General features: G+C 41.7%; 2 protein-coding genes across 2 annotated transcripts; both read right to left on the bottom strand.

Annotated features, from left to right (window-relative positions):
- Window positions 1-25390: 25390 nt before the first annotated feature.
- Window positions 25391-79711, bottom strand: MCOLN2 (mucolipin TRP cation channel 2). Its single transcript, XM_028102567.2, has 14 exons — window positions 79456-79711; window positions 62867-63026; window positions 56902-57075; window positions 54802-54955; window positions 50273-50351; window positions 50074-50170; window positions 48306-48405; window positions 42416-42528; window positions 41055-41204; window positions 39527-39628; window positions 39299-39421; window positions 30325-30531; window positions 28619-28746; window positions 25391-26251 (listed from the first exon to the last, which is right to left on the bottom strand). The coding sequence occupies exons 1-14, from the start codon at window positions 79530-79532 to the stop codon at window positions 26215-26217; spliced, it is 1701 nt and encodes a 566-aa protein (XP_027958368.2). The 5' UTR covers window positions 79533-79711; the 3' UTR covers window positions 25391-26214.
- Window positions 79712-82030: 2319 nt separating this feature from the next.
- Window positions 82031-107215, bottom strand: MCOLN3 (mucolipin TRP cation channel 3). The gene is given in 13 exon segments (XM_028102469.2): window positions 82031-83165; window positions 84774-84980; window positions 85867-85989; window positions 86099-86200; window positions 87691-87840; window positions 87924-88036; window positions 90956-91055; window positions 96119-96215; window positions 96297-96381; window positions 97698-97851; window positions 100429-100596; window positions 103733-103962; window positions 107064-107215. Coding segments are annotated over 13 exon segments (1740 nt in total). The 5' UTR covers window positions 107140-107215; the 3' UTR covers window positions 82031-83030.
- Between the last annotated feature and the right edge of the window lie 16982 nt (window positions 107216-124197).

Raw genomic sequence — 124197 nt, 5'->3', positions numbered from 1 at the left:
CATCCTAAATCAGTAGGGAAGGGAAGGCCTATTCAGTCAGTTGCCTTGCTATTATAATTCATTGACCCTTTGGGGAGAAATAAAGTTAGACACTTATCAAAGCAATTCTCATATGCATGAAAGAGTTAGTTTATTAAAAATGAGAAAGAACCATAAAACAATCAGAAGCAAATAAAGATTAATATTTATTTGATGTAAAGTTTGTAAAAAATAAAAATTTTTTTAGAAAAAATTTCCAGCAAAAAAATAAAGTTTGCGGTGAACTTTTTTAAACGTAAGAGCAAGGGAAGAAATCACAGAAGAAATTATTAACTAAACTGACTGCATGCAAATTAGATACTCCCACACATAATAAAAGCAGTCCTGTAAATTTAAATTTAAAAATCAAACTAAAAACTAGGGGAAAAACCATTTGCAACACAGGATAGATGAAGGATGAACACCCTTCCTACATTAGTTATTGAGAGGCATGTAGAAAACTAAAAGATTAACATCAAAACAAAAATAAGGCAAGTATATGGACAATTGGAAAAGAAGAAATACAAATGACCAAAAATATCTGAAGATAAATTTCAACCAATCTAATAGAAAGATGAGTGTAAATGAAAATGAGAGACTACTTGTCACCTAAACAAATGGCAAAGGTTTTTGATTACAGAGATTCCCAGTATGAGCTAAGGTGTAAGGGAAATGGGTGACGTCGTGTGGTGTGGGGGGACTACAAATTGGGAAAACCTTTCTGGTGGACAATTTGCAATAGAGTATCTTCCATTCATTCTCAGGAATACAGTTTTTTCACATTTTAATATCTCTAAATTGAAATGCGTTTTACCATTCCTGTCAGCCAAGCAACACTTGTGATTTAGTTACCGCTGGCTGCCTATATGCACCAAGTTGTGAATACTGGATGTCAGCTCTTGGAAGAAATCCTGGAGCCAAGAGTGGAGTACATTTTTAATATACGCTGCATCCAAATGCTTCCAATGCATTCAGGCCGAGGACCACACAGAGTCAAAAAGTGACTCCAAAAAATGAGGAAGTTCAGGAAGGAATACCTTAGCCAGGGTTTTTGTTTCTTCTTTCTGGATACACAAGAATAAAATATAGCTGGGGCACCTGGGTGGCTCAGTTGTTCAGCGTCTGCCTTCGGCTCAGGTCATGGTCCCAGGGTCCTGGGATCCAGCCCTACATCGGGCTCCCTGCTCAGCGGGGAGCCTGCTTCTCCCTTTCCCTCTGCCTGCCGCTCCCCCTAATTGTGCACTCTCTGTGTCAAATAAATAAAATCTTAAACAAAAAAAGAATAAAAAATAAGTAAATTGTACTTTGAAATAAGTTCAGAAAACTGAATAATTATAAAATAAAAGGTATAGTGATAAGAAAGCATTGTGTTTAGTTGGCATCATTTTCCTCATTTTCCTGGCATCACATAAAATAATGGCGCACGTTACAATTTATGAGACCTTGGGTGTGATGAACTATGTTATATCAAGAACCCATACCATTTGTTCATATCATTTGACCCAGCAAATTCATATCCAGAAAGTTATCCTAAAGACACCATTGGGGTGTCAAAGATTTTAGTACAAATATAAACATTTCAATATTATTTATACAACTGAAATGTTAAAAACAACCTAAAAGTCTAACCTGAAAGCCCAACAGGAAATTGACCAAATAAATTATCATACAGGGGCGCCTGGGTGGCTCAGATGGTTAAACGTCTGCCTTCGGCTCAGGTCATGATCCCAGGGTCTTGGGATGGAGCCCCATGTCAGGCTTCTGGCTCAGCAGGGAGCCTGCTTCTCCCTTTGCCTCTCCCTCTGCTCATGCTCTCTTTCTCTCTGTATCTCTGTGTCTCAAATGAATTAATAAAAAATAAAAATAAAAAAACAAATTGTCATACACCCATAGGACTGAATGGTATCCAGCCTTAATAATGATATTCTCAAAGAATATATAATGACATAGGAAGATACACATCATTTCATATTAAATTTTTTCAACGTGTCTATTTTATTTGAATTTTCTTATTTTTGTTTTATTTAAGCAAAATTTGCATAACATGAAATGAAGCATTTTAAAGTGAATAAATAATTCAGTGGCATTTAGTACATTCACAATGCTTCTATGTCCCCAAACATGCCTGTCATCCCAAAAGGAAACCCCATACCCATTGTATTTCATATTAAATTTTTATAAAAAGTAGAATACAAAACTATTTAACTAAATCTGTTTTCTTTCTTTTGAAAATGTGTTTGCCTACATAAAAGGAAAACTACCACAAATAAATACCCCTATATGTTAACTGTAGATATTATGGGCAGGCCAGATTATGCACATTTTTATTTTTTATATACTTTATATTTTATATACTATACTTATATAGCATATATACTATATTATATACTATATTTATATACTGTATTTTCAAAATTTTCTGCTATGAACATGTGTAACATTTGTAACCCAAATTTTCTAAAAATAATATTTTAAGTGGTAAATTCTTATAAATAAATAGTCATGTGGATCATATGACTTTTCAAACAAAAATAACTATGAATAAGAAAAACATATCATCAAATTGAGTTGTGAGGGTTTGTTCAATTTTACATGGTCCAAGAAACCAGATTCTAAGGGGGAAAGGATTAGCTTCTTGTTTTACTCATTTTCTCCTTGACTCATTTTTGTGGGGATTCACTGGAATATTGATTTCTCACACCTGTGAGCTTGGCTAGTGAGCTACCACAGGCAAACACTGCACTTCCCTCTTTTTTTTTATGATTTTATTTATTTATTTGAGAGAGAGAGAGAAGGAGAGACAGTGGGAGAGCACAAACAGGGAGGAGAGGGAGAAGCAGGCTCCCCGCTGAGCAGGGAGCCCGATGTAGGGCTCCATCCCAGGACCCTGGGACTACAACCTGAGCCGAAGGGAAGACGCTTAACCGACTGAGCCACCCAGGCGCCCTAACACTGCACTTCTCAAAGGAAAGTTCCCAAGAAAAAGCTAGAAAGCTAGCATTGTAATTGCAGGTCCTTTACAAAAATCCTTTATAATGAGCCTTGGAGACCAAGGGGTGGGAAATGGTCATCTACCACCACCAAGGAGAAGTGTGCTTTATTCACTCAAGATAACAACGCCCTAAATCTCTCCTCCCCCAAGCAAGCTTCATTTTAGCAACCACTTTACTTTCTTTACAATTATGATGAAATTGCATTTGGAGATGATAATTGACGTTTTCTTTGACTACTTTTCCTGATTGCCCCTTTGACCCCTGAGCATTCATTGTTCCTCAGAGCATTCAATAAAGAAGAACACAAAACAACGTGTCTTTCAGAGAAAAAACCTGAAAGAATAAAAGAAATCAGTTCTCAGCTCCTAGGTTCCTAAACAGATTTCCTTAAACTCATAGCAATAAATAAATAAATAAATAAACAAACAAACTAAACACCAAGGTTTATGATTTGTAAAAGATGGGTTCTCTTGAGTTTCAAAGGGCTACATGCTGAAAGAAGCTTAACATAAACTCCCCCCCCACCCCACCCCCGAAACAATCAACTAGAAGAAACAGATGGGAGAACCAGGCCACCCTCCCTGAAGACAAGATAAGGTTTCCTGACGGGAGAAGAATTTGAGCAGGAGGAAAAGCAACACCGAGAGCCCTGGGCAGAGGTTTCCAACCCCTCACCCCTCCTCAGACTAAGTTGTTATAGCAAAATAGATACTCCCTTGGGTTAGCAACCCAGGGATACCGTAGCAGATTGGATTAACTAAAAATATACGCTGCCCCTCCCTGGGGCAGAATTATACCTCTCTCTGCTTATCCATTTGCCTTGCTTTGGCCAAAAGAGTGTGAACTGTGCTAACCAGCAGAAAGTTCTCTGAGTTCTCTCTTTCTGAACCTGGCATCGGTGCTGTCCCATAGAGAGGCAGCTCCATTAGCCTGGATCCAGGAGGGAGGAGGGTGTGGAGCAGCACCATGGCTGACCTGAATGACACCCAAAGAAGAAGTAACCCTTTGTCCTTCTAAGCCGCTGAGATCTGGGGTTATTCGTCACTGCAGCATAACCTAGCCTATCCTGATCAGCACAAATACAGAGTCCTATGTCCTGACGTCCATCTGAGACTTGTATAGGAACCATTCCTACTTGTGAGCTCCATGCCATTGTGAGAGGGTGACAGGATACGGGAGTGGTGACATGGCATAGCCAAACACAGGAGGAACTGAATCCCCTGAGTTTTCTGTGGGCCCCAGAGTGATGCAGAACAGCACCGAAGTCAGTTCCTCACAGAAAAGTACCTAAAGGGAAATATAGGCAGAAGATGCAGCAGGGACAGATGTCAGTATGATTAGGAGGGGGAGCAATTCTCAAAAGGATGTAGTGAAGCAGGTTCTCATTATCCACCTGCTCCACCCCAACACCTGAACCCAGCAAAGTCCATTCAGAACTTAGATCCCACAACAGGGAAAGAAATGGGAGGGACAGAAGCCAAAGTATAAACTTTAAATGACCAAGGCCACTGAATTGGCCTGAGTTTATGTGGAAAGTAACAGGATTCAATTCTCTGTCAGTGATAGAAATAGGAGGTTCAAGAGAGAATTTAGATTCACTTTTAGAAAATAGTTCTATGTTTTCCTGCAAAGTTTGCAGCCTGAGAAATGTGTATACACTACACTGGGATACTTTAAGAGGGCATCATGGAGGTTGCATATATTCAACAACGTGGGGTGCTGAGGGTCCCCTCAGACAAGGCTGAAGCCATGTGTGGACAATGATAACCCCTTGTATTGTAGGCTAACTTCTCTCAAATGTAGTACTCAAGCTATTGACTAGGTATTTGCCTTGCCTGAGGCAGGAACCAAGAACTTGCTATTAGCAACACTTTCAGCTACACAAATATTTATTCTGGTAAACCTGATAAAGAAAAGGAAATAGTTGTAAATAAATTCTGTTAGAATTTTCTGTACTCTATGCACTAAACTTTTTTCCTTGTTTTGCAAAAGAAAGGTGTAATATGACATTAACATTCTCATATCCAGGATTGATTTTTTTCAATTGGATTTGATAAATACTGGCCAGATTAATATTTAATGTTCTTGAATATTTTGAATGATAACACAGTTGACTAAGACATGAATGCACTATAAAAACAGTTTGAGGGGCGCCTGGATGGCTCAGTCAGTTAATCGTCTGCCTTCGGCTCAGGGCATGATCCTGGAGTCCCAGGATTGAGCCCCGCATCGGGCTCGCTACTCAGCGGGGACCCTGCTTCTCCCTCTCCCTCTGCCTGCTGCTCTGACTACTTGTGATTCCTCTCTCTCTCTCTCTCTGTGTCAAAAAAATAAATAAAATCTTTAAAAAATAAAAAATAAAAAAATAAAAACAACTTGAGCTGTTAACCTTTAGTCCATTTAAAATAGAGGATTGATTCATTTAAAATGGAAGATCAAGAGCTAAGAAGTTTTGAGTCTTCTTTTTAATGTGATTAAGTTTGAAACTAGAAATATAATATAAATTATAATATAAAATAAAATATAGTATAAAATAAAATGGGATTTTGTAATTTTATGAAAGAAGCACTTTATAATAGTTGTACCAAGTAATTTTATACTTGGCTTTTCAATCATTAATAAATATTTTACTTACAAGCAAGATGTCATGGTAAATTATTTCGCTATGATAGAAGATATTTTAGGAGGCTCAAATCTTAATTATTTTATTACTGGGGTATGATTTACTTTCATTTTATTGTAGTGTGGTAGGACTGGATATAGTGGAGGCAAATAACTATGAGGGGGACATATGACTATTAGTAAGGAGAATAATGACTCATGTATGTAGGAATAAACATCAATTAAAAAGTACTGAAAACCAAAAAGATAAAAATAAGACATGTTATGGAATTTTATCGTAGAAGATTGTATTAATTAAAGTGTCCTATAACTTCTAAGACTTGCTGTCAAGTTCAAAAACTTTAGTATGTTCCACCATAGTTATTAGGTTACACAGTCTTGCCCAGTTCACTCAGTCTCCATAGCTATAAATGGAACAAAGTTACCTACCTCCAAATGTAGTGAAAATTAAAAAGAAATAGTATACTGGAGCAATTTTTAAGATGAGCTTATTATTAGAAAAAAAACAGGGTTATTTCATGATGATAAAGGAGTCATCACATAACAGACCTCCAAAATATATGAAATAAAAATTAATATAACTAAAAAGAATAGACAAATCCACAGTCATAGTTGGAGACTATACTGTACTGTTTCTTAGTATTTATAAAATATATAAAATATAAAAAATTAGGTTATAGATGATTTGAACAACACTATCAACCAACCTGACCTTGACTTAATTGGCATTTATAAAGCATTATGGGTAAAATGCTATAAAATAGCACCATAAAATATATATGTTTTTAAGTACATATGTAACAGTCAGAAGATAGGCCATATTCTAGTCATAAAACAAGTTTCAGTAAATCTAAGAGGACTGAAATTATTCTCTGGCCAAAAGGTAACAAATTAGAAGCCAAAAACAAAAAGATGTCTAGAAAATCCCCAAATATCTAAAAACTAAGCAACATACCTAAAAATAAACCTGAGTTAAAGAAGAAATACAAGAGAATTTAGAAAATATTTTGAATTGAATGATAATGAAAACATTACATATCAAAATTTAGGAGCTGCTGGCCAAAGCAGTACTTAGAGGGATGTTTATAGCTTTTAAGGCTTCTATTAGAAAGAAATGGAGTTTAAAAATTAGCAATCTAAGAAGCTAGAAAAAGAAGAGCAAATTAAACCTAAAGTAGAGAAAGGAAATAATTTTTTAAAAATGGAAACAATGACATAGAAAACAAAAACAGAAAATCAAAGAAACTAAAAACTGAGCAGTTGAAAAGATTAATGTAACTGATAAGCCTATACTAGATTGGTCTAGGTAAGGAAGAAAAAAGCCACAAATTAACAATATCAAGAATAAGAGAGGGACATCACTATCAAGTGTATGCATAACAAAAAGATAATAAAATAACATAAGAACAACTTTATGCTGACAAATTTGACAACTTATGATAAAAAGGACAAATTCCTTAGGAAACATGACTTACCAAACTGACAAAAAATGTCATAGAAAATTGGTAGCCTTACGCCTAGCAAAGAAATTGAATATGTAATTAAAAACCTTCTCACAAACAAAACTGCAGGTTAATATAGTTTCAGTGGTCAATTCTATCAAATATTTAAGAAGAAAAGAGTATTGATTTTATAGAAACTTCCTGAGAAAATAGAGGAGGAAGGAAAACTTCCTTATTTTGTAAAACCTGAATAGCTTTAACAGCAAAAACTGACAAGAAGACTACAAGAAAAGTGAAGGACCAAGACCATTTATGAATATATAAAAGAAATCCTCAAAAATAATTAGCAAATCAAATCTAGCAGCATATCCAGATAATACAGTATGACCAAGTAAAATTTATCTCATGAATATAAGGTTGATTCAGCATTTGAAAAATCAAAGTAATTCCCCATATTAACAGAATAGGAAGAAAAAACATGATCATTTCGGTTAATGCAGAAAATGCACTTGACAAAATTTAACACCCATTTATGATTAAAAAAATACTCTTAGCAAACTAGAAGTAAAATAGAATTTTCTCACTCTAATAAAGGGCATCTATGAAAAACCTGCTGACATCATACTTAATGGCAAAATGTTGAACACTTTGACCCTTAGATTGGGAACAAAGCAAGAATGTTCATTTTTACCACTTCTATTCAAAATACTACAGGAAATTCTAGCTGTGTGAAAAGGTAATTAAACAAAATAAAAGGCCATCCAGATTGGAATATATGGAGTGCTATCCATGTTGATGGGGTAAGGTTTTAATTTACCCCAATTCAATCTCTATAATCAACACTATCCCAATAAAATCCTACTAGGTATTTTTGATAGACATGGAAAAGTTTATTCTTAATTTATATGAAAAAGCAAAGGACCTAAAATGGCCAAAACAATTTTTAAAAAGATAGAAGTTGGAGGACTTATACTATTTGATTTCAAGAGTATAAAATTACAGTAATCAAGATAGCATGATAGTGATGCAGGGTTAGGTAAGTAGGTCAGTGGGACAGAATGGAGTTTAGAAGCAGGTCACCACACACATGGTGAATTGATTTTCAACAAGGTCAATCAGTGGAGAAAGCATCGTCTTTCAACAAATGGCCCCAGAACAGTTCGATATCTATTTGGAAAGAAAATGAACCTCAACCTCAATCTAATGTCAAAAATTATTTCAAAATGAATCACAGACCTATCCAAAAAAGCTAAAATTATAAAGCTTCTAGAAGAAACTATAGGAGACTGTACTGATATAGGTAAACATTTATTAGCCAGGAAACAAAGAGCACTAACAGAAAAGAAAAAAAATAATAAATTGGACTTCAAAATTAAACTTCTTTTCAAAAGATATCATTAAGAAAATGAAAATATAATCCACAGACTGGGAAAAAATATTCGTCCCACAAGAATTTGACAAAGGAATTACATCTGAAATACACAAAGATCTCCTACAAATCAATAATAAAAAAAATACAATTTAAAAATGAGCACACTATTAGAACAGATACTCCACAGAAGAATATAAATGAAATGGCTAATAAGCACATGAAAAGATAATCAAAAGTCAACAGCAAAACACAAATTAAAACTGTCAGGAGACACCACTGCGCACACACAATGACTAATGTAAAAAGATTAAAAATACCAAATATTGGCAAAAAGTGAGCCAACTGGGAGTCTTGTATATTGCCAATAGGAGTATAAAATGGTATGACCATTTTGAAAACCTATTTGGCTGTTTCTTATGTTTAAACATACACCTGCTCTATGACTCAGCAATTCCAATTGTAATTATTTACTCAAGAGAAGTAAGAACATATGTCCACAAAAAGACTTGTATAGTAGTACTCAAAGCAGTTTTATTTGTAATAGCTAAAAACTAGAAATAACACAAATGTCTATCAACAGTTAAATGAATACCTTTTTGTATAACTACACAATGGAATACTACTTGACAATAAAAATAATAATGAACTATTGACATAGCAACAACTGACAAGAATATCAAAAGCATTAGGTTGCATGAAAGATTCCAGACATGCTATATGATTCTAATTATACGAAGTTCTAAAACAAACAAAACCAAGGTATGGTGATAGACATCAGAGTCACAGGATTCATTGGAAAGGAGCCCAAGAGAACTTCTGGAGGTAAAATATTCTATATCCTGATTTCTCAAAAATCAGTGATCATCACACTGAATGTCTGTATTAAATTATGACTCTCTCTACATTTAGATATATTTTTAAATTTCCATAACATAAATTTTAAGTTAATAAAAAATGAAATGATTCTAATAAGTTGCTTTAATAGCTTCCTCTCCTTCTCAGATTTGACTGAAGCCCCAAATGCCCAGAACAGAATAGATAGCAGGACCTTGTAGTCTAAGATGACCTGCTAGACCACAGTTGCACAACATATAAATGACTGTATAACTGTTTCTTCCAACATGGGCAGTCTGTCCCCCACAACCTACAAAAGGGTAAAAGTGGAAGAGGTCAAGCAAGGGGATTTCTTTGGAAAATGTTACTGAGCTACGGGAGATGTTTTCTCTCCCTTGACCTCAGGTAAAGGACCAAGGTGCTTCCTCCTCGTCTCAAGCAAATGAGAACACCATTCAGTGAACTTGACGTATATGCCCTAGACCCTCAAACTGTGGTCCAGAGATCAGCAGCATGGACATCACCTGGGAGCTTGTGAGAAATGCAGAATCTCAACCCCAACTCAGACTCACTGAACCAGACTCTGCATTTTAACAGTGTTCCCCAGGGGACTGGTATGTGCATTAAAGGTTGAGAGACACTATCCTAGATTTTGGGGGACCATCTGGACTGGAACGAGGAACTGTGTTCAAGTCACCCTGCGGGTAGCACAGAAGAGGAAAGAGGGCTGCACTGGGAGCCCGGTGCACTTTTACCCAAGGCAGCACAGAGTTGTAAGTGTTTCCGTGAATCAAACAAGATCCACGCAATGTGTTGTCAGTCTGAGGCTAGTTTGAAGGGGATTTTGCTTGAGAGCAAAGTAGTCCATGGGGGTGCACTATGAGGGCTCCAGGGCCAAGACTTGGAAAGTAAGCACTTGGCTACAAATAAGGCTTTGCCCACTCACGGAAATTGCAGCTTTTTGTAAAGGTTTTGGGAGGCAGGGGTTTTGGGGAAGTGAGTCATCTCTGAGAAACCCAGAAAAGTCCTGTGAGAGAAAGAAACAACTATTGAATATTTACTATCCAGAGAGTACCAAAGCCAGACAAGATAGCACCAGCCATATAAGAATGTCCCCTTACTTGTATTCCTCCTGGCTAGATCCTGAGAGGTTAGAAACCAAGACAACTGAGTAGAGCGACACAGAAAGGAAAAAGAAAAACAAAGACCACCAGGTTTCCCTCTCCTACTTCAGGCTTTCCAGATGGAAAAACACAAGCCTTAGAAGGAGAGAAATTTTAACTTTAAATGAAATTCAGAAATTTAATTATTATACCAGGTAGGACGTTACAATTCCTGAAATAAGGCTGTTCTTATTTCTAAAAGTAATCACAAGATGCCTGATTATCTAATAATAACTAGAACATTTATGAGACTTGCCTAAGATTTCACCCAAAAGGCAAGAAAAAGGCCAGATTATATATTGAGTTTAAATGGGTAGTTGGGGAAAGATTAAATTTATGTTCTGTTCATATCTTACTGAGTCCAGCTCACACAAGAAATTGAAAATATGGGAGCACCTGGGTGGCTCAGTCAGTTAAGCATCTGCCTTCGGCTCAGGTCATGATCCTGAAGTCCTGGGATTGAGCCCCACGTCGGGCTCCCTGCAGAGTGGGGAGTCTGCTTCTCCTTCTCCCTCTGCTCCTCCCCCCTGCTCATGTTTTCTCTCTCTCTCTCTCTCAAATAAATAAATAAATCTTTTTATTTATTTATTTATTTTTTTAAAGATTATATTTATTTATTTGACACACAGAGAGAAATAGCGAGAGAGAGAGGGGGAGAGAGCACAAGCGGGGGAGAGGCAGGCAGAGGGAGAAGCAGGCTTCCTGCATGAGCAGGGAGCCCGATGTGGGGCTCGATCCCAGGACCCTGGGATCATGACCTGAGCTGAAGGCAGCCGTTTAACCAACTGAGCCACCCAGTCACCCCCAATAAATAAATCTTTTTAAAAAAGAAAAGAAAACCAAAAGGAACGTCTAGAAATGAAAAAAATTCATTGTAAAAAACAACAACAACAACAACAAAACCTCAGTGAATTAAATGTCCACAATAGGCAAATATATAAAGACAGAAAGTAAAGTGGTTGCCTATAGGGCTGATGGGGAAAGGGAAGCAGACAATGGGGAGGACTATAAACTGAAAGTTTGTGTCCCCCCCACCTCCCAAATTCATATATTGAAACCTAATTTCTAATGTGATGATATTTGGAGGTGGGGCTTTTAAGAGGTGATTAGGTCATGAGAGTGGAGCCCTGTTAAAAGAGGCTCCAGAGGACTTCCTTGACTCTTTCATCAAGTAAGGTTATAACAAGAAGATGGCTGTCTATGAATTGGGAAGTGGGCCCTTACCAGACACTGAATCTGCCAGCACCTTGATCTTGGGCTTCCCAGCCTCCAGAATTAAGAAAAATAAATTTGTGTTGCTTATATGCCAAAAACAAAACAAAACAACCCTCAATGAACCAATTAAATAAAAACTTAAAAGAAGCTAAAGAGAGATTTAATGAGCTGAAAGATATATCTAAAGAAACTCATTAGACTATAGCAGAAAGAGAAAGGGGATTGAAAATATGAAGGAGAGATTAAGATATGAAGGAATGAGAAGGAGAGAATGAGAAAGTTCAACATGTGTCTTTCTTTTCTTTTTTAAAGATTCTATTTTTTAAAGTAATCAGTACACTCAATGTGGGGCTCAAACTTACAACCCCAAGATCAAGAGTTGTGTGCTCCACCAAATGAACCAGCCGGGTGCCCCTCAACATGTTTCTAATCAGAGCGTCAGAAAGCATGACAAGGGGGAATGGGCAGAAGGAAACAATATTTTAAAAAAAACAAAAACAAAAACTAATGACTCAATAGTTTTCAGAACTGAGGAAAGACATGAATTTTTTTATTCAAAAACCACAACTGCCTCAAACAATTAAATTTTAAAACACACACACAAACACACAAAATGAAGTATTAAAGATGAGTAAATCTTAAAAGCAACCCATGAGAAAAGACAGATTACTTAGACTGATTAACACTTCTCCACAACAATAAAGACCAGGAGAAAATGGAATTCCATTACCAAAGTGTTGAGGGAAAAGAGGGGTAACCTAGGATTTAATGTCCAGCTAAAGAATTATTGAAAACCAAGGGTGAAATAAAAATGTTTTTCAGATGAAGACTGAGCCTCAATAGACAAAAAAACTACTAAAGAAGGAAATTGGACTCAGAAAGAAGTGGTCTGCAGAAAGCATTTTTACTACTGTAAGTGGTAAAAACATGAGTGAATCTGAGGAAACATTGTCTGTACCAGACAGTGAGTAAAAATAACAATTAATGAGGGAAGAAAAAATGGAAAAAGGAACTAACATACTAGACAAGAAAAACATGTAAGACAGAGTAAATAGAGAATGAAGGTGATCTGGGGGAAAAGACCAAAGGTTCTTATATTATTGAAGAGTAGCAGAGATATTTTGACTAGCTTTAAAGTTTTCTAAGTCAGTTAAGAAGGTGACAAGTTAAGAGTACATACTAAAAGAAAAGAAGTGGAGGCAAATCAAGGAAAGCTCCATTAATCCAACAGAAGGAAAGATGGGGGGAGGGTGGTGAAGGGGAGAAACAAGAAAGAAAAGAGTATAATTTATGGAAAACACAAATTAGGATTATAGAAATAAGTCCAAATATATCCATTATCATAACAATGTAAGCAAAACAAACAACTTAATTGATATAGAGAAATTGTAATGGAACCAACAAATCCAGCTACATGCTGTTTGAATGAGATCTCTTTAAGTCGTAAAGAGAGGAAATACAGAGTTAGCAAATACTAACCAGAAGAAAGCCTCTATAACTATTAATATCAAACAAAAGAGACCTTAAGGCAAAAAGTGTTATTTGGGATAAAGAGAATCACCACCTATATAAAAGTAATAATTTTCCAAGGAGCTACTTTGCTAAAAAGCAAAGTTTTCTCCACAAAACTGTTCTCACCATTTCCATTGCAACTTTTATAGAAGTATTCCTACTGGGAAAAAATAGTAACACCTTCCTATCTAACTTCCCAAATAAATCAGATCTAAATGACTGAGTTTGGTTCTTTTCTCTCTCCTTTTTAATTAACCCCATGGCAATCTAAAAGGTTTAAAGTCACTTAAATTTTTCAGCAATGTCAAAGGAAAAGGATTCATGTCGAGCGCTCCTATTACTTTATTTATTAAATCCTTATTGCAAAGAGCAGCAAAAAGAATTATAGATTTACGTGCGGGTTCTCTGCAGGTTGGAAACACTGACTCCAGTGTATTAGCAATTATATTAAATATTAAATATTATAAAAGAAATGAAAGTTTCTAGGCAAAAGAGTGGGTAATTTCAAAAACAGAGTTCCTCTTATGACAGGTTTCAGATACATTTCCCATAATGCATGGGCATTTCAATTAATTTTCTTCATTCAGTTTTTCTGTTTGTGAAAGAATACAATTTCCCCATATACAAACTAGGAATAATAAAACTTGCTCTACCTGGTACAGTGTTACTGTGAAGATAAAACTAAATACATGGGAAAGCCCTCTGCAAACCTTTTAGCATCATGTAATGTAAGAGATCATTATGAATCCATGGTCCTGGGATGGAGTGTGAGTATTAAAATGCCTTACCTACCCTTTCTTGAACATTCCTGTAAAAAAAATCTCAATTTTCTGTTATTCGGTTTTGTCTAATCTTAAGGAGTAAAGCTACTCCCATTTATATATTTACACAAATATTAGCAAACCATGGCCCAGTAAAACAGCCGCTCACCTTTCTCTTGCTGCACCCACACACCACACAGCTACACATACACCTGAAGACAAGGAAAACTTGCTTCAGTATTTCGTGTGAAGAAATGTTTTTTCTTAATAATGGGTTCTGAAGCTCTGGTAAGCAGGGCTAGACTATCCTGCTATGCCTTCTTACGACTGGATTCACTACTCTTACGTAGGTAACCCTGAATTCTTGAGGTAAATAATGTGAGTCTGGTAAGAAAAAAAATTGCAGTCAAATTGTAGTGAAGAGGGATGAGGCAGAATAGACAGTAGATATGAGATAGCAGAGTTCCCTCCAAAGGCCATGCCTTCTTCTCCTTCTGTAGAATCTGTGGATCCGTACAGAGGCATCTGCAGAAAGAGTTAAGTGCTGTGGAGGCAGGCAGACCTGTCAGAAGTCTGGGTGAAGAAAGGCGAATTACATCATCTCTTCAAGCCTCCATTTTAAAATAGGGGCAAAGAAGTCTACCGATATATAATGTAGGGGTGAGGAAATCTACCGACACAAAGTAGGAGTGAGGAAGTCTAGCGACATAGAGAGCAGGGCTGAGGAAATCTACCGACATACAGGGTATGGCTGAGGAAGTCTACCGACATACGGGGCAGGGCTGAGGAAGTCTACCGACATACGGGGCAGGGCTGAGGAAGTCTACCGACATACCGGGCAGGGCTGAGGAAGTCTACCGACATACCGGGCAGGGCTGAGGAAGTCTACCGACATACCGGGCAGGGCTGAGGAAGTCTACCGACATACCGGGCAGGGCTGAGGAAGTCTACCGACATACAGGGCAGGGCTGAGGAAGTCTACCGACATACCGGGTATGGCTGAGAAAGTCTACCGACATACGGGGTATGGCTAAAGAAATCTACTGACATACAGGGCAGGGCTGAGGAAGTCTACTAAACAGGGTGCTCGGTCCGCTGCCCAGCCTGTGTGCTCTTACAGTGCAGGGGATCAGGGCCTCTATGTAGGCTTCCACCAAGACCTCCACTCTTCCACTTGTCCTTAACTACTTGGTCACAGCCCCCAGTTTCTCATTCCTCTGCAGAGTGTCAATCAACTTAGCAGTGATGAGACAACTCTACTGTCTTTGTAAGCATCCCTTTCGCCATGTCTTCTAAATGCCAGAATCATCCCAAATCATCGCAGCTGTGACAGCAGTCCCCACCAGCAGGACACTTGCCCAGGTCACCACCAGGGAAAGCCTCGGCAATTGGGCCACTGCCTTGTATCAGGGACTCTCTGTGCCCCACCTACTGCTCAAGACAGTATCCTCTTCACCCACTAGGGATGCGTAAATTAGGCCCAAATCTCCATCTTACCATGTCATTCAACCATGGTTTTCAGTACCATGTGTTATTTCAGACCCTCCAGGAGGCGGATTGCCAAGACAGGACTAGAAATGCGAGAGAATTTGTGGGCCAGCTCCTATAAGGGAAAAAGGGGAGTAGGGCCAGCGGCGGCCAGGAGGCCTGAGAGGCCACAGCGCGGGTCTGACCCCATGACAGAGAGAGGGAAAGGGGGAGGGCCAGAGAGTCTTAGATGCGGCCCAGGTCTGGGAGGGATTCAGCCGAGCTGATGGGGAGTCCACCAGAGGGTCCCCTGTGTAGCAGAAATGAGCCTGCTTTAGGACCACTGTTGCCTCCCCTCACTGCCCAGGCCATCCATGGAAAGCTCATGTCCCGGCAGGTGCAGACAGATTCTGAGCAGAGCCCAGCAGCAGAGGCAGCCTCCAGGAGGCTCCTCACAGCAGGAGAGCCAGGCCTCGCATGTTTGTGGCCACCACAAGGATGGAGGGACCTGAGAACACCTCACTGGGCAATCAAAATGAATATCACCCATGAGGGGCAGACCGATATCATGTGCCTCTGGACCTGATACCCAGAGGAGGACACTGCCACGCTTCTGTGATATGTCCACCAAACATGCATAGCCTGAATCTAATCACAAGGAAGCAGCAACAAATCCACATTAAGGGTCTACATGCAAATAACGACCAGTAGTTCTCAAAAATCTCAGTGCCGTGGAAGACAAAGGAAGGCTGAGGAGCTTTTCCAGATGAAAGGAAACTAAGGAGCAATGACAGCTAAACGCAGCAGTGACCCGGACTGGATCCTGTACCTGAGGGGAAAGAGGGGCAGCAAGAAGACTATTGGGACAATTGATGCAATTGGATTATGCGCTGCAAGATTTAATAAAATCATCGTATCAATGTTAAATTTCCTGAGTTTGATCATTGTACTATGATTTTGTAAGAGGCAGTTCTTGATAGGAAATACATACTGATGTATTAAGGTATAAGGAGACATAATATACACAACCTTCTCTCAAATGGTTCAGAAAAATAAGTTCTATAAATTAGAGATACAGAGAATATGAAGGACCTTTCTGAAAGGTACACAGATTGAGTCGCACGTACAACTGCTGACTTCATCAATGGTCAAATACTGTACCGAGGCATGAAAAGTACATGAGTGATATTAAAATATGGTATTAACACCTGCTCTCCTGGCTTCTGGCCAGTGAGATGAAAGACATGCTGAGTCAAAGTTCTATGGGGTGACTTTCATTATTCAATCACAACTATGTGGTGAATCATTACTGCACTTCCAGAAACTCCACCCACTGTCTGCAATTATCTGTTTTATTTTCATTTTCTTTCCTTTTTTTTTTTTTTTTTAAAGGAGCCAGGTGTTAGGGGCACCCGGGTGACTCAGTTGGTTAAGCATCTGCCTTCGGCTCAGGTCATGATCCCAGAGTTCTGGGACTGAGACACACGTTGGGCTCCCTGCTCAGCAGGGAACCTGCTTCTCCTTCTCCTCCCCACTTATGCTCTCCCTCTCAAATAAATTAATAAAATCTTTAAAAAAAAAAAGGGAGCCTGTCAGATAAGATTCTAAATGTGGGCATATTGACTTTCATCCATTAGCCAGTATTACCACACTGGTTTATATAAAAAGGGTGTGAGGGAGGGGATGCCCAGCCTGCCAGCATACATTTTCAGCTATGTCAATTGAAAGACAGATAGTGGGGCGTCTGGGTGGCTCAATCAGTTAAGCGTCTGCCTTCGGCTCAGGTCATGATCCCAGGGTCCTGGAATCAAGACCTGCATTGGGGGGGGGGGGTCCCTGCTCAGCAGGGAGTCTGCTTCTCCCTCTCCTTCTGCTGGTCCCCCTGCTCATGCTCACTCTCTCCTCTCTCACTCTCTGTCAAATAAATAAATAAAATCTTTAAAAAAAAAAGAAAGACAGATTGTAGGTCAAGAAGGACATACCTAGACATTTGCGATGTCCCTATCAAGCTTTGATTTTCATAATTCTTACACACACACACATACACACACACACACACACACACAAGCTTATAACCTTAAGTTTTACCTCCACTCACCACTGTGTCCAGTTTATCCTTTTTAAAGCTCCTTACGTCCATTATCTCCTAGACAAGACGTCTACCCCATGAACAATCCAGCTCTAAAGATGTGCTCCCTCGATCTGTGTCCCAGCTCTGGTGTTTACTGTCGTGTGACGTTGGACAAGTTACTTTACCTCCCAATATTCTTGATTTTATTATCCCTGCGTTACAGATAAGGATGCTGAGGCTTGGAGCAGCTCAGCAAGTTATCTAAATCACTTGGCAATTCCGTGTTAGAGCTGGGAACTTCTATGGAGCTTTCAACACCCCTACAAAGATACAGATTTGTTTTCCATTAGCACCAGCGTTGTGTGAGTTCAAGGAATGTTTCCTTAACAAGGTGTTGTTCAAAAATAAAAGTCACATTTCTCATTAAGCAGGTGACACTTAATTTTCTACCATTCAATTCTATTCAGCATGCAATATTTAGAAGGCATGCAGCAGGGGGAGATGGGAGAGGGTTCTGGGGCCAGAAGCTTTGGATTTGAGCCAGGCTACTTCCACCTACTCTGTGCTCAGTTTTCTCTTTGGTAAAATGGAAATTCGGATGTTGGGTTGAGTAGCAATACTACATGCACATAGTAGGCATTCAACCAAAATAGCTTTTTAAATATATACTATTTTTTGAGCTCTTGCTGCTCGCCAGGAACCCTGCTATGCACAGGAAACATGGAGACACAGAAAATGTAGTCCCTGCCGTCAGGTCTCACCATCCGGGAATTTGTAACACTTCCTCATCTAGCAAGGATAGTAAGCCAGTTGTATACGCTGTAGTTAATTTCTTCCGAGTATGCTTTTTAAATTTTGCTTACATTCTTTTTTTAAGATTTATTTATGTATTTTAGAGAGGGGTAGGGGAGGGGCAGTGGAAGTGAAAGCTCAAGCAGACTCCCTGAGGAGGGTCTCGATCTCGAAACCCTGACATGACCTGAGCCCTGAGCTGAAACCAAGAGTCAGACTCTCCACTGACTGACCCACCCAGTCTCCCCTTTTGTTTACATTCTTAACTCTCTGACGTTTTTCATTTTTGTGGAGTAAATCTAAACAAGTTTTCTTTTATGGTTTCCTGATAACCTTAAACCCAGAAAGCCCTTCTCTACTTCTTGTATCACATCAATGTTCATCTGTATTTGTTTCTAGTTCTGTTATGGACTGTTCTTCACATTTAAATCTTTAATCCACTTGGAATTTGTTTGGCTACATGGTGGTAAGGTGCTGAAGAGTCATCTTTTTAAGACACATTCCTGATAATACTGATTGATGATACTGGTAACTCATGTGCCGTGTACCCAGTCCTGGCTCAATAACTTCCCCTCTGAGCCACCTGCCGTGAATGTGAATTGCTGCTCGTTGAAAAGGCCAAAGGAGAAAAATGTATATTGATGGGTTTTATCCCATTAGGTTGCTTCATTTTTAAGGCAGAACAATAAATGTCAGTTCTTTTGTCTCAATCATATAAATGTGGAAACTTAAATGGAGTATTTTGTACAAGGGTTAAAGGTCAAAGGCACACTAAGCCCAGAGAAACATGTGAGAGAGGTTAAGTCATGTCATCACCGTATGAGCCACAGACACTCACACTACAGCTTCTCTCATCTTATGGTCATCTTTCCAGATGGACTATGGAATCATTTATGCCAGGGAAAGAAAATTCTAGTAGAATCATACCCCTCCCTCAGTCTGTTACTTTGGTTCTTTAAAAGCTGTTCCAGGAACATGACCTACTCAAGAAAGGATATGGGAAGCAATCTCCATGTTAGTCTGGCTGGCAGTTCAAATGCACCTTCCCCAGAGATCAGACTTGGGCTGGGTGGCCTCACTGTCCAAGAATGAGTATAGACATGGCAGTTTCCTCCCAGAGTGTCTCGCTGCTTGGCCAGGGTCACAGTGCTGGTGTGGATCCCCTTAAGGCCTTGGTTTGGTCCTCTGAGCATGCAGCCCGTGCCAACTGCCCATGGCACCCCTCGGGGCACATACTGGCTCCCTGCTCCATGGTCAGCCTGCACAGCTTCGAGAGTTCTCCCTCACCACCAAAGCCCAACCAGGCTCCTCTGACCTCCTGTTCTGGGAGGTACAGAAGCTCCTACTGGGGTTTCCTACCACCCTGCCGCCCCACACATTCCACATGTTAAGGGAGTGTTAAGAGTTTACCACCCACAATACTCACGGAGTCGTTTTACTGGAGTCAGGTAGAGTGTGCAAAGGGGTATCACTGGGGTTGGTCTTGGCACAAACCACTGTCCTTCTCTGCAAGGCTCTGGAAGGAAATAGGCAGATCAGCTCCACGTGCACTCAGGCATTTGGACAACTCCATGTTTTCTTCATTTGTGAGGTGGGGGCTACGCCACCCTCTTTGCCCTGCCCCCCCCCCCGGCCACCAGGTTCAGGAATACTCCTCTAACATGACCTCATTCACTACCACCCCCCAAATCGAGGCAGTGGGGGTGAGCACAACACAACCCTCTCTCTGAGTCCCTCAGTCAGTTCGTCTCCCCAGCTCCTAATCCTCGACCTCCCCACATGCTGTCCCTGCCTAAGGGAGGCATAAAGGCAAAGCACCTCCTAGTACTCACCTGGAACACCCCTCTTTCTCAGGGAGCCCCCTTAGTTCTGAACCTTTATGATCCCACACCCAAATCTTCATGGTGGTCATGGGGGTGGGGGCTAAGGAGGATGGACTCTTCATAGAGTCTCTGTGCAATCTGTAAGCTTCAGAATATAGATAGCAGGCTGGCTTTGTTGGCAGTTACACCCACACGTATTACTGCCTTTATAGACACAAACTGTGGCTGGCCTTAAGGTCCTAGTACTTCAGAGTGCATGCACGTGTGTGCGCGTGTGCGTGTGCGTGTGGTGGGGAGAAGGGGGTAGGAAGGGCCAGATGGTGCAGAAACAGAAAGTCTTGGATAAGCTTCTTCCAAATATGTGGGAAGGAGAAATGCCCATGTGATAGAAGTATGCATTCAAGCCATTCATCCGAATAAGTGTATTTCTCCATCACAGGAGTTAGGAAAACAGGCCCTCTTCCCTAAATGCGTAGTCCAAAAGCATGAACTCCCAAGAAAATGATAGGGTATTTAGCAGAAAAGTCTTTTGAGAAAGAAAAAATATGTATACAGATAGATAAAACACATACATGAGCTCTAGTATATTCCCTAGAGACAGTTTTCAGGCAAATTTCTCCTTGTGTTTGTTATTGTGTGTAATTACAGGCAAAGAGCATCACTGTTTTGTTGTTTTAATTGGGATGATGGCAGCAGTTTTGTAGTTAATTTCCCTGCTCATCTCGCCCAATCCCAATCCATCCTCACGGTTCTGACTTTTCTGGTTGTGTAGCTCCCCTGGCGTTCACTGTGGCCTTGTCTGTCCCATCTCTGGTCTTGTCTTCTGTGACTTTCCTCAGTACATAACCTACATTCTAACCACCCCAAAACAGCTTTTGTAACTGGCTGGGTTCTCTCTCAGATGTCCATGCCTTTGGCCTACCATTGCTTTTCTTCAGAAAGCTCTATGCTGACCCCACACCGTGGCCATCTGGTCAAGCACAATGTATTATTCAAGTCTCAGTTCCAACATTGTCTAGTTCTCCTTAAGAGGCCTTAATTTATACTTCAGACAGGCAGGAGCTATGGCCATTCTGCTCTCATATAGCTTATCCTTGCTTTGTACATTGTTGTCTTTCCTACTAGACTCCAAACTTCTTGGGGCCAGAGATCGTGGCGTTCATTCCTTACGTCCTTAGTACCTAGCACAGTATCGGAAATCAACAAATATGCATTGAATTAATGGTGTTTAATAGAATCTCCATTTTCCATCTACACGTCATGTTGTTACCTAGTGTTTCCCCAAATTAGTGGTGCTTATCACTTCCCTTGCCTAACTTGTCATCTAGGAAACTTCCATGCTTATTAGCCAAGTCTACCTCTCAAACCCCCAGCTGGAGAAAATTAAATATTGATAACAGCTCCCTGATTTCCCCCCCAAAGGCAACCAAGAGCCAAGACCGACTCATTGTCCGGCTATCATAGATAACACATGCGGGCTGGCACAACCCATGGTGTTCGGTCCAAATGGTGCTATTAATACTCTCTCCTCCGGTAGACCCAGCATGGCAGGCTCACAAGTGAGGACGTAAATTTACCTTGTCAAAGCAAACATTCCTCTTGGGGGACATCTGCTCAACCTCGAGGAGAGAATAATGACCACAGCCCACAGGCAGCGGGGGATGAGTAATTTACTGCTGCTAGGCAATTAGTGTTGCTAGAAAAAAAATTGCTTTCATTTAAAATTCTCTTTAAACCATATGTATCATGGCTCATGGGATAATTTATGTATCATTAGAAATTAAGAAACATACATCACCCTAATAAATTGTCTCTCCCATTCACCACAGCCAATAGTTCCCAGGGGTCTTTAAGAAGTCAGAGTTTTGCTGTCCTTGTTATACAAGGCAGTGTGGAAATGTTGTATGTGACTCATTTAGCTTCTCATTCACTCCCCAGTTCTCTGGCAAAGACAGATGGCCGGAGAGACATTTACCACCATTTGCACCCACTGGTTTGCCACAGCATTTGCTGTAAATGAGCCCATGGTAGGACGACCATGAGTTGTATTGTTTTCCCTAACAACTTGAATGTCTATTTTGAGATTTGGTTCATCTTGATGTCTTCCCAGGGCTAATATGTCCTTTTCTCCAACACACAGCATATTTAATAATCCTACATCTCCCCATTCAAGACAGGCCCTTCATTCTAACAGCAGATGGCTGCAAAGAGCTTGGAGAGAGCATCTGACTGTCCAGTGGAGCAGGTCCCACAAGCCTTTGCTGAGCCAGATCGGAGGTCATCTGGTAACCTGGGTGAACATGCTAGAGTTTAGAGGATGAACTGCCCTCAGCTGCCTCTCTGTCAAGGGAAAGACATGGAATAGAAAGTAAGAAAATGAGGCATGGTGGGAAAGGTCAGCCGCCCAGCGTCCAACCTGTCGATGAACTCAGGTTCACTCTTTGCTTTTGTTAAATTTCAATTGGTTTAAAGATAAAGTGTAATGCTAGGTTCCTAGCTTTTTCCTAAAGGGCCATGCTTTAATCGCTGAAGTTAACACTGAGTTACACTGTCCTATCATGAGAATTTGCTACATTACTTTTGGGACCTCTTGTTCAAAAAATATTAAGAATTGCAAGGCTGTGAGGGCAAAGCATGAAACACTGTGTGGGGTCCTTTGGGAACGCACAGGTCACACGGCCACAAAGCTGCTCAGCATCAGTATCAAGCATCTCAAACGGAAGGGACAAGAAAGCAGAGGTGTTCGGCACTGGCTCCAACTCGGCACAGCACCTTTCCTCTCCCGTGCCTAGAGTTCACTGTCCCTCCTCAAGTGCCTCAGATCTGAACACCATGCTCAGGAGTTCATCTGGGGGGTCCTCAGTCCCTCTGTGCCCCACAAGAGCTGCTTCCTGTGTGTCTCACAAGTAGTGCGAACTTCTGGATTTGGTAGAGAGACTCAGGTAACGTTATGGCTGAGATGTTCAAAATTGAAGTGAGGAGTAGCAAAATTAAATTTGCTCAAGTTACGTGAAAATGGTTAACAGTAAAGCACGATCTAGTCATCCAAAGTTACCGAAATAAGTGGCGGCTACAGGGGAATCCTTCAGATGACGGGACTCGTTATCTTTACACAGCATGGATCTTTGTAGTGGCAGAAGCAATCCATGGTCAAGACCACAGCAGCAGTTCACCGAGCATACTCCCTCAGTGACTCCAGGGCCCCCGCCCGTTGGTGAGAGCGCTGGGCCACTTCTACAGGGGGCCCTCGGACATTGCAGGGTGACTGGCTGTGTGTCTCTAGAGTAAAAAGCTGACCTGCTGTGCTCTTCCTAACCCTGAGATGCGGAGCCTAGGCCTCCCCTGAGCCAGGCTGCCCTCCCACTATTGTTACACAGGACTGGATGTGGGGTATTTACACACTTGAAGTCCTAACCAGAACAAAGTCCACCAAAAGTGTGTGGTGAGTTCACGACAAAATAAAGATCTTCCTGGCCAGCTGAGGTGAATAGATCTGCACATTTGTAGACTATGCTAGAAAAGCTTCTCGAAGATACAACATTCACCATGCACTCAGGGGTCATGCCCAGTTGGAGGCACTTCACATTTGACTTATTTAATCCTCACGGTCCCCATTGCACAGAAGAGGAAACTGAGGCCCTGTGGGATCTGTCCAAGGAGACTCAGTAGGAAGAAGGGAGGCAGACTAAACATCTAATGTCTTCACTATTGCCTGGTCCCATAGAACCTACTTACAGACATGGCAGAAAAATCAAAAGGAAAGAATGGTTCAGGTTTCGATTTCAATGCCTGGTATGTCTGAGTTCTCTGACTCACATGCGAATCCCACAGTCCGTTGAGGTTTATCATCATCATTTAGAAGCAGAGAGTAATATGCCCAGGGCCACAAAGCTCCAGGGGAGACTTGGACTTTCACTCGAGTCAGTCCAGATGGCTCCCACACCTGTGCTCTTTCCTCCTGCCCCAGGTCAACAAGCTCAAGGGGGTTGTGTCCAGCTGTGAGGGTGTCCCTGCTAGCCAACAAGGTACATCGTCAAGAGTTGGAGATCCCAGGATGAAACCAGCAGAACCAGACAGAACACGTCTCCCACCTTCCAGGGTGAACTCTCCAAGTGGAGGCCTACGTGGGAGAGAAAATGGTTTGTCCCAGATGTGTCTATTAGCAGAGCTCTGAGAGCAACATTGTTCAATAAAATCCAAACAGATAATACCTTTGGTAAAATGACAATTGTTTAAAATTATTAAAAAGAGAGAAAACAAGGCTTCCATGCAGAGAGGGTCACCTTGAAAAAGATTTTTCTTCCTGAAAGGGTTTTGTTCGGCTGGAGGGAAAAGAAATAAAAGGAAACATGAAAGCCAATAATAGAAAAACACGAGCATGGAACACCATCATTCATCTTCTATTCAAATGGCAGTCATTGCTGCAGATTACAGAAAGGCTTTAATAGCACTTCTATTCAGAGACAAGCTAAATACTGGGTGTGCACTCAGAAGTGAGCGAGTGATCTAATTGCATACCTGATTCTGGAGTCTTGGGAATGACCCTAGAACCACCAGTTAAATGGTCATTAGTTTAAAAGTTGAAAGTAACTCTTGACATTTTTTGGTAAGAAGTTAACTAAAATGGGGCACCCGGGTGGCTCAGTTGTTTAAGCGTCTGCCTTCGGCTCAGGTCGTGGTCTCAGGGTCCTAGGATCGAGCTCCAAGTTGGGCTCCCTGCTCAGGGTGGAGTCTGCTTCTTCCCCTCCCTCTGCCCCTACCTCTGCCCCCGTTCATGCTCTCTCTCTAATAAATCTTTTTTTTAAAGAAGTTTAACTAAAATGATCATTTTTGGCAAAGTATTCTGTGTATATACATGAGTCACTCACTTATTAATTTTAATGATACTAAGTGAATGATTTTCCTGGCCTAGATTTGGTGGAAGTGGGGGGGGTGGGCAAAGGGAAGGGTATGAGAAAGTAAATCTGAAAGGAGCTTGGCCAGGAGGGGCAGGGAAAAAAGAGACCCTTGGGATGAGCGTCCTGCTTAATTCAAATTCTGTTCTTCTCTAATAAATTTAAAGTAGTTGAGCCCTAAAAGATAGCACAAGTATGAGATAAATCCATACATGAAGTGATCTTAATCTCAAGTCATTATCATAAATATTTACTGAATAACTTCTATATACTAACCCCTCCTTCACTGCCTTTAAGAAAGTGAGAAATCCTTTTTGGAGACCAGATAGTTAAAAGAGATGTGATCTGAATTTTGCAGTAGGTAGATATTAAGAAATACCACATTAAAAAAGAAAAAAGCAGTAGCTCCATTTGTTGTGATAAAAATAAATTTATTTGGGAAAAAAATACCATCTTTCTTTGCTTGACAAGGGCAAATCACCACCATAGTAAATTTCAACTGTTAAAATGAGTGAGCACTGTTACAGTTCACTTCCACATGTCATGTGTACAATCAACAATTAGCACAAGTGACAAGGTGTCCAAATGACTCTATTTCCAATTTATCCCACTGACCATGCCAACAGTTGCTTCCTGTCATGCTGAAACACACACACACACACACACACACACACACACACACAAATAGGCCTAGAAATGCCCACTACAAGAGGTCTTTTTGTGGATGTAAGTGTGTTCTTTAAAAGGCTTGATGGTTCTCCAACTTGGAATTTTTAATTTAGTATCACAACCAACTTCATTGCTGTGCACACCATGAATTAACAAATGTCTTCTAACCCAAGAATCCCTTTTAAAACAAACACTTAGTGGATGATAAACATGCATCTTTCAATGCATGGCTTTAAGTGCCATTGTTTTTGCACACTCTAAAATGTGATTTTTTTTCCAGCCCAACACTGTGATGTCATAAATTAAAGTCCAATGCAGAATGTCATTATCACTGCGCTATTGCACTCATGCCCAGTAGTTGACTGCAGTCTATGCTTCATCCCATCCAAGTTTATAAAAGGAACTTTGGAACTTCAGTTGTGTTCAACCAGCTGACAGTCCTCTTTCCTGCTCCACAAGTAATAAGTCAGTATTTTTGGAAGTGCTGCTCCAAGCTGTTCAGGGTCCCTCTGCACTGTCACTGGGTAAAAAGGCCTGAAACTTGATTATCTTTAGCAGAAGGACTTTAGTTGACAAGTATCAAGTGGTCATCACTTCCCCTCCTGTATCAGAAAGGGGGAGGGAGAAAGAGAAAATACTGATTTCAAAATCTTGGAGCTGGAATAGAAATACTCTCTGTTCTAGGCATGTATAGGTTCTAGACCTGCTGAGTGCCACGTATAAGAGGAAGAAAGGTTAAGAAGGACAACGCACATTATTTTTGGTTTGAGCGGATGCCTTTGGCAATTCTGAAGAGCTGCCCCTGTCCTGGGACTCTGCATCTCCCTATATTGACAAAGCCTCACTCGATAGCTACAACAGATTTCCCTTTCGCTGCAGTGGAGAAGGGGAAAGGTTAACTCTGCATCTGTCCAACCCAGTAGATCTTTCCAAAGAATCACGTCACATTAGAACTGGAAGAGGTTTCAGAGGTCGTATGTTGCAGCCTGGGGGCACTGGAAAGACCAGGAGGTTAAGGAGAGGTCAGGGAACACATTCAGTAACCAGTAGGGTCCAAAACAGAAACCCAGGTGTTGTAATGATCAGGCTAGAGGCTCTGGCAATAATTGAAGGAGAATCAGTCTGTGGTGGTTGCTGGACTGCTTGATTAAAAAAGAGTGACCTTCATCTTGCTCTGCAGGAGACAGAGCTGTGATAGTTGAGGCTGTTAGTCACAGGCACCAGCCAGGGGCCCCAGACAACAACATTTGTGCTGCCCTCACTCCCCAGGTTCCCTCAGTGATGTCCTGCTCCAATATTTACTCTCCATTTATGGCCTTCCTCAATTAAACCATTCTTAGCTTCATGAAGCCTTTAAACACATTCAGGTGTACTGAGGTTTTGATGGAGTCGAAGCCATCATTTATTCTCAGTACAATCCATTTCCTGCATCAGTCCCATGACCTTGACTTACTCTCGGCAGGGTCCACCCAAATCTGCCCGGGATCCAGGCCTTGATCTGATGATTCAACTCAAACTTCTCCAGCTGATTTCACCCATGACCATCTTTGGTAACAGACACTACTGTTTTTATTTTTGATATCCCCTTGTTCAAAACTTTCAACATTTTAGTTCTTCAGTTGACTTCCTTGATAGACTCCCTCATTCCATTTAATTCTTTCATTCATCATGATGAGCACAGTCTCCCCTGAACCAGCATCTTCTCGACGGACCCTAGCACACCATACAGTGGACAGTCTGCTGATACTGCTACTTCTTCTCGGCTCTCAGACCCAATCTGATCAAGAACTTTTCCCGTCCACCCCTTAAACCTTCTACTCGTTCCATATGGCTGCACTAGAAAACATTTAACCACCTCCTGTGGCTTTTTGTGATGCACACCAAGGTCCAAAAACCAAACACCTAAGACTGATTGGTTACTTTCCAGAATTCACAATTATATTCTCTGATGAATACTTTTTCTTTACAGTTAAATACACATCAGAAAAAGCAACTTTGTGAGACTTTTCCTTATGCAAGGTGTCTCTTAGGAAGCAGCTGCCTATTAGGAAAATTAATTTCTCCTTTGCCAGCTCCTATGTCAATAATCTCATGCTCTAAGAGGAAGAAACGTGATTTTTAAAAACTTCACTTTTCTCAGAAGACCTCATTTCATATTTACCAGACATTCTTTGGAGATGCTCAATCATATCATTTCAAAATCCCAAGATGCAGTATGAATTGATTAACAGAAAATACATCCTGTGGTTTTAAGTAGCAATTATGTTCTTCCATCTTCCTTCAGGAATTTGGTTTCAAGCATTCTTCTCGAAAAACATGGGTAGGGGGTATTTTTAGTTAACAACCCCACCTCTGACTTCACATGAAAACAAATAAGGGCACAATTAAGAAAACTATCCTCATCTGACCTCCATTCTAGTCCCCAAAACACCATGTGGATGTGTTGCCGCTGAGGCGTAGACCATTTGCGTAAGTGTCCAGCTGAACACGAGCAAAGTGCCGTTGGTCAAGGCAGAGCTACTGCTGTGTGTTCCCAGCCAAGGCTATGCACAGCCTCCTCTCAAGGAGGGTCCCTGCTCTGCTCAAGAAAGGTTATTTGTACCAAATATTGCAGCAAGGGAAAAGGCTTGGACATTCCCAGAGGTCCACCTCTAAAAATAAGTATTTTGACCTCTTATTTGGCCACCTCAGAATTCACCTTCTTTAGGGACAGAACTCATGCCTTCCCATTAGAGTCTCATAATATTCCCAAGAGATCTCAACCATGTCATGTAGCTTTCTACCCTGTTTTAGAAGAAACAATTCATTTCCGAAGCCAGTTTCAGTGGGAGGAAAGAAAATGAAAGACAAATTATTTCCCACAACAAGCTGATTTCTGAGTGTAGAGTTAACCTTGGAAGAATTCTTTGTTAAGGCCACGGAGAAGCTCACCTTAGGAGCATGGAGACCTGATTAAACACAGTACTGACCTCCTCAGGCAGCAGACACACGACAAGAAGGCTGAGGACTCTTTCTGATACTTCTCTTTGCTACTACTACTACATTCCTTCAGGAATTCCTGAAGATCTGTTTCAGGAAACCCATTCTGTTGGTATTTCTGTAAAAAGAACACAATGTTGTTACCTTATTTATAGAGCATGAGAAACTGCTCCCTTTGTCAACACATCAAACCCACCTTTGCTAAAATAAAACTCTCCCACATTGCTAGCTCAGATGCAAAAACTGATATTAACAGTGATGCATCAATCTGTCAGTCCCAGAAAGCCAAGCCAGGGCCACCATGGGAACAAAAACAATCCAAAAATCCCAGAAAGAAAGCTATGGCTGCGCAGGGGAGGGGTGTGTTAATAAGGGGAGTGAAGGAAATAGTCAAAAGTCTAAAATTTTAATGCTAATTATAAGACCAGATAAGATCTCCCCTTACCCTCACTGCCAATGTAGAGTCTACGGGGCAGTAAGCCCTAATTCCTCTACTTTTATGGAAGTTGGTCACTTAGTGGGGCAGAAGGCAGCAAGTTCTTCCCATTAGACACAAAGACCCTGAGACCCTGCTCACCCCATGCTTACTGAGGTTACTGAGGCTTGGCCCACTCCCAGGGCCACTGCCTCATCAAAGACAGGAACCCCCAGGGCGGGAGTGTGCGGCTCCTATCTCCATGCCCAGCCCTGCTACTAGAGCCAACCACCCATCCCCACGTGAGCACTCATCTCCCCATGGCCAAACAAAGCACTCAGGAGCATTTCCAATGGATGGTAGTCTTCTTCTTTTTAAAGATTTGATTTATTTGTCAGAGAGAGAGAGAGCACAAGCAAGGGGAATGGCACGCAGAGGGAGAGGGAGAAGCAGGCTCCCCGTTGAGCAGGGAGCCCAATGTGGGGCTCGATCCCAGGACCCTGGGATCATGACCCGAGCCGAAGGCAGATGCTTAACCAACTGAGCCACCCAGGCGCCCCTCAATGGACGGTCTTCTGAATTAGTCTGAGAAGGGCTTACTAAGAGGACAAAAGCCCAAGGCATTGACAGAACACCTCTGGCTGTTCAGACACTGGTCCCAAAACAGGGTTTTCCAAGCACGACCATCTGCTGTGGAGATGCCACCGCATGAGGAGGCACAGAGCTTCCGTTGAGCTACAACGCAGTTCAACAGGGCCAGTCTGAAAGGATCCAGAATCCATGGGGTGGCTTAGGGAGGCAGGAAGCGAGGCAGCCACAAAAACCTTAGCTTTCATCATTTCAAGGAAACCCGCACCACACAAATGGCTGTCGTGTACAGGCGTGCCCGTGCCTGGTCAGGCTGTCAAGGTGGCAGAGACACCCCTTATCGCTGAAGCTGATTATTCCATGGCTTAAATTCCATGACGGGCAGGTACAGCTGCCACTGTGGAGACTGACAGCCCAGCTACCTGACTGACCATGCTCAGCCCATCCGGACCCACGTCCTTTCTCTCTTCCAACACACTTCCAGACCAGTCCACCCCGGTCTGGATGACAGGGACAATACCCTGAATGTATATATAAAATTCACCACCGGCACCCACAAAGTTTCTTTTCTAAAAAAAAAAACCTTGAAATCAAAGTAAAATTGTACTATTTTAAGTAAAAAGGCAGAGTATTTTCCTATGTTCCAATCCATACAGAATTCGCTGTCGTTTTTTGGCAGGAAGTATGACTTACCTTAATGGTGTCGTAGGAGTCTGTAATCAGGGCAATGAACAGGCTGAGGATCATATATATAAAAAGACTGATGAAGGAATATAAGTACAAGCGACTGAACAGCCACACCAAGACGCTCTTCTGCTGGATGTGAGCAAAGGTTGCAAACATGTCATCACCATTGACTAGAGAAAACAGACACTCAGCAACTGTGTTCAGATCCTCAAACTGTAGGGGGAAACCAAAATTAGTTTTTAAGAGGTATGATCCAAAAAAGCAGAGAAGTATCTAGTTAACTTATTTTGTTGTTGTCATCATCACTATTATTAAATAACATTCATTTTATTTTTTTTTTAAAGATTTATTTGTTTGAGAGAGAGAGAGAGAGCATGAGCAGGTAGGGAGCGGCAGAGGGACAAGTAGACTCCCGCCCTGAGCAGGGAGCCCGATGCGGGACTCGAACCCAGGACCCTGAAATCATGACCTGAGCCAAAGGCAGACGCTTAACCAATGGAGCCACCCAGGTGCCCCGATTCTAGATGTTTTAAAATGAATTTTAGGGGCGCCTGGGTGGCTCCATTGGTTAAGCGTCTGCCTTCGGCTCAGGTCATGATCTTAGCGTCCTGGGATCAAGCCCCGGAGCCCCACATCAGGTTCCCAGCTCAGTGGGGAGTCTACCTCTCCCTCTCCTTCTGTCTCCCCCCCCCCGACCCCTTCTGTCTCTCACTTTCTCTCAAATAAATAAAATCTTTTAAAAAAATAATAAAACATCTAGAATATACCACAATAAGAAAATATTATCCAAAACTCTCCTTGGGGCACCTGGGTGCTCATTCAGTTAAGTGTCTGACTCTTGATTTTGGCTCAGGTCTTGATCTCTGGGTCCTGGCATCAAGCCCCTCATCAGGCACTGTGCTCAGCAGGGAGTTTGCTCGTCTCCCTCTCCCTCTGCCCCTCCCCCTGTGCACACTCTCTCTAATAAATAAATAAATCTTAAAAAAAAAACCAAAACTCTCCTCCATGCTTACAAAGATAATCTCTCGATATTTTCCTCAGTTTTTTTCCTTTACACTTTGTGTATATTTGTGGTCATATCATCTAACAATTTTGGATCCTGATTTTTTTTTTTCTACTGAACATCATCTTATGTTACTCACACTTAGAAAGTTTTTTTTTTTTTTTTAAATATAACAACTCATTCCTTGGATGTCAGATTTAACTATTTCCCTCTGGCTAGAATCCTGAGAATGTTCGCAATAATAAAAGACAATGTAATAAACATTTCTCAGCACAGTGTTTTTCCTGTTACTGGGTCTAATCTGCCAGACCACGTTCTGAAAGAACAGCAGCTACTGTGTTCTACAACCAGCAGAGAGGGAAGTGGCTGAGACATAGCACAGGCTCAAGAAAGTTTTGCTACATGGAGGGTTTTACCTTAGCCTCTCCAACCGCACATTAAAAACTGAAGATTTCCAAGGCTGAGGAAGTGTCAAAAGATGAAGGATCACGGCTTGTGCCTTCGAGGGGCTCCCCTGCTGACAATGGACAGGCCATAACCTAGACACAGAACGCCCTGTGGTAGAGCTAGGGTGCCCTGTGGAAGGAAAGCGGCCCAAAGACACAGATGTAGTGAAAAGAAGGGCCATATGCACCCCAATGTTCATAGCAGCAATGTCCGCAATAGCCAAACTGTGGAAAGAGCCGAGATGCCCTTTGACAGATGAATGAATAAAGAAGATGTGGTCCATATATACAAGGGAATATTACTCAGCCATCAGAAAGGATGAATACCCAACTTTTACATCAACACGGATGGGCCTGGAGGAGATTATGCTAAGTGAAATAAGTCAGAGAAAGTCAATTATCATATGGTTTCACTTATTTGTGGAACATAAGGAATAACATGGAGGACATTAGGAGAAGGAAGGGAAAAATGGGGGGGGGATTGGAGGGAGAGATGAACCATGAGAGACTACGGACTCTGAGAAACAAACAGGGTTCTAGAGGGGAGGGCGGAGAGGGGGTTGGTTAGCCTGGTGATGGGTATTAAGGAGGGCACGTACTGCATGGAGCACTGGGTGTTATAGGAAAACAATGAATCGTGGAACACTACATCCAAAACTAATATATTGTATGGTGACTAACATAGCGTAATAAAATAAAATAAAATAAAATAAAGAACTGGGGCCTGAAGGCTGAGTGGTTCCCCAGTGAGAGGAGAGAGGGGAGGGTTCACTCAGTGAACACAGGAGAAATAGGGCGCTCAGCCTGGGAAGCAGAGGCTGCAGAGGCATGTCTATGCCATGAAGGAGGTGTGTCTATGAGGTGCTGAGGCGTGTCTATGAGGTGCTGAAGGGTCTATGAGCAGCGGCTGCAGAGGCATGTCTATGCCATGCTGAAGGAAGCACGTCTATGAGGTGCTGAAGGGCCCCATGCTGAAGGAGTTGTGTCTATGAGGTGCTGAAGTGACAGGATCTGATCTGTGTTTTATGTTAAAGGGAACCATGGCACTCGGAAGATCTAGAATGAGCAAAGCCTAGGGGCAGGGAGGCCAGGGAGAAGGGAGTGCAAGAGCCCGGGGTTGCAAGGAATCCCGGAGAGACTGGGAGGAGGAGGAAGCAGAGATGAACATACGTCTGGGAAGGGACAGACACCTAGGGGACTCCGTTTTCGGTGAGGCAAGTCTGAGGTGCCAGGAAAATGCTGCTACGCTGCGGTTAGTGGGAGGTTCAGGAGCTGAGCGTGCGCAATGGGGTTCCCACTGGAACCCCACAGGCGGCCGTCCTGGCTTGAAGTGGTTGACAAACTATTGCCACGGCAACTAACAACAAACAGCAGGTGCTTAATAAAGGGACATCTCCAGGGCCAGAGGGTTAAACATTAGTGGAATGTAAAATCTTCTAAGGAACAATAATGACCTAAGAGGCAAAAGACAATGCAGTTTTCAAACACAGATGGGACATGTTAGTGTAGAGTTTTGAATCCGATTCTGTCCCGAGCACGAGGCGCACATGTCCACGGAGTCCGTGTGGCTCTGGGGATAGCCCTGTCCCTGACGAACGCCTACGGGGTGCCTCCACTCAGAGGTCGTGAGACTATTTCACATGTCACAAGGCAAAACCTCCCACCCCCTGACCCGGAAACTGGCCTTTCCCTCTAAATTCCCTATTGCTGTCAGTGACTTCAGTCTCCTATCAAAAAAACCGTTTACTCCAAAATAATCAAGTACTTAAAACTATGTGTCGAATTGATTTGTCTTCTCCTGTCTTCAGTCTTCTAAGGTCTGTCGGCTCCTAGGATGTTTTTCTGAACCGCTCCGATGTCAGCACTTACACCCAGATTATTATGGAAACTTCCAAGACAGTCTTTACTCCAACCTCTTCATCCTACAGAGTCCACACTTCAGGAAAATCTAAACCTCACAGAATATAGCCTTCAGGTCATTTCTCGTGCTTAAGAATATACAAATTTAGGATGCAAAGTGAACATCCCAACCAAGAAGGCTGGGATAAGTTTCCTCTTCACTTGGCTTCTTCCCCTCTCCTCATTGTCAGTATCAGCATCCTGGGCCTGACTGCGCCCACACAGCAGGCCCACTTCTTTCTCTTTTCCTCATGGATGGGTTCTCTCCATCTGATGGGACGTCCTCCTCCCCCCACCTTCTCCCTCCCTGTCTCTGTGTCCCATTAAGCCAATGTTGAAGGGCTAGTTCAACATCTACTTCAAGCCAGGCTGCCCTGGTGGCTCTAGTCCCTTCCCTGTTCTCTGCATCAGTAAGAACCACCAAGGAAACCACCAGTTTGTCTTCTAGTTGGTTTATATACTTCTCCATACCCCAACTAGATAACACACACCATGTCCTCCTTGCTCCATGACTGAATCCACAGGGTAAAGCCTGTAGCCAAGGGAGAGTACACAAATGTAGCCCAAACAGAGATCATGCCCATGCCTTTAGCACATCAGCAACAACTCTGAAAAACTCTAAAGTTGGTCTCCACAGAGATCTGGAGGGAACATCCATTTGAGCAAATCACTTAACAATATGCAGATTATTTAACAGTAAGACAGGCAGTTCTCAAGAGTAAATATTTTCCATCCCTATCAGCCTTAAGACAATAAAATCAAAGCTGGTTTCTATGGACATGAATTAAAACTCTGCCAGCACCATTAATAATTCTTTTGGAATCTGGTCAAGTCCTTTCTTTAGTTTCAAGAACCCATAACAGTCTGTACTTTGGGTTCCAAAAGTGCAAATAGCCAGTTGGTAAGTACATATCAAATTCATTCCTTAGTCTCTTGTTCAGTTATTTAGGATCATCCTCAATGTAATACCTGCCTCAACGTATACCTGCCTCAATGTTAATGTTATTCACAACCATTATACTTCCCTCTCCTCTATGCACATGAGATTTATTTTAACCCACCAGAAATTTAAAAGAGATCCAATAAAATAAGTGGTACACAGTCTGCTATTTTGTACCTCAAGAAGTGGCTGTCAACCAAGATGTCCATCGACAGATGAATGGATAAAGAAGATGTGGTATATATACACAATGGAATATTATGCAGCCATCAAAAGGAATGGGATCTTGCCATTTGCAACGACGTGGATGGAACTGGAGGATGTTATGCTGAGTGAAATAAGTCAATCAGAGAAAGACATGTATCATATGACCTCACTGATATGAGGAATTCTTAATCTCAGGAAACAAACTGAGTGTTGCTGGAGTGGTGGGGGGTGGGAGGGATGGGGTGGCTGGGTGATAGACATCAGGTAGGGTATGTGCTATGGTGAGTGCTGTGAATTGTGTAAGACTGTTGAATCACAGATCTGTACTTCTGAAAGAAATAATGCAACATATGTTAAGAAAAAAGAAAAAGAAGAAGGTAGCAGGAGGGGAAGAATGAAGGGGAGTAAGTCAGAGGGGGAGACGAACCCTGAGAGACGATGGACTCTGAAAAACAAACTGAGGGTTCTAGAGGGGAGGAGGGTGGGGGGATGGGTTAGCCTGGTGATGGGTATTAAAGAGGGCATGTTCTGCGTGGAGCACTGGGTGTTATGCACAAACAATGAATCATGGAACACTACATCAAGAACTAATGATGTAATGTATGGTGATTGACATAACAATAAAGAATTAAAAAAAAAAGAAGTGGCTGTGAACCACACAATCAGTTTTGGTGGCCAAAATCCATAGTAGAAGTGAATTTTAATAATACCCAAGGTAAGAGGAAGAAGATTCTCATGGGCTTCTGTTCTAAAAGGACTACATTTATAGGGAATTGCTATGGTTCTTATGAGGTTGTAAGCCCCTAAAAAGTAGGTGCTACTGTCTCTCTGTTTTTTGTTCATTAAAAAACTTGCTGAGCCTCTACCACGTTCTACGCACCATGCTGGACATGGGGAATGCAAAGAGCAAGGAGCCATAGTCACTGTCCTTGAAGAACTCAATCTAGAAGAATCCGACAAGATTTGGTGTACACTTAGTAAATATTAAATGGTTATTTCCATAAAGAGTCCCCCTAGGTTCTATGGGGCCAGAGTGAGAACTCGAGCATTTGTTCCACAAACAATCACTTTGTGATTGAGCCACAAAGAACTTTCATTTGAATGAACACATAACCTACAGTGGCTTATTACGGAGAATGACATAAAAATTTGCTTCAAGAGCTAGTACTGAGAACCTCATGCAACATTCAGGTGAAATATTTTAACTGGCTAACCGTTGTTTTGAATAAGAAAGGAGCTTGGCTACAAAGAGAAATCCTAAAAGCATGAGGATGTCATGTGGGTTCGGCTGAACTTCTACCCAGGGCCATCAGCAAGGTCCAACGATTTTTCAATGGCTTGGTCTTCTCGTTTGTAAAATGAGGACAAGGTAATTTATTACCTCACAGTGAAGAAGTCCTCTGGAAATGGAAGAGCCACATTAGAATAATGTTCTTCCAAATCTCATCTTGAATTATTAAACACCAACAGTCTCTAGTCCTCTGTGCCCAGACATTTTGAAAGGGCGCCATGCCAAAGTCCATTAGTGCTGGGATCAACGTTGGCAGGACACTTGTACATTTACTCCCTTTCAGCTGAACCACTGAAATTCAATGTCTGACAGGAAAACAAGAAGCTGAAATATGGGAGTCCTGCTGCCGATCAAACTGCAGTGTGAACCTAGTTTTCCCAATACCTCCTCTTAGAGTGTTTTGTTTGTTTAAAGGAAGAGTTCATTTCCACACCCAAGGTTGCTGTATTTTAGAAATCCTAGAAAATGCTTGCCGTGGTGCCCAGCTTTTCAAGACTTCAGGTAATTCTAAAGGTCTTCTGATTCAACAGATGCTGACAGAATCTAAGAATTCTGATGGTTTGGATTAATTTGCAGGGGAAGGGGTGCAGGGGGCAGTCAACATTTTGAACTTCAGATTCAAAGAAGAAGAAGCAAAATAGAGAAGAAAAGCACAAAAGTCCAGACCCAGATTAAAGGTTTTCTCCCTCCATTGACTAATGCATCCACTGGATTAATTCGACTATGCATTTCCCCAATATATCAGTCTGGCTAAAGATGATAGATGCCATAAACATCTGCCACACAACCCTAGAGACAGCCCTTATCCCTCTGGTCCTCTGGGGGAGAAATGGAAGGCTGGCATTTAGTGGGCGATACAAGTCAAGAGGTGCAAGGTACAATATGATGGCCACTAGCTACATGTGACTACTGAGCACCTGATATGTACCAGCTAGTCCAAACTGAGCTGCGTTATCAGGATAAAACACCAGATTTCAAAGTACTAAAAAAAAGGGGGGGATGTGGACTATCTCAATGTTTTATATTGAGTACATGCTAAAGTAATATATTAATATTTTAGATATATTGGATTTAATATATAATTTATATATATAAATTATAATATATAATTTAAATCACTTCATCTGTTTCTTTTCTTAATGTGGCTACTAGAAAATGTGAAAGGACACTTGCGGCTCTCATTTGTAGCTTTCATATTTTTATTGGACAGTGCTGTCCAGAGCAACCCAATCTCGCCTGGATTCTTAAAAGGAGAGAACCTAACATATGAAAACACACTCAGACCCACAAAACAAATAACATCCTTTTCTTCAAGCGTGACACACTGAGGGAAATAAGACTGATTACACAGCTCTCCTCTCACAGTTGATCTACTCATAGATCAAACTAAATGCTCTTTTTAACGATCTGTTTTAGATAATACCAAGAAAACCCCTGCAGGGTATTGGTCAAAGCATGTGTACTGGGGTCAGACAAACCTGGGTGTGAATCCTATCTCTGCCATTTTCTAGCTGTGTAACCTTGGGAAAACTATCTAACATATTAAGAGCCCTATTTTCTGTAAAAGAAATATAATATTTCCCCACAGGTTTGCTGGGAGGGTTGACATAGCAAGAGGTAGAGAACTTGGGCACTATGTCTATTAGCATATAATGCTTTAGAATGGTAGCGCTCTTAGTAAAATTCAAGCAACATTATCTGATCACCTTCCAGAATAATGATGGGGTAGGGGAGATGGAGGGCAAAGGAGACAGAAGCACTCATCCTAAGCCCTTGGAGCCAGTGAATTGAAGCAGAAAAGTCAGGCTCAGTATTTATTCCACGCAGTGCAACAATGCCCTCTAGTGACAAAAATGCGGAGAAGCAGTCAGAACAGGAGGCAAGCAAGGAAGAAAAATGGAAATTTTCCTGGGTACTAAGACAGTAAGTTCTCCAGATCAGAGAGATTATATCAAAGAACAATTTTTACTCATGAGTCACCTTTAAAGCAGTGGCATGGAATTGGAAGAGCAATAAGATTATCCAGATTTACTATTAACCCAGGGACTGTCACTTTGTTAATTATACAGTTGCTCAAATAGGAAAACAGTAGTTCTCTTTGGACACGTTAAATGTAACACTTACAGGGGAGAAAACCTGCCTGTGTGTCAAGTTACTAGGATTTATTTTAGTATGAGAACACAGAAAAGTGGAACCTTGTGGACTGCCCACTTTCTGTGAGTAGTTTACAAACCAGATTTGATCATGTTTTGTTTAATGCAACTATCAAGGTCAAAACTTAAGGCTAAGCTGTTCTACAAGCTTCAACACCATCCTTTGTATGTTCACCTCTTTTTCTCCCCACAGAGAATCTAAGCCAGGATAACAGTCCCCTGGGCTATAGAGATGAAATAAGAGAAGATAGCCACACTTAGCATAGTACCTAACATACAAGCATCGAGTAATAGTTGTTATTATTGTTCATTGTGTTGTTTCTGTTGTTCCAACTGCCAGAGGCCCATGGAAGAAAAACGTTAAGATACAATAATTCCTTTCATCTTTTTTGGTTTGAAAACAAGGCCTATCGAATTTCATTTCCTGAGGCATCTGTCAATCAAATTTATCATTTTAAAACAAGAACATCTGAACGTAACTTTGATGTCCTTGAGATGCTGCTGCTGACTGAAGCCCAGTGATAGTCTAGAATTCAGATACTGATCTTTAATAAGGCACTAAGATGACAGTGTAATCAAAACCACCTGCAAAGACAACATCTGTTATCATTGTAATCCTAGACCTAAGATGGTCCTTCTGGGCGGTCTTTGTCCATCTTCATTCTCCTCAATTAATGTGGATGAAAACCCTAATACTTTAAGTGAGAAGGATATTGGAATAATTCTCCTCATTTAATTTTCATTTTTAATATAGCGATCTCGTGTCCAAACAGTTCTCAGCTGGTGATCGGCTGGGTTAGTATGTGCCCTCTGAAGCCGGTCCCAGACAACTAGGAAATGTATCCTCTAGTTACAGTTCTACAGCTCTTGTTTCAATATCCTGAAGTCACTTCAATATCCTGAAAAGGCAAAGAAAACCGATGCAAAGATACGTCTTACTGACATCGATGGTACACGCTAGAGCAAAGTGAGAAGAGGGCAGTTTGGGACCCCTCTTGGAAGGGCCCCTAATGTGCAGAAGGAAGAATTGGTGCTACACACCTTGTCATGATATGGTCCTAAGACAATCCAGCCACAGAACGTGTAGCCCAGATAGATCATACCGGCACAAGCACAGAAGCGAAGGACTTTGGGCAGTGAGGCCTGCATCGTTAAAATGAGCACCTGAAATAAAAATCAGCAGAATGAGGGAAATTAAAAAGTGGCTTACTAGGACCCAAGGAGAAATGAGTCTAAGTCCTCGTGCCCTACCCAATGCCACATCCTTACATTATATGCTTGGAAGTACCCCAGGTATCTGATGACGCCAACCCAGACAAAGAGCGTAGACGTTCCAAGCAAAATGCTGCACAGATCGTAATTTGTGAGATTCTAAGGAATGAAAAAATAGACGTGAGTAAAACATTCCACTCCACTCAGCTTATTGACCTCACTTTAAATTGCAAAGAATGGACTTGCAAAAGAATGGACTGCCTGCCTTTCTCTGGGTGACACCAAGAACTGTAAACTGAAGAAGAAAATAGCCCAATTCCAAATACATTTCTCATTTCCTCTTCGTATTTGAATTGGTTGAACTGAATCTCTGTTCAAACAATATCCTGGAAAAGAAATTGCCTTGACTACTGACCTAGGCATTAAAGAATATAAAGTAATGGTGCTGGGTAAATACCAAACAATACCACTCAGCTATTTTTGAAGAAAGCTACAACATGATTTGCTAACCCAGTTCCCACTCTTGAGGACTTCTAGGTCTCATTGAGGAGACAAACACACAAACACAGCTCTAACTTAGCATGCTAAGTGCAACGAGAGCCACAACACCCAGCTTGTCACATAGGGCTTTCCATGGTGTGGCTCCAGAATGGAGCTGGGCCTGGAGGACAGGGTGGGAGGGGGCACTGCAGGTCAACGGACAAAGGTTGAACAAAGGCCCAAGGCCAAGGGCAGGCAAGGCGTCCTAGAGAGGAGTCCTGATGGGTTCGGGAGAGCCAGGGCAGGGAGGGAAGCATAGCAAGAGGATGAGAACCCCAGAGGCCACGGTGAAAGGAAGCCACTTCATCCCAGTGGGGGCCCTGTGAAGCAGAGAGCGTTTTGATACTTCAAGAAAAATGAGTCTGACAGATGGATCTGAGGCATATAAGGCGGGAGGCAGGAAAGCCAATGAGGAGACTGTTGTAGCATCCAGGCCAGAGAGGAAGATAGCCTGAAGGGAGGCAGAGTAGTCAGTGGAGAGAGGAGGGAGGCATGGTAAGCAGTCAGGAGGCAAAGGTGGTGAGACCTGCTGGCTGACAGCACAGAGGGGAAAACATCCGGATGAAGGAGGAGGCAAGATGTAGTCATGAGATTAAATCAACGAATAACAAGAGAGCGTCATTTGCTTGGAGGTCACTCAATACTCCTGCCCTCACTCCCCTCCGAGATTCTAAGGAAGTGACTGGAGAGTCACTACTGGTTCTTGATATAATTGGTTCTTGGGTCAGCTTCTTCTTCTGCAACTTAAAAAAAAAAAAAAAATAAATGAAGCCCACCCAAACAGCCAATCTTCTCAAACTTTAGTTCCTATTCTGGAGATGCTGCTGAGGGGGATACTCATAGGAATATCATCTTCCACAGAACAATGGCTTTCTTATGTTCCCTTGATGAGGAATGAAGTCAGAGGAACCTTCAGTTATATGGTTGTGAGAAAAGAGAAAACATGAGACTCAAAATAGTCTCCATAAGGATTTTATATCTCCAAGTGCCTGGGGTCACCCAGAAGAATGGGAAGAAGAGAAGATTAAAATGAGTTGCCCCTCACCTTTGCTTTAATTTCCATTTTTAATATGGATCCAATTATTGTCATTAGGTCACTGATAATCACCAGGACATACCATCCATTGATGAACTCCCACTGGTCGGCATCACACACATGTCGCTTGTACTTCTCCAGGAAGAAATTTAGAAATCTCTGTGGCAAACATTTTAAAAAGCATTTCTTAAAAACCACACAGCCCTCTGGAAGGAGAAGACAAGTGCAAAACAGTGCTCTTGTCTGTAAAGTGAAATGGCATTACCTTTCCCAACTGGATAGATCCACTTCAAGGGTGGCGATTATGGCCCCCACTTTCTCCCATAATCTACGGCAGCTATAAATTAAGCATTCCAGTACCTGCTAAGTTAACTCACACATCAAAGGCTTATGTTCTAACACCAAGAAACTCTTGTCATAATAGCTAACATGCAGTACATTCCCAATATTTTACCTATCATCAACTCATTCAATCTGATAACCCCATGAATCAGGCCTATCTCCAGAAGAGGGAACTGAGAAACAGAGAGGCTAGGCCATGATTTGGGTCCCGGCAGCCTGGCTCCGAATGTGTGCTCCCAATGGTGGGAGTCAGTGGTGACTCCCAGTGGTGGCTCCTAATTTTGGCAGACCCAGGACGCTGACATTGGATTCAGAATATCAAGAGGCTTGGGGGACAGTAAGAGAAGTGGGTATTTACAAAATAAGTCAACAAAGGTCAAGAATAAGAAAACCAGAATGTAGACCATTTTCTTGTTCCACAAATGGTATCCACAAAGGATGACTTCTTATTTCCCCTGACCCCAGTCTGCATTTACTCACATGCTACAGACCAGAATTATATATTTGTGGGAAGCTGAAGTATGTATTCACAAGAACTCTGAGGGTAAAAAGGTAAAATGAAACTCAGGAGAGAATTTTTAAACTATTTTTAAAAATAGAATAAAGTATTTTATGCTGCATTATAACCCATTTACCATGACTCCCTGTCAAAATGAACTCTGATTTGAAGACAAAAGATGTAACCCACACATGCTATTACTCTGTTCTTAAGATCACTTCTGAATTTAAAAGGGTCTCCTTTATTCTGGAAATGTTCAAAAGCTAGAGAGTTCACCACTGTGCACTTGTGCCTACTAGCTCAGTTTTAAGCAGGATAATTATCTGATCCCACCTGACATGCCAGGAGCCTTTACTCACTCTCTACACCTCAGGTTGATTAATGCCTTGTAGGGGGACAATCATTCAAAGGAATCTAATCTAGTCGAGAGCTCCAGAAAGGGCAGGATGACCCAACATCAAGGGTCCACTGTCTGGACAAACAGAGCAGAGGCCAAGAAGGGAGGGAGAATATGTGAACACACACTTACCTTGCGTAACCTGAGAGCTAGAACAATGGATCTTGTGCATAGAATAAGAGATGCCAAGCAAATCACAATGACAAATGCATCAAACACCAGGACATACTGAGTATTTTTCTGAACTGAGGAACAAAAACAGAATTAAAATGTTAAATTCATATTACTTGGGAGTAATCTCCAAGCAAAATGGTAGTCTGAGAAGAAGTTCAAATGATAAATGCTTAAACATCAGAAACAAATCACACTGCATTCATTCAAAAGTCTTTAAATAGGGTAAAACATTCTCTGATGTTATGAGTTGTACATTTAAAAACATATAAACTCTCTGCTAAACGTACTAAAAATATTTTTTTATTGAACTCAACAAAAGGTGGTCCATATGGGTGGCTCAGTTGGTTAAGCAACTGCCTTCTGCTCGGGTCATGATCCTGGAACTCCAGGATCGAGTCCCGCATCGGGCTCCCTGCTCAGCAGGGAGTCTGCTTCTCCCTCTGACCCTCCCCCCTCTCATGTGCTCTCTCTCTCTCATTCTCTCTCTCTCAAATAAATAAAATCTTTTAAAAAAAAAAGAAACATCTATTCAAAAGAGACAAAACTGACAAAGTCTTGACTTCTTTTTCATAAAAACACAAATACCAAGTTCTCCATTAATAAAGGAACAATTTTAAACACCACTCCAGGGGTGCCCGGGTGGCTGTCATTAAGTGACTGCCTTCGGCTCGGGTCACAGTCCCGGGGTCCTGGGATCGAATCCCACATTGGGCTTCCCTTGCTCGGTGGGGAGCCTGCTTCTCTCTTTCCCTCTGCCTGCCGCTCCCCCTGCTTGTGCTCGCTCTCTGTCAAATAAATAAATAAAATCTTAAAAAATAAAAATAAAAAAACACCACTCCTCAGAATCCCCACTTCTGCTTCTCAACCTTACTGTGTACTTGACCAGCAAATAGTGCCAATCTAATTAGCTGCTTCTGCACATGGAGCAAAGAGTCTCTCGGAATGGAAGCGAGAACAGTAGTAATCAAATTTTTATGGTGGAATACACAGTAGCATGGGGGAATGTACTGGAGGAAGATGCACCTGGAACCCCAGCGCCTCTGAGACCTGATGGTAGCACTCCCAACGCCTGGCACCCTGCGCATTCCTGCAGCTTCATCACCCGCCACTCCTCTCTCCCCACCTTCTCTGCCTTGAGGCCACACTGTTCCTCATCCATCCCTGCTCCTACCAGGTTTGCTTGCTCTCTTGCCTCAGGGACTTTGCAAGTGCTGATCCCTCTGCCTGGAGCAGGGGGCCCTTCCTACCCTGCAAGTTAGATTCTTCTTTTTCAGCCTTGGGTTTCAGATGAAATATTTTCCTCCTCCGAAGAGAATTCCCTAAATTCCCATCTGTATCAGCCCCCTCCTATACTCTTTCATAGCACCCTCCACAAGTATACACACCCAGGGCTCTGTTTATCCCTCTCGGTTTTATGGCCGGCCACCGCCCCTGTGATCGCGTCTTCTAAGACAGCACAGCAAGGGGCACAGAGACAGGGCAGGACAGGAAAGACACAGTCTCAGGAGCCTAAGGAGCTGGGTCTGAAACTCAGTTCTGCACTCAGGAGCTGTGGAGCCCTGGGGAAGTTGCCTCAGATTCCTCAACCAAAAAAAAAAAAAAAGTGGGGGGGGAACCCTTCATCATAGGGCTGTTGTGAGGATGAAACAAGTTCATAGATGAAACCCCTGGAACAGCATCTCCAGTGCTTCCTACTGGGTATCACTTGAGGTCTATCTTCCTCACAAAAGGACTGACCCTAGGAAGCAGGGACTGATGTGTTTGCTCAACACTACAGTGTGTGTGCTTTCCTAATGCTTCAGTGTGCTTACAGAGGCATGCAGAGCCTTCAGCACATGAGAAGGCCCCAGAATAATCCAAAAGTTAGAACCCGTGAAGGTCCAGCCAAGAACGACTCTTGGCTTTCTGTCTTGGGTGAACTAAGCTCAGTCTGGACATTCATGACAAGAGAGGGCGACTCGGTGGCAGTTAAAGCCATGGGTGTGGACACAGCCACTGAGAGAGACCACAGAGGGAAACAAGGGCTAGGAAGGGTCCGCAGGAGGGATTATAAAGTGGAGCACTCCACAGCGATACCTCTGCCAAAAAGGCCTTTAACAAAAAGACCACGTGTCCATGGACTTAGTAATGCAAGGGCGTGAGCAACAGTGGCCGGTTGGTCTGAGGGTGAAACAGCTCATCCTGTGGGTTACGAGCATGGCCAGCTAGTAGATGTAATTCCCTGAGCCAATTATTTAGTCTTGCGAAGCTTTAGATGCCTCCACTACAAAATAGGGGCAGCAACTGTGCCTGCTTCATGGGCTGTCGGGAAATCTGGTGAAATAATCCATGTCAAGTGCTTGTTAGAACAGCACCTAGCACCTAGGATTTACACTTACTTATAGCCATTTTGTAATTACAAAGTTTTAAGTTATCTTGAGATATCATCTGATGGGTAGGTAAGAAAACAACTTAACCAGAACCCAAGACTGACTGACTTTCTTTCTTTCTTTCTTCCTTCCTTCCTTCCTTCCTATCTATCTATCGGAGCCATGGAATGGGACAGTTCTTGGGAAGATGGGACTGAAAACCTTATGAAATGCAAGGACAGCATCTAGCACTTTACTTTCTGACATACAAACAGAACAAAACCTCTATGATTACTTGTATTGGGTCTTATTTACAAATGGGGAAATAGAGGCCCATATCTAGAAGGATAAACCGTCCCTCCTAACAGAGAAACCAGTATAATATTCTGGTGTTGTTGTTGTTGTCATATTAGCTTCAGACACCTTTTTATTTATTTTTTCTTTTTTTCTTTTAATTCTAGTTAACATACCGTGTAATATTAGTTTCAGGTGTATGATACAGTGATTCAACACTTCTATACAACACCCAGTGCTCATCACAACAAGTACACTCCATAATCCCCATCACCTATAGTTAAGAGTCTGTTTCTTGGGCTGCCTGGGTGGCACAGTCGGTTAAGTGTCTGATTCTTGGTTTGTCCGAATTTTGATTTCAACTTCATGATTTCAACAACCTCATGATCTCAGGGTCTTGAGATCGAGCCCTGTGTTGGACTCCACGCTCAGTGTGGAGTCTGCTTAAGACTCTCTCTCCTTCCTCTGCCCCCTCCCCCCACCCTCTCTCTCAAATAAGTAAATCTTAAAAAAAAAAAAAAAAAAGAGCCCGTTTCCTGGTTTGTCTCTCTCTCTCTCATATTCTGTTTTAATTTGATCTATTGAGAAGACTAGCTGGTGTGCTACAAAAAGTAGTTTATGAACATTGCAGTTGCTTTCTTACTCCACTGACTCTATATTTCCCCCACGGGAACATTTCTTAAACTTTGGTTATAAAATACTAATCGAGAGAGATCCCTGCCACCCTGGTTAGGGAAGTCCTACATACCACCCCTCCTCCCAGAGGTCCTAAGGAGTCTTGCATGCACGGCTACTGCCCATCTGAGGGACTCTAACCTAGGGCTTCCCCTGCTTGCTAAACCCCCCCTCCCTGTGGCACTTGGGAAATCATCCATCAGTGGGGGATCTTGCCCACCAGTCCCTACTGCCTTCAGCCCCTCATGCCCAACTTGCTATGTTTATAAAAATCCAGTTAAAGTGAAGATTAGTGGCAAACTTGGGGAATAGGTATGAGAAGTCATAAAAGGCAACGTGAGGTTTGTATGTGAAAATGGACAATCCCTCATCATTCTTCCTGAGATAACACAGGTAATGACAAGAGGAAGAGAAAAACCTCGGGGTAAGAGTGTGGACTTGAAAGAGCCTCAGAACTACTTTCTGGAAATAGCACAAAGATCCCACCAGAGGTCACCCTTGCCTTTCTCCCACTTCCCTCAAAGCCAGAGCAATCAATCCACCAGACAGCTTCCACAGACAGGAAAAAAAAAAAAAAAAGATCCACTTCCTAAGCTGGTTTCCAAACTTCAGCTTTTTAAGGTTTTCACGTCACATCATTTAAAATTCATATTCTCCTCGTAACAGAATCTGGTTTCTTAGGACACAGGTCTGGGAGAAACATAAACGTTAGTGTTTCTACTCAGCAGTCTGTGAGGTTTGTGTTTCTCCTCACTGGCCACAGAAGGGAGCCAGAGTTCTTCTCACCATCCTAGCAGCCCTGTGGGGAGAAAGGAAACCAGGTTTTGGCAACACGTTTGACCCACTAACTCATTCGGTCAGAATGACTGTTCCAAACCACATTGCATCTGTGACAAAGGTTAGCTCTTCTCACATTAAATGGCTGAACCTATACTTGGGCTTGGCAAATACGCATGTGATCTGTGTGTTTCTGTGGGAGGGCGGTGTGTCTGCTGGGAAATAGGAACCACTTTCAAACAGAAAGAAACTAAAACTGTGTATGCTGATCAGAGCCTTGAGTCGGTTAATGGAAATACTGACACCAAACCTTCAGAATCATTAGGATATATTACAGAACTGAACAGCCATGGGCCACACACAAATCTAGATTAAAACAAATCTAAAATAGTTAAAAAACACAGGTATTTTACATTTTATTTGGTTCTGATAATCTGGTCAAAGGCAAATTCAACAAAACCTGTAAATTAAAAAACACTGCCAAGGGACACCTGGATGGCTCAGCCCATTAAGCGTCTGCCTTCGGTTCAAGTCATGATCCTGGGGTCCTGGGATCAAGTCCTGCATTGGGCTCCCTGCTCAGCGGGGAGTCAACTTCTCCCTCTGCCTGCCGCTCCCCCTGCTTGTGCGCGCGCTCTCTCTCTCTCTCTCTTTGACTTAAAAAAATTTTTTTTCTTTTTTTAATTTTAAAACTACTGACAATCTGGGACACCTGTGTGGTTCAGTCAGGTCTGTGTCCAGCTCTTGATTTCAACCCAGGTCATGATCTCAGGGTTGTGGGATTGAGCCCAGCTTGGTGATCACTGGGGAGTCTGCCTGAGACTCTCTCTCAGTCCCTCGCCCTCCGCCCTCCCCCCACCCACTCATGCTTTCTCCCTCTCTTTCTTTCAAAGAAATAAATTTTTTTTTAAAAAACTGTCTTCTGAAATTAATAATACATCTTAATTAATTGGATTTAAATTTTAAAAAATACTGACAATCCATTACTAACACCATCGCTACCCCCTCATTGAGAAGTTCTGCATAACCCATTTTAAACTTTAGATGAAGAGGTGTTTTCTGAGTAACAACTGACTAAATGACCCAATGTTTGTACAGGCTGCTCTCTGAGCTCAGAGGCCTTGATCTCTGTCCATTGTCAAAGGCTCAGCTCAAAGCATACATTCTCCAAAAACTACTGCTAAATTTTATTTCTCACTCTGCCCCAATGTTAACATTTGCTTTCTTTATCCGCATCCCTTTCTACCTCCACCACTTAGATTTCACAAGCACGTCAATCTCTCTCACTGAGGCATTTTCTTTCTTTTTCCGTAGTGCCTAGCAATTACTCTGTGCCAACTCTTGTTTTCGGTGCTTTCCTTGACACACTAACTCGTTTACTATTTGACATCCTAAAAGGTAGGTACTATTTTCACACTCATTTTATAAAGAAAAGTACTGAGAAATAGAGAGGTTAAGTAATTTGTCCAAGATCACAGGCATAGTGAACAGAACCAAGACCCAAACCCAAGCAGTCTGGCTCCAGAAACTGTGCTCCTAAGGACTGAGAACACTGCTTCTTCTAAGAGGTATGTAATCAACACCTGCTGAAATTGAACAAAAAGGCAAAGCTTTAGGATATGCTGTACAGAACTGAATGCTCAAGAGTTTTTTGGAGCTCTTTCTTCCCATCACCATTTAAACACCCCAAATCCCAAAATAATGTGTTAAAAACCATCCAAAATCCATAATGGGGAAGCAGGTAACATACTTACTAGATCCAGATATGTTCAAGTCTTTACATTCTTCAATTTTAGCATCACTGCCAAAATAGATCTTGATCTTGCCACTGTGAGCTTTATTGTCAAAGGTAATCTGGAGACACAAATGTATGGAAAGGTTACCGCCCAGCAGAAAGTATGGCACGCAAGATGAACTCTGCTTCAAATATCACTGGCATCCAAATTGCATGCTGATTCAAAAATAATTATACTGACGAAAATGGCCTCGTCACATGATTCCTTCACAAGTTTCTATTATTAATGAAAAAATATGATCCAAAGGGTGAATATGTGAAGTTCTAATGAATCACATTTGGGTCCAGAGAAATCTTAAGAGCATAACAACTAACCGGTCCCAGGAACAAAAACAAGATTCACCAATCTTTGACAAGAGAATACAATGATCTCATTTATTATACGGAATGGAATGTAAAAGCATTTGCTTCAACTTAGTCCTTTGGGTTCGAAATTCTAGGTCTGTAGTAGGCTAGAAATTATTTTTCTGTTTGCTTCAAATGCTACACATAATGTTTTCAGAAGTGACAAAGACTGCTCCCAGGCTTCAGGCTGAATTTAAGATTTCCAAACAGCCTCGATGTTCCACATTATGTTTCAGTCATGTTGTTTCCAAGTGAAATATGCTGAGTATCTTCAGGCTTGAGAGAAGTATTTTGGGGGCTTTCCTAGGGGAGAATGAGGCTGTGGGTGTGCCAGGGTTAGTGGAGTTGTCTTCATAGTTCATAGGCACTGAAATGAAGCCAACAGGTTTAATTCTCAAGCCTCTGGTTTGATCAGAGGGATATTCTTGGATTACACAGAGTGTGGCTCATGTGTGGAGATGCTCAGGCACTCATGGATTTAATTACAGATCACCTACACATGCAGCTCAGCAAGCTCTTTGCCTGTGAATTTTGGGGGATTTCGTAATGTGTTTTGTAACATGTAGGTCACCCCAGGGAGGTTAATCATGCTCTTCTCTGCCAGAGACATTCTTCCTCACCACATGTCAAGATTTATAATTACTTTTATTTCTTTGTGTACTTGTTTACCGCTGGAGCTCGTCTACTGGGCTATAAGCTTCCTGAGGGCTACTGTACCCCGACGGTATGGCCGTGTCATTACGTACTGATTGACTGTTGTTGAATGAGGCACTCCTCTGAGTTGTTAAAAGGCGGTCACACACAACTGTCAGCTCAGCATTCGGTTTTGCCCCTCCATAAACACGGGGGAGGGAGAGAGGGAAAGCACAGAAGCCCATGGAACAAGAAGGCGGGTTACTCTCCCCACAGAAGTGAACATTCTCCTCTACTGCACGTGCCTCCTCCCAAAATAACAGAAGCAACAACTAATCCTTTGCAGACTGGCCCTCAGATGGGCGGGACAGTTTCTGCCTGGAGGTTTGAAAACATTTGCTACAACAGTTGCAAAGACCTTCCTTTGAAAGTAGGAAAAACATCATAGACACTTAAGACATTTGTCATCAGCTTTTTTTCTAATGTATTAGGGGAATAAGAGGTCAAAGCCAATTTTGGAAATTCCACTTTCCAGCCCAGGAATCTGGTTTTAAAAAAGTTGGAAAGGGCTTGCTTCATTTTCTGAAGTAATGGTCTCTGGACCAACAAGGCTAGAAAGTGTCATTAAGCTGTTTTAAACACAACTGCATCTGACACATCTGTATAGGCTGATGAGTTTTACACTTGGCATCTGCAACAGGAGTAGAGAAAAATAATAAAATCCAACTTTAGTATGACAAGACACTTGCCGTGTTCTGAAAGACGTAACAGTCTGGTAACTCTCGGGAATGAATCGTCTGTAGGTCAATGCCTTTGAGGTGAAAGGAAATTTCAACTTGTAAGAGCCTGAATAAAAAATATTACAAGGATAAATTGTCATAGTCTTACTATCCTACTCGCTTCCCCCATCCCTGTCTCCTGGGAAATGAGATTTAGAAACTTATTTACCGATAAAATTCCAGTCTGAAGAATGACGAGTTCTTCCAGGAGTCCTGAGGGGACTTGGAGAGGTCTAAGTGAACACAATCTAGGGCAATGAAACAACAAGAAGGATTGTTTCAGACAACAATCAAATGCTGGGACAAGGTGTGCTGAGAAGCACGACACTTGAAAGTTCCAACATATCTTCCCACAAAATCCATATTCATTGTTAACGAGACCCATAACCTGACAGAGAAGAACCTGGAGATACCACCCTAACTACATAATCACAGCTAACATCGCCAGTAATGGGACAAAGAGACATCATGCACCTCCTGAAATAATGTACCATTTGTGTGGTGTTCCTGCCCCAAAAGCATAACCTCAATCAAGTCATAAAGAAACAGAAAAACCCAAGTGAGGAACATTCTACTCTTAAAATGTCAAGGTCATTGGGAAAAAAAAAAAAAAAAAAGCCTAAGGAATTTTATTTTGCTCCAGATTAAAGTGACCTGACAACTAAATGCATTATGTGATCCTGGACCGGGGAGGTGGCAGGGGATGGGGGAGGGGGCACATGGAAGGGGTAGTATGGTCAAGGCAGTTTTCTTTTTCTATAAAGAACAGGACAATGGGTGAAATGTGAATAGGATTTGTAGATTACAGTACTGTATCCATGTTCCTTTGTGCTTTTGAGCACTGTATGGTGGTTATGTAGGAGAATGTTCTTGTTTGAGGGAAATGCACATTGAAGTATTTAGAGATAGAGAGACATCATGTCTGCACCTTATTCTCATACACTTCAGGAGACATATTTATACATTGGAAGAATGATAAAACAAATGTGGTAAAACATTAGCCTTTGGAAAATCTAGATGAAGGGCACACAAGGAAACCTTTGTGCTATTTTGCAACTTTTCTGTTAAGTCTGATGCTTTTTCAAAACAAAAAAAAATAAAGAGAAAAGAAAGAAACTTAGGTTTTATTCAAGTAAAAACAAATTATGAGCAGTAAACTATAAAAGAATAATTCCAAGAGGCTCACATAAAAATGGTCTCATCATTGTGTAGCTCAACATCTTGGCAGCAAACCAAGGAGGTCTAGAAATGGTGAATGCCTTTCAAGGTCACAGAGCCCTGACATGGAACAGGGGGGAAGCCAGCCTGGCTGACTGTCGCCCCAGGCTGTTGCTGCCCCTTCGTGCTGCCTTTGAAATGGAAATGTCAGTGCCTAATACCCAGGAGGTGCTTGAGAATCTTGGTAGACTTGATGGACGATTCTTTAAGCCTCTTCTCCCACTGGGCCAGGTGTAGCAATGACCTCCCATCACTAAACAGTCCATGACCTTGGCTTAACCACCTAGCCTGACTGAACTCCAGTTTCCTCAGCTGTAAAAAGCCAAACTGATGATATTTAAGGTCCTTCCACCTCCCACATTCTCATTTGAAGACAAAGTAAAAGAAAACAAAACATTTAAATAGATTTGAGTAAGTGCTAGATTCTTTTTTTTATAAAGACTTTTATTTATTTATTGAGAGAGAGAGAGAATGGTAGAGAGAGAGCATGAGAGGGAAGAAGGTCAGAGGGAGAGGCAGACTCCCTGCTGAGCAGGGAGCCCGAAGCGGGACTCGATCCTGGGTTTCCAGGATCATGACCGGAGCTGAAGGCAGTCGCTTAACCAACTGAGCCACCCAGGCACCCTAAGTGCTAGATTCTGAAAAGAGAAAGAACATGTTCAAAATCTACGTGCCACATACTGTTTCAGGTCTCTTTCTCCTATATTTCACTCATTCTAAGATATTTTTTTTTTCACTTTTAAATACCTCTAAAACAGATGAGTTTTAGGGGCACCTGGGTGGCTCAGTTGGTTAAGCGACTGCCTTCGGCTCAGGTCATGATCCTGGAGTCCCGGGATCGAGTCCTGCATCGGGCTCCCTGCTCAGCAGGGAGTCTGCTTCTCCCTCTGACCCTCCCCCCCTCATGTGCTCTCTCTCTCTCATTTTCGCTCTCTCAAATAATAAAATCTTTAAAAAAAATTTAAAAAAAGATGAGTTTTAAACAATATTGATGGTATCTTAGATTCAGAGAAATATAATAGCATTTGTTAGTTAATTTTATACTTTACACAAAATTTGCCTTATAAAATCTATTTGGTTACTCAAGTTTTGTAATTGTAAGTATGGAGTTACACTTTCTCTAAATACACATTCAGGACTCTCTGAAGTCTGGCCGACCATAGGTTACAGACACTGCTTATGAGGCCACCAAGCACCCGGTGGCAATAAAACCTAAGAACTGAGTTTTGGGGTTTTTTTAAGGATGGCAAAACCCTTTAGGTAAAACATCAAACCTCAGATAGAACAAACTGGTATTAGAGGAGCAGCGATGTCCCTCAAAGAATCTCATCTACAGGGCAGAATATTCCAGCCAATGAAATAATGACGTCTTAGAGATAAAGGGAAGGTAGAGTTTACGTGTTCTTAAAACAACAGGGAAAATGATGAAGTGCTCATGACATCTCAGGCTGAGAATACGTGGAAAGGAGAACATGAATTCAAAATCTGTGTTATAGAAATGAAGCACTACTGTATTAGAATGATAGCCATCTAAATGTTGTAAAACATTTATTAAAAACAGGATTTATAACAGTCCCCCCACTGAGGCTAAACTGTAAAGCTATAGGTCTAGAGCCATGATATGCCCACAGCCTGATTTAAGGGAAACCCTTAGCTTGAACTACACAATCGGCCGTGCAACTAAACAGAGACCCACCAAGGAAGTGGGCATGGAGGGTGACCTCTGCATTTAGCACACCAAAGGATGACTCTCTTAATAATAAAGATCATGCAAAATTCATGAATAGGTAATCTAGAACAGCTTCTGCTAATTCACCTACATAAACTATAATGCCTCACCAAGCCCTATTCCTATCATGTGCAGGCTTCCTGCAATATATCTGAGAACACAAAGTCTAAGATCTAGTATCAAGCATTCTAAGAATATTCTTTACATCTTTTGAATAGATATGTCAAAGGGTTCTCCTGGACGAGTTACATTTCAAAAGTCAAAAATACAATTAACTTGCTAAAGCAGTCTCTCTTAAAATAAAGTCAAATTAATCACCAACTTGATGGGTATTAAGGAGGGCACATTCTGCGTGGAGCACTGGGTGTTATGCACAAACAATGAATCATGGAACACTACATCAAAAACTAATGATGTAATGTATGGTGATTAACATAACAATAAAAAATGGGGAAAAAAGGAAATTATTAGAAAGTAAAAAAAAAAATCACCAACTTCTCTCCATTTGGTTAAAACTATTCCATATTCTGATAGAAGGAAAATGAACAAGAACACCACTGCCCAGGGGTCAGGCAATAAATCCTGCTCTCTGGCACTGTCTGTCCTACCTAGCCACTGACACTGACTTGGGCCACATTTCTTTAATCTATTTTCCAAGAAAAATCAGTTGAGGAAAGCAACATAAGAATTACTGGAAAATAGTTGTAAGATGCATCTAATTAAGTCACACGTTTTTAAGAGGACAAGGGGCACTTCAAGGCTGCTGGCCACAGAACCAAGCTGCTGACAACCTAGATGATTTCTGAAAGCACCCTGAAGCCCCTGGTGGTGCTGGCTTATGGGCTGCATCTTTCAGAGTCAAGAGCATGGGACACATTTACTCATGTAGAGATTCTGAACAGGCAGCCTGGGGAAAGAGACTCAGAATCTCTATTTTATAGACATGTTCTTTGATTATTTTACCAAAGCGTCTTAAGATGGGATTATAAGAAGTATGGTCAAATGAATTGTGTGATGCTCTCTTCTTAATAAAACCATTCCACATTTAAACTGCTCCTAGGACCCCCACTCCTGAACTGTTAGCTTCTTGAGGAGTCATGACTGATTAATCTTGGTAGTACATAACCCCAGTACATAAAACAGGAAGTGCCTTGGGCATGACAGGTTCTACACCAGAGATTTATTGAATGAATGACAAAACCCCTGGAGCCTTAAGTCAACCACTTTGCACTTACATATAATGTGTTTTTAAATTCTTAACAGAGTGGCACAAAATAATTCTACTTGATTAGATATTAACTTTTGCTAAGCAACCTCCTCGAGGAGAAAATGAGTCACTAACCACAATTCGTCTTTGAAGAGCATTAATGTAGTTAACATATAATTGCAAGAGTACCCAGCATTTTAACATACATTATTTCATTTATAAATACTTTTTTTTTTTTTCCAAAAGCCTAATTGCCTCCTCGTGGAGAGAAAAACCTCAACAAACAGGAAACACCCGACCATTTACCTCAACCCCCAACAATCTTGAGTTGTACCAAGAAGTTCCACAAATGCTCCCCAGTCCTATCTCAGTAGACCCGCAGTTCCCTGAGACAAAGCCCTTTGCAGGTGTATGTTCAAGCCTCCAACTAAGTTAGCTGTCACAAAAGCAATGTCGTTCCATTTGGGTTGTCAGCACCTGAGGGGATGTTTGTTCTTACCACAGAAGATGATAAAGGCATAAAATGAAATTATCAGTGCGTTACCTATTTCAATATCGCTGTCAATATTCAGTGTCTCATTAGAAGGAAACATGGTCCCTTTCTTGTAATGCTGCTTACAGACTTTTAAGCCAATTGTATTGTCTTCATTTTCTCCATAACCAAGGGTCCCCAGGGATATGTTCTTTAGATGACGATACTGTTAAAAATAGTTTAAAAAAATATATTAGCTTTTAAGAGTTTCATCAGAAGTCACAGCATATGGAATACACTTTTAGCTATTTTAAATTGTTTATTTGAGATCCCTCACTAGAACCCCCCTGTGTAAAATACCACAAGGTAATTTTCTCATGGTTGGGCAGGAAACACACTGCCTCACAGAACTCAGAGCTAAAGTAAACCTGCTGACAGATGCTCCCACCTCGCTGACTGCCAAAGCCAAGGTGCTCTGAACTCACAGCAGACTACTGTCCCCTGGCTCCAAGCCCCACCTTCCCAAGCCACACGGGCCTCCAGGCGGTTCCTGGAGCTTGCCAGGCACATTCCTGCCTGGGCCTTTGCCATCCCCCTGCCTGGAACCCCGTGTTATCTAACTACTAGGTTCACTCCTTCAGATCTGGAGTCAAAAATTACCTCTTCAGTGAGTCCTTCCCTTTACCATCCAGTGCAAGTTGCAAACATCCATCCCCAGCACATAGGCTCCACCAGGCACTGGCAATCTCCTCCCCTGCTTTATTTCACAGCATCTATCACTTTCTGACACACCACTGAAGACCCAAGCCAACCATACCCCACAGCTCACATTAACACAACTGGCCTTTGCTTACATGAACTTAAAGCAGCTCTCATCACATGACTTTACCACTCGCCTATCTGCACTAAGAGGGCTAAGAGGGCTTTACTAGCTCCCCACTTCCTGACTTTATTAATCCAGGAAACTTTTGGGGGGGGGTGGAATCTTAAGCAGGGCCCATCTCTGAGTCCCATCGCAGAGCCCATCTGGCGCTGGATCTCAGGACCCGAAGATGAGATCATGACCTGAGCAGAAATCAAGAGTTGGACACCCAACCGACTGAGCCACCCAGGCTCCCCTATTCCAGAAAACTTTTGCTCAGAAACATAAGTTACAAATAACTCTATTGTTCATTTCAGGAACATCTAAAACAACTCATTTAGACAGATAATCAATTTGAAGATTTAGTTTAATAAATCCAAGACTCTTTGAAACCATGCCCCTCTCCCCACAAATCCTCACCTTCTTGTGTCCACCAATACAAAACTATTACATCATATCTTTACCCAATTCTAACTGAGCTCCCCTCACACTGAAAGACCCACCCTACATCAGTCTTCAAAATCTGTATTTGGACTTTGCCCTCTTCAGCCAAGGCACTAATGAGAACGATCAAGGGAGCATCTCCCTTACCTCTGTAAGCAATAAGCTCAGTTTTGCTTATCAACATGTTTTCTTGGTGGTGTTTTCAGGGCGCTAGCATTCAGTGCTATACATTTCACTTCTTTTCATTTGTCTGGTTCTCTCCTCTACAATGAAGTTCTATAAGACAGGGCTTTTGTCCATTTTATTCATGATGCATTCCCAGTGTCTAGAACAGTACCTCATATATCATAGGCACCCAAATATTTATTGAATGAATGAGAAAAGAAAAAATAAGAATAATGATTTCTCTCCCCCTAAATGCTTTCTTCAGGCCTATCAATCTGGTTTCTCAATACCTGCTTAGATACAACTATATCACATCCTACTCTATATTCTCAAGATTCAGCTAGGCTTATTAATGCTAAGACATCAAAGTTGAGACTCTGGAGTCTTAGATTTGGTATCTCATTTACCAAAACTTCTGAGATGATAAATCCACTCTTGGCAATTTGAACTTGGGGAAAGTAATCTCCCAAAACTAGTGGGTGTAAACGGATAAATAAAAAAATATAAATCTTTAAGAAAAAACTTAAATAAGCAAAATCTATCATGTGGAAATGTAGCTAGAGAAATAGCAATGAACATTTTTTGGCACTATGCAAAATTTAAATTAAGATATTTTAATACATGTATAATTTTGTTTTTGCTAAAACAACAAAGTATCAACATATTCTCCAAGTGCAGGTCATTCAGAACAAAACACTTGCCTGATTGATAGCAAAAAAGATGCTCTCATAGGCATCCTCCTGAGTATACACACTGCAACTGTAGTCATCTTCATCGGTGCCAGAATATCCTTTTAAAAACAAGTGCTTAAAAGCAACAGTGTTCTCTTCTTTGAAAGCAACCACCATCTGGTTACTCAAACCAAAACGAACAAGCTAGAAAAGAAAATCAAATAGGAAGCTGTGAATTTTCCATTTACCAGGGCAGGCAAATGCATTCTTATTATCATCAACCCCCCCGCCTACAAACCTCAGCAAGTGTTTACTAACCACATTAATGTCAAAATACAAGTACCAAAAAAGAATAGCCTCATCAAACTACATCAGCAAGTCAAAATAGCATAAAATTAGGGGAAATTACTACTCCCAGTGACTACCAACCTTACTGGTCTTTAATGAAGGAGAAAAAGGAGAAATCCAAATCAGTGAAGTCAGAATTCATTTTTTGTATAGTTGGATTTCAAATTTATTGTTTTAAAAAATTGATGTACTCAATAGAGTAGTAAGCCATTTTTTGTTGATTTAACATTTAGAAATTGTAACTATTTTTAAAAATCACAGCTATGTTTTATAGATAGCTTTTAAGAATGTTTTTGAAAAGTGGACTATATGATACTTACTCCAGCTAAGAGGTAAGGGTTGTCAAAGAAATTCAATGATTCCAGCTCTGCAAGAACTCTTATCTAAGATTTACACCTAGGAGTTCCCACTCCAAGATCGATAGCATCAAAGCGCCAGAAAGAAGAACAGGGCTTGCTTTACCCCTCTGAGTTCAAACCCATTCACTGGCAGCAAGCACCCACCTTCTTGCAATAAAACTCCCACTTACTCTTCCTTACACTGTATCCTAGTCCAAGCTTAGGCACCAAGAGCTCTTTTTACCAGGAGGGAATGTATTCTTCCCGCCCATCTTGGAATCCAGTAAGTGGGGAAAATTAGCAGGCACTAAATGTGTACCAAAAAACCCCAGGAAATTATACACACACCAACAATCTCTCTCTCTCTCTGTCTCTCTCTCTCACACACGCACGCAATGGCAGAAGACAAGTCAGACCTTTATAAGCTCTGTCCCACACACCCTTCCCCATCTACCTATTTGATCTCCTCATCTGCTTCATAAGACAATAAAAGTCCAAAAATTGTGCCCTAAATCTTCATCCCACTAAGTCTCCAAAGCAATTTGGGATTCTGTTTCTTCATGTGTAAAATCAGCCAGTCCGACTAGATGACAGTGGCATTTCTGCTATGTGCTGTCACTCCACGGTTGGATATGAGAGACTGCATGGCACTGAACCAGACCTCAACTAATGACCCTTTCAGATAAACACACGGTAATCTGCATATGCAAATGTATATATTATTTTTTAGTGATTTATATTTTTTAGCTTTTAAGTTTTTGTCTGACTTTTTGAAAAGGCTGAATAATTAAAAATACTAGCTACCATGTTCAGCAACTATTATACTCCACGTGCTTACTGAATGAACCGCATTACAAGCACTTATCTCCGTTACTAACACAACAACTCTAAGGTGACATCACTATGGTTAATCCCCACTTTATGCATGTGGAAACTGAGATGTAGCCCCATTAAATTGCCCTAAGTCCTGTAACTAGAATGAAAGTCAGGTCTAACTCCAAAGTCACTCTATTGTGCTATACCATTTACCTCTGTTGAAGAATCTGCCTTTGGGACTCTTCTTATAAGAAAAGAATTTAAGGGCTAGCTTTTGAGAATTGCCACTACTGTTTGAGAACCGTACTTAGTTGACACTCTTTAGCATCTGAGCCTCACCAGGTCACATTCCTCAAATACCAAGTCAAAGGATTGAGCAATTGTTAAAACCCAGCTAGTCTAAGGAAAATATCAGATAAGAAACCCCACATCATCCAACCTGTGCTAGAAATCAAGCAACTGGAAGCTAAAGGTTTTTCCAAGCACACAACATCTGTCAGTGGTAGCTGTAGGAGATGCCAGAAAAGGTCACGTTGCTTTTTGAAAGCCAAAAGTACTAGGGAACCAATACACACACGATTGTTTCAAGGTTTTATTAAATACCGACGCACAAATGAGAAAAAAACAACTGGTATACACACACATGAATTAAGTTTTCAGTCAAAGTTTGCTGAGTGCTTATTCTGTCCTGAGTTGGGATATGATGTGGGCAAGATCAAGTTGCATGGTGTTGAATAACAGCTCCTATCTACTGAATATCAGGGACCATGCCTAAAATTTACAATCTTTAAAAAATTTAATTCGCCAACACCCTATGAAGGGGATATTACACTGGGCTTCACAAGGACAGGCATTTTCCCCCCTACTCAGGAACTGGAACAGTGCCCATCACAATGCCAGGGTCAAATACTGAATCCGTTGATGAATATAATCCCATTTTATACACGTGCAACTGAAGTCAGGGAACTTATTCAGGTTGGAACAGCTAGAAAGTGTCAGAGTGAGGTCTGTTAGGCTTACATATTCCTTCTCTTGACCACCTGGCCACACTACCTCTCAAACAGAGATGTTGCCAACTTAACTCTAGAAACAGTGATATTCGACCCATTCCTCCCACAGTCAGACTTGAGCTAAAAAAACAAAACAAAACAAAAAAACACACCAAAAAAATCTGAATGGGGAATGGATAACTTGACCAAGAAAGTGGCATACTATCTGCTGATATTTTAGGCTACCACCTTATTTAAACTCAAAGCTCATCAACTCAACTTTGGGAATGAGAGAACATGAAGGTGTGATCTCTGCTTGGAACCACCCCCATCTCACATCAGGAACAAGAAATTTCCTCCATTCCATTATTCCTAGAACAAGCTAAGATCCACCTATATGGCCCAGCATCAGGTCAGGGTTGGGATTTTCCAAAGCATCTGTTAGTAGAGAAGAGAAGCCCTCAGGAGGAGATCATAAGTCCCCTTCCTGCTATGGCAGAACCAAATATTCCCTATGGAGCAAGAGTAAGATGATGGGTTTGGTCAAATGGTTGACAGAAAAATGCACTCTTGCCCCACTAACTGGATCTTAAGATTTGCCGAGACTATGATATAAGACAGAAAAATAATTACACATTAAGTGCAGCCTGGCAAAGACTGTGAGGGCAAGACTGATTATGAAATCAGTGTAGGAGAAAATATTCTGCACCAGATAAAAACAAGATACTGCTCTAATGATATACAAAAAATATGGGAAGGAACAAGTAGAACTGGCAAAAAAATGTGGACACCTCTCTCAAGATTATAAATTACTGCAGAATGCAGAGTAGGAATGTCTTTTTTAAAAAAAGTTTCCTCCTCATCAACCCTGATAAAATGCCACCCATCCCGTTAGACGTGAGGATGGGGTGCTAAGAGACAGAAAAAGAGGAGGAGGGGCAAGTGGGGCCTGAAAGAAAGAAAGAAAGGTATTTGAGAAATCTGCCCCAATTAGATATCATCCCTGTAGCAAAACTTATTAGAATGGTCCTCCAGCAGGACAAGAGTTTAATCCCTCCCAACACTGTTAGGGAAGACAAGGTATCCCTACACAAAAAGTAAATTATCTTTTCCCAGAAGTAGTCTATTAAAAGCAAAAGCAGTGAGATAGACAGCAACAGGTACTAGTGTCCCCAGGAAAACCACGTGGTGAGTGGTCAGGCAAGACTGGTGGGGGACTTCCAAGGGCACCTGCAAGATGATGGAGAAAGAATCAGTCTGGACTTGGTGGAGCAAACAGGGCAGGGATGAGAATCCCCGGGTGCATCCTCGGGTGCTGGCTGGGATTGGGGAGGAAATAGATGAAAACCCACCGGAAAGGCAAGTCGAAGGAGACTGTGGAAATCTGAATTTCAAGCTCCAAAATCAAGATTTTCTTCTGTGGGAAAATGGGGACCACAAAAGTTTCTGAGCAGGAGAGTGACCCAATGAAGGCATTCTAAGAAAAATTCATTTGATATTAGCATTGAACACACTGGTGTGGGTGTGGATAAGGAAGGTAGGCATAAGACAAAATCTGGAAGCAGCCTCGGTTAACTTGTCTGTATTCCTAGACTGCAAACTGAGGACAGGACCCACGTTTGGAAGAAAACCAATCTGAGGGTAAGAGTGCAGACTCTAGAGCCAGACCGCAGGGCTCCAATCCAACTCTACCACTTACCAACTGAATGGCCATAAGCAAATTACTTATTCTCTTTGGCTCCATTTCCTCATCCACAAGAAGGGAGCAATAACTGACCCCGCCTCCCAGGGTTGCTGTGAGGATGAAATGAATGAACATGCAGAGAGCACCTGTGCCTGGCACATGGCGAATGCTATGCCACGTGTTAGGTTACCTCTCAGCAGCAGTGACCTATTCCTAGCTGTATTCCCAGCAGGACACACAGCATGGGAGGTGCTTCATAAGTATCTTAAATTAATGAGATAAGAGTCTGTGCTAGAGAGAGAAGAGAGTGAGTATGGCAAAGCATAAGTAGACACAGTTTTGTTTTTTTTTTTAAGATTTTATTTATTTATTTGAGAGAGAGAGAATGAGAGATAGAGAGCGTGAGAGGGAAGAGGGTCAGAGGGACAAGCAGACTCCCTGCTGAGCAGGGAGCCCGATGCGGGACTCGATCCTGGGACTCCAGGATCATAACCTGAGCCGAAGGCAGTCGCTTAACCAACTGAGCCACCCAGGCGCCCATAAGTAGACACAGTTTTGAGGAAGAATCCACGAGATTTACTAGACATCAGGACAAAGAAGTTAAGTCAAAGATCGGGATGTTCTATACCTAGATGAGGTGGAGTTTTAGTAACATTAACAGATCAAGAAGCTGAACTGAAAGCTGGTTTGTCCAGAGAAGAAATTGGGAAACAATTAAAATTAACCAAATGAGAAAGGGGACATTATTTCTCCTCCTTCCAAGTAATACCAATAATGTACCTACTTTATAGGATGCCAAAATTAAAACTTCAAAACCAAGAATTAAAATGAAAAGATTTTTAAATGGAAAAAGCCAAGCATTCACATTTAATGGGGTCCCTGTATCTCAACTTTGTTGGATTTTTTTCAACTTTGTTGTTTCTTTTAAAGCAACTTGGTTACCCTAGAACTTGGTGGAGTGGAAAGCATGACATACAATGAAAAGACCTCTTTATGATCACAGAACAAAGATGCACCTTCAGTTACAAGAGGAACCTCCTCTCATTTCTAAAACTATACGAAGGTATTTTTAGAAAGGTATTCATTTTTGTGTTCCAGAAAGAACATCTTTACAAACATCTTTACATTGATAATAGGACGATGATTTGCCAAAGGAGCCAAATACCCCAAATTGGTAGTGTTTTTAGAAGGGCACACATTTCAAATGGAGCCTCCCTGAAACGGGTTCCAAACCACAGTTTCAAAAACTAGATGACAATTCTGATGGCTGGTGTGATCCTGGGAGTAAAGTCTCAACAATATGAAATTCAACAGAAGATCCCAATGTAGACCTCATACGCTCCTGACAGGCCTGAGCATAAGTATTTACTTACCAGGTTAGCTACTGATGGGAAGGGAAACAGAATTCTGTCAAGCCTCAAGTCAAAACGGTAAAAAATGCGATTTCAAAAGTGTATTTGAAAGAAGATGAGAAATTTCAAGAACACCGTCACTTGGGATTGAGCAGATTTTGCCAGTCTGTGTGCTTCATTCAGATATAGAACTCCACCCCACCCCACCCCATATCGATCTGCTATTATATAGACCTACTACTCATCTCTATTTACAGAACCCATGGGAAGATGGCCTCAGAAGCCCTTACTAAAACAAGGTCATCATTGAAACTGAACTTCAACCTACCATCTGCCCTCCAGAGTCAACATAATTTTGTAGTTTTATGAACTTGAGTGTGGACTTTTCAGAACAAAAGTCAAGGGTGGAACACATGAAAACAATTTCATCTTGGGATAAGGGGGAAAAAAACTGATAATATGAATTACCTGTGTGGTGACCATGACTATCTTCAAAATCTGCAATCCCAGCTTCCATGGAATCTGGTGTCTGGCTCGGTATTTTTCACAAGGGTTCATGAAGTAAAACTTCAGGTCTTCCCTCAGACATTCTTCTTTCACCTCAGAATCAAGATGAGCCATTGCATTTCTGCCACAGAAGACCAATTTTTAAATAAAGAGAACATCTTGTTCATCAGAAAATTTCTGAGGGGCACATGGGTGGCTCAATCAGTTAAGCGTCTGACTCTTAGTTTTAGTTCAGGTCATGATCTCAGGATCATGAGATCAAGCCCTGTGTTCGGCTGCATGCTCAGCATGGAGTCTGCTTGAGATTCTCTCTCTCCCTCCATGTCCCCCCCACTTGTTCTCTCTCTCTCAAATATATATATATTTTTTAAAAGAAAGTTTCTGAATAATATTTCTGTTCATGTTCTTTACCCATTCTTATAGGCAAAATTCTCCCTTCAACCAGTGACCTCCTCTTCTCTTTAGAAATCAGAAAATTATTCAGGACCCTCTATCACTTGCCTTTCCACACAGTTATCCATCTTGTTCAAAATGGCCATTGTCAAAATTTATAAGAACAGGATTTTATTTGCAAGAGTCATCAATTCTTATATCTTAACATATAGCATTGACCTGTCACTGGAATATTAACAAAAACTAGATAGGATACTTTCATGATACACCGGGTATGACATCACAGAAATTGAGTATTGACTAATGGAATTAAATTGCTATGAAAATAGAGAATCTTTGTTCTATAACCTTGTACTGAATGATTATGCCCTTTTTTTTGATAATATAGCAATGATAATAAGGTTCAAAAATGTAAATACCTTTAAAAAGTTAAAATAGTATCTAACTATGCCTATTCAGATATTTGTGTCACTTCACATTAGAAAAGTTTGCTTTTACTATTTTGACAGCTCTGGACTCAGGAATGGGCATGTGACTCAAGCTAGGCCAAAAAGAACCAATGAGTTGTGGTCCCAAGACTGTGATTATATCTGATGGGAGAGATGTCCACTAAGCCGTTGCCAAATTGGGGTATGCAAAACAATCCACTGACAGTACAGAAAGTATTAGTACTTCTATTTTATTCTTTATCTTTTTTAGAAATTAATTCTATACTTTAATTTTTTATTTTAAGTAAACTCTATGACCAACAAGGGGCTGGAACTCACTACCCTGAGATCAAGGGTCACAGCTCTACTGACTGAGCCAGCCAGGTGCCCCTATTTTCTTCTTTATCTTAAAACAAAAGAAACCTGAACTCTACTAATAACTAATGTAACATATAGAATAACAGTGGTATATAATCACATATAATTTATAAGTAAATATACACACATTGAGAACATGTGCTTAACTTCTATCACTGGATACATAATCAACAAAGTTTGGAGATCACAAACTTAAAGCAAAGGCTGTGAGTCTGGAGTTTGTGGAAGTCACCTTGCCATCATAAAAGAGCATGCCAGAGAGTGGAGCTAACACAGAACAGACAAAAGATAGACACTAAGCCTAATGATAATACTTGAGTTCCTGGATCCAGTTGTGCCTGAAGCCATTCATCCCAAGACCTGCAATGTAAGCTAATAAACACTCTTTAGGGCTTATGCTAGTTTGAGTTAGCTTTGTGCTTCATACAACAGGAAGTGTCTTGATGGTAAATTTAAGGATTAAATTTTACTAAGTTCAGCCAGTCATTCAAGGTACATATTTCTAGGGAAGTTTTTATAATTGGGGGTCATTTGGGGACAACTTTTCACCTGAAATATCTAAATGACCTATTTTTATAGTGACTTCAGATCTACATTATCTACCTCGACTAACAAGTTTTAAAGAACACTAAAGCGGAGGGTGCCTGGCTGGCTCATCAGTAGAGCATGCGACACTTGATCTCAGAGTCATGAGTTCAAGCCCCATGTTGGGTGTGGAGCCTGCCTACATCCATCCATCCATCCATCCATCCATCCATCCATACATACATAAATAATAAAAAAGAAGACTAAAAGTGAAAGAGTATTTTAAGGCTTATTTTAAGACTACTTAAGACTTACACTCAGTTAATAATTTTCTATCTTTAAATTGATTTTTAGATCTCCTATTTCCAGAATTAGTAGGCTAGGTTATTTAGAATTTTCCTGCTGGGTAGAAGAAAGGAAGGGAGGGAGGGAGGGAGGGAGGAAAGGAAGGAAGGAAGGAAGGGGAAAAGGAAAAGGAAAAAGGAAAGGGGAGGGAGAGGGAGGTTAGAAAGAAAGGAAAAGAAAAAGAAAAGAGAAAAGACAGATGCTGGATAAAATGCATACTTCTTTTGGGGGGGCAGGTGGAGGAAGTACCTGTAAAAGACTGAGGAGTTAAACGTAGACCAATAAGGCCTGGAGATCTAATGCACAATACAGTGAATATAGACAATAATGTTGTATTATAAACATCAAACTTGCTAAGAGATTAGATCTTAATTATTCCCACCGCAAAAAAGAAACGATAATTCTGTGAGGTGACAGAGGAGCTAACTATTGCTACAGTGGCCATCATATTACAATATATAAATGTATCAAATCAACATGTTGTACACCTTAAATTTGTACAATGTTATTCATCAAATATATTTCAATTAAAAAAAACATATAATAAAGTTGTTTCTAAGAACACTTAAAAATTTAAGAGCAAGGAACTCCCAGTCTAGTCTTGGGGGGATCCTGGAGAAGTGGGGCCCACTGCCATTCATGCCCACTTAGGCTTCAGTCTGTGGCCCCAGGAAAGGGGAATGAAGGAGCCAGGACTCAAGGCCCAAAGCCCATCCAAGATCTGACAGGAGATCCTCCTCAAATTTAGACGGGGGTCCCAAAGAGCCACCCTCTCAGAAAAGTACCTAGCATCACAACGGCCTGTCCCCAAACTTAAAGGACTACAGAGAAGGCCACAGTAGTTTCAAACCAAAGAAAAGAAAAAGGAAATTTAAAAAATAGGCTCATCCTGAGAAATGATGCCCACAACACAGCCTTTTGAGCCTCACACCTGGATGAGCCAGAGAATATCTGCTTGGTTCAGGGGGCTCCAGACTGAGACTGCCCTGTCTCCTAGCAAACTCAGACCTCTCCAGAGGTTCATCCTAAGACTTGGCCACTCTGACATATAACTTGAAAAACTCATTGATCCGCAGGTTGTAAGATATAACCAAGCAACATGAAGAGTCTACTTGGAAACAGGGAGCAGAAACAGTGCCAAGTCCGTAAGAATCAGACACGGGTTTGAAGATGATCATGCTCGGCATATTGAAATATAAGAACAGGTAAAAATATCTATAAGACCGATTTGGGAAAAACAAAAAATATCTGTAGAAATGAAAAATCAATGACCACATGAGTCTCAATCTCAAAAGTATGAGGAGACCCTTAAAATGTGTTTGCCTGCATCCACTCCAGTCAGCTTTGGATTGGATCGGACCACCTAACTGTGCACTGTGCTGAGACTGAGCTGGGTGCTCGGGACTCAACGCTGGAGAGCGTCCCTGACTGCAGATGCTCGGCGTCCGGTAGGAGAGAGGCCCGTGAATGCATATTCCCAAGTTACCACATAGCTCAGTGAACGCTATACGCTACTGTGAAAAGCACTGTGGAAACAGGTCTAACTCTGACAGAGGGGTTCACAGAGCCAGAGGGGGATCCCATCAGAACACACAGGGGGTGCGTGTCATGGCGGCCCCAGACAAGGAGCACGGAGGGAGGCATTTTCCAGAAGAACATGGTGTCTTAACTGTGCCTGACAGCAACGTCCTCTAACATGAGCCTTCAGACCCCTGAGAACATGCCAGAAGAAATCTTTGTGGGCATGTTTGAGCAGTACTAAATTTAGAATTAACCACCATCACTTCAGCGGATCTGTGTTGCTAATGTAGTCATCCTGATAATTCACAGTATTTTTTCCATTTAATAAAAGGAAAAAGGCAACTGAAAAGTTGTGATAGAACCCTCAGAACACGGCATGGAAACTCCTGCCTTGGTCTCTAATGTGAGAAACGCCATACTGAAGAAAGAAGAGATGGTATTCTAGAAAACAGTGGTGTGAAACACAGGGCACTAGGTCAAATACTTAGTGAACGTCTTGTGAGCCCAGCTCCGCCAGAGACATCTTCCTGTCTTCCAGCTCAGTGCAGTGGGAAGGAGAGCTATGAATACGTGAAAGTACAACAAAACATGTTCTGTGTTGTAACTGAAATATGCATTGAGCACCCCAGGAACAGAGAAGACAGTGCCCCAGCTGCTTCAAGAGGCTTCAGATAATTCTTTCAGCTGCTGATTTCTTTGACTACTTGGCCACTAAATGTTCAAAAAATGGTAACTGATGTTAACATTACCCTAAGAAACCTTATTAAGAGGATAATTCGCAGGGACGCCTGGGTGGCTCAGTCAGTTAAGCATCCGCCTTCAGCTCAAGTCATGATCCCAAGGTCCTGGGATAGAGCCCCGCCTGGGGGGGGGGGGTCCCTGCTCAGTGGGAAGTCAGCTTCTCCCTCTCCCACTCCCCCTGCTTATGTTCCCTCTCTCATTGTGTCTCTGTCAAATAAATAAATAAATAAAATCTTTAAAAAAAAAGGTAATTCACACACACATTCACAAAGTGAGAGATAACAAACATCAGCATATATTATGTTAAATTATTTACAGAACTCTATCCATCCAGAAGTTTTTCACTTAGAGAGTAGCTGTAATACTTCTAGCACGGTGAAGGATAAAAAGAAAAATGGAAAAGACAGCATGAAAAACTTTCCCCTCAAGCATACAGGAGCCACCTGGTGAAATAAAGGATAGTACTAGTCAAATGTAATCAATAGAAATACAGAAAAAAATTAATGTGAATAATAAAGTTATGAGATGGCTGTTTTTAGTAAGTCCAACTTAAGTTTAGAAATAACGTCTAGGGGCACCCGGGTAGCTCAGTTGGTTGAGCGTTTGGACTCAATTTCGGCTCCAGACATGATCTCAGGGTTGTGAGAGGGAGCCCCGAGTGGGCTCTGTGCTCAGGGGGCAGTCTGCTTGAGATTCTCTCTCCCTCTCCCTCTGCCCCTGCCCGCGTAAAGTAAATAAATAAATCTTTACCAAAAAAAAAAAAAAATAACATGCCAAGTTTGGAAGAAAAGGTAATGATATTTTGGTTCAAGAATTCTGGAATCTCATGGATAATGTAAATGCTTAAGCTTGCTAACCTTTACTTTTCTGAGGGTTCTTTCTTGCCCAGATCTTCCCCATTTGTAGATCTGCCCTATTTTCCTGGTCGGTGAAGGGTATTAAATACACACTCACATACAACAGGACATTTTGTAACAAAAATACAATGGTGCAAAACAAACAAACAAATGGTGCAAAGTGAAAAAGAAGGAAAACTAAAAAAAAAAACAAAAGAGGCAAGAGAGTATCACAGGACTAAAACATCCCTGCATTTGACACATATTCATCCAACACCCTCCTATGCTGGGCACCAGGCTGGGTGTTTGGTACAGGAGGCTTGACGCTTCAATCACAACTTTATAAGCAAGAATTAAGTCAGCGGGAGAAACACTGCAAGTTCTATCACAAATGATGAAAATCACCAGTGGACTGAGAAAAGGACAGAAAGCGGAGAACTTGTAACACAATTCAGGGGAAGAGAAACTGCACCATAAAAACAGTTAAGGAAGAGAAATCAATGAAGATCTAAATCTGACACATCAGCTGCAGCATAGTCGTGAAGTTGAAATTGCATGAAATAAATAAGAACAATCATGACTCATGAATTATTTATGTTTCACTAAACTATAGGATCTGGATTATATAAGCTTAATAAAGAGCACTGTTAAAGACCAAAGTATCAGATGGAAAAAGCACAGTACTGGTGAACATAAAAACAAGATCTGGAATAGAATGGAAGTTCACCCACACAATGGGCTAAATAAAAGCGAGAGATGCTAGAATGGCAAAGTAAACAGGACTTGGGAAAGAAAGAAGCCCGAGCCTCAGTACTATGGGGAGAAGTCAGAGACGAAGCACATCAAAGTTACTGTCTGTTATTCAGAAAACCTACTCTTCCCTCAGATAATCAGGACTGTGTAATGTCAGCTAATTTTAAGGCTATTGTGTGACCAAGGGCAATTCCAGCTTTAATGAATCAATGACTAAGAAAGTCTATGGAAGCTTGAAGTTTTAAAAAAACGTAAAAGAAAACAAGTTACCAGCAATTCTTAATCTCACATGGGTCATAACCCCCTATGAGAACCGGTGAAAGCTTTTGACCTTTACCTCAGAAAAATGCACACACCAGTTTCAATGATGGTACCTTGTTCCTATTAGTACAATCGGCTCGGCAAATAAGCTAACCAGCCCAGGCTGCTACTTTTTCAGTTTGCATGATTCAAAAAGAGGTAGAAAATATTGGTTTCTATCGCAGTGGCCTCCAAGGAGGGGGTGTGTGCCTACAAGGGAGAATTAAGACCGTTCACTGCTATGTGGGAAGAAAGGGTTAGGGGCTGCTAACTGGACTAACCTAGCAAAGACAGAAGTGAAGGTTTACAAGGTTTAATACAGGGATCATTGTCTAGCATATCGAAACTGCCCTCACTTGGTCAGACCGAAGGATGCCTGTGCCTCACGTAGGTAGGCAACGCATCCCGGGGGAAAGAAAGCGAGTTCCCAAAATAGGGGCTTGTGGTGGTGGCCTCACTGATTTTCAGCATAGTCCTAACACTAAAGGCTTATGTGGGCCCATTTAAGCACTTTTGGGGTATACTATCCAGTTTAGTCAACCCTCACAAGGTGGGCAAGTGACATAAAGATCCTGGCAAAAAAACGAGACTCACTGGGAAACTAATAAGGACCTAAGTTAACAACAAGAAAACTCTCCTTGTGCAAACTTTGTTTGCCATGAGTTTAAAAAAAGATGAAAAGCATATCTGATCTGAAAAGAATATGGAAAAAAGAAACAGATTTATCAAGAAAACTCTTTAGGGGCGCCTGGGTGGCTCTGTTGGTTAAGCGTCTGCCTTTGGCTGAGGTCATGCTCTCAGGGTTATGAGATCGAGCTCCAAATCAGGCTCCACCCTGGGCATGGAGCCTGCTTAAGATTCTCCCTCTCCCTCTCCCTCTGTCCCTCCCCCCCCAAAATGTTCATTTTACCTGTTTTATAGTATATATGATTCTACATACAATATACAGATATACATTCAGAGGGGGTGGATGTTCTTTAAATTGATGGGGTAAGTTATCAAAAATATTTGGGACGACTTCTCTAGTGTTTCAGAGCTTAGATGTGGTTGTTCTTTTGTAATGCCTGCTGATACTATTATAAACTCCTTAGCTTGGGAGAAATTGGTGTTTGTTCCCCTAGCTTCTGACAGACATCACTGCTTCGGTATCTTGTATTGATGCAGTGGTGCTAGGACAGAGTGGTCTTCCTAATTCACAACTCTCTTACTAGTCCCAGAGGATGACACAGCAGAAGCAGGGGAACCACTTCCCAAATCTATCCTTCCCGTATCCTTAGCACAGGGAACAGTAAGTACCACCAGCTTTCCAGGAACCTACATCTGGGTAGCTCTGCATCTTCTGGTCTCACCTACCCCCTGCAATGTCATCTTTTTTCCCCTCAAACTTAATAGTGTACATAATTTCAAAGGAACTGTAACAAACCCCACCCCCGATTTTCACTCCTTCCAAGGCAACTTCTTTCATGTTTCTTTCAGTTATTTATTTTAATATTTCTCAATATTGTCCCACTATTTATTACTCTTTTAGATGTCATCAATTTATATCCTCCCATGGAAAAGATGATTTTAGCTCTTATATCTGCTCCCCACCAGCAAATATATACATTCACCTCCCCCACTCATCATCCCAATAAAATTTTAATAAAACTTTTGGATAAATATTTAAAATTTACAAAGTGAAATTATATTATATATATAATTATATAATATATAATATTATATATATTATACTATATATATATTTGTATAATATATATATACAAATATATATATATACAAATATATATATATACAAATATATATATATTTGTATATATAAAAAATATACAAATACTTTTCATAGTTGAGCTACTGGTACACTGTAATTACACTGTAATTTAGATAGGCTCCCTGCCCAACATGGGGCTTAAACTAACAACCCTGAGATTAAGAGTGACATGCTCTATGGACTGAGCCAGCCAGGCACCCCACCACCACTGCCCCGTTTTTTATTCTTTCTTGTAAAAAGAAGGTTCTGGCATTAATTGCCTTTTTCTCCATTTGCTTAGTTTTCAACATACTAACAAGGGACTCTATCACCAAACTGGCTGAATCTACCCGTTCCTTTCAATACAGTCAAACAAGTTGGGCAACTTGTCAATTTGTTTCTTCTCATCATTCCCGGAGCTTCATCCTCCTGCTCCAACCTACACACTGGTTGCTCCTAATCCCTATTCAGGGCCATCAACTTGGGAATTCTCTTCACCTTCTTCCCAAATTGGATTCCGCATTTCCTGGACTTCCTTTGCTACCTCATTTTTATGGAGAGTATCCATCATTCCCTTCCTGTGAAAGGAAACCTGGAAGGTTTTGAGACCTCCCTTGATAGACACTGCTAACTGCCTACCCAGTATCCATTCCTCCCTTCTTCCTGATTTTGTTGAGGGTAGGGAATGTATTAACACCCAAGAATAGGGTAATTCAATATAAGAGCTAGACAAAAACACAGGGCCACTGTTTGCCAAATCGGCCACACACACAGTCATCTGGGGCACTTGAAAACCATGGAAGCCTGGCTTCCATCCACAGAGATTCTGGCCTAATTGGTGTGGGTGCAGCCTGGCCATCGGGGCTTTTAAAAATCTCCCCAAGTTATTCTACTGTGCACCCAGTTTGAAATCCTCTACCTTAGAGATTAACCTGTTTCCATCTCCTTATTTTATGAATGAGGCAACTAAGGGCCCCTAAAGTTGCAACCTGCCCCCAAAGAGTCCAATTTACTGACCCCCTCCAGTATTCCTTCCTGATCCCGGAATTAAATTTTTCTTAAGGAGTCATGGCCTGTAAGATAGTCAGGAATGAAGAAAAAAAAAATGTTATGTTCAAATAAACTAGTATTTCAGATATAATTTCTCTTATTTAGAAATGTGTGGTATTTAGCAGACAATAGCATCCTAGTCCATAAATTCAGGAGGCTTCTAAAAGGTCATGTTATCAAAATGAGAAGGAAAAAACAGGTAAAGCCATCTGATGGAACAAATCCAACAATTACTTTGCTCAGGGTCTCTCTGGGCTTCAGACTGTCTAGAGCAAACCCTTGGTTTCCATTTATTCTACCCCAGTGGATGTGCTCAAGGCGAACCCTCTCCTGCTGTGGACTCCAGTTGCCACTTCTCAGGCTTGCAGCTTAGGGGCTTGGCAGCATTTGACACCACTGACCACTACATCCCTGGAACAACTTCTTCTCTCTGCTTCTAGGACACCCCACTCCCCTGGTTTTTCTGCCTAACTCACTGGGCATTTCCCCAGTCTCCTCTGCTGGCTCCTCTTCCATCTGAGTTCAGCTGCCAGAGTGCCTCAGGACACAGCCCAGGGCGCTTGCATACTCCATCCTCCGTCCTCCCTTCTAGAAGACTTTGTCCAGTCCTGCGGCTTTAAATACTACGCACGTGATGTGGACTTTTCACATTTGCCATTCCAGCAAATCTCTCTCTTGAACAGGCTCCCTTATCCAACCTCTTCCTTGAAACTCCACCCACGAGTCTAATAGATTTCTCAACCACCTCCCTACCCCTTTCTCCACCCTTCTGCTCAATGCAGTGATAACACACATTTATCCAGATGTTTCAGCTGAAGTCACCTCCCCTATCAGTGGTTCTCCCCCTTGGCTATACAGCAGAAGCATCTGGAGACTTTTAAAAGGTTTCAGTGCCTGGCTTCCAGCCCCTAGACATTCTGATTTAACTGGGGCCCAGTTACGAGCTGAGCGTCAAGATTTTTTATAAGATTTTCAGGTGATTCTAATGGGCAGGTAAGTGTAGGAACTTGTGCTCCAGAGCCCTACTTTGACTCCTCCTTTTCCTCAATCCTCAGACCCAATTGATCAAGTCTTCCTTCAGAGCACGTCGTGGATTGGTCCCCATCTCTCTCTATCCACTGCAGCTTCCCTGGTCCACGACCTGTCACTTCTCGCCTGACAACTTCAACAGCCTCCCACTTTCCCACATGGTAGCCAGAGGGGTAAGGTTAAAAGCCCAAGTCAGTTATCATTTCCCTGGTTAAAACTCCGCAGTGGCTTTCCCCTGCTCTCAGACTAAAATCCAACCCCCCTATCATTGCCTAAAAGTCTCCTACCCGCTCCTTCCCATACCCACCCTTCCCCTTCCTCACTACCCCACGGCCTCCTTCCTGGCCCTGGAACAGTACCTGATCTGGACATTTGCTGTTTCACCTGTCCTGCTCTGCCCCCAGCTCTCTGCATGTCTGGCTCCCTCTCATTCTTCCCCACTGCCTCTCCCATCACTGAATTTCCTTTATAACTGAGATCACATTCTTTATTGGTCTTCCCTACAAGAGAACTGCATGAAGGCCTGGTCTTGCTCACCACTATAATCCCCCAGCATACAGCAGAGCACCTAACACATAATAGGTATTCAATGAACATTTGGTGGGAAGAAATGAGTCAATGAAGGAGACAATAACCCTGACAACATGAACATTTCCTTGGCCGGTACCTGATAAGATAAACTAATAATAATGCCTGCAACAGCAACAAATATAATCAAAACAATACAACAACAAGAATGCAAAGTCTAAAACACAGGTAGGAAAATTTGAATTAAAAATATACTGAAAAGGCTTGCTTAGTCAAGGTACATAAGAGAGTTTTAGGTAATTTAGTTGCTTGGTTTGCTGATAGAAACCCTATTTTGTTTCAATTAACATCCCTAAAGTCTTTCCAAAGAATGAATGATTCCATGAATTGTTATCATGAAAATCTGCAATCCACTGGGGAGAAAGAAAATGAGTGTCCTCCTTGAAACCAAACACAAAAGTAAAACTTAGATACATCTAAAAAAATAAAATTGGTTGAAGCACAAAATAGAACTTTTTTTTTTAAAGATTTTATTTATTTATTTGACAGAGAGAGACACAGCAAGAGAGGGAACATAAGCGGGGGAGTGGGAGAGGGAGAAGCAGGCCCCCCGTGGAGCAAGGAGCCCTATTGGGGCTTGATCCCAGGACCCTGGGATCATGACCTGAGCCGAAGGCAGGCGCTTAACAACTGAGCCACCCAGGCGCCCCAAATTTGACATGTCTTTCTAAGGATGATGAAATTTAGAAGCCAATGAAAAAGACTGACAGATCTTAATACAAATATCTACAATTTCGAGAAGTTGAAAGACAGAATGGGGAAAAGGTCTGCAATATATTTAAACAGGCAGAAAAGCTTAGGACCTATTATCTGTAGAGAGCTCTGAGTTATTAGTATGAAAAAGACAACCCAGTGTAATAACAGGCTGAGGATCTGAACAGGACAGCGAACACTTAACAACAATAAAAATGTACTAACAGCAAGATTGGTGAAAATCTCTCTTAAGTTTTATTTATCAATAATGACAACAAAACTCTATTGATGGAAATGTAAATTTTTGAAGGGCACTTGGACTCAGTATCTAGGAGAGTAACTGTGATTTAGGAATCAACCTTCTATGGATTTATGCCACAAATGTTTAAAACTTTGTGAACCTCAAGGTATGTTTTCAAAGGGGGTGTGAGTTTTTCAGAACAAGCACTGGTCAGAAGAATGGCTCCAAAAATGTTCATTGTAACCCTACTGGCAATTTTGTATTGGCCTAAAGATGTCTATGAATATTGCTAATTTTTTTAAGTTACAAAATAAATATATTGAGGTTCCATCTTTCCAAGAAATGTTGACATTTATATCTGTATGTAGACATCTTAAAAGTCAGAAAGTGCGTAAACCAGAAAAAACAATCCTGGTAATCTCTAGAAGTCATGTTATATGTAATCTTAATTTTCTTAAGTTTTCCACATTTTCTTGATTTTTGGTGACTGACATACAGATTCTTGAGCTATCATTATGAGTTAAAATAAGGTATGTCAAAAAGGATCTAATAATACATACCAGGTAATCCAGCATTTCCCTGCCCAACATTTAAATGGGAGCGAGAAAGTGGGGAAGTCATGTAGAGACTGAACTTCAGTGTTGGGGGGGTGTCACAGGGCAATCTGGCAGATGGCAGACTTTAGATCAATCCCAACAACCCACATTGGGTTTTTTCTTCTACTCCAGTTCCTACAATGAACTGATTTTGTTGTGATTTGCTGAGTTGTTGAGAGAGAGACAGAGAGAGGGAGGAGTAGGAAGGAAGGGAGAGGGAGGGAAGATGAGGGAGGGAGAGAGAGAGAAAGAGAGAGATCCAGGCAGCTGAGGTTCTGGGATAGTTAGGCCCCAATTAAAGGAAGTCATGAGCCAAAAAAAAAAAAAGGAAAAGAAAAGAAAGTCAGAGAGAAACTTTGGTTACCTTCTAAGCATAGCTCTCAGAACATAAATGATGTGCTCATTCTAATCCTGAGAAGCACTGGGAAGAAAGACTGTAGGGTTTTTCATTTTCCACTAGAGCCACTCATAAAAAATGTGCATGCTACAACTTTCATGAATTTCCCTAGAGATGACCAACCATGCCACCAAGTTCCTATAAAATCATCTCCCATCACCACTTTGTTGCCTCTGGGCAACAGAAAAGCAGAACTAGAAATTTTAAAAGTGCTTGTTCATTTTAAAAGTTCTTGTTCTGAAAAAGTCACACCCCCTTTGAAAGCACATCCTGACCAATCAGGTTCCTAGGTCAGAGATAAGTAAAGCAAAACTCCATTTCTCAGCAATACAGGATTCCAAAAGCACTTAAAGCTGGAGAAGATGGGGTGCCTGGGTGTTTCAGTCAGTTAAGCCTCTGACTCTTTATTTCGGCTCAGGTCATGATCTCAGGGTCGTGAGATCAAGCCCCACATCGGGCTCTGCACTGGGTATGGAGCCTGCTTAAGATTCTCTCTCCCTCTCCCTCCACCCATCCTCTCTCTCAACCTCTCCTTCTCAAAAAAAAAAAAAAAAAAAAAAAAGGCTTGAGAAGATGACTGGAATTATGGCACTCCTTACATTTTGCTTTCGCTAACATATCAGTAAGTGCCCAATTTAACAGGGTCATGCTGATGCCTATCCCTAAGGAAAAGTGAAATTAAAAGCCATAAAGCCATAATTAATCCTCTTCTCCTCAAACCACTGAATGAATTTACCTTATTTTCAGACAAGCTCACATCAGTGTCAATTGGGGAATCCCTAGATTCACCCTATCCCTAACAATTCCCTCTAGTCGCCATAGGTGACATGATTTTTTAAAGCCCACAGCTTAAATTATGGGTCTCCTGGAATTATAGCAAGGACAATATTTCAGAATCTTTAGCTTCACTAGTCACCAATTACAGCCTGACAGATGTTCTGGGCTGAAATACCAGATGTATTCAAGGGGAGATCACAAAAGACAACGTTCAAAGAAGAAAGGGAGCCATCTCCCAACTGAGGGGACAGAAATATTGGCACCCGTCTCTCCCCAAAGCTGTCTTGTCACCTGAGGTTTGGGAGCTGGGAAGGGGGGGAAAGGAGGCAGAGACCCAAGATCAAAACAGAGTAGAAAGCTCAGCTAGGGGTAGGCTAAGGAAAATGAGAAGAACTCCCCCCCCCCCCGGATGATTGCCAAAGCCAACCAACCAACCATCCAACCAAAACCTGGCTTTAAACATTTGTCCCTGAAAAGAATATTGCAGTCTGCATAAAAAAGAACAAAGTCTGGAAATAAAATTTCTTTTCTCTATGAAGCTCACAACAGGTGATGTAAGAGCTCCCTGAAGGGTGATCTCATTCTTCAGAACTAACACACAGAACCTAGACTCCTGGCCTCTGCTAAGAAAAGCCCAGCCTCAGGGAAAATCCCACTTCTAATTTCCCTGGCCAAAAGGGTTCCTTTTGGCCACTGATTTTACTTTGAAAGTTGTAGCCACAAGAAGCAACCTGTTTTCCCACTAAGTTTTGAGGACTGTCTTATCCTGGGTTTCACTTCACTAATAGAGACCGAGCCTGAAGAGCTCAGCTTGTGAATACGATCATTCCTGACTTTCAGTTCTCTATTCTCTGTCATTCTGTTCGAAATTTATCTCCCTATTCTTCCTCCTTGCTTCATTAAGAGATTTTATATTTATTATTCCGTTGTTAAAAACAACACTTTTGATAAGCTCCTCCTTGAGAGAAAAAAACATGGCCTCCTCAAACACTTCATCAGGATTTACTGATTTTTAAGTGCAGGAAATTAAATAAAATTGGCACCATTTGGTTGACCTCTGCATGGGAACAGTCAGACGAAGAGTGGGACATGTGTGTTTTTTAAAGGGTCCAAGCCACAGAACCTGGTTTAGGGAAGGTTTGCTACAGGAGAAGGCCAAGTTTACGGTTATGGGAGTTTGACTCAAAGTATGAGGAGGAAGATGAGCTAAATCTTGAGACTGCTGACTCAAAAGGAAAAAGCTATACTGGATTCCCCCAAACTTGGGCTGTTTGGTTAGCACATCACAGAGGTGGTGAGCAGTTCCTGAAAGTGTGAAGCCAATATCCCACGTCTGAGGAGAACGAGGTAGCTGGTCCCTTCCACATAAAACATCAGAATTCCTATCCTGATGTCCAGACAACTTCTCCCACCTCTCTCTTAATGACTCCTTCTTCCATCCTCAGTTTACAATGATACAGTCCTCTTTCCCACTGGCACTGCACAACCAGATCCACACACACATATATATGTCAAATCTGAATCCTCACAAACGCTTCACAGCTGAGTATGTGTCCCATACTGTAAGCATGGGAGCCTCTGGAGACACTCACGGAAAGGATACAAATGGTTAAGTCCAGAAGGAAATAGGCTAAGGAAAATACTGCCGTAAAGATTTAGAAAAAGAGAAAGATTATAGACCACACCCACCATAAGCACAAGCCTGTTTATCAGTCCAAGCAGAACACAATAAATAAAGCCAGAGTCCATTTTCTCTCCACCTTTTGGGACAGGCTTTTAGAGCTAAGGCAGATGGGTAGAAATGTATAATTTCTACCCATCTGCCCCATTAAAAATAGACATCTAGTCTTAAGAGAGATGGCCATTTTGGTCTAACATTCACAAGTATTCCGTTGTCCAAAAAGTTGTACCAAAGTTATGTCTTCTAATTCAAAACTGGCCTTTCAAAAGTCTAAAAAAGTATATGCCACGCTTGCTTGGAATTAGTTAAATACTTATCTGGACAGCCACCAGAGATCAAGTAAATTCTCCTTCTGAATTCTGGCTTTCCTTGCTAGCATTAAGTTCGTTTATGAATGCCACGCAGGAAAAGCAGGAGAGTCTCTACAGTATTTTAAGAAAATTTAACGGCCCACCTCTATATTTGTTTTGTGAGCAGAGGAGGGGGAGCCAAGGCCTGTTTGTACTCCCCACCCCCCCACCCCCCCACCCCCCGCCCAGGCTCAGCGGCGCAGCTGGGTGGTTGCAGCTCTGACCACGGAGGTGGGGCGCCTTGGCAGCATCATCCGGCTGAACTGTACGCCTTTTCATAAAGGCAGAGGAACCACACTGTAACCCTCCCACCTGAGGAAAAGGCCTGTTTGTTCCGGAAGGCAAAGTCTAGCCTTATTTAACCAACTGCAAGCAGTTAATATAAGCACTCCCAAGGCAGCAAGAAAGCTCTAGTCTAGAACAGTACAGCCGTCCGCTTGATGAGAATTCCTCCAGAAACTAACATCCTCGAAGAGACAGCTCAGGCGCCTCACCTGACGGTTAGCCTGAAAACACTTGATCCTCTCTCCGGCTTCCAGGCCTGGGCAAACCGATAAGGCTGCGGGGCCATGCCTCCGCCCTCAAAACTTTCCACAGCTTTCGTTCGGGATTCCGAGCAGGAAAAACCGCTCAGCGCACACGCATCTCGGCCTTCCCGGGCACACCTCCCCTAAAGTCGGAGCCCTTCCAGGCAGGCTCCCTCCTCTTAACCCTTCCTGCAGCCGCCCGGGACGCGCAGACCCGGGCCCGGGGTTGGGGACGGCGGGGCGCGGGGGGTCGCGGGCGCCGCTCGGGCCGCGTCGGCGGCGGGACCGCAGGGCTGAAGTGCTAGCCCGGAGCCCGGGGGCGCGTGGCCGGGCGTTCCCGCCTCGCCCCCCGAGCCAGCGCCTCCGCCGCGTCGCCTCCCGCCGGGGCAGGGCGGACTGCGGAGCTGGCGGAGAGCTTCTCAGCTTGGGCCCTGGGCACTTTTTCCACGTGTAAGCCCGCGGGCCTCTCGGAGCCCCGGGGGCGGGAGGCAGCGAAGCGGAGCCCGGCGGGGGCGGTGGGAGATGGCGCGGAGGTGCGGGAGCCAGAACACCCCAGGAGGAAAGCAGCCCCGGGGGGGGTGGTCGGCGGTGGGGTCCCCGGGGAGGGACCGTGGAAGGCAGGGGGGCGGAGCCGAGCGCCTCAGGGGTACTGACCTTCCGCGGGGCCCCCGGGACCCGCCTGAGGCTCCGTTCCACGCCGGCAGGTCCAGTGCCTCCACGCCGGGAGGCATGGTGCGGCCCCTGCGAGTCAGGAGGAGGAGGCCGAGGGTGGGACGGCTGCACCTGCCTCGGTCCCGAGGAGCCGGCCCGAGGCCCCTGCCCTCTGGTCCCCGGTGGTGCCGGGAGCTGCGGCCGGCCGGCTCCGCGTCCTGGGTGTCTGCCCGGAGGTCGGGCTGAGGAGAAGCGCCGTCTAAAGAGAACCGAGCGGTGGAGCGCCGCTGCGGCCCGCGCGCCCTCCACACTGCCCCCGGGCGGCGGGGGCGCGCACTCCCTGCCCTCCGAGGCTCCTGCCTTTCTTTGCGCCGGGTTTCTACACCATTCATGACTGTAGAAATAGTCATTTCTATTTGGATGCGTTCGGGACACACTCAGTGCCAAGCCGAGGGCTGGGTACTGTGGACACCGGGATAAGAAAGAAATGGCCCTGTCTTCTAGGACTTTACGTAAACTGGCAAGTTCATTCGGATAAGTTCATTCATTGGACCGTGTAAGTATTCCGAAGCGTACGATCACAAAACTCTGTGACAAGGCTCATGTTTCGGAGATGTTAAGAGCTATGGGCGCACGAGGAAAAGAGAAACGAATCGCCTTTCGCTCGCGCCGGCACGCGGGAGCGGACTCCCTGCGCAGGGAGCGCGGCGTGTCCGCGTGGCCGTGGGCGGGACGGAGGGCTGGCGCGGACTTGCAGGACCCGCGCGGCGGGACTGGGTAAGCCCGCGCTCCCGCCTGCTGCCGCCGCGGCTCTTCCCTCCCAGAGCACGAAACGGAGGGCAAGCGGCCTGCTGGAAACCAGGCATGAGTCTTAGAGATGAGGGACTCGGGCACATGCCCTAATGTCATGTTCAGCTGCGGGCGATGCTGACTTGGCAGTTTGGACCCGGCCGACAGCCCCTTTTCCGGGGAGTCCTATTCTTTCTTTCCCGGTGGTAGCGGCAGCAGCGAAGTGCTGAGTTCCAGGCGATCGGGATCAGCAAGTGTTTAAAAGGTTTCTGGGGTTAGCTAGGCCAGACTATTCTGCCAGGTAATTATTTTAATATGCGTCTGCAGGTAGACGTAATTGGACAGAATGATGTAAATAGATATACATAGTTGACCCGCTTTTGAAAGTCACTTTTAAGGCAAAAATGCATTTTAGAGTCCCTTTCATCAGAGGCGCCCACTGGGTGCAGACAGGCTTGGAAGATCCCGTCTGCGTAGTACTGTCCCCACAGGTGGGCACAAGGGTGGTTTGGTTAGGTTCCTTTTTAGGAGAGGAAGCGGTACAGTGCTGTTCTTGTGGAGAGGATGTGGACTCCGTGAAAAAGACAGACTGTGGCTTGACTGGAAAGTGCTGGGGGAAGTATATGGAACGTAAGACATATTATGCTTATTGTGTAAATATGTACACAGATACTACATATCATATATATAGTATAGGTATACACACCGTTTTTACGCTAAGGAATTTTCAAGCCTTTTTTAATTCAAAGAAAAGCCACCAGGAAGAACTACCTTACTAACCTCAAAATGCTAGGACTCCACTAGGGACAACGATCCCTTTAGAAGGGGACTGTAAACTGGGATAACTTCCTTTTGTATCAGCCAACTACTCATTATGGGTGTCTTCTAAAACTTCAGTATTTTTACTGAATAACTCATGAGTTATTCTACTGAAAAACTTATGAGTGGGTAGTTAAAAAGCAAATTCATTGTTAACAGTGCAGTTATTCAGAACATTTACCATCTGCAAGGGCTGTGTGCTTCAAGGGGCCAGGAGTCACCCTGAGTGCCCACTAGGTACGAAGCTTGATTTCCATGTTATCTCATTGAACACTCAGCACTCTGTGTACTGTCATCTCCTTTTGAAATTAAGAAGATGGGTTCAGAGAGGTTTAAGTTACTGCCCTGAGGTCACCCACACAATTTGTAGTAGATCCAAGATTTCTATTCAGGTCTTTATTCTCACCACACTGCTACTGATAGAGACTTAATTAACAGTTACTGCCCTTGAATTGCTTTCCTGATCTGGAGAAGTTTCCTTAGTTTCACAAAGTGGAGAAGAGATATATGTACATAAATAGCTGTAATTGGTGGTACATACATTATTGATAGGTAAAAAGGTATTGTTTTTAATTTTTATAAAGGTATTATTTTAAAAATAAACAGTAAGTAAATTCTTATCAAGCACTGTAGAGGGAGAAATAGTTGCAATGGGGAACTCCAAGTATCTCAAATTTCAATGTGCAAATGAAACACCAGGGGATCCAGAGACTTTAGATTTTCCATTTTTTAAAAGCCATAAGTTCTGCAATAGCTTATACTCATTGTAAAACCTCACATTTCAACACCTGGAGTGTTATTGGGATTGTCATTATGTTAAATAGTAAGACTTCAGAGTCTCAGGGCTATATTCATTTAACCCTTAAAACAAAATTACAAATTAACAAATAGGTTTCCTTTACAAAAAAAAAAAAAAAAAGAGCTGCTTTGAGAAAACCTTTATTGCACATCATTGAATTCATTTCTACTTGAATAAATAACACTCAAAACAAAGATACATGTTGTAAAAATCCCTGAAATTCCAATCAGCAGTATCCAAGGAGTGGAGACTTTGTTTCTGTGTCTATTTAAGGCATACATTTCCCACTTATTTTTACGTTTTAAGCATAATTGTTTTTCAAAATATGTTTAATGTGAGTTTTAGAACCTCTCCCCCTGAAACCTGAAACCACAGTTCTTGACCCTAAAACACTCTCTTCCATGAGACTGAATGTGCCTGTGAAGGGCAGAGTACATCACAAAGTTTGCGCAAGGCCATGCAAGCACTACACTAATCCTTGCAGGACTGAATATGCATTTGGTACGCACTTTAATTTCTATATATGTATAGGATACTTTCAACTACGTACTTTAACACTGAAGGAGAGAAAACTTATACATGAATAATAAAAAAAACCTGATTCTTTCCAGAACTAAAAGCAGCATCATATAACAGTTGTCCTTCGGAATGAAAATTGAGACTGTTAGCTGGTGACAGTTGTCTTTCTTATTCTGCGCTTTAAGAGAAGATTTTAAAATGCAGTGATTATTGATATACAGCAACCACAAACCCTCTCTCTCAGGGATGTACCCCAGAGAGTGGTTAAGACCAGGGTTAGTGAGTTGTGTTAAGTCAGACCAGGCGTTATTCTCCACTGATGATACAATCAGCCCAGTCAGAAGAGCTGGAAGCTAAGAGCTAAAGAGGCGGATGGAGAACCCATTCTAAAGCTATGGCAAAATAAACAAGAAATAACAAGAATTCAATAGCTTCTCTCATCAAAGTTAGTTTAAAATAAACCCAACATAAAGCTGCAAAAGATATTAAATACTGCTTTTAAAAATATAAATCGTTCTTGATGAATTATAGCTATCAGTTTGCTCAAAGAAATAGTCTTTAAACATACGACACCTGATCTTAAAATATCCATATAGTTTCCCAACTCAGCTACACATTATATTTCCCTCCAGGGCACAGATTAGCCTGGTAGCTACTTTTTACAACAGCAGAATATAGATACTGGTGTGTCGTCTTTTAATCTGTATTTTCCAGAATTGGGTAGATCTTTGCATTCTGATATAAATGTACGAAGTTCAGTCTCTGGAAAGCCATCTTGTTGGTAATGCTACACAGAAGAATAAGAAAAAAAAAAAGCTCTCATGAATAAGTCCCTTGAAAACAGCTTTATTTCAAATTCAAAATTGATCATTTGTCAAGGGAAGGGGATCTTTCTAGAGGGATAGTTCAGTCACTTCCAAGTATTTCCAGGTAGATGTAGCCTTTAGAGCCATTCTTAAGTCTAGCTAAGGAAAAGTGAGTCTAGAATTCTGCATTGTCCTCATCGGCTCTTTTGTGGGTCTAGTTCAACCCAAAATGGGCATGTTGAATCTGAGTCTGAGCTGTCTTTCCAGGGAGAGTCCAGCCTGCACAATGTTATGGAGTCTCCCTTTCAGACAGGTTTATTTAAGGGCCTTGTATTAACATCAGTTTTGGGTCTAAGATCTCTAGAACATGCCCTGACCAGACAGGATCAGCCATCACTTGCCTACCTGACAGGTGCTGTGAGCTCATGGAAAGAGGTAAACATCTAAACTGTGAGTCTCAGACTTGTATCATCAAGAGTTGTCAACTCATATTACTACTCTTTGAGACCCTGGATATCACCCTTAAATAACATACAGTTCTCTGCATGCAAAGCTAAAGGCAGTGAATTTTTAGAGCACAGTGGGGAGGGATTTGGATAAGTACAACTACACTCTTTCCCAGTGGCCTTGGTGACTCTAAGCACACATCTGCCAAGCAAGTATTGAGGACAGTCAGTTCTTGAAATCTGATTCAGTAAAAATAAAATCATGGCCCAGGCGTCATAAGTAAGTTATTCATAATTATCAACTCATAACCCATCAACTCCTGCTAACCTTTGCTTAATCCCTGGTACTATTTGTATGCCATCATGTTTCATTACCCCTCTCATACCCAGAAGGTCCTCAAGTGGAAGTGTCTATGTCAATGGTATACCTAATAGTATAAAGTTATTAGAAATTTAAATATATATGGATATTTACCCTGCTTTTCCATTATTTCAAAGGGCTCAGACTGATTTTTAAACTATCCCATGTGAGTGACAATATAAATAACAGCTTTTCAAATCATATTTCTGACATGTATAAAGCATACATGGCTAATATTTGATATATCAATCCCTTCATTCTTCTGGAGACCATGCCTCTGGGATGGTCCCAGATAGGGCCTTGCAAAGAGTATGGGTTCAGTCACAGCACACTCCAAACTAAAGTCAATTTTTCTTTATGAAAATTGGATTTTAAAAATTCCCCATAAAATTTTGAAACGCCATATGTTTTGCTCAATCAAAGCCTACTGATTTTTAGAAGTCTTTGTTATTTATTTAAATAATCTCTATACCCAACGTGGGCTTGAACTCATGACCCTGAGATCAAGAGTCACGTGCTTTCCTGACTGAGTCAGGATCTTATAATTCTAATAAAAGTTTAGAAAGCTTGTTTGCAAAAGCTTACTTAGAGATAAAACTTTCAACATTCTCCAAATTCTAATTCTTCATTTCTGTGTCTCAGTATCTAAAATTGAAGTCTTTCTTTTCTACCCTGAAAAAACTGACATTCTATCAGTTCTCCTCTCTCTTAGGTATCATATTTTACTGCCATTCTACAAGTTCTGGAAAAATGTTGCTACTTACGGCTCTTGATGAACCTACCTTAATTGTTTCATATGTATCAGTGATCAGTGCAATGAAAAGACTTAAAATCATATATATAAAGAGGCTGATGAATGAGTAGAGGTAAATTCTGCTAAACAGCCAGACCAAGTAACTTTTTCGTTGCATTTTTGCAAACGTGGCGAACATATCATCTCCATTTATCAGAGAGAAAAGGCACTCAGAGACCACGTTCAGAGAACGGAACTGGAAAAAGGAAAGAAAAAAGTCCACTTTATTCCATGTTCCTTCCCAGTGGAGATTTTGTTTATGATGGCATATTTTTTTTAAGATTTTGTTTATTTATTTGTCAGAGAGAGAGAGAGAGAGCAAGAGAAAACACAAGCGTGACAGTATATTAAAAATAATGGGACCAGATATCCCAAGTTACTCCTACAAACTCTGTAGTTAACCTGACAAAACTACAAGCATTTGCTGTGTGATATACACAACCTGTATAACGCATGGGAATAAGCAGCTCCTTCTTGAAGCTCCTCTTAATGGGACAGCCTGAACTGAAGGAGAAGGGGCTGGTCTGCACTCAGTGCTTTTCTGAATCAAGTCTTACCGTCCCCTTTACTTACATAGAAAGAGATCCTAGAAACACTTCTGTAGTGATACCCAAGTCCTAACCATGCATGCTCATACTTCTCATCTTAAAGCTCATTCCATTTAGGGTCATGGCATTATAATCAAGACAATAACTCTGGTAACAAAATTTTCAAATATTTCTTCAAGTTTGTCCCTATACTATTGTTTTAATAAAGTCACACTTCCAAAAGTCTTGCCTAAATAGCTTACTCTAATATATATTGATGAGTCAGACTAATCTTGACCTCATAGGTAGTTAAAAAAAAAAAAGATGTAATTATCTGATATATTCCACAAAAGGAGGTGAAGTAGTTGAGTGAATCAATCATTCTCTCAAGTTGGTCACACCGTGCCAGTTTATAAACATGACACTAGATATAGTCTACCTTCAGCATTTTCAGGCTGAGTCACAAAATGGAAGGAGCCCGTTTTAAAAGGATAACGAGCCACTGGCACTATTTTAGGAGCTTAACGGTAACAGGAAAGAGTTGTTTATTGGTACCTTATCATGGTACGGGCCCAGCACGATCCATCCACAGAAGCAATAGCCTAAGTAAATCATAGCAGCACAGCAACAGAACCTGATGACATTGGGCAGCGCTGCCTGCAGGGTCAGAATAAGGAGCTGGGAAAGGAAGAGAGGCCATTAGAATCCACTCGTCCCTCAGCCAAAGCAGTGCACTAACTCAGAAAGATAGAAATACCAGCAGCGTGGAGATCCATGGAATCCTTACATTGTATTTCTGAAAGAAGCCGAGGTACCGAATGACTCCAAGCCACACAAGCATGGTGGAAGTCCCAAGAAGTATGCTACAGACATCATAACTTGTTAGACTCTGAAACAGTGTGGGGGGAAGAAACAGATTATTTAGCAGAAATTCATTTGGGCAAAAAAATATTTTTGGGGTTGATATGAATCAGGCACTGTTCTAGGTCCTAAGAACAAAGAAGTGAACAAAGAAACAAAATGTCCTTCCCTCATGAAGCTTGCTTTCTGGTGTGTATGGGGGAGAGATAACAGAAATAAGTTAACAAAACCCTCAGTACTGATGGTAAGTGCTGAGGAGAAAATTCGGGGGAGGGGAGAAAGAATGGCTATCCGGGTTGCCTTTTAAGTGGGGTGATCAGGAAGGTCTCACTAAAAAGGTGGTATTTGAACAAAGACCTGAGGGCAGTGAGGGAGCAAGCCAAGCAAAAATCTAGGAGAGGAGTGTTCCAGGCACAGAGTCAAGCACGTGCAAAGGCCCCACAGCAGGAGGATGCCTGGCAAGACAGGGAGTCAAGCCGGAGGGAGTGAGCAATGGTGGAGAGCATGGAGTCACAGAGGTAAGGGAGTAGGCAGTTTAGGGCCTCGTGGGTAATTTAACAACTTTGCATTTTAGTCTGATAGGCTGGGGAGATTGGAAAGCTCTGAACAGGAGTGATATGATCCCATTTGGGTTGCTATGATTAAGAGCAGACTGTCAGAAGAGTGAGAAGTCTATTGCAATAATATAGGTGACAGCTGATGGTGGCTGGGACCAGCCTGGTCATGGCAGAGGCGATGAGGTGGTTTTTGAAGGTAGATGGATAGCATTTCCTCTTGGATTAGATGGAGGGGAGAGAGGATTAGTGAATGAGAAGAGTCAAGGATGCATCTATGGCTTTTGTCTTGAGCAACTGAGAAGAGTTGCCATTAACTGAAGTCAGAAAGGAGAAGCAGGTTTGGACTGGGGAGTTCTGTTTAGGTATGTTAAGTTTGAGAGACCAAGTAGACATCCAAATGAAAATGCGAATCAACAGTTGGATATTTGAGACTAGAGTTCAGAGAAGAGTTCCAAGCTGGAGATACAGATTTTGAAATCATTGGCAGAGAGTTACTATTTAAAGCCACGGGACAGGGTGAGATCACCAAGACAGTGGCAGAAAAGAGCAGATGTCCAAGCCCTGCACCTTCAGGCATTGTCACTTTAGTCAGTTAGAGAGATAAGAAGGATCCAGCAAAGGATGTCAGAAGACCAGCTTGTGATTTAGGATGGAAACCAGGTAAGTGATAGCTCAGTGAAGAAGCGCATCAACAAAGAGGCAGTGCTTGCAGGGTTAAAATCTGCTGATAGGTCAAGATGACGTCCCCAAATGATTCTGACCCAGAGGCTTATGTTATCACCTTTGGAGAGCTCTGCGTAAGAGATTTCCTGACGAGATGTAAGAAACTTACTGCTATTGATTTTAAGTTTACTCAACGCAATGTTTGAAAGAAATCATTTACTCTGCATATGTTCACATTCTGGAAAAATATTAGTGCAAATCTGATACTGATGATGGCATAAATAGGAAAAAAAATTACCTTCGCTTGAATTTCCATTTTCAGAATTGATCCAATAACTGTCAATACGTCACTAATAATAATCATAATGTACCATCCGTTGACGAATTCCATTCGATCAGAAACAGAAACTTCCTTCTTATAATGGAGGAGGAAAAAACCGACAAATTCCTTTAGGGAAAAGAGGGGAGGCACCATGATTTTCTCTGTCGATCACAGTGTCCGTAGCATTTCTAGAAAGCAGCAAGCCCTACCTGCTGAAGCTGAAGTCCTCTAATCACAGATCGAAGGCACAGGATTAGTGAGGTCAAGCTTATCAGAATAACAAAGGCATCAAAGATCATCATGTAGTGAGTGTTCTTCTGAACTGGAAGGAAAAAGTGTTACCTCCTTAACTAGTGCATTGCATACCACGGGATAGATGTATAAGGTTTATAAGGACACTCTGATTGTAATCTGTCCTCTCTGTGCACAGGTGCAAGTGATTCTTTAGGCGAATGAATATCTAGAGATGGAATTGTTGGGGAAAGGTATATACACAGTTCTAAAAAGAAATCCTAAGAAACTGCCCTCCAAAAAGATCACACCAGTTTACATACCTACACATACCTCCACATCTTCTTCACCATTGGAAATTAATCATCTTTTATTTTTGTCAACCAAAAGAGCAAATCTTATTCTCAGTGATTTGAAATGCCATCTTTATCAGCTGCCAAATTAACTGTATGTATTCAAGAACCATCTCTTACCCTTTTGATGTTTTTGTGTATTTTAATGCCTAAGGCAAACACTTCTCATTACTCTTTTCTGGAATTTTTGTTGGCTATTCTTGCTTGTTTATTTTTCCATATATTCTTTAGAGTCAGACTGTTAAATTCCAGTAAAAATCCTACTGGTAATTTTTTTGGGGGGGATCATATTAAATTTATAAATTAATTTAGGGAGAATTGGAATATACGTAATGTAGAATCTCTTGTCCAAAAGAATATGATGTGCCTTTCCACTGATTCAGGTCTTTTTGCATCCTTCAGGAGCATTTTCAAATTTTATCTGAACCCATTACACTGCTTTTTAGAATAATTTAGAGTATTCAGACATTCTTTCCGCAAAGACAACAGAGAGAAAAGGCCCTGGTAAGTGTCCTTCACATGAGTATTTAAAAAAGTTAAAAGTCCTTCTTTTAAAAATTACTACAGCCATCAGTAACAGATCTTTAATTATCAGCCTGCGGTCTTTTGTTCTTAATACAGTTAGCCTTCCTGCACATCCTATTAAAATATACCATCTGGATGTAAAACACTTGTTAAGAACCCATTATGTGTCAGGTGTTTCTTTAGATGCTGAGGATACAAGTGGTGACCAAGGTGGGCCCCCGACTTGGGGAATTTCTGTTCTACTCAGTGTAACACACAGGGAAGTAAACAAGTAACTGAACACAATACTTCCAGACAGGAGTAAGTAATATGAAGAAAATAAGCATAATAGCTAACAGGTGTTGCCAGGCCACACACAGTCCTAAGCACTTTGTACGTGTTAACTCATTTGATCCTCACAGCAACCCCAGCCAGGGGGCTGTGATTATGCCCACTTGGCAGGTGAGAAAATGCAGCACAAGGAGGTCACAGAAACTTGCCCAAGGCTACCTAGCCAGTACATGGCAGAGTCAGGATTCAAACCTTTGCAGTCTGTGTCCGGCATCTGTCACTGTGTATGAGTGGTTCTTGGCATCCCTTGGGAACTGCGGGACATGCACACCTTCCAGCCCTACCCTAGACCCACTGAATCAGAAACGGCATTTTCAAAAGCTCTCTCAGCTGGCACAGAAGTTCAAGAACCACTGTTCGAAATGAGAGAGACTGGTGTGGAGGCATGGGGAGAAGAGGCTCGTTTATGCGGCACCATAAGGGGCAGCAGGTCTCGGGGGAGACCTGAGCGGTAAGACAGAGCCACCCACGCAGAGATTCTGGAGGATTGCCAGCACAGAGTCGGCCAGCATGAGTGGAGTCAGGTGAAGAGAGGTGAGCAGAGGTCCCAGCCCTCCTATGCTGTGCTACAGAGCCTGTCTTTATTTGACAAGGTAGACTGCTCCCCGCTGATAAAAAGACAAGCACTTAACACTATAGTTCTGTAGTTCAAAGTTCTGTAATGAAGCATCCTATTAACATTAGCCAAGGGGCATCTAATTGTTACCAAAATGTCTGCATCTACTTTAGAAAAACCTAAAAACTAAGAAACAAACATTTAAGAGAACGCCTGCGTGCCAGGTACGTTCATATGCTCTCGTCTTCTCTATTCCAAAGTGTGTGGAGAAGTATTGTGGTGTTTACAGATGACAAATAAAATTTGTGATTCACAAACCTCAAATATTTGAAGTTACCTCATAATGAAAAGAATACTAGAATGAAGAAATTTCACTTCATTTATCCTTAATATCTCATTACCGCTTCTGAACTGTGTGAATCAACCAGTAGGAAGCCCTAAAGCAATGATTTTCCAAGTATGGCATGAATAAGGATGTCCTGCACATTCCTAGGCCTCACCCCAGACCTGCGGACTGCCTTGCAGGGAGCTGGGGAAACTGCATCTAAGCAGGGACCTGGGGTGATTCTCATGCTCACCAGAATCCAAGAACCCCTGACCTATTCCAGCACAGCATACCAAAGGGCCTAAAAAATGAGAAAGATCAATTCTTTTCCAGTCAATTTTCTTAGTTCGGCCCCCAAATTCTCAATCATACTTAGTCTATACCTGAATTTATGTCCATATTTCTAAGAATGTACCCTTTCCTCATTCCTGAATATAAATATAATGTGCGGGATGCTTCAGGGTCCAATCCTACCTGACCTCTCCATGACTGTATGATCACAGGCACCAAGATTCACTTCTAAGCCTTAGTTTCTTCGTTTGTGTAAATAGGGATGCTGCCTATCTCAAGGATATTTTAAAACTATTAAAATGTAGGTGGAAGTCCTTATGCAGTAAACACTCAAAAAATATTAGTTTGGGCATATGTGATTATTTTTCCTGGGGGATCATGTGCATTTTTTGGTAGGAACTGGGCTAGTGAGGACACATGTAGAGGTCAGCAAAAGTCATTTCAATTACTAGTAACTCATGCATTGCCTGGAACATCAGACACCCACAATGAGTTGATCTATTTGCAGAGAATTAGGAACTTGGGAATGCTCTGATTCTTTCATTTGATGCTCCACACATCCCAGTAATTTAATAACCCTTTCATTTTATTTAATAACCATTTTGAAAATTAGTAAAATTCACCACTTACTTGATCCAGATACATGCCAGTCTTTACATTCTCTGATGGAAATGTCATTATCTAAACTTATCTTAATTCTTCCACTATGGGCCTTATTGTCAAGTGTTATCTGTGAAGAACAGGAAAAGGGTCAAAACACACCTATAGTTCTTGAAGCCAAGATGTCTCTAGGCATTAATTAGGAAACAGATCTTTCAAGGTAACAGGATATCCACCCAGATTCTCATCCTGGACTCTCCTCCCCAAGTTGATGCTAGCTCTGTTTAACTTTGAGAAGCGCCCTTTATTTCTCTGTGAAATGAGAAAGTTGGACAAGATCTTCTGTCGAGACCTTTTAGTCTCTAAAACCCTATATTTCTAGGACAGTATTCCAGCCCTGGACAACTTATAAAACAAGAGATCTCTCTCCTTCCCACTCTAAGTATCTCTAGATGCCCTCTTGATATGAACAAGAGCTGGTACAAGTGTGCCCTCCCCGCTTCCCGGGACTCAGCTGGAGATAGTTTGTTAATGCTGCAGCAATTCTTACTAACACAGAGGTTAATTATCTCAGGCTTGAAACATTTCAGGTGAAGTTTTCTGATTTTCATTCTGGGCCTAGATTTCTTAGTCACTCTAGTACCATATGTATAAAAAAGGATGTGGTGACAGGGAGTCGACAGCCATGTTTTGCTTCAAGAATCATTCCAGACACCAGGCACCAAGCAGGACAAAGTCACACCAGAACACCTTCCATAGTCCTACTGTCTTCCCTTTCTAGCTCTCTCCACTTTCCCCATGCAGGGACAGGGAAAGCACGGAAATCAGCCATGGTTTTGTTTGGTTTGCTTTTAGTGCCTCCTCTCTCAAGTCTTAAAGAAAAAACATTCTTTCAAAAGTCTGCTCTTTAGGGGTGCCTGGGTGGCTCCATCAGTTAAGGTGTCTGTCTTCAGCTCAGGTCACGATCCTAGGGTCCTGGGATCAAGATTCATATCGGGCTCCCCACTCAGCAGGGAGTCTGCTTCTCCCTCTCCCTCAGCTGCTCCCCCTGCTTGTGCTCTCTTTCTCTCTCTCTCTCTCAAAAAGAAAAAATGCCTGCCATTTAAATGAGTTTTATTGAAGCTTCTTCATGTGGGGTAACTAGACATCCCTGCATATATAAGATTTCAAAGAAATTTAGTGAGTCTGGTCACTTTGTTTCTCCTCATGTTGGACTGTAAGCTTCTTTCCTTGACAAGCAACTAAAAGTGTTGTCAGTGTCTGCACATCTCCACACCCACTGGAGGACCCAGTCCATGGCCTCACAAAGGAAAGATGCTTCATATTATTTGAATGAGTCAGAAATCTTTGCCGAAGAGAACCCATGCTTTTCCCACACAGTGTCCAGGCCTTATAAATAGTAGGTGTTCACTAAATATCTGCTGAGTAAATATACTTTGGCTCAATGTCAATCACATCTCAATTGGGCTCGAAGAAGTTGAATTCTTTAAACAAAGAAGAAAAAATAATGGATAGGATTAAGAACCGATTAGATAGCGCAGAGAAAAGATTAGTGAATTTGAAGGTAGAGCAATAGAAACTTCCAAAATGAAACACAGAGAAAAAAGATTGGAAAATAAAACAAAAACACGAAACATTAGTAAGCTATGAGACAACTTCAAGTGACCAAATACACATGGAATTAGAATCTCTGAAGGGGGAGGAAGAAGAGACAAAACTATTTGAAGAAGTGATGTTTAATAAATGTCAAATGTAATGGAAACTATAAACCCACAGAACCAATGCTTAATAAACCTCAAACACAAGAAACTTGAAGAAAATTACACTAAGGTATATCACAATCAAAGAGATAAAGAGAACAACTGAAAAACAGCAAGGGGGAGGGGGAGTACATCCCCTGCAGAGGAACAAAGATGAAGACCACAGCATGTTTCTCATCAGAGCAATGCAAGCTAGAAGAGCAACAACATCTTTAAAGTACTGCGGGAGAAACAGTCAACAGAGAAGTCTATACCCAGTGAAACAATCTTTAAAAATGAAGATGGAGGGGCGCCTGGGTGGCTCAGTTGTTTGGGCGTCTGCCTCCAGCTCAGGTCATGATCCCAGGACCCTGGGATTGAGCCCTGTGTCGGGCTCCTTGCTCCATGGGGAGCCTCCTTCCCCCTCTCCCTCTACCTGCCTCTCCCCCTGCTTATGCTCAGTCTCTCTCTCAAGTGAATAAATAAAATATTTATTTAAAAAATAAAATAAAAATGAAGATGGAATACTTTTTAGGCATATAAAAGTCTCTCAGCAGCCCTGCACTATAAAAAATGTTAAAGGAAGCCCTTCAGATGGAAGAAAAATGATCGCAGATGAAAGCCTGGAGCTATACTAAAGAATGAAGTGTGCTGGAATGGTTACTTCGTGGGCCAATATACTTTTTTCCCTATTATTTAAATTGCTTTAAAAGATAATTGTTTAAATAAAAACTCCTAACAGTGCATTATATAGTTTGTAACACATCTGGAAGTAAACTGTGTGACAACAACAACATAAAAGCCAAGATAGGAGACACAGAAATAGATTGTTATAAGATTCCTGGGCTCTACATGCAGTGGTATAATATCACTTGAAGGCAGATGATAATAATTTAAATATTTGAACTGTAAACCCTAAAAATAATACAACAAAAAGTTACAGCTAATAAGCTAACAAATGAGCTAAAATAGTATCCAAAAAATACTCAATTCAGGCAGAAAAGGAGAGAAACTATATTAATAATCACATATCATTTAAATGGTCTAAGCATCTCAATTAAAAGGTACAGATGATGAGACTGGGTAAAAAAGCAAGACTTAACTCTATGCTGTCTAATAAGAAACCTACTTTAAACATGAGATACAAATAGGTTAATATCAAAAGGATGGAAAAAGATATACCATACTAACACTAATTAAAAGAAAGTTGAAGTGGTTATATTAAGATCAAACAAAGTAGATTTTAGAGCAAAGAATATATATTGGGGTAAAAAGTGCCATTTCATAATGATGTAGAAGTCAGTTCCTCAAGTGAACACAAGAATCCTAAATGTTTGTACACCTAATAAAGAGCTTCAAAATACATGATGCAAGAATATATTAAATTGCTATGAATGAATGTTAATGTACTACTTTTACATTATAAATCCAAATGATAGGCACAGGAAGGTTTCATAAATAGTTGTTGCATGAATCAAATATCTGCTACATATCTCACATACATGAAGTATATTAGATAGACAGATGTCTTGACAACAACTTTGTTGGGTAGATGGGCATTAATTCTGTTTTATAAATGAGAAAACTGGAATTCAAACCAATTAAGTAATTTACCTAAAGTTACAAGCTACTAACTGGTGAGCTGGAATTAAAATCTACGCTTGCCTGAATCTAAAACCCTTGCATTTTAAATCAGGCATATATGGCCCCAGTTCATGTTTACTTATAAACATAAAGTTGCACTAATTGTATTTATTATTAAACTACCCTCTTGGGGCGCCTGGGTGGCTCAGTTGGTTGGGCGTCTGCCTTTGGCTCAGGTCATAATCCTGGGGTCTGGGATGGAGCCCTGTATCAGGTCCCCTGCTCTGCAGGGAGCCTGCTTCTCCCTTTTCCTCTGCCTGTTACTCTCTCTGCTTGGGCTCTCTCTCTCTGTCAAATAAATAAATAAAATCTTTAAAAAAAGTAAAAAACAAAAAAATAAACTACCCTGTAGGGCATCAGTTCCACTGTAGTTCTGGGAGACACACTGCTAAATCCACAAGGCACGGGCATAGCTCGGGTCAAATCTGCAATAACAGGAAAAACAGAACATCCACCTGCGGCTAACAGGCCAGGCTGCTCTCACCACTGTACTGAGTCATGGGAAAGGGTCTACATTTTACAAATGTTTCATTTACTCATTCCACAAATATTTGAGTCACCTACTATGTTCTTTCAGGGATGCAAAGATTAATAAAATGATTCCTGCCTTCAAGGAGCTTTCAGTCTAGCAGAGTTGATGATAAAAGCCTAGAAAATCCTAAAACAAAAGAGAAGGTGGGTGAGCCCATTAAAATATAAAAACAAAACCAAAAATAAAACCCTGGAGTTCAGAACACAGAATGTGTTCCTAACTGAAGCATCACAAAGAGGGTCCAGGAAGACGGTGTCAGTTGAGTTGAGCCTTGAGGATTATAAAACTTCTGAAAAGTGCCATTTCTCAGTTTGAGAATGGTGCAGGGGATGGTAAGGGAGAGGAGGGAGAAGAGACAAGACTGGATAATAGCTCAATTTTTTAAAAAAAGTCAAGTAATATTGAAAATTCGTAACTTCCCAGCTAATATTAGGATCAAAATTTGTAGCCTAATACAAAATAGTCTTACAGTATTAGTGCTTTTTCCCATTAAATGATATGCATAATTATTTAGACTATATTCTGAAATTTTTTTAACCTCAACCTCTGAAAACTTGATTTCTCTTAGCCAATTAGTTGAGTATCAAGGACAGAGCTCTGGTACAAACTACTGCTGAAGTAACAGCAATCTGGACTGTGTGAAGGTGAGTTGTATCAAATGCTGTTCCACATATGCCCCACACAGCATTGGATTACTGACCCTGAGCCTCACGGGCTGATCTTGTGCTCTCTAGAGAGCATTAACAGCTCCTTTTGCAACTGGAATGTAGAGAACAGAGATGTGGCAGGGTGGGCTGAAGGGGGAGGAACCAAAGCATCTGGAGGCAGCCCAAGGAAAGCACTGTGAGCAATAAGCCAAACGCTGCACACATCTACAGTGAGGAGCCTCAGCAGCCAGAACCCCTGGCAATGACCGTAAGCAGAGAGCCACAGACTGGTATGAGCCAACTATAGAGGACCTACAAGCTCTCTGCTACTTTTGTATTGAACACCTCCCCTGTGCCAGTTACTGGTCTGAGTACTGGAGACACTGCACTGAACAAGGCAAGGTCCCCGCCCTCACAGGACTTCCACTGAGGTACAGAGGATAGATAATCAACAAGTAAACAAGTTACCATAACAAAACAGAGCCAGCTATACCAATGCTTCCCCCAGGCACATTCAAGTGGGAACATCCTATATATCTGACCATGCTTTAATAGGGGTAGATGAAACATGTAATGAAACCAAACAATTTTTCTTCAGCCTGGGACCAAATTCAGCCCAGCCCATGCTTACAGTCAGAGTAAAGTCGTAACAGTCAGGGAGCTCGTGATGACGAATGGTCTGCAGATTAATGGCCTTCAGTTTAAACTGCAGCTCCACAGTTAGGAGTCTAGGAAACAGAGGAGGCTTTAGTGCAGTGAAAACATACACACACAGACACACAAGGTACACTCCCAACTGTTTCCCTCACCTATGAAAGTCCAGTGTTAAGTTCAGTTTATTTTCTTCCAGTGTTCCGATGTGAAAAGGTTCATCTGGCTCTACAAAGAAACATTCTGCCATAGAAAGAAACAAAACATTATGTATATTGCCTAAAATAAATAAGTGAACTGCATCTTGGAAGGATAATATATTTAAGACTAGATATTCAGATTCTACTGTTCTTCTGAATTAAGATTTAAAAGCTAAAGGTCAATATCTCTTGGTTACAATGAGTCATTTGTTTTTAAGATGCAAGTGGCTACATTTCTGGAGTGGGTGAAGGGTAGGAGACCTGAACCTGAACTCTGTCTCATTAGTCTCCTATAGAATGCTCTCTTCCTTCCTGCCTTTGTGAGCCTAAACTTTGCGTCCCTTCTCCCTTTTCTGTATCCTAAGCATAAGTGTGAAGCACTTACAGTACCTAAGATAAAATTTTCTAAATTTAAAGGATCTATTTTTTAAAATACTATTTTATTTTAAAATTAAAAAAAAAAAGGAAGACAGCATTTTAGGAGATTTCACTAATCTGTACTGTAATCCTTTACTATCCCTCTCCAAAAACCGTCCCAGTGACTATTGTTAAAAGTATCCGGATACTTAATTTTTAACTCAAAGACTTAAGTTAGTATTTTAGATACACATTATAAATAGAACTTTGCTAATAAGAATAAGCCACTCAAGGGCACCTGGGTGGTTTAGTTGGTTAAGTGACCGGCCCTTGATTTCAGCTCAGATCTTGATCTCAGGGTTGTGAGTTCAAGCCCCGCACTGGGCTCCACTCTGGGCATGGAGATTACTTAAAAAAAATAATAAAAATAAAATAATAATAATAATAATAATAATAAGCCATTCTATTCTAATTCCTGGTTCTGGTTCCTCCCTAAACCCAGCATCAAAGATACTAAGTAGAGAAGGGCAGTTGAGGGGAGGGAGTTTTATATACATGATGAATTTGCAAGTACAATGTTTTATAAGGATAGTATAAGTTTATATAACTGGCTTATCCAGTGCAAGAGGAATTGGAATATAGAGGCTAAGAATGTAGTGGCTCAGAGCACAGATAGCCTGGGTCAAATTTCAGCACTGCCTCTTACCAGCTCCATCAGGACCATATCACTTAACTCTCTGAGCCATACTTTAGTCTTCTATAAATTGAGGATAATAATATATCTTGCCTTATTGGTTTGTTCTTGTTGTTGTTTTTAAAAATCATGAGTTACAGTAAAGGGCTTGGGACAGCACTGACACAGAACAACTCCCACAAATTTTCTTACTATGACCTAATAGCACAGACCAAATGAACATTTTCAGAGATGAAATTACTGGTTTTAAGGATAAATCAAGGAGCTAAAAAAAAAAAAGGAAGCTCTAGTTTCTTGAAGAACCTCACCAGTTTCAATTTCTGGATCAATGTCAAAGGTATCATTTCCAGGACAGATGTTTCCTTGCCTGTAGAAGTGCTGACAGATGGTCAGAGCAGACTGCTCCATGCCCTTGTTCTCGTAAGCATGATTCCCAACCGACGTGTTGCGGAGCTGCAAGTACTTCAAACCAAAAAGAGAAACAGAGAATGGGAACACCAGCTAGACAGAAATAAAGCCATGATTGCCTACCCACCCTGCCTATGAAACGGGCAGGTTCCAACCTGCTTTCTGGGTGGAGACGCTCACGTTCACATTCACGTTGATATGCGAGCACATGACATGTTACTGTGCGCCAGGACAGTAGCCTTCAGAAAGCACTCCCAAATTAGAGTTCTGGGCTCCAGTCTCATTTCTGTGAGCGTGGGCAAGTCACAAATTTTCTGAGCCTCTGGTTCCTTGTCTACAAAAGTAAAGGCTTACAGTACATCAACTCTGTGATCCTTCCTTCTTTAAAGAACTAAGTGCAGGAATTGATTTTTGCATTCAGTGTGAATACAAACTTTATCTCTGAACCGTTTCTTATTAAGGTCAGAGTTCTGCTTTGCTGTTGTAATACAGGAAAGGGGATACAATTGTTCTAAGCTAACTTGCAAAACTTTTTCAAAAAACAAACAAAACTGTTTCATCTTTATCATTGCAAGAATACAGGTTAGTCACTTTCACAGCAATATTCCCTCCTCCTAGGGAGTCCTATAAATAAAATAAAATGTAATTTTACAAATGAGGATCTCATGGTACTTTGGAATAATCATCAATTTAAACTCTGAATGGGGGCGCCTGGGTGGCTCTGTCGTTAAGCATCTGCCTTCAGCTCAGGTCATGATCCCAGGGTCCTGGGATCGAGCTCCACATTGGGCTCGCTGCTCTGCAGGAAGCCTGCTTCTCCTTCTCCCACTCCCCCTGCTTGTGTTCCCTCTCTCGCTATGTCTCTATCTGCCAAATAAATAAATAAGATCTTTTTTAAAAAATTTAAAAAAAAAAAGAAGCTGCATTAAGTTGTTAAATAGCATTATATCCTATATGTAGGGACCAAATAGTATAACAGTGGAGATACTCGGTTTTGAGGTTTTTGTTCTCTATTCAAGGAAATAAGTGGATTAAGCCTTGCTAAAGCTACTCTGAGCCAAACTGGTAGTTTTATATTGGGGGTGGGAGGGTGTAAGAGGTCAACAGTCCATTAAATGAAAACGAAGGTAAAAGATCTTGAGCGTGGTGAGGTCCCAAGCAGACCAGTGTGCCTGCAATGGTGTGTGATGGGAAGTAAAGCTGGAAAGACAAGCAGGGGTCATGAGGTAGAGTCATACAAGTATGGGGTCCTGTAGCCCTTCTGAGCACCTACTATTTGTGAAGCAGTCCTCATAGGAATTACCTAAAGATCTGAGCCTCCTGACCACAGAAACTTGTATGTCTTGAACTTCGTAAGATCTTGAAACATAGAAGATCCAAGGTGCAGGGCTGCAGGTAACCTGCTAACATTATAAGATATCCTCTGGCCAAACTTCCTTGCTGTCCTAATAAGACTCTTCATGGAGGTCTGTGCAAGAGCTAGATGGTCAGGGGCAAGTGGTAGGACTGTGTCCAACTAAGGGAAATCCTGGAGCTTGAGTCAGAGGACTCTGGGACAGGAATGGGGTGTGTGGGACTAAGGCTGGAAGGCAGGTGACCTATGGGACTGACCAATGGGGCCCCCAAGTGGCTGTGGCCTCTGAGGGCTTTAATCAGACTGGGCATCTGTCCTCACTTGCCTCTGCAGCTCTGCTTTGACAGAGGAATTTTTCACACAGATCCATAATTCTGTTTAGTAACTTATGCAGCTTACTTCCATCACCGTAGATTTCTGACCAATTTACACAGTCCAAGGGTTAACAGAAAAGCCTTGATGCCGTAAACACATATGTCATCCTAGCAATTTGCTATCTCACTGAGCATAGATTGTCTCTAGATAATTAAGAACCATAATTGCACTATAGTAATTTTTACTTTTGAGGGGCAGTTAATCAATGTTACAATAAAACCATTGTCATGTATGACATAAAGGCCTTACTTATTTTTTAAACAAACTTTCAGGTCTTAGTTGCTATATATGCTTTGCAAAGTTAATATTCTCATTATTTGTTAAGGGCCCCTGAATGTATAAACTCTGAAGACTTAATGACTACTTACAACCAGGGCCATGGTTAATAATTTTAAATCTTTGAGGTACTCATGCCAACCCCTAGCTCTGATTCTTTTAATTAAGTCTTTAAAGTTTCTGTCTCTTTGTTACTAAACTAAAGCTTTTCTCAATTTCTTGTTTCATGGAAGTTCGATGGTGATTTTTTTAAAAATAATTTTAAGGGGCACCTGGGTGGCTCAGTTGGTTAGGCAACTGCCTTCAGCTCAGGTCATGATCCCGGAGTCCCGGGATCGAGTCCCGCATCGGGCTCCCTGCTCAGCGAGGAGCCTGCTTCTCCCTCTGATCCTCTCCCCTCTCATGTACTCTCTCTCTCTCTCATTCTCGCTCTCTCAAATAAATGAATCTTAAAAAAAAAGTTTAAAAAAAATAATTTTAAAATGGTTTTATACATATCATTTATACATGTCATCACAGAAATGTTCACCCTTCTACAGTGGAATGTCACCTTCTATTATGTACACTGCTAACAATTTCCCAGTCTGTTCTTTCTCCCAAGTAAGAACACACATACTTGGATTTACCTGGTTCACTGCAAAGGTGATCTGATCGTATACATCACTTTGTGTGTACACTGCATACGTGTCATCCATTCAGTCCATATATCCTTTCAAGAAGAGGTGTTTGAATGCTATAGTGTTCTCTTCCTTGAAAGCTACAACCATCTGGTTACTTAGCCCAAAAAAGACCAGCTTAAAAGAAGAAAAAAAAAGGGGGTTGAAAAAGCAATGGAATAAAAGGTCTCCATATAACAATCAATTTATCTATTCGTCTAATTGGTCCTGAATATATTCAATATATATTAAACTTTTGGTAGCTGTAAATTAATCTGGCCTTAAAGATAACATGGGCTTCTAGTTTTAAAATGAAAGAAAGTGGCTTTGCACATTTTCATGTATGATCTTGCTTATGTCGTTGCCCCCACCACCACTTTCAGAGAAGTCCTCCTTTAGGAGTTTAGAGAAGCAAGGTCACGCTGGCTAAAGAAATGGGAAGGTTTCCTTAAGAATGAAATAATGATAGAAAACGCTGGAAGCATGTGCATAACTTGAGTGGGGACATTTGAGGAGCACAGGAAAAAGGCTAAGAAGGTAGAGAGGAACTTAGCACTTTGGGGGGGACACTGAGGATCCCAGCACAATCCAACTGAAGGAACAGCAAGAAAAAAATGTCAGCAGAAAAACTGGAGGCAGATGGTGCAGGGGTTTAAATGGCAAGTAGAAGATTTTAAAATGAATTGTGCAGGACATCAAGAAGGCTTTGAAGCAGGTGTACAATGCAATATAAGAAGTTTCTTAAATAAGTCTAAGCCTCCAATCAAATGACTATAGTTAATTGTCAGTTTAATGATCAAAACTGTGACAAGAAGACCAAAAATAAAAAACAGCCTTTCAACTGATCTCTAAATTAAAGAATATTAACATAATATATCCTTACTATTCATGCAGGACTGACCCCAGAGTTTTACATGAAACTCAGTTATTCATGCACAAAAAGTTGTTTAACTGCCCCGCTGTCATCTTAACGTAAGCTCTTTCAATCATACCTGAAACTTTACTCCAGGTGTCTCTTTCACTTTCTCTTCCCTCTGAAACCATCTCAATCTCTTGCTCTCTTGCTCTTTCTCTCTTGCTCTCACTCTCCCTTCTCTCTTTCTCTCTCTCTCTCTCTCTCTCTCTCTCACACACACACACACACACACACACACACTGTAAGTTTAGAACATACACTCTGACTTGGATCTCAGAGTGAAGAAGGGTGTATTTTATATGGAAAAGGGAAACAACACCGAGCACCTATGTGCCATACCAGGAACTTCCTTCATACGAATCCCACAGTACAGTCCCTAACATACCCATTTTAGAGATGGGTACATAAAGGCCTAGAGAAGTTAAATAATTTTTTCAAGTCACCTCACTACCAAGTGTATAGTCAAAATCTGAACCCAAGTCCAACAGACTAAATCCAAGCTCTAGCCACCCTATCAAGCTACACAAAGTAGTACAGGGTCTTACTGGGGAAAAATTGAGCACACAAATCTTTTCTTTTCTCACCTCTCCTTGTGATGTATGCCCTGCACCCCACACATGCCAGTGCTCTCCATCTAACTGGACTTTTATTTACAAAGAGCCTCTTTAAGCCAAGTGTCCTATTTAAATCCCAAGAAGACAGCTTGATATTCCAGGGATTTTACATATAATGAAGCAGATGACTGAAAAGCCTCCAGAGAATTCCTAAAGACCAATTACAAATGAGTACCCCCCACATGCCAGCACTGAGCTGGGTCCCAAGGATGCAATGCAGAAACAACGGTCCCTGCCCTCAAGGGTGTACCCATGGCAGAGAGAAAAGCCCTGTAACTCAGAGACTGTACCAGGCCTTGGGGAAAGGGAACATTTAGTAGGGTGCCTATCATCAGAGATGTCTTTCTTTTGGGGCTGCAGACACGAAATCTCCAAATGAACTTCTTCCCCTGAGAAGAGGAGATCTGTCACCCAGTCACCCTGTTTTGCTCGGTTACAGAGTCTTTATGTAATATTTGCTTGGTTGATCTAATACAGATTAAGGAAACATCACAATTAAGAAAAACCTTCAGGGAGACCTGGGTGGCTCACTTGGTTGAGGGACAGACTCTTGGTTTCAGCTCAGGTCATGATCTTAGGGTCATGGGATTGAGCCCTCTGTCAGGCTCCGTGCTTGGTGGTGAGTCTGCTTAAGATTCTCTCTCTCTTTCTGCTCCTCTTCACCCCCCACCCCAATCTCTCTCAAATAAATAAATAAATAAATAAATCTAAACAAAAGAAGAAGAAAAGAAAAGAAAAATCCTCAGATGGAGCCTGCTGGCTCAGCCAAAGAGCTGAGGGTTGTGAGTTCTCATCCCACATTGAGGGTAGAGATTACTTAAAAATAAAATCTTAAACAAAACAAAACAACCCCTCAGTTCCTTTTAAGAATGTACCTAAATGCCTTTTATATGCTTATTACTAACAGGCTTAACATCTTAAACCATTGGTCACTTTTCCTCTTGACCACCCTAGGAAACAGAGGATGGTTAAATGAGCTCCCTTAAAAAATTAGGAGTAATTAAGAACACAAGTCTTAGAATAAAATCTGAGTTGAAGCTCAGTTCCACTCTTCTAGTTTCCTGACTATGACAGATTATTTTACCTACGTCTCAATATTCTCATCTGTGAAATGGGGATAATTACTCTCACCAGTAGGAAAATATATCTTCACAAGAGTAAATCATAATCACTATATATAAAGAATTGCAAAATATGATTTCCCCAAGAAATGTCAACAAAGTCAAGGAAATGAGATTCAAACTCTCCTAAAATGAAGTCTTGTATTTCACTACCTATGCCACTCTTTTTTAGTTAACTCTACATTTTTCCACTGCAGGGCTGTGAGAATCCAAGCACTTGCCTTAAGAGAAAACCTTTGAAGTTTCTGAAGAGAGAGAAATTCCTAGGAAACTAGGAAGGAAAAGAATCCTCTGGTTGGGCAACAGCTAGCTAGTTTTCACAGCTGATTTAGAAACCTTCAGCTTCTCTATTACAAACCAAATATTAAAATTTTCTTTTCCTAAAAACTGATTCCATTATGTGACTAAAATTGTAATTTAATGAAAGATGAGAAGGAAAAAAAGTAAGGGAAAAAAACCCCAAAGTCTTCTTTCACAAATATTGAAGAGAGGAGTTTAAGATTGTATGTTTCCTTATTTATTGTTCTCCATTATACATACAGTTCAAAGTTAGAAAAAAACACTGTCCTTACTCCTCTGTTACTAAAAGAGGCCTCATTAAACTCACGATTTGAGATGCTTACCTGTATAGTCACCATTGCAATTTTTAGAATTTGTATGGCAAGCTTCCATGGTTTTCTGCCTCGAGCCCAGAACTTCTCACAAGGATTCATGAAAAAAAATTTGAGTTTTCGCCTCATCTGGTCTTCTAACAGAAGCTCCTCAGAGGGTGATGTATGCTGGTTAAAAGTGCAGCGATTTTCCTCTTCCTGAGAGCTGCAGCTACTTATAACAACCACAGGATTTGCCATCTCTGGGGAGAGGGAAAAAAGGACTGTTTCCATTCTATAACTAAAGGCACAGATCCATATTCTTCGTGATAGAATAGTTGAAGAAGCCCAAACAAAGATCTGGTTTCAAATAAGCACCATTGTTCTAAACTGCACTTCAGGTGTTTACTTTCCCTGCAGTGATAAAGTTTTATCAGATCATCAAAATAAGTTTAAAACCACTGAGTTAGGGCGCCTGGGTGGCTCAGTCGGTTGAGCGACTGCCTTCGGCTCAGGTCATGATCCTGGAGTCCCGGGATCGAGTCCCGCATGGGGCTCCCTGCTCGGCGGGGAGTCTGCTTCTCCCTCTGACCCTCCCCCCTCTCATGCTCTCTCTCTTGCTCTCAAAATAAATAAATAAATAAAATCTTTAAAAAAAAAATCACTGAGTTAAAGGTATCAAGGTGTTATATAGAGAACTAAGGCCGGAAATAATGAATTATGGAACACTACATCAAAAACTAATTATGTAATGTATGGTAATTAACATAACATGAAAATAAAAAAATTAAATTAAATTAAATTTTAAAAAAAGAGAGAGAGAGAACTAAGGCCGGGTTTGGTGTCTAATCCTGGTTCTATGACTTGACACCTCTATAACCCTAGGCAAGTCACTCAGCCTCTCTGAGCCTCAGTTTTTTCTTCTACAAATTGGTAATAACAATACCAATCCTCACATGATTCTGATTGAATAAAAATGCAAATAAAGCCCTTGCATAGGGTTCAACACTGAGCAAACAGCCTCACTCTCCCTGCAGCCCCAGCAGCCAGGGCAGCTTCCTAAACAGGCACCAAGATTCTTAAGGGGCAGTGGAGGCTCAGGAAACTTAACTAGTCTACAAAAGGGAACGCAGAAGCTCAATTTAAGTCCAAATCCCAATCAGCCACATCACTTGTATTTGATTTTTATTGGAGGCCTTATATTTATGTAGTACATTTTGCTTTCCAAAGTACACCAGATGTATTATTTCTTTTGTCTCTTTGAAAAGGATGGGGCTAATTTTATTGTCTTTGTAGTCAGCTTTTCCAAAATGACAAAGATGTCAATCCAGAAGTGGGGACTTCTCTTGGACTTTCACTCAGATTAATTAATACTATGGAAACCCCAAACCACCTGGGAGAGTAGAGTGCTTCCATGTAGACTAGAAAGGCTGGCTCTATAGTGATATTTTTACAGTGACTTCTACTCAGAAGTCAAGGTGGGGGTAGAAGGGAATCAAACTATAGTAATACAACATCTAACAAGTCGCTGTTTAGGTATCACCCTGCTTTTCAAGTATAGAATCCCACATTTGGTTCTGATTCAAACATTCTTAGCAAACCTGACATCTCCAAGTAATAGATATTGGCAAAAACTAGCTATGGGGAAAGTTTTTACAATATTGATTAATGAAAAGATTAACAAGGATAGTGCTGAGTCAGTAAAGCATGAGACATATTTGCAATGGCATAAAAATAGCATGTGCTGTATCTTCAAAATGAAATAATTAGGATAGAACTCATTCAGGTATGGTTCTTATGTCTTAAAATCCCTGTCAAAGTATGAGTACAGAAACTCTCAGGTAAAGACATAAGGGAGAGAAAAAAAGTTATTAATCCCTTAGGATTTTCATTCAAGAACATTTTATTTCCTTCTTCAAAACCCAGCATTTAAAGAGACATTACCTATGGGATGTAAAATGAAGGTGATTTTATGTTAATCAAAAAACTGGCACATGAATACCAACAATAGTAATGAAGCTGGTAATAACAAAACATGTTGGTGAATTACAGATTTGAGGGCATGTTGGTGAATTACAGATTTGACGACGCGTTAAGCCCTTTCTCTTTTGATACAGGGAAGAAGTAAACTTTAAACAAACAAGACACACGCCGTGTAACAGTAACCCACAGGAACAAAGAGAAAATGAGCCAACCACAATTAATTTATTCAGCACATGGCATCAAGTTGTCCCCGAAGCAAGGCATTTCATTCACAAGGACTGACCACTACGCTTGCTGCAAGAGTTTAGCTTTACCAAGTCACAGAGGCCCTTCGAGGGGTGCACCGTATTTTTTTTTTTTTAAGATTTAATTTATTTGTCAGAGAGAGAGAGAGAGCACGAGCAGGGGGAGCTGCAGAGGCAGAGGGAGAAGCAGGCTTCCCGCGGGGCGGGGAGCCCGATGCGGGACTCGATCCCAGGAGTCCGGGATCATGACCTGAACCGAGAGCAGACGCTTAACCGACTAGCCACCCAGGCTTCTGGGGGGTGCACTTTAAAAACTGCAAAGTGTCCAGACCCCTAGCCGCTGAGGGAGTGCCAACCACCCTTCACACAGCCCCGGAGCGGCGCGCGGGATGCACGGTAGGCGGAGACGCGGGTCAGGAGAGTCCATCCGAGGTACTAGGCGCGCTCTTAGAATCTACAGACTGACACACAGAGGTTATTTATTCACGGCGACGAGAGGCTTTATTGGACTGAGCTGCAGAAATTTAGAGAAAACCAGGGAATATGTATATTTAGAAAAAACCTCACAGTTGATAAAGTAACACAACCTAATTTCTTCAGAAGCGCTTTCTCACTTCACCAGACACGAAACTCCTTTCTTTCCTTCCTTCCCTCCTTCCCTCTTTGTTTCACCGGCGTCGGGACCGACTGCCCGAAGTGCTGCGGTCCGGTGCTGGGAGGAGGTGCAGCCGCTCTCCCGAGAGTGCCGCCGGCCGCAGCGCACCCCTCCCCAGCCTCCGCGCCGCGGGCAACTTTCACAGCCGGGCCTGGCTGGAGGCCGCCTTCGCCCAGTCCAGGGACCCTGGCTTTGGCCCCCATTTCCATCGCCCCGCCCCCACGCTTCTAATAAAGGCCACTCGCGTCCAGAGAGGCTGGCTGAGCAACTTCAGGACCCTCTCTGAGCCCCCGCCCAGGTCTTCCAGGGCGAGACTCTGCCGCAGGTGGCTCCCTGCTCTCCGGGTCCCTGCCCCAGGCTCCCCGGTGGGCGACGATCCGGGCGGGGCTGCGCGGCAGAGGTGCGGGCTACCCCCAACCCGAGCGCCCCCCCCCCCGCGGGGCCCCTGCCCGAGCCCTGGCCGCCACCACCCGCCACTGACCTTGCGGGGGCGGCGGAGCGCGCGCCGTGCCGAACCGCTGCAGCTCGCACCCGGCTCCCACCTGTGTCACTTCCATGGCGCCGACGTCCGGGGGCCTGACCCTCCCGCTGTGTCAATGACGGCTCGCCCCATCGCCGTCCCTCCCCGCACGCCGCAGGCGCCGCTCCCACGACACCTGATGCTCCGGGAGGCGACGGGCTCGACTCACCTGCGGCTCTGGGGCAGCGTCAGCGGGGCGGGGGTGCCAGGTCTTCGCAGCTGCAGGGGGCGCGGCACCTCGGCCCGCCGCTCCGGAAGCCTCCGAGACTCCTCTCAACCCAGTCCAACCGGAGCCCGGCCGGTGGCATCCTCCCCACTTCGGCCGCTTTGACTCGTGACCCGCTTCCCCTTTGCTCCCACTCCTTTCCACGCCCTTTCTGGGTAGTCTTTCAGCCGGCCAGGTGGGGCGAAGGAGGCCTCCGATCGAGCCCGGCGCTGTCCGCGTCTCTGCACACCCCTTCACGCCCCTCCCTGTTCCCATAAACAACCCGCATAGCTCGGCTCGCGTTTCTCGGGTGCTCTGGGGTGACTCACGGTGCAGTGCAAGTGCGTGGGCTGTGCGCTTCCGACCGCAAAGGGGCAACCCCTCGCGGCCCAGGACTCTCCCTTGCATGTTGGGGGTGGACACGAGGATGGAGCCTGGAAGGAGCCTGGCTGCGGGGGAGTGCTCAGTCCTCTCCAGCGGCAGTCGGTTCTGATGTCTGCCTTACAGGGGAAATCATCAAGTGTAAGACTTTGCAGGCCCGAGCCTTGTACCACCTCTAGGCCTTCAGGCTCTGCAGAATTGCCTGTAGACCGTTAACTAGACTCCTCTAGCCGGGGTGCTGGGGACAGAAAGCCCTGGAAAGCTCTTAGGAGAAATGTGACTGGATATACTTGAGGTAGTGACAAAGGTTCTCTGCTTGACCAAACATCAGCCATGCTGCTAAACCTCCTAGGTTCATCTCTGCATTTTCTTGTAAAAATCCAGTTTTAGCAAGAACCCTGCTAAGTCAGTTTGACCAAAACACTCTCCCCCATACACCCCTCAATATCTGGTCATCTTCAATATGTATTTAGGTTCCCTATCCTCCACCACCCCCGAGTGAAGTCTGATCACCCTGGGCTGTTTTCAGCAAGAATCCTGTTAGGTGGGTTTAGCCAAAACAACCTGTTGTTTGTTCTTAGTAATTTTCCATTCACTGACCCCTACACTGCTCCTGGGCTATCAATTTCCACTTGCCCATGCTGTATTACGAGTTGAGCCTCATCTCTCTCCCCCACGGTAAAATCCCATTGCAGGGGTTCCTATAACTATCTGGATTGTCCTAAATAAAGTCTGCCTTACCATCTTAATCAAGTGTCATCCACTCTTTTTTTTTTCCTTAAGAGTAGCTCTTCAATTATAACCTTTCTCTTCATGAATTCTTTTTAAAAATTAAACCTGGGCACCTGGGTGGCTCAGATGGTTAAGTGTCTGCCTTCGGCTCAGGTCATGATCCCAGGGTCTTGGGATCGAGTCCCACATCGGGCTCCCTGCTCCGTGGGAGCCTGCTTCTCCTTCTGCCTCTCTCTCTCTCTCTCTCTCTCTGTCTCTCATGAATAAATAAATAAAATCTTTAAAAAAAATTAAACCTAAGCTTACTTCTTATCAGGAATAGATCAGGAACTTTGATTAATTTTAATTACAACCACTTCAGGTTTGTTTAAATTGATTTTTTTATTATTTTGGGGGCCATGGATAAGTTTGTAAAGGTCACCGAATATCATAAAAGGTAATTCCCCCAAATTATATCAGAGCTGTCAGATCTTCTATAAAATCTTTTTAAAATCCTAAACCAGTTTGCATAGATAATTTATAAATAGAAATATATTTTCTTGCATTGGGACACAGGAATTTTATGCTGTTCATAAACCTTAATCCCAGGTGCTGTGAACATGGTAGATATTAAAAAGCATGCAGTTGGCACATTTGATACTCAAGTGTAATTTGGAAAATATAATCTCTAATGCCTGTATACCTCCAATGATTTAACATTATTTCCTTACCATAACAGTGAAGTCCTCACGACAGTGGGAGATTGAAATGCTTGATTGTTCAGAAACAATCTGAACTTTGAAGAGGTTCACAGACATAATTGACGGCCCAAACTTAACCCTCGGAGCGGAGTTTTAAGTAAACTGAAGAATAGAAAATTGAGTCTGACAAATGGGACCTACATTCCCTTTAATTCCATTTACTGACTGCAGAGTTACTGAGCTTTTCCGCCTCCCTATTTCTTTCTGTGTTTAATCTGTCTAAAGAAAGGAATGTCAAATTTAAATAATAGTATACATGTAAAGCACCCAGTACTGTGCCTGGAATATTTTATGTGCTTGTAAATATTGGTCTTTTTCTAAATTTTTTATTTTTGGCAGATCCAAATTAATGAAAAGAGCAACCATGTTCATAGATTGGAATACTCAATATTGTTAATATATCAATTCTCACCAAATTCATTTACAGTTTCAACCCAATCTCAATCAAAATTCCAGAAATCATTGCCCCTGAAACCCAAAGGTTAGTATCTGTTAGGAATTGGGAAAAATTACCACAATAACCAATGAATCCCTACAGCATTCTTTGTATCTGATGGATAAAAGAGAGCTTTTTCTCATCTTTATCTTCTTACTCTCTTAGAAATCCTGTTTCAGGGCGCCTGGGTGGCTCAGTTGGTTAAGCGACTGCCTTTGGCTCAGGTCATGATCCTGGAGTCCTAGGATCGAGTCCCACATCAGGCTCCCTGCTCAGCAGGGAGTCTGCTTCTCCCTCTGACCCTCTTCCCTCTCGTGCTATCTCTCATTCTCTCTCACTCAAATAAATAAATAAAATCTTAAAAAAAAAAAATCCTGTTTCAGAGTAACATAGCCAAGCTGAAAGTCTCAGGTAGCATGAGTGTTAAGTCACACATATGTCAACCCCAAATATTTTTCACCTTTCTCTTTATATCTATAACACTTATCTTCTTTCCCCCTTAATTCCTTCTCTCTCTTTTTTTAAATTAAAATGTTTACTTATAGGGCACCTGGGTGGCACATTTGGTTGAGCATCTGACTCCTGGTTTTGGCGCAGGTCATGATCTTAGGGTTGTGAGATCAAGCCCCATGTTGGGCTCTATGGTCAGCGTGGAGTCTGCTTGGGATCCTCTCTCCTTGTCCCTCTGTTCCTCTCCCTCTGCCCGTCCAGCTCATGCTCGCTCTCTCTAAAATAAATAAATGAATCTTCAAAATGTTTACTTATCAACACATACATATTCAACAGTCTTCTATATTCTAGTAAGAATATTAGGTCCTATGGATAGAAATATGAATAAAACATAGCTCCTGCTTTTAAAGATTTTATAGACTAGAAGATAATTTTTTTAATTTTATGAAAATTTCAAATACAAAAAAGCACAAAAAAATCACAGAAATACAGTCCCCAAATTCAACAAATTTTACATATCATTTGATTTATTTCCAGTCTTTTTATTTTACAAACAAATGAAACTTTATAAAGTTAACCATCCCTCCCCAAAAGTAACCTTCTGTCATGAATTGGTATAAATCATTGCAGTAGTTCATTTGTGATATTTTCTCACATACATGTACCCATAAGAAGGAGAAATAATTTGTGCATGTTTTTGTTCACAATGATGGCATTGCTCTGTTTACCTCACTGTTTTGGTTCTGAGCTATATCCACACAAGTTTGTTTATTTTGGAAGCTTTATGGTAATTTATTGACTAAAGCAAAACACTATCCATTTTCCTACTGAGGGATATTTAGGTTATGTCTATCTTTTGCCTTTACAAAGAAATTCTGCAGACAACACCTATGAAGCATTCCCTCACACACATATGTAAGAGTTCCTCTAAGGTATATATCCAGGAGTAGAATTGCTAGATTTTAGGATATGTACATTTTCAGTTTTAATAGGTACTTCCAAATTACTGTCCAAAGTGGTTGTTCTGAATCATTTATTGAATATTATAGGGTGTATCATCTATATGCCAGGCAGAGATTTGGGCATTGGGGATGCAGCAGTAAAAAAAAAACAAAAATTTCTGCCCTTGCAGAGTTATATTTTAGTGGACAAAAACAGTCAATGACCATAATAAGTAAATTATAGAGTATGTTAGAAGGTGATCAATGCTGTGGGGGGAAAAAATAACTCAGGAGCACCTGGGTGGCTCAGTCCGTTAAGTCCTTGACTCTTGGTTTCAGCTCAGGTCTTGATCTCAGAGCCATGAGATATTGCTCCCCCATACCTCCCACCATGGGCTCCACACTCAGTGCAGGAGTCTGCTTGAGAGTCTCTCCCTCTCCCTCTGCCCCCTCCCCTCACTTGCACACACACACACTGTCAAATAAATAAATAAAATCTTTAAAAAAAATTAAAAACAGATCAGAGAAAGGAGAATGAGGAATGTTGAGAAGATGCCATTTTAGATAGGATGGAAATAGACCTCACTGAGAAGTTAACATTTTAGCCAAAACTTGAAAGCTATCTGCTTTAAGTATTCCAGCAGCTGGAAGAGCCCATGTACAGCAGACGTGGGCCCAGTCTGTTTGAGCAATCCCAGGGAGGCCAGTGTGTCTGCAGCAGTGGGAGCCGCAGGGATGACTAGTAGGAAAACAGGTTGACTATAGGGGCCGGGTTATACTGGACCACATTCGTAGGCCATTGTGAGGACTTTGGCTTTCACGTAGCATGAAGTGGGAGCCATTGGAGGGTTTTAAGCAGAGGACTGGCATGATTTGTCTTATGTTTTAAAAGTGTATCCCTCTGGCTGCAGTGTTAAAAATATGTCCTAAAAGGGTGAAAGATGAAAGCAAAGGAGTCAAGGATGACTCACAGATGTTGGCCTGCGCAGCCATAAAGACGGAACTGCCATCCACGGAGGGGCAGCCAACGGCGGGACCAGCACGTTGTTGGGGAGAATCAAGAGTTGGTTTCGAATGTGTGTTTGAGATGTCTACTCAGTGCTTCTCAGACTGCTGGAGGCTACTTAATTTGCTTGTGTTTCCATTTCTCTAACAGGCTGATACTTCCATAATACACAGCACAAATAAGTTGCTAGAAAATGAAATAAAGACATTTAAAATATAAACTTCAGTTTTGTTCGTATGTAACACAAGTAGTTAACTCCATCAAATTGCTCTAAAGTTTTTAAGTACTTTTAGTCTCTGTATTTTTATTGCAGAAAATTTCTGTTGGTGAAAATTTTTCATGGACTAGTGGACTAGCAACAAATATTTCCTGGCCAGCTGTAATCTGAGGGGCCACACTTTAGAGAACCCTGTATTAGACATTCAAGTAGAAATGTCTAGCAGATCGTTGAATATTCAAATCTACCTTTAATCATCACCAAAGGGCAGAGGCAATGTCTATAAATTGAATGGAATTTAAGATTAATTCTGATTCAACAACTATTCGTTGAGGATGCACCACATTTGAGTCACTATGCTGGCCTTTTAATGGCAGTGCCAAAGGGAAGGGACAGATTAAGGTGTGTGGGCAATCTGGACAGGCATCCCTTCATACTAATAATATTCTTTAAAGATTTATTCACTGTATATCTAATGGAAATAGGAAAAAACTGATTTCTGTTAACAAACATATATACTTTTACTTTACATTAGAAATAACTTATTAAACACAATTTTCCAAGCTAAACAACTTCTGGAGAGCATATTATACCGTTCCAATTTTAAACATTCAAACCGGCTGAACTCAGAGATGGGAACATTACCTTTTGGTCAAACCTTGTGATTTGTACCAAATGACAAAAATATTCTACACAGATTTTATTTCAAATCTAAAGCTGTCTTCTTGGTGGACAGAAGAAACAATTTTCTCCTTCTTCTGGTAGGGAAGAAGTCCCTTGTGGGAAGCTGGACTAACTGACAACCTATTTCTAATTCACTGCTGTGAAGTTTCGTCTCTTGAGAAATGCCCCACTGTGGCAGCCATGTAGTTGCTCTCAACCTTTATCTGGCTTGGCTCTGAAGAAAGCATTGTCATCCCAGATTTTGCAGAGGTACAACTGAGATATAGAGTTTAACAGCTTGTCTGATGTCACTCATCCAGAAAGTGCCAAATTTAGTCTCCAACAAAATTTTCTAACTTTAAAGACAGTATTATTTGAATGATTCTATTTTTAAAAATGTTTAAAGTGCTTAAGAGTAATAATCACTACACATCTAGAACTGATATTTCACTAGCTCTTGATACCCATTGATATTGTAGGACTATCACCACCAAAGACTCCCCCACCACCAACTCTTTCTGGGTGTAGAGAATGGAGTCTCATCTATACCTACAAATAAGACCACTCTGTGACCACATGGCCCCATATTTTCCTCCTCAGCTCCTGCATTGGTTCTTCCAGGAACATCTGCTGCCCGCAGCCTACCAGCAATTCTGATGGTTGTTATACGGATATCTCCGTATATCCGTACGGGGAAGGGGGTGGTGATCCTCTTTAGTCCCCGTTAGACTCAAGCTATTCTGTGTAGAAGTCATCAGAAATGCTTATCTCCTCATTTTAGTGTTGCATATATTCCAATTTCTTATTGAAGTTTTAGCTCTTTTTTTCGAAAATTGCCACAATTGGTCGTCTCCTCCAAAAGCTAAAGCTTTGTCTCCAGGTCAGATTGTTCTGTTTTCTCATTTCAGAACCTGAGTATTCTACTAAGGTACTCCTCAGTTCCTCATGCAATAGGCTGTGATAGTTTTCTCAAGCACTTTTTGAACATTTCGAATCCCAGCAGTTTAGGGTTCAAACAAGGACCCTTCCTTCTCTGCCACTCTCTCTCCCTCCCAGGCATACTGACGCAGGCAAAAAAAAAAAAAAAAAAAAAAAAGCATAATGACTCCTAGGGTCCTCAGCCCCTAGTCTCTGAGCTAACTTAACTCTTAAAAAAAAAAATATTCTTAAAAGGGGTGGGGGAGTCATTCACTAAAATAATAATTAGTAAAGAGCCACCTCATATCTAATTTGACAGATTACCCTTCTATAAATCCAATCTGAAATTTATCAAGATGTCCTTAAATAATCAGAGAAGTATTTTCAACTACAAATTCTTGACTCATTACATTTTCACTCAACTAGTAAAACTGAAACTAATTTTTAAATACCTTCAAATTTTAAGCAAATTTAATTCAGCATCCCCTGGAAGAGCATATAAGTGTTCACTAGCCACCATGGGGATGTTTCATTTCTGACCACTCCCATGAGAAAACAGATGTTCAGTCAATCATTTGTAACTTAAATTTGTAACATGAAGAAATTACTAAGCATTTTCCATTTAATTTCTAACTTTCTCGGTCTCATGACTTATGACTCATTCCTCCAATGGTCATCCCCTTAAGGTGTCTCTAAAGAAAAGATGACAAAAAGTCTTGATGTCTCATCCAAATCACAAGGTCATAATCTTTACTTCCTTAAATCTGACTGCAAAGGATTATGAAATTAGAAAAGGAAATTCTTTGGAAGAATGCAAAGACACTTTTGTTAGGTAGCTTTTTCTAGATGGGTTCTCAAGAGTAGTCAATCAATTAAATAATTCCACATATATTTTACTAAATACCCATGTCAGATACTGTGCTAAGCAATGGAGATAGGAAGGAAAGAGACACCATCTCCACCCAGAAGTCCACTGGGGGAGATAGCCATATAAACAAGTCATTGCAACACAGTGTCATACTTGCTATAATGGAAAAACAGAGAAAAGAGTGACTAATTCTGTTGGGTGCCTGCATGGCTTTGCAGAGAAGGTGATATTTGAGCTGGGTGTTGAAAAATAAACAGGAGTTTACCAGGTTAACGAAGATGAAGAAAGGCACTACACTACCGATTGACATAGAGCTAGAAGCAGAGGTGTGGGACGAACAGATGCCCAGTTATTAAAGGGCATGGCAGCTCGGGGGAGCAGTAGAGCTCTGCAGGGCTCTGCCTCTCATCCTGGGACAAGTCCCTGGGCCTATGCAGCTCTATGCCAGGGGCTGTGGGAAACCACGGGACAAGCATGTCCCAGCTGCCTGGGGCTTCTTTGCGTTTATTCAACTTCATGTCAATTTTAATAAATAGTGATTTTAGACATTTTCCCCAGTTTTATTGGAATATGGTTGACATACAACATTGAGTAGGGATTTTAGACATTTTAAAAATGAAAATAAACATGAATACATCTGTGAAGCAGAATGCAAAAACTTCATGAGTTCTTTACATGAAACGAATATGCCTGAGTTTCAGAAGTCTGTTTTAAGCTGTAACTCTCTTACCATCAGCCTATCATCACCAACCCCTGTGTCGTTATGCCCCTCAGCTCTTAGGGGCTTTACTTGAGAAGCACTGGACTAACACATTGGTTGAAGGGGGGAAAACGAGGAACAGGAAATGAGGTTAGAAAAATAACTCATTATCTCCTAGATATCCTTAAGGCATCTTTCAGAACCCTCTTTGTACTGGGTTTCATATGCCAGATTGAAGATATTTAAGCAAGCTGATGTCCAGATTGAATCTCTGTTGTAGAACCCTCTGTAGCAACAGGGCAAATAAATGAGGGAGGAGGAAACAGAACAAGTCAAGAGACTATTACCACCATCTAGGTGAGAAATGAGGCCTTCTTGAGATAAGGCAGAGGTAGTGAGGGTGGCTAAGAAGAGATTAACTATTTGAGAGATAATTTAGCAAAGGAAAATGACAAGACTTAGTGACCTGTTCACTGTGAGCAGTGGGAGTCAGGGATGACTCTCAGATTTCTAGCTTTGCAGACCAATGGACAGTGGGTATTATCACCTAAGGTAGAAAATAAAGGAAGAAAAAAGTTTCCAAAAAATATTTGAAAGATATCTGAAGTACAACGAATTGACTTTTGCCTCTGCTAAGCTGTGATGTCTGTGGTACAGTAATTATTCATTCAATATCTTCATCTGGCAAATATTAAACACCATGAAGTAAGTGAGACATGCATTTGGAAGTATCCAGTAAGCAGTGGAAATTCAGGTCTGAATGAAATTTAAGAGATGTATGAGGCTGAAAATATACAAATGGAAGTCACTGATGTGCTTTGCAGGATGGCTAAAGCTAAAGGGACTGGAAAAAAAAAAAAACAGCACAAAAAAAAAAAAAAAAAAAACAAAGCTAAAGGGACTGAATATGCCACCAACAAGGTGCAGAGTAAGAAAAGAAGACTCAGTACCGAGCCCAGGGAAAACTAACCTTTCGGTGTCAGGGAGCAGAAGAGCCTGGGAAAAGGTTGCCAAAATGTCAGAATGGTAAGTCCTCCTTACAGTTTTGTTTTTTTTTTAATGATTTCTTCAGTAAAATTTATTTGCATTTTGCAAACACAAATTCTTCAGAAATTTTGAAGAATATATGTGATCTTTCTGCACACCATGTCAAGTCATGCTATTTAGGACCGTATCTTAAATAATGTCATGAATCTGTAAGCCTCTTCTCAATTAAATATTTTCGTTCAAATTGGGTGTAAAAAATTAATTTGGACCAATTACAGCAGTCAGTTGCATACTTTATTAAATTCTGCCAGCTTTCAAATTAGGCAATTTTAATTATTTTTTAAAGGAAAGGGAGAAACAGTGTTCAGGGAGATGAGCTTCACTGTATGAATCCCATAGGACCCATAACCACAGATAAAATGAACCATAGAGTTACTAAGGGATTTAATCCTCCTCCCCCTGAGATTTCCAGTATGAGTCAAACTATACAAAAATTACTTTGGCAAGAGGAAAATGTAACACATCAGAATTCCAGGACACCCACGACACCCAATCAAGCCAGATTTTACCTCCTTCACACTGGAATCTGACAGGTTCCTGGGACTGCCCCCAGATGGCAAATGGGGTAAGCAGAGCTGGCCTAAGGGGTTTCAAGCCCTCGATCTTCCTATCATCCTTCACTCCCTGCTGCTAGAGACCACAGCCTAGAAGGATTCATCTTTGGATACTGTTGCACTATCGCATCTTTGGGTGCGAGGCATGACTGTCGGTCCTGGGGTCAAGCCAAGCTACCGCCCTCTTAAACACGAACCTGAATCGCACAACTTTCTGGCTAGCAGAAAACAGGACCTCGCCGCTGCTCACGTCAGCATCATAGCAGCCAATCATAAGTGCGCTCTTGAAGAGGCGGCTAGAGAGTGGACACTGTATTGGTGGTGGTGTTTTGTCACTCTCAGCAGAGGAGCCGCCTCTTTCCTCTTAGCAACGGATGTGTCATAGCAACAGTTTGCCGGGGAGGGGCCGTTTGAGCTCTTGGGACCTGTTTTTCTGAGAGGAGAGTCAAACTTCCATCTCCAGCTCCCAGAGGAGCTTTCTCCAGGGTACGGCAAAGAGGCTTCTTTTCCCTCCAGCTTAGCAGTATCAGGTAAGGGGAGGTCTGAATGGGAAAGGAGGCTTGGAAAACAAATATTTTACTTCTTCCAAAGGCGTTTGGAACACTCCCTGGGCCAGCGATGTGCTTGACACAGGGAAGACTGCAAAAAACTACAAAACTTTCCCTGATTTCAAAGAACGTCCAGCCTAGCCAGGAGACAAAAATAGCAAGGAGAGAGAGCAGTTAACGACAGTCTAAGAACTGTGAGGGCCGGTACTGTGACTCGTTCACAGGTTGTATACAGTGCATTGTCTAGCGCATTGCGGCGCAATGGTAGGAGCTCGGTAAATGATGGGTGGAGGGAGGGTGGGAGGGAGGAACGAGAAGGAAAACAGCATAATTCTGGCACAGAGGATCAAAGAAGAAAAGATTAGCATGGGCTAACGTAGTTGGGGAGGTGACTTCAGGACTGTTACAAAAGGGCTGGAGTAGATGAAGAGTGAAGCTGAATGGGAGAACATTACATCTTCGAAAGTAAGGGCCTTGTCTGATTCCTGATGACCGCCAGTGCCTAACTGCTGCTCAGTAATTTCTCTGTCCTTCTCCACCGTGTATGCTGCATGCTGAATGAATTCACAGCAATCGTTCAGGAAGCTCTTGAGTTTGAGGCCTTCTGCCTTTGCAGAGGCCTGGTATAATTACATAGAACTTGATTAGAAAGTGTCAGGGTGAACTAAGATTGTTTCAGCCTGAGTGAGAAAGTTGGGAAGGCTTCAGAGAGAAGGTCATATTGGAGATGAGCCTGGAGGGGAGGGCATGGAATTCAGGAGAAATTTCAAAGGCAGAGTGATGGGAGAGCATGGACTTAAGTAAGTAAATATCCAATCTTGGGAAGAAGTAAAAGTAGTTTGGAAGGGGAGAAACCAGAGTAGTAGACTAATGGGAAGCACTGTGGGGACAGTTCATCTCTGGAGGGTGGATGCTGTAAACTTGTCAGAAGAAGGCTGAAGCACCTAGGAGAATCTTAAAGCTTAGTCAGGGTCTTGGTGGAGATCGACCAGGAAACAGAAGTTCTTGGAGACACATCTACCAGACTCCCAAGATGTTAGCCCTGGATATTTTTCTAAATCTCTTTTTTAAAAAAATGGGACACAAGCATGATGAGCTTACAAATACTTCAGGAAGAGAAAAGAGGATTCTGACCACCCAGACAAGGTCAGCTAATTGAAGTACACTGGAGAATACTTTCTAAGGAAGACCCTAGGTGAAGAGAAGGTGCCAGTGCCACAGGTCTTCTCAGAATTAAAAATCTCATGGCTGGGCATAAGCCACACATCCACACAGGAAACAAAAGAGAATGTGTAAACAGGTGTCGTGGATTACAGTGGAATAGAGTGAAGAGAGGGAGCTTAATAACCGTTTAAATCGCTGCATTATGTCAGTTATCACTGGTCACTATCCCTTCACCTGTAGTAGTTACCCTCCTGAATAATAGAAGCATCATAAAAAGATACAGTCATGAACAAGTCTTGGAAGTTAGTTTGGAACCAGGTCAGAGACAGCTCTGAATGCAGTGTCCTCAGAATCAGTGGCGTGCCATCACAGGTTTTGAACTGTTACATGGAGGACCTACTCAACACTTGCTTCTCTTATCACTCCCTAATGCCTTTGTTCCTAACAAGGAAGGTAAAAAATGTGTCCTTTGGTACACTGGTAGTAAAAAGATATTCTGGAATGGGTGGATTAATTTACAAAGAATATAAGTGGTTTTAATATCAAAAATATTTAAATGGAATGCTTAAATATTTATCAGTATTATAGTTCACACATTCTGTTTTGAAATTCAATCAATTATAGTGGCTTTGAAAACCAAATGTAATACAAGCTACTGGAGGAGGCTAACCCTTTTCTAGGGATAGATGAAGCATCTCTTCTGCTCTTAATAATAAGAGTTGAGAACAGGAAAAATGTATTTCAGAGACATCTTAATAAAGTGATGTCTGGGGGCGCCTGGGTGGCTCAGTCTGTTAAGCATCCACCTCTGGATTTCAGCTCCAGTCATGATCTCAGGGTAGTGGGACTGAGCCCCATGTCCGGCTCCATGCTGGGCACAGAGCCTACTTGGGATTCTCCCCCTCTGCACCTCTCCTCCCTCCCCCCACACTCTCTCTCTCAAATAAATCTTTAAAAATAAAATAAATAAATGAATGAATAAAATGATATCTGTACTGAAAAATTTGTATGACCTTTTAGTAGGGAAAAGATTTGGAAAATACAGCACATTCACGGCATGAAATATGCAATTGATTTTATGAAAAAAAATCTTAGTAAGACCTGCTGTAATTTTAAAGCAACGTCTTTCATTTGGGATTTGCTTTTTCAAAGAAAATCAACATAAAAAATAAATGGTGAATAAATAAGTGGGTTTACTGAAATTCCATAGAGTACATTATTCATTTGATCTAGATATCTTCAATTAAAAGTGATTTATTTTCTAGACACAGGATATTGGTAGGGTTTCTATTATTTGAAGTTACTAAAATAAACTATGAAATTTTGCCTGAAACACAAATACAATGTAAAGTAGCTACTTCCAAAGTAATCATTTTCTTTTCAGTTTAGACTATATTTACCAGGCTGACCTCAGCTAATGAGTTTTTACATCTGTGATGCCTAGCAACTTAAATACTATGCTTTTAATTAAGAATAATTGGGACCACAATAGCCAAACTGTGGAAAGAGCCAAGATATCCATCGACAGATGAATGGATAAAGAAGATGTGGTATATATACACAATGGAATATTATGCAGCCATCAAAAGGAATGAGATCTTGCCATTTGCAATGACATGGATGGAACTGGAGGGTGTTATGCTTAGTGAAATAAGTCAATCAGAGAAAGACATGTATCATATGACCTCACTGATATGAGGAATTCTTAATCTCAGGAACAAACTGAGTGTTACTGGAGTGGTTGGGGGTGGGAGGGATGGGGTGGTTGGGTGATAGACATTGGGGAGGGTATGTGCTACGGTGAGCGCTGTGAATTGTGCAAGACTGTTGAATCACAGATCTGTACTTCTGAAACAAATAACGCAACATATTTTAAGAAAAAAGAAAAAGAAGATAGCAGGAGAGGAAGAATGAAGGGGAGTAAGTCAGAGGGGGAGACGAACCAGGAGAGATGATGGACTCTGAAAAACAAACTGAGGGTTCTAGAGGGGAGGAGGGTAGGGGGATGGGTTAGCCTGGTGATGGGTATTAAAGAGGGCACATTCTGCATGGAGCACTGGGTGTTATGAACAAACAATGAATCATGGAACAGTACACCAAACAAATGATGTAATATATGGTGATTAACATAACAATAAAAAATTTAAAAAAAAGACATGAATTTACAAATTCAAGAATCCCAACATATCGCAAGCAGGATAAATAAGAAGAAATCCATACCTCAGCACATCAGAGCCAAACTGAAAAATAAAAAAAAGAAAATAAAAAGGAAAAAAAAAAGAATAATTGGGACCTCTAAAAGCCTGTAGAACAATATGGTCTTCCTTTTTCCTCAGTCACTAGTCAACATTTTAGACATAGGGATTAATATTTGTGAAAATAGTAAGTGAGCTATTCTAATAAGGAAGCACACATTTAATGTTTATTCCAATTTTGTTTTCCAACATACTGGTGGAAAATGGACTTTGTTTTCCCCTGAATTTTGGAAATGGAACCAGATTACCCACAAATCATTTTATAGCAGCCTTTGAAAAGAACTGGGTACATGTGATTACTTTGACTATTTCTTGGGGTGATTGTGTTAGATTGATACCTATATATTCAAACTGAACACCAATGCAGCACCTCCTAATCTTTGGAAACTGTAAATATGTTAACATATATAGCAAACAGGAATTAAAGTTGCAGATGAAATTAAAATTGCTAATCAGCTGACCATAAATAAAATAGGGAGTGTATCCTATATTATCTCGGTGGGCCCCAGTGTAATCTCAAGGGTCCTTAAAAAGTGGAAGTGGAAATAAGAAGAGAAGGTCAGAGTATATTCTGTGAGAAAGATCTAACCCACTGTTGTTGGGTTGTTTGAAGATGGAGGAAGAGGGCCCACAAGCCAAGAAATGTTCGTGGCCTCAAGTACGAAAAGGCAAGGAAACAGATTCTCCCTTAGAACTCTAGAAAGAATGGAACACAGCCTTGTTGACACCTTGCTGACAGCTTGGTTTTTAGCCCAGTGAGAGCCATGTCAGACTTCTGAACTACAGAATCATTAGAGAATGAATCTGTGTTGAGACACAATTTCTGGTAATTTGTTGGAGCAGCAATAGAAAATGAAAACAGCATGCATGCCGGTGATTCCACAGACCTTAAGCAAAAGACTTTTGCTCAGACTGGAAATGTATAAGCTAAGAATGGCAGAAGGAAAGGGGACACCAAGGAGTCATTAATTCATTTTTTTTTTTAGCATGTACACTGTGCCAGTTCTGGAGTTTGCTATCTACTGTACAGTCTAACTTCACATGCCTTCAATTGAATTTTTGACTCTCCCTTTCAAGTCTGCTCTTTCCCTGGGATCCCCATCTCAATAAATAGCAACCCCATGCTTTCAAGTCCTTAGGTAAAACCTGTTGAAGTCCTCCTTGGTCCTGTTTTTTCTGTCAGACCCTACATCCAAGTCATCAGCAAATCCTATCACCTTGGCTTACACAGCATATGCAGAATCCAACCACTTTTTCCATTCCACACTCACCTCCCCCTTGGACTACCAAATGTCTCCCAGCTGGAGTCCCTACTTCAGCTCTTTCCTCACTGCAGGCTTCACTACACTGGCCATAGGAAGTCAGATCAAGTCCAGTAACTCCTCAGCTCAAAACCATCCAATGGCTACCCCCTCCTTCAGAGTAAAAGCCCACATCCTTACACATGACCTAGTCCCCTTGTGGCATATTATATACTCGTCCGCAACGATTTTATTCCCAACTCTTACCTCCCTTCCCTGCACAAGGATCATACATTCCCACCCACTGCCAAGGAAGAAGACGTTCCTCCCCCATTAGCAGGACTGGCCATGTGACTTGCTTGGGCCTATGGAATATAAGCAGAAAGGACTATATGCCCGTGCCACGGAGAAGATGGAGGAGGCATTACACAGTTCTGGTAGCTCTCTCGCTTTTTACTCCACCACGGAAGTGGGGGCTGTCAAATAGGGGCTGCTTCTCCAGGCTGAGTCCCAGAATAAGGCCTGAAGCGGTGGCCCACTCATAATCACAGTACAAAACATTAGAAGAAATAAACATTCATTGTTGTATGTTACTGAGATTTGCAGGACATTTATTACCCTAGCAGAGCTGACTAATATATACCCTCATGAGCTCTCTGACCAACTTCATCCCCTAGTCCCCTTATTCACTCTGCTCCAGCCATCATGACCTTCCTGCTGTTCTCTTAAATGTGCCAAGCATATTCCTGCCCCGGAACTGTCTCCCCTCTAGAATATAAGCTCTAGCAGGGCAAGAGTTTTGCCTATTTTGTTCACTGCTATATTCCTAACAGCTAGGACAGCCTCTGGTGCCTCAAAATTGCTCAGTAAATATTTGTGGAATGACTAGTGGTGGTGGTGGTGAAGGTACGTGTGTATATAGGGGTAGGGCGAGTCCAGCTGGTGCCCAGAGTGTTTTGAGTGTTTTAAGTCAAATGCAGCTGAAATAGAATATGGAGAGGGGTACACTGATAAAGAATTTTCTGAGAAAAGGACTAGGTCCAAGATTTGAAGGCTGAGAGGAGGGCTGGAGGATGCTTGACAGGCTGGAAAGTTGGGTCAGAGCCATTCATTGCAGGATATTTAAAAAGGAGAAATTCCCAAATGTCAGAATCATAAAATGCTGAATAAATCATAAAATCCTACCTTTCTAGGTAAAGACAATGATTTTAAATAATTTCATTTGTAATGAAACACAGTGAACAGTTACCACTGAAAGCCAAGGGACAGTCTTGTACAAAGATTACAAGTGTGAGCATTGGGGCCAGACTGGGTGGGCTCACACCCTGACTCTACTCACACTTTGTGTATCCCCTCATGCAAGTTTCCTGGCCTCTGTTTTTACCATATAAAATGGGGATGAGGATAAAAATATTCATAAAATGCTTATCTAAAAGCTTAGCTCAAATTAAATAAAAAAATACATGTGAAGTACTTAGGACTGTGTCTGGCACATAGTAAACACTCAACAAACATGAGCTATCATTATTACCTTTGGAAAAAATACATGTAAAAAATGTAGATCACAAACACATCCCCCACACACTTTGGTCCAGATTTAGTAATCAAGGGATGAAGCATAAAATGAAAGTCAGGATATTCTGACTGTGAACTATGAAATAATTTTCAATCTATATTGGGTTATTAAAATGAGGCAACCAGGGGCACCTGGGTGGCACAATTGTTTGAGCATCTGACTCTTGGTTTCGGCTCAGGTCGTGATCTCAGGGTGGTGAGATCAAGCCCCACATCAGGCTCTACACTCAGTGCAGAGTCTGCTTGAGATTCTGTCTCTCCCTCTCCCTCTGCCCCTACCCTCGTGCTTTCTCTCTCTCAAATAAATAAATCGTTTTAAAAAAATGAGGCGACCAGTCTGTCATGACTGAGTTGAGGACGATACTTTATTTCATTAAATCATCGCAACCATCTTGTGAGATAGGTTTGATTATTATCGTCCCCTTTAAACATGAATAAACTGAGACTCCGAAGG

Source organism: Eumetopias jubatus, unplaced genomic scaffold (assembly GCF_037043125.1).
Source record: "Eumetopias jubatus isolate StellerSeaLion01/CBP00866 unplaced genomic scaffold, mEumJub1_p1.0 scaffold_4, whole genome shotgun sequence".
Lineage (NCBI taxonomy): Eukaryota > Metazoa > Chordata > Mammalia > Carnivora > Otariidae > Eumetopias > Eumetopias jubatus.
The sequence above is the reverse complement of the archived record's forward strand: the minus strand, read 5'-3'. Positions and strand labels throughout refer to the sequence as shown.

What these genes read in the sequence shown, in the direction of transcription:
- MCOLN2 (XM_028102567.2), bottom strand. Translation starts at nt 79,532, where the DNA reads ATGCCTCCCGGCGTGGAGGCACTGGACCTGCCGGCGTGGAACGGAGCC. An exon ending in CTTGAACATATCTGGATCTA is followed by an intron (nt 42,529 to 48,305) that starts GTAAGTATGTTA and finishes TTTGTTCCTCAG; the next exon opens with TTCAGAAAAATACTCAGTAT. An exon ending in ACTCCTACGACACCATTAAG is followed by an intron (nt 28,747 to 30,324) that starts GTAAGTCATACT and finishes TTCTTTTTACAG; the next exon opens with AAATACCAACAGAATGGGTT.